General features: G+C 40.2%; 10 protein-coding genes across 15 annotated transcripts; 5 read left to right on the forward strand and 5 right to left on the reverse strand.

The window, feature by feature from the left end:
- Positions 1-985: 985 nt before the first annotated feature.
- Positions 986-16,065, reverse strand: kmt5c (lysine methyltransferase 5C). The gene is made up of 9 exons (XM_026164164.2): positions 15,666-16,065; positions 15,133-15,265; positions 12,610-12,775; positions 12,370-12,479; positions 12,099-12,262; positions 10,369-10,388; positions 10,023-10,159; positions 9,726-9,898; positions 986-7,674 (listed from the first exon to the last, which is right to left on the reverse strand). Exons 2-9 carry the CDS (start codon positions 15,243-15,245, stop codon positions 2,435-2,437), a joined length of 6,123 nt encoding a protein of 2,040 aa, XP_026019949.1. The 5' UTR covers positions 15,246-15,265; positions 15,666-16,065; the 3' UTR covers positions 986-2,434.
- A 6,761-nt stretch (positions 16,066-22,826) lies between these two features.
- ppp1caa (protein phosphatase 1, catalytic subunit, alpha isozyme a) lies at positions 22,827-37,311 on the reverse strand. Its single transcript, XM_026164165.2, has 8 exons — positions 37,139-37,311; positions 36,778-36,895; positions 25,601-25,732; positions 25,130-25,360; positions 24,910-25,014; positions 24,582-24,805; positions 23,975-24,109; positions 22,827-23,784 (listed from the first exon to the last, which is right to left on the reverse strand). Exons 2-8 carry the CDS (start codon positions 36,830-36,832, stop codon positions 23,668-23,670), a joined length of 999 nt encoding a protein of 332 aa, XP_026019950.1. The 5' UTR covers positions 36,833-36,895; positions 37,139-37,311; the 3' UTR covers positions 22,827-23,667.
- Positions 37,312-41,034: 3,723 nt separating this feature from the next.
- Positions 41,035-44,357, forward strand: cldni (claudin i). Its single transcript, XM_026164167.2, has 3 exons — positions 41,035-41,179; positions 42,524-42,656; positions 42,873-44,357. Exons 1-3 carry the CDS (start codon positions 41,052-41,054, stop codon positions 43,374-43,376), a joined length of 765 nt encoding a protein of 254 aa, XP_026019952.2. The 5' UTR covers positions 41,035-41,051; the 3' UTR covers positions 43,377-44,357.
- Positions 44,018-52,736, reverse strand: coro1a (coronin, actin binding protein, 1A). Its single transcript, XM_026164166.2, has 11 exons — positions 52,556-52,736; positions 51,252-51,455; positions 49,748-49,870; positions 49,530-49,659; positions 47,173-47,354; positions 46,642-46,761; positions 45,781-45,885; positions 45,542-45,687; positions 44,968-45,025; positions 44,654-44,869; positions 44,018-44,357 (listed from the first exon to the last, which is right to left on the reverse strand). Exons 2-11 carry the CDS (start codon positions 51,447-51,449, stop codon positions 44,265-44,267), a joined length of 1,371 nt encoding a protein of 456 aa, XP_026019951.1. The 5' UTR covers positions 51,450-51,455; positions 52,556-52,736; the 3' UTR covers positions 44,018-44,264.
- Positions 52,737-58,055: 5,319 nt separating this feature from the next.
- On the reverse strand, positions 58,056-75,589 carry paqr4a (progestin and adipoQ receptor family member IVa). Its single transcript, XM_026164168.2, has 3 exons — positions 74,374-75,589; positions 67,991-68,209; positions 58,056-65,292 (listed from the first exon to the last, which is right to left on the reverse strand). Exons 1-3 carry the CDS (start codon positions 74,645-74,647, stop codon positions 64,859-64,861), a joined length of 927 nt encoding a protein of 308 aa, XP_026019953.1. The 5' UTR covers positions 74,648-75,589; the 3' UTR covers positions 58,056-64,858.
- Positions 75,590-79,611: 4,022 nt separating this feature from the next.
- LOC113020318 (perforin-1-like) lies at positions 79,612-83,987 on the forward strand. The gene is made up of 5 exons (XM_026164170.2): positions 79,612-79,901; positions 80,175-80,757; positions 80,853-80,991; positions 81,090-81,304; positions 81,523-83,987. The coding sequence occupies exons 2-5, from the start codon at positions 80,225-80,227 to the stop codon at positions 82,397-82,399; spliced, it is 1,764 nt and encodes a 587-aa protein (XP_026019955.2). The 5' UTR covers positions 79,612-79,901; positions 80,175-80,224; the 3' UTR covers positions 82,400-83,987.
- A 1,943-nt stretch (positions 83,988-85,930) lies between these two features.
- Positions 85,931-89,480, forward strand: LOC145428511 (perforin-1-like). The gene is made up of 4 exons (XM_080300755.1): positions 85,931-86,676; positions 86,772-86,910; positions 87,009-87,220; positions 87,439-89,480. The coding sequence occupies exons 1-4, from the start codon at positions 86,144-86,146 to the stop codon at positions 88,319-88,321; spliced, it is 1,767 nt and encodes a 588-aa protein (XP_080156881.1). The 5' UTR covers positions 85,931-86,143; the 3' UTR covers positions 88,322-89,480.
- Positions 89,481-93,458: 3,978 nt separating this feature from the next.
- LOC113020316 (perforin-1-like) lies at positions 93,459-96,937 on the forward strand. Its single transcript, XM_080300756.1, has 5 exons — positions 93,459-93,503; positions 93,822-94,404; positions 94,500-94,638; positions 94,737-94,948; positions 95,166-96,937. Exons 1-5 carry the CDS (start codon positions 93,494-93,496, stop codon positions 96,046-96,048), a joined length of 1,827 nt encoding a protein of 608 aa, XP_080156882.1. The 5' UTR covers positions 93,459-93,493; the 3' UTR covers positions 96,049-96,937.
- A 368-nt stretch (positions 96,938-97,305) lies between these two features.
- Positions 97,306-103,934, forward strand: LOC113020321 (perforin-1-like). 3 transcript variants are annotated; one of them, XM_026164174.2, is made up of 7 exons: positions 97,330-97,423; positions 97,998-98,109; positions 101,000-101,551; positions 101,639-101,777; positions 101,876-102,087; positions 102,420-103,317; positions 103,410-103,934. In XM_026164174.2, exons 1-6 carry the CDS (start codon positions 97,330-97,332, stop codon positions 103,297-103,299), a joined length of 1,989 nt encoding a protein of 662 aa, XP_026019959.2. In that variant the 3' UTR covers positions 103,300-103,317; positions 103,410-103,934. The 3 variants fall into 3 exon arrangements, with proteins under 3 accessions (XP_080156885.1, XP_026019959.2, XP_026019958.1); XM_080300759.1 differs by lacking the exon at positions 97,998-98,109 and having other exon boundaries at positions 97,306-97,423; XM_026164173.2 differs by lacking the exon at positions 97,330-97,423 and having other exon boundaries at positions 97,998-98,117.
- A 173-nt stretch (positions 103,935-104,107) lies between these two features.
- LOC113020319 (uncharacterized) lies at positions 104,108-120,554 on the reverse strand. 4 transcript variants are annotated; one of them, XM_080300757.1, is made up of 24 exons: positions 120,322-120,554; positions 118,949-118,996; positions 118,339-118,368; positions 118,046-118,105; positions 117,923-117,955; positions 117,643-117,717; positions 117,437-117,520; positions 116,840-116,869; positions 116,562-116,606; positions 114,155-115,075; positions 112,446-112,508; positions 112,291-112,338; positions 112,116-112,172; positions 110,850-110,903; positions 110,519-110,548; positions 110,357-110,416; positions 109,987-110,031; positions 109,703-109,744; positions 109,442-109,501; positions 107,569-107,640; positions 107,299-107,331; positions 107,118-107,156; positions 106,570-106,626; positions 104,108-104,486 (listed from the first exon to the last, which is right to left on the reverse strand). In XM_080300757.1, the coding sequence occupies exons 1-24, from the start codon at positions 120,386-120,388 to the stop codon at positions 104,482-104,484; spliced, it is 2,058 nt and encodes a 685-aa protein (XP_080156883.1). In that variant the 5' UTR covers positions 120,389-120,554; the 3' UTR covers positions 104,108-104,481. The 4 variants fall into 4 exon arrangements, with proteins under 4 accessions (XP_080156883.1, XP_080156884.1, XP_026019956.2 ...); XM_080300758.1 differs by lacking the exon at positions 114,155-115,075; XM_026164171.2 differs by lacking the exon at positions 110,357-110,416.
- Between the last annotated feature and the right edge of the window lie 920 nt (positions 120,555-121,474).

Raw genomic sequence — 121,474 nt, forward strand, 5'->3', positions numbered from 1 at the left:
CTAAACTACTTTAAAAGGTGGTTGGGGATTTCCTTTCCAGGATAAATATTGGGTTTCCTGGTTCCAGTTTAGGGGACTGGGTGCATTTGTTTGCTCCTAGTGCTAAGAAAAGCAGCTGCTGGCTCCTTGTAGCGGGCAGGAAGTGAAAGATCAACAGACTACGGACAGACTAACGCCAAGATAATGATGATTAAATCAGGGGACGCAGAACAAATGATACAATAAGGTACAACCCTGACAAGATGTTTAATGGACTAAATGATTACATGCGCCCTTGAGAAAACCAACAAGATGGGAAAATGTTAGAATTGTTTTAGCCCTGTCTAAAAGTCTGTCAATCTCCAGACTCGCATGTTAAAACTTTTTCTGTTTGCATTCACACAAGCAGCATTTTTCTCTCTTTATTTCTTTTACTTGTGCTACTGCACATTACTGTGGAAGCTCATTTCTGTCACTGAAAAACTCCTGAGCTTGAGTTGGGTGCCTAATGGCCCTTTATCAAAACGAGAGCTGATGTACTAATTCTGGTACTTAGTATCCACCTGTGAACCGTTTTCCTCTAATGTTATCTGCTACACTATAACAACTAGCTCCAAAATACCAAAAAGGATGTGGGTAAAACGCTAACACTCGGAAACTACAGGGTCACATTGTGATGGCTACGTCCATTTTTATATATAGTTTGTGCTTTCCACATTTTTTTTTCCACTGTAAAGGGATTAAAATAAACTAACAGAGCAAATTATACTCTGGAACAGATTAGCTTTCATATAAACACATTAAAGGACACACACGGGATGTTTAAAACTGCTTGGGAACCCTTTTTGAAGTTTGGAAGGTGCGTGCATCTAAGGGAAAATGAAAAAGACCCATTTAATGTTGAGAATCAGCCAGCTGGAGCAGATTGTAGTTTCTGCTCGTTTTCCCACTGCTGTTCAACAAAAAAAATTCAAGAAGCAGTAAAAGAAGAAAATACCAAAAAAAAAAGAATTAAGTGTCTTTAATGATATAGGCTACATTTGTACATTTTCTACAGCAGACTTTCAATGAGACTAACTGCCAATAAGAAAGAGAGAACATTTCACCTGTAACAACTGAAAAACTGGATAAGATGTGAAAAGCTCTGAATTTAAATACTCAGTGTAAATATTCAGCTCAGTATTTTGTCCCATTAAATAATACAAACATTTAATAGCTTGAACAATCAATGTGAAATATAAATTACATTAAAGCACCTTTTCAAGAATGAGGATATTAAAATAAATAATTGGCCTTTCCATATCAAGACAGTACATTTTGATGGTAGTAATGTAAGGCTGTGCAGTCACACTGAATGCTCCCACTCACTGATGTAAAACATACAGTAATGACACAACGTGACTCCAACAACAGCAAATAACTGTGGTTACAATATGAACACCTACGGATGCGTAGCTCCATCAGCAACGACAGAATATTAGTAACTGCTGCGGCATTGTTTCCTTCAGTTCCTTCTTCGAAAAAGAGACCAAATAAAGGACAAAAGTGAGAAGATTGTCACTTAGTCTGCCACCTGGATGAAGCCTTGTTAGAGATGTCGATTCATTTAGCAAGAATAAACCAAATCGCAGTTCCTCACTCAGTCACTCGTCCACACTGGGACACTGATGAAACCCGTCGTCACCCAGTAAAGCTGTCCTACGATGAAGTCGCTAACTGTACACTGTTCATGCACGAGCCTTTCGTTCACGCGCTAACGATTCTACCTAAACCTGGCAAAGCAACAGTCGCGTGATCGGGTGCGGCGACACACACCTTACACTTTGATCCCTCGACACCTGCAGGTCTGCCTGTCAAATGCATGCACACGCACACATATACCCACACGCACGCACAAACACACACCAAGTGAGAAAAGCTTACTGTGAGTATAAAATTGAGGGTAGAGGGTGTTTCAATGGGTACTTCAAAAAGTCACAAGAACATATCAAAGACTGAGGCACAAAGCTGCCTTTTTAAAATCACCAATACAAGTACCAGCAACCGGTGACGGTGGCTCCTGCCTCTACTGCCTTACGGGGTGTAGAAAAATGCATACATCTATGTTACAGTACACGAAGAGGGCTTTAAATGTTTACAGGGCCTCCCAGACACAAATATATTTAATGCTTTGTTTTATTTATACACTGGGAATTTGGTAATCTAAGGAAATTTTAGTGGACATACTATTTGAGAAAAAAAAAAAAAAATCGGACCGCAATTAAAACACTCGTAATTTTTCTTTACATAAAACCCTGTACATGTTAGCATTATCAGTCAATTAAAATTATTATTTTGAAAAAATGTCAGTCAGATAGTTTTAAAAGCTCTTTTTTCTTACAAAACTGTTTTTGTTATCTGTGTGTGCAACAGACACGATATATTCCCAATTGTATTCTGGGATTGGGAGACTAATTCAGTCCGAGTACTGAAGATCTAAGTCCACTGTGCCGTCTGTCACCACTAACCTCACCCTCTTGGGTTTTGTGGCACCCATGGAGTGAGATGTTGTAACAGGTCCATAGTGTGATGTGCCTTGGTGATCCCCAGCGTGGCACTGCTGCTGCATATCCTTCCTGCAGTGCTCGTCGTGACCTTTGAGCCCTGAAAATCCAGCCAGAGAAGCTGGGTTGGAGAGCTGGGGTCCACAGGGCTCGACGACCAGCCGCCCCTGTGTGCCCGAAGGCTCCATCAGGCAGTGGTAGGTGTAGTTTGTTGAGCCCAGTCCTGGGTAGCCTTCAGCACCATCCCTGAGACCCAGGGTCAAAGAATGGTCTCCACTGAAGTTTAGTACGTAAGGAGGACCTTGATAGCCGTAAGGGAACGAGGCTGAGGGGGCTGAGGACTTGTTTGCTGGTGCTGGTGTAGCAGGTGGTGTATTGTGAACCACTTGGGGGCTGTTGTGCTGAGACATGGGCGAAAGAGAAGTGCCAAAACTGAAATCAAAGGGGTCTTGCTGAGTGTAACACGGCTGGTGTTTGTCTGAGGTCGGCGTAGTGGATTTATCCTGTTTCATGCTTTTCTCGTGCGGTGCTGAATAACTGTCGGACATTTTGCTAGGAAAGTAGAACTGCCTCGGCAAGATAGAAAAGTTTTTGTATGCCATGTTGGCTTCGGCACTTTCATGTTTGTCTGATGACATCTTAGCTTTACTATAAGAATGAGAAATTGAGGAGTTGGGTTTATTGAAATGAATGTTGGACCTGTTGGAGGAAGCGAGGTGAACGTCCTTTTCGAACCCCTGAACAGACAAGTTGCCTTTCTGATGACTGTCTGCACTAAAGCAGAACTTTGGACTCTGCTGGGTTTTCTCCATAGCACCTGATTTTGCACCTAGCATTCTGGACGAGACGGTCGGGCTGCCGGCAGCCGTGGTCTCTTTGCAAGGTGCGCTGTACAAGTTCTGACTCTGGTTGCCCCCCTGAAACTTGAGCACCCTGTGAATAACTGTAGAGGTTTTCTCAGGAAAGTTGAATGGATTGTCGGGAGGGTTGGGATTTTTCACAGTGAAGAGCTGAGGAGAGAGGAATTTGTTAGACATTTGAGACGACTGTACGGGCTTTGTTAAGCAGCTCTGGGACACTGCTCTAACTGCGTTTGGCTGATTGCTAGAAAACGACTGGGATTTATTGGGAATGGTCATACGATGGAAGGGACCCTGGGTTTTGAGGTTAGCCTGGGTTTTTGATTGGCTGGTGCTTGGCTTTATGTTCATGGCAGGGTGGGGTAAAGTAACAGGGCTTTGAGTTGTAACCGAAGACGATGACGCACCCATAAAACGAGGCTTACTGGGTGCCATGAAAGACTGATTTTTTAAGTCTTCTTTGGAAAACCTCATTCCCGGATTTTTACTTATAATTCGATCTTTAGCCGCCAAGTCAGGGTTGCCCAGAGCTGAATAACTGAAACTGGTGTTGGGTGGGTTTCTGTCTTTGGAGGTATCCTTTGCTTCACATTCCAGAGGAACTGAGTCACTTTTGGAAGGCATTAGGCCTGGAAAAAACTGCAAATCCTCACTGGTAAAGTTATTTCCAGGACTGGGAGGGCCAAGGTATGGCGTTTCCGTGGTCCACGTGTCGGTAGGGCTGTGAGAGAGGGGACTGCTGAAAGGATCTGTAGGAGGATCCAGGGAACACAGATCTGATGGGGAAGATGGAAGCATGTTCTGTGGCTGGTAATAGCCCTCAAAGTTGAGACACTGAAAGTCAAGAATGTCATCACAGCAGTTTGTGAAGCTGGGCTCGCTGGTAAGCATGTTATCTGCTGTTGCAAATGGAGGAGACTGGGACGGGGGTTGGATGACAGAATTAGAAGAGGCTGTGGGCTTTTCCAAAGTCTGAGATGAACACAAGCCCTCGGAAAGCCGAGAGAGACTGTTATCAATTTGCTGAAGAGTGTGACTAAGGCAAGTGGTGGGTGTTTCGACAGGCCCACACTTGTGTGTTCTGTCCATTTTGTGCCTCTGTTTCCTTCCTCCGCTGATCATCTCTGGCCTTTCAGTGATTCTGTCTGCAGCTACGGATATAACTTCGGTTTTACTGTCGTTGAGGGGCGAGGACAGCGACAGCGGTGATAGGGACAAAGAAAATGGTGGCGGTTCGGTTTTCAGAGAGCTGTTGTTCAGTCTCTCAGAAGATGGGCACTCTTCTTTGAGCTTGCAACAATCGGAAAGTCCTTTTTGTTTACCTAAAACGTGACCCTTCATCTCTGTCTTAATAATGGTCTCTACTTTTAAATCGGGCTGTATGAGCTCCTCTTTACTATCCACCTCCCAAATATCCTCCATCTTCCTACGCAGTTTAATTACCGGTAATGGACAGCCATTTATGTCCAGTTCCGGCTCTTGCTTTTTTTGTGACCCACTTTCAAACAAGCAGGAACTCTTTAAAAAACCTTCTTCGATTTTTGTTTCCAGCGCTGCCGCTGACAGGGCTGTGCTGTCATTTTTCTGACTCTCTGTTTTTTCTAGCAGCTGCTTGACTCCAACCACGGGGTCCCTATCGATTTTCTCTTTGAATTGTACTTCGTTGCTGGCAGACACATCGGGCCCACAGACGTTTTCCCTGTCATTTTCAAGGTCCTTGTCTGATTTTGCACCAGTGTAGAAATTTATAGCTTGCAACTTCTCTCCTCTTTTTTTCAAACGATGCAATCTGCTCTTTGACTTCTTACTAGCTTGCACGTGAGCCTGAGCTGCCTCCATCTCCATGTTTAAAATTGACACCGAGTCCATAATAGCTTTAAAAGGATCGAATGCCACCAACTCATCTCCCTTTTCTGCTTTTAATGCCATGTTTTCCAACCCTGCACTTTGCATCTCCCATACTTTCCCTCTTCTCCTCTTAAGCCGAATTTTAAAAAAGTCTGGCTTTATGTCTTCCAAACCACTTTGTTCCAGGGTCATCAATTTCCCCTGATTTCTACTTTGAAATTCATCTGAAGTCGGACTTTCGGCTACATCCTCAACACGCTCGCTCTCTAGTGTCTGTGCTTTACCGGCGTCATCCTCATCCAGCCTCTCTAATTTACACTTTCGAGCGTTCCTCATTAAATGACCACGCTGAGCTTCAGCAGGTCTCGAGCGAAGGACCCTGTTAAAAGAGGAGTGTCTTCTGGGGGCTAACCGCTGCATTTCTGTCCTCCTAACTCTGACTTTATTCTCTCTTTTCACTTTGCTACTCTCCCCTGAAGACGGGGCGAGGTCCTGCCTCAGCACTGCAGACGATTTCAACTCTGTAACATTTTTAGAAACCTGATCTAAGGCAGAGTTTAGACTTTGTTCAGAATCTAGTGCCGAACTGCGAAATGTACGTTTCTTCAGAGGTATATTGGACTGCGCGTGCACTTGTGCATTGGTGTCTGGATTAGTCGTGGTTTTAGCCGAAATCAGTGACTTGTGAGGTAGTGGGTTGAGGCAGGTGGCCGGTGGGTCATTGTGCCTCTGTGGCAACTTAGGCTCCACACTCTCCTGACTCAACTCCGTCTTAACTGTAGCTGTAATGTCTTTGCTTAAGTGTCCCTTGGTGCTTGGCTTATCTGCTGCTTTTCTTTTCACTGCTCTGGGCCTTATCTTTCGTCTTCTAATAATCCTCCTCTGCACTGAACGCCGGAACCTGCCTCCATTTATTTCAGTTTGTTCTGATTCCTCCTCGGCACTCTCCTTGGAGGCCCAGGTAGAAAACCGTCGTCCCACATTACCTCCCTTTAATCTCCCATCTATTAATGATTTATCTTTTCTTAAAACATCAGATAGCAGAACCTTTGCCTGTTTTATAACAATATCATCTTCATGCCTACTTACTGGCTGCGTACTCAAACTCATTTGTCCTGATCCTTCCTGCGTGCAAACCCCCTTGGCTGTATTTTTAACATCCTGGACATTATTTTGACATTTGCTGGAAACCATTTTGCAATCAGACCTTTTCACTTCTTCTAGGTTTCTGTTACTTTTACTGTCTCTCTGCCCTTCTGTTTTGCCTTTTAAAAAATCCGTCTGTTCGTTTGTTATAAAATCTTTGTCATCTACCGAAGCCGTTTGTATTTCACTAAATTTCTCGCTTCTCTTTTTCTCGCTGTGGGATAAGTCGCCCGTGCTCTCGCTCGAATGCCGTTTCCTTACACTGGTTTGATCTGGAGACTTGAAAGACATTTCCCTCACCCCTCTGTTACCGTCAGCTGTGCAGACCTCTGAACTTCTCGCCTGCCTCTGCTGAAATCTGGATGCTCGTTTTTCTGTTGCTGGGCCTGGGCGCTGGCTCTGCATCCTCCTTCCTCTAACCTCCACCCTTACTTTCCTGTCTTCACAGCTTTCTCCAAGTTCCAAACTTTGTGACACCGATAACCTCGTTAGATTGACTGTAAGATATTGCTTCAGAGATATTAGCGGATTGTCTCCAGTGTTCTTCAATCCATCCGTGTTACTCGTGGATAAAGCTCTGATAGTCTTGCGCTCAGTTTGCTCGGCAGCAGGATTTTGAGCCGTGGTGATGACGCTGGTTTCGATGGCGCCGCGGTTTTGACTTTCTGTGATTGCAGTTTCGACATTCTCTTGTTTTATTGCACTGCAGATTTTGTCGCCCTCATCCGGGTGACAAACAGTTGTAGTGTTAGTTGTGTTACTGGACTTCGTCTGGTGTGCGAGTGTGGTGCGAACACTGCTTTTTGTTCTTGAAGAGGTCCTCATGTGAACGGGCTTCCTGCCCACCACTTTTGCAAACCTCCCATTAAGGCCTGCGCCTCTTACCGCAGATCTGCTTTTCTGACATGCTGACATGGAGGAATTCAGAGTAAAGGGCTTCAAGTTCACCGCACTGCTGTTGCTTTCTTCCCCAGTCATGTTCAGTCCCCTTGGCCTGTTATCTTGTGGCCTCACTTCCTCGAGTTGCAGCAGCAGTGCCCTTTCTTTGCTTTTTGGATCCTTACAATTGAGTAAAAAATCCAAAGAGTGGCGCCGCACTCTGACTCTAAGGTCCTTTAGTGTAACCTGGGATAAAAGCGGAACCGTTCGCCGCTGTTTGGCTGTAGAGGAGGACTTTAGTGGGTGCTTTCCTGATCGTCTTTGCTTCTCCTGTCTCCACTTCTTTGTCTGACTCAGTTTTCTGTTCTTCAAGGCATTTCTTCTCATCTGCTGAGTGAATGAGTTCCTTGAGGGGATGGCTTTGAAAGAGAGACAGCAACAAAGAAGCAAATTAACTTTTTGGTTTCTACACAAAACCCATTGTTCTGCTTTTCTGCCCTGTGAACAACTTCATGTGCAGAGTCTGGTCTATAGTGTAAATCAAACTTGTGAAGACAACAACTGTAAATTGCATCAAGACGTTGAAGCATTTTCTTTTTTTTTTTTTTAAAAAGAAGAAGGAAACAAAGCATGTTTACTCTGAAACAGTGGAACACATAACAGTTTGTTTCTAACAGGAGATAAAATTACATTTTTTCTGTTATCAACCCACTTAAAAATCTAAATAATGGACGTCAAACGTAAGGTCCGGGCACCAGAATCCCCCCAACAAAGACTCCAATACGCTCACTGGATAGCTTTGGAAAATGTGAAGGGCATGAATTGTTGGACTTAAATGTGTTTTACAGCTTTTTCTGCTGATAAAGACCTCCCTGTGGCTAATCATACTCCACAACTGTAATTAAGTAATAGATAAACAATCGCATAACAAAAACAGTTCCTGTTTCTCACTACTTACAATAGGTCCACGTACAAAAGGATATTTTCTGTGAACAGAAGCTGTGTGTTTTATAATTACAGGACACTCTAGGCAATGAGCTACCAGAATTTCTTTTGTAATTTTACACATTTATTTCTTAAAATTTAAGCCCAAAGCTGAAAGATTTCTTTCGTCTACTACATAAGCATTTCTATAGCATTTATATATGAACAAACCTAAAAAAAACCAAACAACAAACAGTGGTTCCCTAGAAGTTCTTTAAAGGACAAATAGATAATATAAACTGAGAAAAGAGGCGGGTTAGGGTTGTTGTCCTTTGGTAGGGGACCAGTTTAAGGGATTGTTTTCTTGACTATAAAGCCCGTTACACAAGAATAACCGCCACTCTTTGCCTGCCCACAGGCTCCCATGAGAAAGGTCTGCAAAAGAAGATCAAGTGAGAGGCCCTCAGAGCTGCAGGAAAAAACTTTCATTAGATTTACTCCTCCTAGGCAGATTTCATTGAGCAAGGGCTCACTTTCAGACATCTTGGGTAGAGCTCAACTAAACTGGGTGAGGTTGAGCTTTGAAAAGGTTGAACTTGATTCATACGACAAGAAAAAATGAGAGCTTTATAGCAAAAATGAATGATGAAAAGTAATTTAGTAAGTTCATCCTGATTACCATCTTTTCATGATTGCTGGAAGCCAAAAATGTCATTTGAATTAAAATCCTCTTAAAATCCGAGTCTAATCACAACTAAAGCTCCATTGTTATTAATCATCGACACAGATTATTGAATAACTTTTGATAAATATAAATATTTTAATGAGGATCCATTTGTGAGTGGTCCCTCATAATGTTTATGTTGGCTGTCCCCGAGGAAGATCCCATCTAATTATTCTAAACCCCACATAATAAATCCTTTATTTATATGATTGCATAAGCATGCATATGCTACCTAAAGCAAACAGATAAGAACAAAAGGATATTAAAACATCTGGATTTATTTAGTTTATTTATTTAGTAGAATAAGTAAACAAGTTTGGAGATTTTAATATAATATAATAACACAGATATTTAATAGTAGACCCTTTTTAAGGCATAATATTTTACAGGTTATGGATAATTGCACTGCCACTGTTGAACGTATACTTTAAACAGAGCAATAATTTTAATCTGAACAGTGTAGTCACGGCAGAATTTAAGCTGTACCAGGTATTATTGCAGGGCTTGTATTAATGTAGTCTTTACTTTACAATATAAAGGACTTCGAAGCAACTGTCTCTGTGATTTGGAGCTATATAAATAAAACTGGATAGGATTTAATAAAAAAAAATTTGGCAAAAACTCTGTTTATTTGTGTGTTTTCACACTAACATCAGGGTTTTTCCTGAGTGGCCTTGAGCACGAAAGGACTGCATATAGTTTAGGTATTTTGTTATCTTACTCAATAAAAATCTATGGATTTTCCCTTTATGTGCAATCCCTCTGATTGTGCTTTGGGGAAAGCCCAAAAGCTCTTTAGTAAGAAAATCCCAAACTGGTTACCTTTAAAGATTCCCGAGTGTATTCCTGGTGTTATTGGCCTTGTAGAAAAGTGACCTCTCTCTCTGTGATGACGAAGATATCGCTCTCTCAGGCGGTACTTTTGGCCCACGGGGTCCTTTGTTTCCTCGATTTCAGGCTGTTTCCCTCTGTGCTTGAAGTGACCCTCTCCATTCCTAAAGAAGAGTTAAAAAAAAGATTAAAAGTTCAGAGTTTTCATCTCTTAGATGAATAAAATCTGTTGAGAAAAAAAAAAAAAGACTTTGATAAAGACCACGTCTGATCAGATAATGGACGTACCTCTCACAGGTGCAGCATTCACACATTTCATTGCCTTCACCAAAAAAGCTGGCTCCATAGTAACACGTGATCTCTTCCCCAGGTGCTATGGGTCGAATCACCTCAACACAAGCGATATTCTTCTCACCGGGGACGAACTGGGCGGGTGAAAAAGAAGGAAAAAAAAAAACAAAAAAAAAACCAGACAAAGACAAAGGTTGGATGGCCCGTGGGAAACAACAACAACAAAGCAGTCAGGAGGCAGAAGGCAGGTCTAAATCTGCACTTAAAATAAAACATTTGGCATGAAAATAACATGTTATAATTTCAACTTGAAGTGTTTTAGTGAATTATTATTGCAGATTACCTTGCAGTTTGGCTTGCAGTCTTCAGTGCAACGGGACAAAGAAAAAGAAAGATAAATAAGGTCACTAATAAAATCACACCAGTGAATGAAAAACTCAACATTTTGCTAATCTACTGGTTTAGATTGGATTTATTTTCACTAAAGAAATAAAGAGATAGCCCTCTGATGGAAAAAAATGACCCAGTTTTTACTAGGCCTTTGGCATAATTGCAGTTAGGATAAGATATGCTTTGTTTTCTTTAAAATATGGAGCTGAAACATTAAACAGACCTACAACAGAACACCTCAAATACAAAATATATCAACACAAATAAAATGTGACAAAACAAAACAGCTCAACAAGGTTCAAAAAACAAACAACATGCAAAAGAAAAGCTCTAAATCTAAATGAAATACAATCAGATGCTTAAAAAAAAAAAGCTTGATATAATATAATATGACAAAGTGGCTTGAAAAGTAAAAGAGTTCAAATTCAATAGAGCAAAAAGAAACAGCAGTGAAAACAAGCACAGCATATGTCATGTCACATTAAAGTGGTTCACTATAACAGGATGTGAAGTGTTGAGACAACACAGGGCCGAAATAAACTCAGACAATTTACTCTCTGCTAGACAGATGTTTTGTGTAATAAAGAGTTATTGCATGAGGTATGAAAGACCTCCTGAATCTTTATTACTGTGCACCAACATGTCATCTGCTAACATGATTTTCTCGCTCTTGTAACTAGAAAGTCAATAAATCATATGAGGAAACCTATAATTTCTCACTATAATTATGATGACGACACAGACATGGGTGCAAAACATTGACCGCTATCCCTGTGTCACTGCAGTGCAAACCGAGTTCAGGATAAATCTGTTTTGGTGCACTCTATGAATTATATACATTCATCAGCTTGAGTAAGGAACCGAAAGTCGGCCTATTATGCTCATTTCCAGCTCCATATTTAGCACAGGTTTGCATGATTTATTTATTTATTTTTATTCATAATTATTCATATTTATTCATCTATTATTAAGCTTTGGTAAAGCCCCTCAGTTCCTCTTCTGTTTTAGTTTCCATTTTCCTCTTTTTAAGCCAACATCTTCCGATTGCCTGCTCATCGCAAGCACGAGGGTCAAGATAGTTCCTGTTTTTATCATAACAGAAGCAAAGAGCAGAAACGTATCTGAAACAGAGCATTCAGAGCAGCCTGAAGCCTCAGCTTTCGGCCCACAGAGTTAACTGTACGCACACCAGCCTCAGCATTTCCAATGTGAGCAATCAAACTTTAAATAAAGGGTTGCTCAATGACAGCTAAAATCATAATCAGTTAATTTGGTCACCATGGAGAACTTTTTAAACACATTTTTAAACACAGACTACAAAAAAATACACAAAAAAGCATTTAAATTCTCTTTTTTTTTTTTTTTAAAAAGGAAAGAAACTTGCCTTTCTATTGAAGTTAATTTCCCCAAACCTTCATCATAATAAATCAAAGTGAAATGATCTGAACCTGAAATCCTATTTGAGATCTCTGAATTTTAAAAGGACTGCTTGCACACTATCTGAAACTCTGGCATGGTCAATGTAAATCAGTATCAATCACTGTAACAGCACACATATAGGGAGAAACACAGTAGGCCCACTTTAAGAGTAACTACAGTGTAATACTGAAGGCATGGCCTAGATTTCCATTAAGATGCATATATATGTGTACAACCACTAGTCTCGAAGGTAAACACACTCACCGTGGTTAATGAAAGCTGCAGGCCCGAGCCAGAGCTGAGCGCAGCGTTTGCGTGTGGAATACATCACGCTGAAGTCATTGACTCCCGCCCTCAGCACGGCACTGTCAGCAGGACTCAGCTCTGCTATGCAGCCCAGCAGGACCTCCACCCGCTCTCCTACAAACCTGCAGAGGAACAATTCAGGCATCACATTTTCAGTTGTAAAAAACAACACCATACAGGACGCAGTGCTGCTGCAGTGGCAGCTCGTGATGCTGCTGCGTGTGAATACCAGTGCCTAGTTGAGGTTATCTTGGCTCCGTTGGTCTCTGAGGAGTATCTGTCACAGGACTCTATCTTGACACCGCTATCCAACAGGAAGGCACTGAGGTAGCGATAAACCTGCAAACATCACACACGGTCTTTGATTGTGATGTTACACTCGAGTGACAAATCCAAGTATCGGTGATAAACACATACACACATAGACAATAAAGTCAAATGATAACAAACATTTTTGTTTTATGCATACATGTTGTCTCAGCAGCTCCTGTCGATGGCTCCCCAAAGCATTAAAGTAGTCACCAGCCAGCTCGCCCACCGTTAGAGCCTCAAACGTAGCGTTGAAGTCGTGCGTACGCTGAAACCTCAAAAGCGTCTCTTTGAGGTTACCCCAACGTCGGATCTCTGGTGGGGGGCTGCACAAAGAGAGAGGGACAGATATAAGAAGAGTCTAAGAAGCTTCCTTTTAACACTGAATTTTAGATATAGCATCCAAATATATTTTTGAACCAACAACTTTAGGAAAAAAAATAAAAAAGAAAATAAAAAGAAAATCACACAAAAAACACCCAAATCAGCTCACAGTTAAAAATATTTGGACTAAATGTTCCACAGTTCTGTTCTTATAAGCTACAATAACAATTAATAAATATCTGTGCATCTTTCTCAGAAATCTAACCTTCCTTCACTTCTGTATTTAATACGGATGCACCAAAACATGCACAACAGGTGCACACAGGGTTTTTCCACGGCCCTCTGGGAGGTCGCTGCACCCATAAGTATGACTGGTCAGGATGTAGATGGGACAAAGAGTTTACGTTACCTTATTTAATAAAAGCCAATCCATTTTTCGGTTCTTATATTATTTTCAATTATTCATTTTAAAGTGGATTTAAATACATTTCATGCAGGAAAAACACCACCCAGAATTTTACAAACACTTAACAAACTCATTCATTAAAACGGCTTTAAAATAAGCGGTTGTCAAACTACTCATGAAAAATCTTGGAAAATGAACGGCAGTTTACTGATGCTGCTGCGTACACCTTCATTAAAGTAAAATTCAGGTTTTTCTTTTTAATGACTTTCTCTAATGACTGCTGAGGTGTGAGCTTTTATTCGGACACTCATCGTTATTATATATTAACTTTCACTGAACGTCCAGGTTTTGCAGTTGGCCTGAAGTGTCACTGCATTAAAGCATAATCAGAACCACCTGGTATTCTTAAAGTTTTATAGAGCTCAGGGGCCGCTTTAATAGGAATGCATGGATTGCGAAATTCTGGACTGATGATTAACCTTCAAGTGCCCAAAGAAAGTTAATTTAGAACTCAAACTGCACATTTCTGTGTGCTGTAGTGATATTTCTAATGATAAAAACATTTCCAATTTACTTTAACAAAATGTAAAGCTTTCTTTTTTTCACTCCACCTTTCAAATAACAGGAATTAGCCGACTGGTGTTGGGAGGATAATAGAAAGTTATACAGAGTAATTTATGACCCTGGAAATGTATGTATTTTTATAAAATTACAGGCTCTCATTTTATTTTCCACTTCTAATCACGACATTGTAATGGTCTGCAGTCAACCATGACTAACAGAACTAGAGCAGCACCATTTACTGCTGCGGAGGCCTTGAGGCAGACACTTGAACACCTGAAGTAAAACAGCTCAACTGACAGAAATTAGTTGGCAAAAGTGACATAAATAATTTGAATGTTTCTGCGCAAACACACACACATCAAAACAACATACGTATTAAGATTTTGTTTTAAACAGAACCCTGGAAGTAACAAAGGCTGAAGAAAAAGCCTGATTAGGAAAATTTCACTGTAAGTTGCTGTTGATGAAGGCGTCACCGGTTCATCTAATATTACTATTTATTACACAACAATATGGACACACATAAGTAAAGGCATTGGTGGATTTAACAAGATCTGCTACATGTAAAGGAAACAGTATGATAACCACAAGCAGAGCCATTATTGCTCTATTCCTGTATAAAGTATGAGTCATGACTCCGCTTTGTCATTTCAGACGCTAAAATAGCTCGGCTGTTTGAGCGTTTAAATAACAGTTTGAGTCAATATTGTTTTTCTGTTAATAATATTTCTTTATTGTTATTAATTCCCCCTTTGTGTTGGGGCAACAAACACTGACATTCTAAATAATAACTGACATGCTTTAAAGTCTTTTCAGCTCTTTGCTCATTTTTTTTTTAACATTTTCCCAGCACAAAACTGATGTAACGCAACACAATCGGCTGTTGACACAAAGAAATATTAATGAAATGTTGAAATTGAGCGTAATCTGATATCCACATGTGGGTTTTGTTCCTACATCCTCATAACATCATTATAACAGTCTTTTTTTTCTCAAGTTGCAAAGCTATGACATCACAACAATGTGATTGGTCAGGTGCAAAGCTAAAACCGGACCAATATTATTTTGATGATGCACAAAAAACACCAGTACGGGATATCAGATACACCTTACGTGAGAGCTCATGTTATGGTTTCTCTTTCACCCTCACATTTATTTATTTTTATATTTCACTATAAAATGAAATTCACCCCTTAACCCTATTGTGGGATTATTAATTTAGATCAGTTGCTTTCTTCTGCCTTTGTATTTTTTCCACCCAACCAAAAATCTAAGAAATCAAGCCTTAAAAAAAGCCAGCGAAACAGCAGTGATCACACTCTTTCCAGCCATACCATAGCACTGGGTAGTCACTGGACTCCATGATTGCTGTATTGTGTGTCAGATTACCTGATGTTCATTTTGTGGGTGCTGAAGCCCAGCAGAGGGTCCAGCACCAAGCGGGTGGCCAGGTCATCCGTCTCACACAGCTCCTTCACACTCATTCTAGTGCTTCCGTCCATCGCCTCCCACCATCAGCATGCTGAAACCACAGGCATCAAAGTAACGCTGTGACAGCAGCAGCAGCAACAACAACAACAAACCACAATCACCTACGAGTTTTGCATTTCTGCACATCACACAACACCTGCATTAAATTTCTCACCGGTGCCCTGATATCTGCGTATATAACCGGTCTGCTGCTGGGTTGCATCATGTTGAAGAACAGTAGATAAAATCGTTGCGTGAGAAAGGAATGTGGCTGTGTTTCTACGGGCTTCCACAGTCCATTAGCTTAGCAGGGTAAATATGTTATCAGCTGCGGGACGGAGGGAGCTAGCGCTATGGCCTGCAGCTACAGTAACGGGATTGCATCGCAGCGCTGATGAAAGCCAGCGCATCGATGCATGCTTGACACACTTATGCGGGCTTTCCAAACCTACCTGGGAGTCTTTTGTAGTCAACGAAAGTATCGTCAGGTTGACCGTTTAGCAGCAAGCCGCTCACTCGCTCTGCTCCGGCTCTCGCTCTGCTGGCTGGGGCAAAGTTAGCCTAGCAGCAGCAGCGAAGCCCGCTAGCTCTCTGCCGCCTCGCTGGCTCTCCCCGAAGATGGAGTCTCCTCGTCGCTTATGGAATTTTACTGCTCCTTCACGACTCCGGGTCCCAGCCGAAATTTTAAAAGGGGGACAAATGCACAACACCGGGGAACGATTGAGACACGAAATGTGTGTGTTTTGTAGCCGCTAACTAGCTTTTACAGGCTCGTCTAGTAGCAAAAGTTGATGATGAGCGACGTCCAATGCAACCGAACTAGCTGTTAGCCACGCCCCTTGCGCTGCGCCATTCGCTTAGGTCAAGGTCAATTTTACAAATCAAACCAGAGGGCTTTGTTTTAAGCTCTGTGATTGGTCAGGCCTTTTTATGGGCGGAGCCGATCCATACCCTGGGTTTACTACGACGTGCAGAGGGGAGTGTTTTCTTGTACAGCGGCCTCTGCCTCTATTTGGCTGCTGGAAAGCATTTCACACAATCACACTGTTAGTACACAGTCAGAATGCGCTCATCAGCAGCGACACTAAAACCTGCCTGAAACCCTCCTGCACTGTTAATTACACTAAAGCTCACAGTGAGGAACTCCGTGCATTAGGTTAATGCTTCAGGATTGAAATTTTGCTATTTAAACACTTTATATTTGCTTAACCTTTAAATAATTTATTTTAAGTTTTAATTACTGAGATGACAAATTTAAGGGCCAAGCTTTAGATTGTATTACGTCATAATAAAAACAAACAATAAGCCATTCTACTTTTGCAGGACATTTTCTGTCCGACCCACGAAAATTGAGAATAATCCCTGCGCAAAGTACATAATACACACATAATACATTTGTCCTGTAAATTACTCTTGTCCTGGGACAAACTGTAAGCCTCTGGGTTGGAAAGGTGATTCCAAAATATTATTTAAAATACAAAATAGCTCATGAGAACGGCCCAAAATAGTATTTTTCTTTTCTTTGCCATAGCCTTCTGATAAGCATGTCTAATAGACTAGTTAATTTAAGATTGATGATTTTGTTGACACGTGTCTCTTTTTTTCACATCAACATATTTTTAAAGAACAGTCATTATGCACTGCTGCTGTGTCTAACAACACACGTGCAACCCTGTTACCTAAATTAGCCTGAAAAAGAAAGAGATAAAACAGTGACATGATATAACAAGGAAGAAGTGGCATGATCAAGTCATGTGCTAACAGCATGGAAAGACCAAAGGTCAGTCCTCTTTGACCTAGTTTGTATTTTTCCAGTCTTTTCTTATTAGATTGGTGTGTCAGTCTGGATCTGGTCATCTTTATCTCCCAGGTTGACCCAAAGCCACCAAGGTGTCCTGCTTTTGGCAACAGGTGACCTTCAAATGGACCCCTGGATCATGTGAGGTCAATGTTTTAGATAAGAATATAACAGATAAGCTTCCATTCACCGACATAGGTTTTGATTGCTGGGTGGGATGGCCATGTAAAGTGTGGGATCACTTGGTCTTCCCTCAGCAAACTGTGAGCATCACTTACTTTTCTACATTTGTTGAATTTTTGGGTGCCATCCGCATCTAAAGTGGAACAAGTTAACATAAAATGGAATATAAAGCCACGAGACCATCAGGCATTATCCTCAAATGGTCTAATTTTATCACTGCTGAGTCAACACACACATAAAGGCTTGGGATAAAAGTCAGAGTATAAACACGCTTACAGCGTTTTCTGACATCAGGCCATAGGCACAGCACGGTGAGCTGATATTCTCTTTCTTTAATCTTTTTCAGCCATCTGCTGTCCTCCGATGTCCATCCGTTTTCTCTCTGTGGACCCTCCCTTCCTTCACAATACTGCAATATCACAGTGTTGTGATATTGTCACAACTTGTTAACTATAAATTAACTACTAAACTTAAGAAAATAGGATTATATCAGTTATTTGAACACAGCAAGCCTGAAAAGGGGTTCACGTGGGTGTAAAGTAATACTATTCTGAACTCCCCAGACAAATGGCATTCATGATATAAGTTAAAACTAATATAAAAACTAATAAAAAGTGAATTTGCATGAAAAAAAAATCACCTTGGAAAGCAGCTTAGACCATTTAAAACTATATAGAAACAAAACATTGCATGTGGACACCTTAATTGTTCCATGCAAGCTTTTTTAGCTTACTAAAATACGGAAGTCATGACCACATGTGAACATGAAGTTGGTCAAAGAACATGTCTAACAAAGTGTTTTAAGATGGTGCCTCTAAGCAGCCTGACGTCTTCACTCTGTTCTCCCATATTGCCAATGACTGCTCCAGGCAAACTGCTTCGATATCAATGTGTAGTCATCTTGCTTCTGCCTTTCAAAGTTCATTTAAATAGACCGTTTGCAGTCTGAAATACAGACATTGGACCAATTTGAGTTAAAAATGTAGCTTCACACAGATTCTGTTTTTTTTGGACATAAAACATTTTAAAGTGAGCCGTGCCAGCCATCTCAGCCCCGCTGTTTGAAACACAATCCATCTTTCTGTGCTTCTATTTTCAGACACACTGAATGCAGATACCTCACTGCTCTTTGGATTTTTGCCAGCCACTATTCTGGAGAGCTGAAATTTCTCAGAGATAAATAAGCACCCCCTAAAACTCTATGGACAGGTCTCAACTGGAAAACAATCCAAAGTAGTGTTACTGCATATTTTAAAGGGTGTCAAGCATTCAGTAACCCGGTGGCAGCATGCTTTACAAGGAGCAGAAGTGGAAAGCACCAATCGCTCTGTCATCACAAAGGCTCAGCTGGAGTATTCAAAGTGGCCGGATGACTTCATTCAACTATCAAAGAGTGTGTCTCTCAGCTGCTTGGAGGAGGAAAGTGTACCTCCCTTCAGCACTTGAGGAAACCTTAGTAACTGCTCTGTTTGTCTATGAGTTATTTTTTCTCTTTTTGCTAGATTTATTGAGCCCTCGAACGAGCGAGCTGTTACAGTGACTAAAATGACTGAGTCTTGTTTGTAGAGGTTTATGATTTTAAATATTTTATGCAGAAAAATTCATAATCAAAGCTTCTGTAGCAGTAAATCTTTCTCCTCTGGATCTTTTGGGCCTGCAAAACATTCCAAGTGAACAGATGTGGAAAATGAAAATAAAACCTGACAGCTTCCTGTTATCGCTGCTACACAAATGGGCATGTCCCTGGAAAACAATGAGAATTTGTAGTATTAGACTGACAAACTGATGGAAGGAAGTGTTTTTATGGCCACAAGACATAAAATAATACACTGCAGGGGCCATAAATGCTCCCACTGTTTGTTTACGCTGTCCAAGCTTGTGTTTATTTTCTATATTTTATTATTAATAAATCTGCACGCAAGAGCATACAATGCTGCTGTTTGGTATGACAACTTCCTCATTAGAGAGGCAACTGCACAAAATTGTGACTTCTTGTTCTTCTAACCCAAATATTCTGGCAGTTTCTATTGACTGTAGTTTATAAGAGTCAACACACTTGACTCCCACAAATAAATAAGAACATGCAGCGAATGTGCAGAGCTGCAGCTACATCCCTACTGAAACCAAAGGAATATAACCAGATAGATAAATAACTAAAAAAAAAAAAAAGCACTAACAGGGAAACAGGAGTTCCAGAAACCCTAAAAATAAACAGCTTTCATTTATGAACATTTATCAAGTGATGGAGTTAGAAAAAAATGCATTCAGTTCTGATACATTATTTTTGATATTCATGGGCACATACGCTGTATACTGCATATCTAAATGTACCTCTCAGTGTCCTAGATTGTCCCACACAAGCATCCTCTTTGCCCCATATTTCGCGAGACATTAGCCTGCATTGAGAAATAAGCCACCTAATATACAGTTTGCATGTATAAAATGAGTGTGGAAAGAAACATTGAACAGGCATTTGATTAGAAACCCACAGAGCGCGCGCACACACACACACACACACACACACCTCACTGAGGTAAAATTTGGAGTCAAAACTCTAAAATTTACCTGATGTCTGTGTTTTTAATCTTTAAATGGGTGAATTTTTGTCGATTTATGGTTAGAAGGCAGAGCGTTACAACCTTCCAATCACATCACGTGTTTTGTTTCCTGTTTATTTAATTCAAACTAAACTGTGCAACTACCTACCATCAATATCTCGACTTACATTCATTTTTTTGTTAATTAAAATGATTACTTTTGATAACTTTGAACCACTGCTGCATGTTAGAAAAACTCAATCTTAAAATAAGCATGATTTCACTGAACCCATTTCCACTGAAATTGAAATATGAACGTGTGTGTCCGATGTCGTCCTGTTAGTGTGGTGAAGGAAAGCATTAACGTGAAACCCGTCAGCCTACATGCAGTCACAGATTGCACTGTGATCAACAAAATACCAAAAGGCACCATTTGTCAGTTTTAGCTTAGGCTTGGTCCTCATTATAGTGATTTCTAAAAATAAGAGGGGGTGTGAATCCAACTGTAATAAAAGAGGAAAGAAGAGGCTGGCAACATGATTTCATTTCACTTTTTTCAAAATCATCCAGTTCACGCCCAACACGATCACTTGTCACACTCCTTTTGATTTTGTAAAGCATCTCTCGGTGCCGTCTGAGCCAGCTGAAGTCAGATGAATAAGTAAATGCACATCCAGGGGGATAAATGGGCCAACCGTGCCACTGACTCATCCTCCAAATGTTTGACAGACAATACAGGCAGCCCCCGCAAAAGAAATAAAGCAAAACAGCCTTGAGGCAGGAAAGACGTGGAAAAATTACGCTCTCGCTCCCCTCGAACGAAGCTGCTTTTGGTCTTCCTGCAGAAAGCTTTTAGTAACAATTGAAGATGAAAAGAAAACCAGACACAAGTGTATAAATTCCATTTTATTTCTACCTTTAAACAGAGACAAATCGTGGTCGACTTGAAAACAAATGAAATACAAATAAAAATACTATTTATATCCGTTGTCTTGTTATCTTAATCGTAACAATCTAATGATTTTATTTCTACCCAGCGACAGTGCATGGTGCAAAACATCCCTGATTGATTAAAAAAAATCCTAGACTAAGAAGCTTTGCAGTATCTGGGGTTAAATTTGTCAATAAAAACCAAGACTGAGAGAAAAAGCGATGAAAGCGCCGATTCTTAGAGGTAACAACTGTAAATATAGCGAAGCAATTTAAAAAGTCATAAGCGTTTGTACAGCTATGAAATGGGAGTGAAAGTGGCCTTTACTGGACCGTTTTACAGTAGCCACTTACTGTTGTGGAGATAGCCTCAAGCCTTGTATAAACCCTTTGTTATCCTATAATATCACAAATTTCCATACATTTTCAGATATCTTTGTAAATCATATCAGCTTCCCCACCCACCCACCCACCATGCACCATTCACCAGCATGCCAAGCCCGAGCTTCATTTAGCCACTTTGAAATATGAACACAAACTGAAATCACTCACACGTACACATATTCTGCAATAATGGCATCTAAGCTTGGATTTTTCTCAGTACATGAATCATATCATTTTATTTGAATATATTTAAATTTCACTTCCTGAGTTGAAATTACTCAATGTGAATCAGACATGAGCACACGATGAAATCTAATGATGCTCCCCCCACCAGCCTTTTTCTGCACTATCCGCTGCAGTTAAGAGTCCCACTGTCTGTCCCCTGTTAAAAAGCCATCACGCACGGCTTTCTAACAGCCACGTGGGTTTGATAGAAATCGCAGTGGGGCTGGGATGACTGTGACTGTTTGTGTACATGAGAATGCAAGGACAGATGAATGAAATCAGACCGACCAATGATGCAACGGGGCAAAAAAAGAAAAAAGTTTCAGAAAAGGGCAGTAAGACACCCTGAAACACTGCAGGGAGATTTCGCCAGCAGTTTACAACAGCCTGCGCTGAACTATGGCCCGCTTTCACTGGGAACACCCTGTTTGCCACGGAGGGGGTGGGGGTTGGACCAGCTCTAACATTAGGAGGTAACAGAGATGGTTCCCATTAAAAATTCATGAATCTGGAATCTGAATCAAGTCAAGGTGATCACATAAGAGGGGCAGCAGGTGGTACACTTGAATAATACCCAGTAGCATATGCTCAACTCTTGTCTATGACTCTTTTTTTAATTTTCAGTGAGAAGAAATTCTGAACGTGCTCAAAGCAATGATTGCACTCAAGCAATTAAAGTAATTCCACAATCTGGGCAACATATTTTACAAAAAGCGATCTAAGAAGCGTAGATAATCATCTACCTCGCTGCCACACAGCATTAGCTGCTCAGCTAAGAGTTCACTGCACATGATTATCTTTAATATAATCCAGCACCCCTTGGATTTATTTATCTTCTCAAATATCAGTGTTAAAACTGGCAAAACACGAGCTAAACTTGCTTGCACCCCCATTCAGTGTGGGTTTTTACATTTAAATAAACCCACTCTTCGTTTCATCATAGAAAACAAAGAGTGAAGTGGTCTCAGCTGGAGCATTTTGAAAGGTTAGAGTGAATGAATCACCATCTCGTCTCCATTTGTTTTTATGTTTTGCTTTTCTTTTTTGTTGCTTTGGGGGGGGGGGGGGGGGGGGGGGGGATCTCTCATCTCCTCAGCAGGCATCTTAAGTATCGTGTGCAAAGTTCAATACAGATGCAGTGTCAGTGGCGCCTATTTGTGCAACATGTTAACTGCACGTGGTGATGTCATTTACCTTCCTGGTCCTCTCAGCCTTGCAAAAGTAATCATTAGCTGCATCAGAAGCCAACAATCATTAGAAAAAAATAAACATTTAGGATTTTATTTGATAAAAACAGCAACGTCTGGCTCAACCAGATTTGTGTTGTTCATTTGTTCACGATTTTTCCACTTATGTGTAAATGCCACTTTGTTTCCACTAGGTGTTAAACTAACCCAAACTTACACATCCTAGCTTCTACGCTTTGAAAGTCTCGCTTATAAAACACCGCCTGTCAATTCAAGGTACCACAGAGAGAGAAAAAAACGAAAAGAAAAGCAGCCATTATGCGTGACAAACATAAAGCAATGGCAAAGTGATCAACATGATGGCATGCCTCAAATAAATGGTTATTTTTTATTCAACTTCAGTGAACTAAAAACAAGAAAAAGAAAAAGTAAAACCACATTGGTTTCATTTATCTACAGAGAAAAGAGGAAGAGAAAAAAAAACAAAAAAAAAAAACTATTTCACATCCATGACTGAAATCATTGGTTTTCAAAAATGGAAGAGGAAAGAAAAAAAAAATATATATATATATTATTGTGAATCCATTTCATTCGAGGACTCACCTGCACATATATCCACCCGTGCACCCAGTGTGTGGTATGTGCCGTTACCGTATGACCGTGCAACTTGATCCCCAAAAACCCAGCACCCCCCTCCCGACCCATCACATAACACAGAGATACACGGACCTCAGAGACAGGATGTACAAAAGCTTGTGTTTAACATCAAACAGTGCAGGCCTTACTGTAAACAGCTAAGCCACCCCCCCACCCCTTTTTTACTCCTCCTCTGCAAGGTTTGAGCTTATATGAAGGATGGGCAGAGCCCACCTCTACAAAATGACAGGAAAACCAAACGCAGGACACAGGAGGAGGCAGAAAACATACGTACAGAACACAGAAGCTCCCTCTGCATCATTCACTTTTTTTTTTTTTTTTTTAAACACACTCATTCACGCAAAATTCAACCAGTCAACCAAACGAACAGTTAAAAATAGTTTTAGTGAGAAAAAACATGATTGAACCCTGGACAGTTGGTTTCTTTGTTGCCGTTTGGTGACAAGGGAGACAAAAGGTTTGGGAGGTAGAGGAGGAGAAATAAAACAACAACAAAAAAGAAGCATTGGGCCAACAGGGGGTGGCAGGTTGTGGGAAGTGGACCCAGTGGGTGTTATTTCTTGGCCTTGGTGGCCTTGGCTGAATTTCGCGGAGGGGTGACCGGCCTCCCTGATCCCATTCCTCCCCCAGCACCGTAAGGATATAATTTCTTATCTGCTGGCTTCAGAATCTGTGAGATGGACAAAGAAGTAATCAATTAGATCGACAGACACACACAGTGAACTCTAATTTTATAGTTAATTACAATTAAAATTCTACCATCACTACATATGCGAGCCATATATTGTATCATTTTAGTGTAAAACTACTAAACGAAACAAATTTGTTTTCCGAAAAGTTATTAGTTCTGTTCTCCACACCTGGAAGGAGCACATGAGCGTCTCATCCACACTCATCATGGCACCAGCGTTGTCAAACTCTCCACAGTAGTTGGGAGCGGAGAACAGAGTGACGAGCTGCCTCTTTGCAAAAAACTCGTAACCATCTTCAACCACCTGAAGGCCAAAAGGAAACCATCAATGTTACATATTAAAAAAAAAAAATTTAACAAAAAATAGAGGCTAGTGCCATTCAAGAATCAGATCTATAGTTTAATGTTATGTCACTCAGGCATTGTTAAAAAATAGAATATATCATACCTACATTGAAACACCCTCACAGTTTTCTTTATAAGTATTTCCACCAGTGTTTGTTTGGTCTGGGGCTTATTTTTGTTTGTGTTTTAGATGTTTTTGTCACAGCTTTGAAGTTAGCTAATGCATCTTCATAATCTACAGTTCACGTCCCATTTTCTGAAGACATTTAAATTTTTTTTAAATATGGTAAGAAAAACACTACAAATGCCTCTGATTAGTCCTATTAAAACACAGCCACACAATGCATCGTGATTAATAAGAATTAAGGGAACACTTCTTCAGTCAATGAGTCTGAAATGTACTATACAAAGATGAATTTAGTAAACATTACCTGATGCGCCCTGCATATTAGGTCCATGTCATGTTTGTGCAAAAATTTGGCCACCACATCTGCACCGAATGTGAAGGAGACTCCACGGTCGTTTTCACCCCAGCCGAGCACATCTTTGTCTGGGTCAGCCCACAGCAGGTCGCACAACAAACCCTGGTCAGGCACGTCTGTGGGTCGCATAACTCTGCGGATCTGCTCCATTGACTGGAGATCAGGAGAGAGGCCTGAGAGAGGAAACATTTTTGAAAAATACATAAATATGTGCCAACATTTGCTTCTTGGATCAAATGGTTTAGGCTTCGTAAAGTCACGTATTAACAAGGCCCACCTCCATGACAGCAGAAGATTTTCTCATCTACAATGGCAGCCACAGGTAAACAATTGAAGCAGTCTGTGAAGGTCTTCCACAATTTAATGTTATACCGTCGCTTACCTACCCCCCCCACCCCCCCAAAAAAAAACAAAACAAAAAAAAAAAAAAAATTAATGCAAGATTTAAAGTTGCAAATTTGTTTTGGTTTCCTTTTAGAAGCCTCTTTTGTACTTACACTCATCATAAAAGCCATAGATTCGATTAATAGAGGCGCATTCATGGTTGCCACGCAGCAGGAAAAAGTTCTCTGGGTATTTAATCTTATAGGCTAGAAGCAGGCAGATGGTCTCCAGTGACTGCTTTCCTCTGTCGACGTAGTCACCCAGGAACAGGTAGTTGCTTTCTGGGGGGAACCCTCCATATTCAAAGAGCCGGAGCAGATCATAGTACTGACCATGGACATCACCTGCAGGGGGCAGCAGAGATGTGCAATTTAAAAACAACATGCTTTCACTGCTTCTGCCAGAACAGCCCACGCTTATCAGCTGATAAAAGCGTTAATTACAGACAAGCAAACAAGGAGAAAACCCTCTCATAATGACCGTCTTCTCCTGCGCCAGAGTGCGCCTGAAGTGCATCCTCTGAGACCCACATCATCTCTTTGTCCTGTGAAACTCACCAACCCCTTTGGTTAATTAAAACTCACCACAGATTTTCAGGGGAGCCTCCAGTTCAAGCAGGATCGGCTGGCTCAGGAAGATTTCACGAGATTTGAGGCAGAGGCCACGGATCTCATTCTCGGTCAGCTGGACGTTCTTCCCTGGCCGAGATCCTTTGACTAAAGAGGGGGTTAAAAAAAAAAAAAAAAAAAAAACCACACAGGGATGAGAAATTTAAGAGATTCAGCAACACCACAAAGAGAAGAGATCTGTAAATAAGACTGAATGAAGACTGACGTAAAACAATCAAAACGTGATCCTCAGATTTTGAACCAGACCACCAGATTGGAAAATTAACACCTCCCACCAACCAACTGCTGACAAATTCTGTTAGCAGACCAGTCCAACAGACACTTTAGCAGGTAGACACATCATTTGGAGGTAATAATACACTACAGATTTTGGAAATAACACGGTACTAACACAAGACACACTTTTAAATGCTTACCAAAACATAACACCACAACATGAGCTTGTGAAGTATGCAACGAGAGGCAGCGTCTGAGAAAACCTGATCAGTGGAAAATTGCTAGATATGCACAACCTCGAAAAGCATGTGTTTCTGCTTAGGCTGCAGTTCAAACCAAAGCTAGAGGACGTGAAACCCACTTCCCCTTCTCACTAATGTGGCTGCAGCAAAGAGATAGCAAACACTTCATTAGGACTGTAAATATGCACAGTGAAGAAGCAACGATTGGCACGCTACTGGCTGTAAAACCAATGTCTCAAAAAAAATTTTTTTTTAAAAAAAAGCAACGACACAGGCTGTATCATAAACATAATCAAGGGCCCTCTACCAGGTTAACACTAACACACACACACACACACACACACACACACACACACACACACACACACACACACACACACACCAAATTAAATCAGATGCATCTTAACAAAAAGTATTAAACAAAACAACAACAACAAATTATATTCCAGGTTTAAAAGAACGACTAAACTAACCAGCCATGTGTTAATCCCTGAAACTGTGCTACATGGTTTTCTTTATAAACAAATGACTGCAGTGAACTTTGGACTAATTTTAAGACAAAACAAGGAATTTGAAGACGTGACTATGGTTTGTGGCTTTAACAATTACTGCTCAGAGCTTCCACCAGTGCATGCATGACAAGCCTGGCCTGTGATGACCTTCCACATCAGTGTGTTTTACGTTTTTAATATATGAGTAGACACATTGCTACAGGCTGCAACATGAAGCAAAGTTAAACTGAAAAATGTGCCAAAATTAACCATGGTGGAAAATGAAACAAGCTGCTCATCTGCACACACCTTTTAAAACTTGTTCTTTATTCTTTAGCTTTGTCATAACATAAAGCAAACCTCCAGTGGATGGGAGGAGCCCACAAGACAGCTTTTCTTCACCTTTAATCTCACTAAACAGGCATAATGATAAAGTGCTCTTGCTTCTTTCCCCACAAATGTTTCCAAGAAAACATTTTCTTTCACTCCACCAGTGTTCAACGTCTAAGTGGCACCACTGTCTTTGCTGCTTACTGTATCAAAGAGGATTAGCTAGCTTAACCAGAAACTATGACATCTCTGATGCTTTTTTCAACTTCAACCTTGTTGTGTGGAGAAAAAAAAATTGTAATAATTGTGCTTAATTTTGCACTTTTTATTAAACCCTAATCTGTTCTTAGCAGAAAATGTGTGAAATGCTTGCACTGTGGGGTCCTGCAGCAGTCACCTTCCTGCTGCATTTTCCACACCACTATGAAATGTTCTGTTCAGCACATAACAACATGTTACCGAGGGCAAGAAGAGGAAGAAAACAAAACAAAAAAAAAAAACATTGATATTAATTAGTGAGTGTTGCTTAAACCGGTTTACTTCACAGACCAACTCATAAGTACCGTAGTAGTGGTCGGTGAAAACTGTCAGTGGTCCGAACAGGCCAGCAGGTGACTTAACTTGCCCCACCAACTTTGTTTAAACTGTCCTCAGCCTATCAGGTCATGGTCAGTTATGTCAAACACTGCACACTTGGCTTCCTGATCCGTACGGGTAACCGGATTTGTTTTATAAAGGTACCCTTAAAGCTGAATTAAGGCATAGGGAGTAACTTTTATGGCCAACAAAGTGAGCCACAATTAAAGTGGTAGCGACAACATCTACACTCAGCCTGTGGTGTCAAACTGGTAACAAGCCAGTAAAAGACATCTGTAATTATGCCATTAGGTTAGCATGTTGTTCTAGATAGTAAGAGATGATAGATATGCATGATAACAAATGGATCAAATTGTTGAGCATCTGCAAATTTAATACTTACAGCAATCTTGTGAGGAAAAAAAAAAAAAAAAAAAAAAAGGCTTTTGAAAACCTAATTTTTAACTTTTATCTTCCAGGTAAGACTTTAATGACTAGCAGGAATCCTGATTATATGTAAACGGGCTCAAAACAAGTCCATGGGATATGAAAATGTTCAGGAACAATTAGTAAGCATATAATTAAGACAAAGAATCTGTGCTAACAGTTTTCCTGTTATTTTTGCCCATGTGATAAACAAAAAGCTTGAGTAATTATGACCAAAAATTGTGTATTTTTTGACCATCCTGGTTAGCGTCTTTTTTAAAATAAAAATTTTTTAAAACAAAAAACTCAGTTCCTGTCACAGAGAGCCTTTGCTGATGGGATGTTAAGAATTCAGCAGGTTTGTCTAGTGTGTGTTCAGCCATGTGTTTTCACACTTACCACACAGTCATGATAAAGACTTGAACAAGTCCAACTAATTTTCCTGACAAACTGTTGGAGCCACATCACATAAAACAGTCGCCGACACAGCTTTAATGCTAGAAAAGGTAGGAGTGTGATGTAAATGACAGCCACAGGAAGAGGGGAAAAAGTATCTGGGAGTCTCACAGGCAGTGTGAAATGATTCAGACCAAAATATTTGTCCACTGACACACCAGCTGCAGGGTGTGGATGTGATGCCATGTTAATCTGCAATTCAGTCCACTGCACACTTACACAAGACTGCTTGCGATGGAGTTTGGAATCAGGTTTGTTTGTATCGGCGACAGAATCAATCACACCCCCGCTCGTACATGTGCTGCTTGATGCCAAAGCAGCTCCTGACACAAACTGTATAAGCCTTCTAATGAGGAGTCTCATTCCCACCCAGTACATTTCTACACAGGCTAATGAACAGAGTAATATACTTTATGGAAACAACTACCTCCAACAGTCTGAGTGACAATTATATTCAAGCTGCAGGTAAACAGAGCTCTCTCTAATGGTACTGATTTAATGGCTGTCAGGTGTACAACGGCTCAGAGATAAACACTTCCCTTTTACATACCAAAAAGAGCGAACCAATGCAGGGCAGCCCTTTTCACACTGGATTTCTCTGACAATATTAAACATTTGAGATGGCTATGCCTGCTGCTGATGAACCTCAAAACAAGCTCAGCCAAAACTGTGTAATTATATTTAAACTGTTCCTTGTAGCGCTGCAACGATTCATCGAGTATTTCGAATAATTCGATTATAAAAAAAATTCCTGATACAAATTCTTTGCTTCGATTAACACATGGCTCTGTAGTGTGCTGACGTGTCAAATGATGTAAATGTGAGCATTACACCCAGACCTGCAATACAAACGTCTTTAAGGGCAACGATTGAATACAGAGTCAAACAGTCCCTAGTATTTATATAAAAAAATTAAAAAAAAAAACTCACACACACACACAAAACCCCAAACAAAACAAAAAAACATTGGCAACGTCATCACTTTTGTATTATGTTATCAGAGTTTTAACACTGCGCCAGAGTCTGTTTACACACAGTGAAGAGCAAAGAGGCGGAGCCATTACCGAGACAGTGAGCTCAGGCTGAGTGAGAAGAAAAAAAACAACAACCCAAAAACGTGTATCTAGTGTCCAAAACAGGAGCGCTGTTCCTGTGATCACCTTTGCCGGGAAAAAAAGCTAGCAGGAGTCCTTCATCAAACCACCCGATCAACAAACTCCAACGTGAAGAAGAGTAAACTTTATATCTGCTCCATCCACCGCCATTTGTTTTACACCGTGAAGAATCTGCAGCAAGCCTCCAGAAGTTGTATCAAAATATGCGGATAAACTGTTAACTTAGTCTGATACCCGGGCGCCAGTTTAGCTCGGTGCATTGAGCAGGCGATCATGTGCCGTACGGCTGAGAGCAGCCAGCCCAGGTTTGACCCGCGGGCCGCGGCCCCTTGCCGCATGTCTTCCCCCGTCTCTCTCTCCCTCTGCTTTCCTGTCATTTCTTCACTGTATCTGTCAATTACAAAAAAAAAAAAAAAAAAAAAAAAAAGCTGTAGGCTGGTTTATTTTTAAGAAGTTTGAATTTCAATATGGCATGTAGATACAATCAAAGGTTTTAGCTCAAGTATCTCTGATCTTGTTCACTAGTGAGGGGGTGAAGGGAGCGGGAGATTGACAGAACAAATGGTGCTGCAGCTGCAGCGATGCAGATGCTACCAGTCCACATGGTAAAAAAGAGAGGTGAGCATAAAAGTGAAGTTCTCAATTTACCGGTCAATCTGCATCCCTACCCTCACCCTATGTTCACGAGCTTTTTGTAGTGAACACAAAAGGAAAAAGAAAAAAAAGATCATCAAGGCTAATCAAAAACAAGACCTTCCACGAAAGGTAAATCAGCAGAATGACCACAAACAACATGATGACCTTCTGTTGAGTAAGGTAACAAAGATCAGTTGCGCATTTGTGTATGATTACATCACCCCAAATGGCCATTTCGTGCCAGGAAAAACCCCAATTTCATGACCTAACCATTAAGCAATTCGTCAAAAACCCACTTCAAACATGCCCCATGTCATTCAATTTAACTTCACAAAGCCACATTTAAATGAAATGCCATTCTAATGACACCAGAGCAGTGCTAATGATTTGATCTCCGTATTAAAAATGTTGTTTCATTAAACTTGGAACATACCCTTGTGGTTAAAGTGCATTTCTCTGCCATTAGTAAGACCAAACATTTAAGAAGTACTGACTAGTGAATCTGAACCAGCTGAGCTGTAACAGTAAAGTTGTCAAACACTTTTTGCAGGCTCATTCATAACCTTTAAAAATAATCCTGTTATCCACGAAGCAATACACAGAAGATGAAGATCAGAGCAAGCAGCCATGTTATGCCCTTATTATCACGGTCATATTTAAAGCAGAGGAAGGCAAATATTTATTAATACAGCTGATTATTACTACAGCTCTCGCTTACTCATCATGCTAATAACATGGCTTGTATTCTGCCAGTGTAAGTGTTCTTTTTCTTGTTTTGATAACACAGGAAATGTGTAGACGCAGTCCTGTTTGAAAACTTCTCTACTTTTTGCTTTTCAATAAAAGTAGCTGTTGTTAATTGTTTATCAGGTCCAACAGTAAGTTGTGATCCAAAAGCGATGCAGACACCACCACACAATGACCAACATAAATAAACATACTACAGTACCACATTAACTACACTTAAAGAATTCAAAAATCCTTTATGGGCTTTGAATAAGCCTCCAAAGATATGCCACTACTTGTGTGTTGCTAAACACAGCATGAGACATAATTAAAGGCCATCTCACATCAAAATAATCCAGGTTTTAACAGTGGCTGCGGAACACTTTTAAAAGGGATGGAGAGAGTAGAAATCAGCAGACTGACAGAGAATAATGGCAGTGTCCTGAAGTGACAACTAAAAACAGTGAAAGTAGATATAAATACTGCAGTGCTGCTTCCCACTTTAAACCTGGATTACAGAAGGCTAAGCACTGACAGAGCTTACTCCAAAGTTAGCCACACAAGCCAGTGGGCAACAGTAAGCTTATCATGAGGGGGTGCAGACAAAAGGCTTTCCAGTACACTGGTCAGGCAGCGGAAAACAAAGAGATGGAGCACAGCAGAAAGCTGAGGGGATGTCAGGGGTGCTGGAATCAACAGTTGAATCGCCCCAGCGCTGCCTCACTCAATGCCGGCTGTTCTGGCCTAGCTTACGTGATGCCACACTTGCTACGCATGCTACTAGAAGCACAAGCTAAGAGTTCAGTTAGCTCTAGACCTACGCAAGTAATCCAATTGAAACTACTTGCTACCCAAACACATTTAATTGGTTTGGTCTTGAAACATAGCCAGCATGGAGCAGGGATACCTCCTTGTCCACATGGGAGACTGAACTAGCATGAGGATAATTTCTCAACCTTTTGATGTAGTGCCTGCAGTGGGAGTCTGCCGCCTTTAACAGAACGCTGAGAATACAAATATCAGCTTACGAGTGGTTATCCTCACCAATGTGGATAAAAAAGGTCACGGTAGTTACATAAGTGGATATAAATACAGCCATTATCAGGCGTGTTTGCCTTCTCCTCTGTTTGGCAGACAGTCTTATCACAGCCCAAGTACAACAATCTATGTACAAAACACTCCAGCAGCAGCAGCCAGCATGGCCCACAAAAGCACACTCTCTCTGGGAGGTACTTTGACTGCACATGCATATTTGTACATAATCCCAATCACCTCCACCAGCTCAGCTTAGGCTGATCATGCAGGGCCTATATTTAAAGAAGGTAAACAAACTGAGGGCTAAGGTCAAATTTATTAACAGCAGTGATCCTGGGATAAAACTCTATCCCAAATGTTATTTCTCAATTTACTGGTCAAAAGAACTTTTTTTTTTTTTGCATCTTTTGGAAAGCTGCAGTGGTAGAGAGAGACAGAAGGCAGTGGTGGAGAATGAAGGTTCGACCTGCTGGGAATCAAACTGGAGACTGACTACTGACGTCATTTATACCCCTGTGGTAAGGCCTCCAACCACTCGGCTATCAGGTGGCCCCTAAAGGCATAATTTCAATGAATCACACTGTGTGGGAGAGATTTACCTCATCCATAAAGCACCCTGAAGTAATTTTGTGATTTGTCATGCTAGGTTATATCAGAGGTCAATAACTTTTCTATGTGCATGGAGCCACAAAACACATTTGGGCCTTAAAATAAAAGCAGCAAAGCCTATTTTTATATACATATATGAAGTAGTCTTTACTACACAAATGAAAATCTAAACAACACTTCTAATGTTGCTCCAGTGACAAAATAACAAAAAGATTTTTCCATTTTAGCAGTTTCACATGGGAAAATTCATAATTGCTGTGCCCAGTGCACTGACATGCAAGGACAACTACAGGAGGTCACAACCTAGTTTCTTCTAACCGCAGTTTGAACTGTACCGCTGGGTCTGAGTACATTTATTCTTCTGTTTGATGTCCTCTGGGCTCCTATTACACAACCACAGCGCGGATGTGAAGATAAAACAGTCCTGTTTATTTCGCACACACTTAAAGCCACGACAAATTTGTCAGTGAGCAGTTAGATTTAAAGCAAGCATTTCCAGGACAGTTAGCATGTAGAGCAAACACAGAATATTGCTTACTTCATATCTGCTTCAGGAATGTCTCGGGATTTTTGTGATGCAATTGCAATACATTTGTTTACAACAACTACATATTTTACAGTAAGAACATAGCTTCAATAAATTTTAATACTAATGCAATTCTTGTTTTGAGAAACAAAGAAGTGACGTAAGCAGTTTGTACTGTGCTTAAAAGCAGCAGTGGAGCAAATGCAGCAAGGAGTCCCAAACAGTACTGACCTTTTATGGTAATAACACTGAAACAGTTTGTTACAATATTGTTAAACACTTAGGACTCTGGCAGGATGCTACACTCACTTTTAAAACCCAAATGGAAGACAAAACTTTTTTTTTTTAAATTATAAACACATTTTTCTTTATGGAGCTGTTGTTTCACTTTCACTGTACTATCCAAAACTTTGCCCCTGTTTGATTATGGTGATACTGTTTACACTGATGCCCTTGAGTCTATCACAGAGCACTGTTTATCAGCAGTGATGGTATCTCACTGCGGCACTGTCTTGTGTATGGTTGTTTGTTTTTTTTTGTTGTTTTTTTAAGAGACTGTCAGATGCTAATCAACACTAAAAATTACTTTTGGATTACATACTCATTTGCAGGAGCATTGATACCACAGTGCCATCTTTAGCTCCTCCAGTTCAAGTCAAGTGGCTTCAATGTCATTTCAACCATTTGCAGTGGAACACTACACAGTGAAGCAAGACATTTCTCCAAGACCATGCTGCTACATATAACAGACAATCAACAAAGGACTACATAAAGTGCAAGTGTGCAAAAATTGCACAAAAAACCCAACCACAAAACAGACAGTCTAACACGCAGAAGTGCAACAATGACAGTAAGTTGTGCAAAAGACTGAGCATTGTGAAAAAAGTAACTTGATGTACAATAGTGTGCGTGTGATTGTGCAGATTAGTCCATGAGGTAGTGACGTGTGTGTGTGTGTGTGTGTGTGTGTGTGCCAGTCCAGTCACTGAGTGTTCGGGAGTCGTGGGGTAAGAAACTGTTTTGCAGTCTGGCAGTGAGGACCCGAATGCTCCGTTATCTCCTGCCAGAAGGCAGCAGGGTGAAGAGGGGCACACACAGCCCCTCCCCTCACTAGCAGCTGAACAGTACTTGATGTTTAAAAACATTGAAAAATTTCAAGAGGTCAGTTTTGTTTCCATTATCAGACAGTCATTAATGTTAATCTGGCTAGTGCATACATTAATATTAGCCAGTATTCAATGGACACAAAACCAGAATCGAGGGGTCCACAAGCTAGTGTACTCCAAGTGCCATTCCCAAGCCTAAATAAATGGGAGAGTTGCATCAGGAAGGGTATCAAACATAAAATCTGTGCTAAATAGCCACAATAGCATCATGTTAGGTTATCATTAAGGTGGTGGCTAGCTAGTGTAGCTAATAACAAAATTATAATGTTAATGTGAAACCAGTCAGCAAAAGTTATCAGTCCAGCCCATATAACATAAACAATGTTAATTTAACAGGATGATATTACTGTGTGTGTCTGAATATGTTGTGTTCTCTTAAATTTGCAGACTGAAACAGAGAAAAGAAACTGTCAGCCGACCTTACCCGCTATATTTGTTCAGCAACAGAAATATGCTGTCAAGTCCTCGGACGTACAGCGATACCTCAGACAACCTAAATTATAGGTTTTGTTGTTTTGTTTTTTTAAATTCCCAATCTTGAAATATTTGCCATACACGCTCACCCTACAGTTATCTCACTGTCTGTTTGTTTTGGCTGTCTGTATGGTTCGAACTTCATGGTATCAAAAACAGTATTAAGCATTTTATTGAGTATTACAGTTTTCCAGGCATTTATAATCTGTATTTTTATATAAATTATATTTATAATTTTTCTAAGTATCATAACATCCCTAATATATTTTACAAGGCTTCTAAAAAAAACTGCACTTCTAAATTAGGCCTAGTTATTGCCACTGCAGACTAACATTAAATGCATCTTTCATGGTATGTTTATACCAAATGCAAATCTGTTTTACCACTGCATAATTACATACGAAGACCATGTAAATGAATATAAAACAAGGCAAATCCTGATTCCAGGAAATTATAAACACCTATGGAAATTCACTTTACACTGAAATGGAGGACAGACTTATTGATGCCATTTGAGGGCAGCTGAAACTCTGTTTCAACACCACTTTTAGATTATAAAACAAAAAACAAGAGACACAGGTCTTCATGTTACCTTGAAAATATGTTGTCGTTGCTGTAACTTGATTCAAGTTATTGGTTGCCCTTTTCCTCACATGTGATCTAAGGCAAAAGTTTAAATACTTGGCCAACAAAAAAAAAGGCACATTCTTCATATTTGTGTATCTGCAGATTGTCTTGCACATACCTTTCGTGACCTGAGAACATCTAGTCTTTGTAGTATGCACCTGTCTGCTCCTAAAGTGCATGTCTTTTGTACAGAGGCATCCTAACCTGTTTAAATAACCAGTACATGGAGTACATGGAGTACGTCCCAATCAGAGCATTTTTGTTTGTACAGCTCATTAACAAGTCTCTCAGGGAAGCAGACTACAAACGAACTCCAAAAATGCAGTTGCAAAAAAACAAAAATTCAGACAGTCCAGCCAAGCCAGCGAGAAGCAAGGTTATTATAATCAACTAGAACTAAAATCAAAAGTAAAACCAGTTGTAAAGAAACATTTAAGCAAACTGAAATAAAAACAAGGTATATCCTCATTTTTTAGTCGTTGACAATTTGATCAAATTGGTTATCACAACCTTTGGTTCACGTAGTGTGAGCCAGATACCTTTTAATTTTGACATCCATTCTGAACTTCTGAAAATATCCCTGACAAATAACCTCCACAGTAAAATAAATATAAAAAAAATAAAATAAAATAAAAAGCTAAAAGACACTAAAACCAAACATTTTTGAAACAAAGAATGTGAACAATGAGAAAACCCCATCTGGAAACTAACTGAAACCAACTAACCAAAATCTGCATTTCGTTCTGAATAACTCAACAACTCTAGTGGGGAAGGGGCTGACTGCAAAAGAATAGAATAGAATAGAATAGAATAGAATTAAACTTTATTGTCATTGCACATGCACAGGTACAGGGCAACGAAATGCAGTTTGCATCCATCCAGAAGTGCTTTAGTGATATAGATATATATCACTAAAGCATATATATATTAGCAATAAAACTACTCTTACTCAAAGAGAATTAACACGTAAAATGGAAATAGTCCACTACGGCTACCGAGTCTGATCATTTCCCCTACATAAACTCAGAAGAAAAAAACAAAACAAAAAAAACACAGGTAAAAGCACAATATCCCTACGCAAATAGCGCATCAGAATGCGTAATTTGCATAAATAGGCGAGTAATGCTCATCTTTTCCAATTCTACAGCACTCTATAACGTCACGCGTTTCCCTTCTTTTGTAGACAGCACGACAGCAAATCATCTAAATTTAAAAAATATTAAAAAAAAAACAAAAACCAGCACCCCCAATCTTTACGGTTTGCTAAACAATCTATAAAGAGCACTGTTGTTTTGGTTTCAACCGCTGATCCAAAACCAGCCACCGAGCCTGAGAGTAGAGCGATCTTAAGTAGGCTACTACAACACACTGTGTCCGCTTTTAACTGCAGCTGACCTACATGATGTACACAATTCACTGCCACCAAGACATGCCCTAATATAACAAACACTTGGCTGTGACGCGGATTTGATCCTCCTTACCTTCCAAGAGACGCTGAATTATAGAGTCGATGTTTAATTTGTCCGGCTCCGCCATTTTCTTTATTTTCTGACGTTCTCGGGCTCAAGACGATGGTTTTCTGTGTCTCACCTTAGATTTCTGTGAGGGAAAGATGGGGAATGGACGCTGAGAGTTACTCAAATTATAATGTCGTAATTCACTGAATGAGTCACACTTGCTAGTCGACCAATGTCAAAAAACAGTCAATGAGCTTAACCGAGCTTCTGCTAGCTAGGTAGCTATTAGCTAAGTATCATAAACTAGCAGCAGCAAAACTGAACCTTGGCTAGTGAGCAAACGTTAGCTAAATAATCAAACCTGAAAATAGATAACACGTCAAACCTTGTGTCCGGTTTAATATTAATCCTCCCGTGTTGAAATCTGTGTAAATATTTATCCCCTGAGTTCGATCTTGGCCCTTTTCCCCTCGGTTTGTCCGGGTCGCCCCACTCTTCCCCCAGGAACTTTAAAAGAGGGCCGTTTCTAGCGAAGCGTCTACGGTAACACAGGAGGGTGAATCAAACCGAGGTCTTCACACGTTTCTCAAAAAGCGATTGGTCAATCGCAGACCTCAGCTCCCCAATATTCGCATCTGATTGGATACACACTGGGTCCGTCTTATTCTTAGGCACCGCCTACAGCACTTTACAATGGCATCAATGAAGATTTAAATTAAAGCTCAAAGCGCGCCACCCAGTGTGTCGACGTGGAACTGCACTTTAAACCCTAAAACCACACTTTGATCTTAGTTATGCATCTTAGTTAATTGAAGTTGAGGCTTTTAATACAAGCAAAAATCTGACACACACAAGTGTGTGTTTAATAAACGAAATAAAACGATAAAAAGGTCTGTCAATGTGGTGAAATGCGCACGAATAATACAAAGGGCTTTTGTGCATCTTTTCATTAGTACTGTCAGTCATCTGTTACAGTCAGCTGTAAGCCACTATGGAAAATAAACAGTCTGATACAAAAACAAAAGTCCAAAACTAAATAAAAAGTAAGAGTACAGTTTCATGTGAAAAGCATGATTCTACATTTTTTAATTTTTATGCCTAGATGACTAGTGACATTAAATTTAATTTTGATAATACTTCAAAATAGAACTCAAAGTCTCTGAATGTGTTTAAAGGTGACTGCCAACTGGCTTGACTTTAGAAGGACTTTGGTAAAAATCTATTTTTAACAAAGAAAAACCCAGAATTCTTTGACCCCTACAGTATTGATCCCTCAGTCAATCTGAGGGACATTCTGCTGACATAGTTTGGATAGAGACCCTTTAAAGCAAGAACTGGGCCACCAAAGGGTCCCTTTGCCACACAAAAGCGACAATGAGAAACAATTAGAAGTATTTCTAGATCTACACAAGTGGTTCGATCTATATACTTAACATACTTCTCTCTACTTACATTTTTACATGTGGTTTTGTGCATTTTCCGCTGTGAGCAGGGAATTGTGGTTGCACAATCAAATTACAGTAGACCCACTGAATGTGTAAAGCTAAAATATTGTGTTTATGATTCTGAGTTATATAAAATAAAACGTAATTGAATTAATCGCTAAAATAACAAGAAATAAGTAGCAACGAGTGTCTTTCACTTGGCCTATGTGAATGTTTTTGGAATGTATCTCTTAATGTGTAGTGCACATAAAATTAGAAGTATTATTCCTTGTTCACTGTGTCTTTGCATCTGTGACATTAAAAGAGGTTTCATATCTTTCTCCTGATTTTGTTAACTTGTAGATGATCATTTTAAAATTTTATCCTAACCAAACAAGACTTCCTTTTAAGGCTAACGACATCAAGCTAGTTTCCTCTGGTCAGGTGGCAACCAGCTTGATGGTGCATCATCCTGTCATTAATAGTTGTGTGTCAGTAGGTTGTTTTTTCCAAAATGCATCACCTTTAAACGATGTGATTACCTGATGATGTGGCTGTTGGATTGGGCTGCTTGCAGAATTTATCAGCATTTGGCAGGTGGGAGGTGTTATCTTCTCAGTCTGGTGGTCTGATTCAAAATGTGAGGATCTCATTTTATTGCTCTCCATCAGTCCTTGTTCTGTCTGTCTTACAGCTTAGAACATTAAGGCATAAAAGAAGTCCAGAGGCTTTGAGGCTTATTTAATGAGGAAAATCAACGCCAAAGACACAAAGACACACACTTTGAGAGAGCAAGAGGAGAACAACTGTAAATATGACTTTCAAATAAAAATACAGCGGACATTTATGTTGTTAGTCTCCTACTTTGTCTCCTTTACACTGATTCAAATAAATCAATCTAAAAACCTTCTCAGAATAATTAGATGGTATCTCCACTTCATTAGGGAAGGCATGCTAAATTTGACTATTATCACAATCATAAATCATTTTAAGATTTACAGGTTCTTGAAGTACATATGGGCTGAAATTTGCCACATTTTTCCATCATTTTGAGCCTTCATGATTTCATTAGCACAGAGATAACCACATGAAAGTTTCAGTGGAGTAAAACACACTTAAACTCCAATCAAACTAGGTTTACACCGACTCCAAGAGTCACAATATAAAACTAAAATCAAATTTTTATTCAGAAGGATTTTTTCAAACACTGCTTTTAAGCAGAAATATTAATATACATTTGGCATTTTGTTTTACTTGCTTATGCTAAACTTCAAAAGGAATCATGTGATTGCTTATCTTCATCTTCTAGCGCATATTCAGATCATCCATTGATCCAGAGACCCTCTGTGATCCAGTTCCTTCTGTATGTTCAAATTGCAGAGATTTTGACAAAGATTCTCCATTTTATGCACAAATGTCAAATAAATGCAACTTTAACACATAATTTTCACACAGCAGGAATGATGACTAGAAGATGAGCCTGGCATCAAAATGTAGATAGAAGAAGACCTTGTTTTGCCACCTATCCCACATGGTGACATGGCCTCTGAAAGTTAGCCCCAAACACTTTTTTCCTCCATTGAATTATACAAAAACATATCAAGTATTCACTGTCTCTGTTCGTCTGAGTCATGCACATTAATTAATGCAGTTTTGCTATCGAAGCTATGATAAATCCCACGCTCAGAGTTAGTTATAGGAAAGAAATGCTGATTTTGATTTTAGATTAGGACACTCAGAGTGGGCTTAGGTTTCCACAATGTGTTTTTGAGCCCTGAAGATTTCACCTGGATATCTCCTCAAGTAAACAAGTTAGAATGTCTGAAAAATGCAGGAAAAATCACACAAATTTAAAAAGCGCATAATATTGATGCACGTCAGGGGCCTGTGATTTGGAAAATATTTATATTTTTAAGGTAAATCTTGCGTGGGCTCCCTAAATATGTCAAAATTATGGCACAAAAATGAAAAGAACAGAAAAACAACAGAAATCAAGTGAAAACCTTCTTCAGAATAGCTCCATCACACAGACAGCTCTGAACTGGAGATAAGAGGGGAAACACAACAGTGGACAACAGCGAACATGTGAGCAGAAGATCCTTTTCCACAACTGGAGCACTGTGATGAAACTGGGCCAGGACAAGCCCCATGTTGGTATTCAAGGCATTTACTAATTAAAAAAGAACAAATAACAGTTTTTTCTTGTTCTGTTTGGTTTGTTCTCGATTCTCATTGATATAAAGTTCACAGCTGATGTTCAGTTTCTGTGAAAATACAGTAAAATTCAGCTGTGTAGGCAAAAACAAACAACAATAGAGGCCACATTCCTTTTTATTTCTTCATGTCCTCATGATCCATGAAACCCAGCTCATGGTCTTACGTAAATAAACCCATTCCATCTCGGTTTCCAAAACTGATCTCCGTACACTCGTCATCAGAGTTTCAACAGAGGTAGGTGCGTAAGTGAGAGGAGGGGGGATGCAGGTAAAGAAAGGTGGGTGGTAATTGTGTAGACTGGGAATGCAGAGGGAAAAAAAGAGGAGTCATTCAGATGACTCACTTTTCTATTCTAGACAATTTGTAATAGCAACAACCAAAAATATTTTAATTAGCATCAGCATCACTGTTATGACTACAATCCCACAAACCTCTGTATGTGCTTTATGACTTCTGGTGCTGAGACATAATAATCTTTTTCCTAGTGGCTCTTTTTCCCCTGATGCAAATTAGGTAAGCGCTCCTTGTCTCCACAGCAGCGTTCAGTGAGTACAGAGCATGCTACAGGGCATGTCCAGCCAGGTCTTGTGGTCCTTCCATCATCTATGTTCCCATGTTTGTGCTCAGCCCCGCCCACACCTTCGCATTTCTCCATATATGTCCCATGTTGTCTGTACAAGACTTGTACAACAGGAAACAGCATCTTCGAGACAACACGCAGACAGGAAAACAAAAGAAGAATCTCCACTGAAATCTCACCTAATTTTTTTCCATTTTAAAAAAAGGTAGGAATCTATTTATCCACTTTTTATTCAAAAAGACTGCCTGAGCTCTGAAAGGAGACCGAAATCTGAAAAGGCTTGAGGATGAAAGGGTTGGTTGAGGATTAATTTGATAATTACTCAAATAAAATTATAAGAATCATAATAAAATAAATAGTCTTTCATAATGGATATAAGAGGGGAAATTAAAAGGTGCAAATAAATAAACAGCTGTGAGAGTAAAAAAGGTTGAAATAGTTTGAAAGGCCTGCTTTTCTTTTTGTTTTCTGTTTCTAAAGATTTCACGAGTCCCACCTGCGGTCACAATAAAACTCAGAAATCAGTCTTAATGAGGATTAACTCAAATCAGATTTATTTTCAGGGTTTAATCTGCTCTGAAAGTTAGTTACACTTAAACACGGAGTATTTTTGCTCAGTGCAGTCCCCTCCTGTTAATCCTGTACACACCTGATTGGACTTCGAGATCTTTTTTCGTTATTTCACCTAATTTAAGTTGTTGGATGCTAGTTTTAATGATGATCATCAATACGATACATTTTGGGTAACGGAAAAAGGTTTAAAGAATGCGAGAAAAAGTGTCCCTATACTTGCTTTATCTGATGGTAATGATTGTAACACCCCCTTGATTTGAAGTGGATTAAAAAAATTCCTCCAATTTGTGCTCAAATATGTAACTTTAAATGTTACACTTTTCATGAAAACAAGGGTTTTTTGTTCCTCAGTTAATCTGTTCACTACAGGTCTGTCTTACTTCCAGCATTTATGACTCAAACTTTACCTTTTGTATGATGATGACTCATATAATGGCCTTCAAATAATTAGGTAAAGCAGAGATTTTCAGAGTATGAAGAGCTCCGCCCAGATGTGGCAGCTCAGCGTCTCCTGGGTGGAGATTCAGCGCTCCTGGACCTCTCAGGACATGAATTTGTTTTAAAAACATTGCCCCAAAGCCATGTTTTCTGTGAGGGCCTGTCAGAGTATTGTTTACCCACATGATTCCTCACCTACACGACCACAAAGGAAGGACCCACCCAGCAGTAAGGCTAAAGCACCACATGTAATATTCTGAATCAGCGATGGAGACTTAAAGCAACTCCACAGCTAACCAACAGAACGAGTGCTGCAAATCAGAAGTGGTGAATTAAAATTTTTTAAATATATATATTTATCATAGCAGATTAATAAAACAGATACAGCAAAAATATTGGAGAAACATTCAGCAGATGTTAGAAAATGAGCTTTTTAAAGCCAAAGACAGAAGGAGAACATCATTAAATAGACTGTAAAGTAACAATGAAAAGCTTTTAGTGATGCTCCTGTGCCTTTACACCATTTTGCCTTTTATAGAATGGGATCTGCTGTAGTTCAGATGGCATGTGTGGCCCTCGGGGTCGTGGGCCTGATTGGGATTGTTGTATGCTGTGCCGTCCCGCTCTGGAGAGTGTCGGCCTTCACAGGATCCAACATTGTGACAGCAGAGGTAATTAAACATATGTGTGTAGTGTTGTATAAGCAATATTGGATTGTTTCTGTTTATTGAGCTTATTTTACTTGATTTTGAGTAAGTGAATGTTTACAGTTCAATTTTTCACAAATGTTCTACGTGTATGAGATTTAATTATGTAGCACTCAGTTTGCCTCATGTCATGAAATGATGTCTATAAGTGTATATTTCTTCCTCTCTGCGTGTGAGTAGAGAAGTCAGGAGGGCCTGTGGACTACCTGTGTGGTGCAGAGTACTGGCCAGCAGCAGTGCAAGAACTTCGAATCCCTGCTAGATTTGGGTGCAGACCGGCAGGCTGCCAGAGCCCTGACCATCATCAGCGGCATGCTCTGCTGCCTCAGCTTGCTCGTTCTTTTCTGCGGGTCCGACTTTACCACCTGTGTGGAAAACGAAGACGTCAAGCCCAAGATCAGCCTGGTGGCCGGGGTGGGCATGCTGCTGGCTGGCATCCTGGTAATCATCCCTGTCAGCTGGTTTGCACACAATACCGTGAGGGACTTCTACACCCCCCTGTTGAGTTCTTCCCCAAGGATGGAGATGGGAGCATGCATCTTTGTAGGCTGGGCTGCAGGTGTGCTGCTCATCATAGCTGGAGGTCTGCTCTGTTGCTTCAGCAGGCCCAAGCAAGGCAACACAGGAGGAAAAGCCAAGTATTACAGCAACAGCGCCTCAGCCCCAAACAAAAACTACGTGTAGTGGTGTTTTAAAAGGAACTGGTGTTTGAGAGAAAGGAGGGAATGGTGATCTAGTCGGACTGGAAGTGATAAAGTAGACAACACCGGTTGAATGTTTTTGGGGGAAAAACCCCAAAAAATGTAAATATTAAATTCTCACTGCAGTTTGTACTTTCACATTCATAGAGCTGCTGGTGATGTAAAGCTATGAAAGTAACGGCTGTAAAGTCCACATTAAATTTGCAAGATTTTTGTAAAGTTTAAAGTTTTGGTTTCAATTATAGCATAAAATATATTTAATTTGTTGAGCAATTAAATAATCAAAGGCCTTTTAGATGGTTCATATTTTACAGTTTGAATGTTAATCAATGCTCTGCTTGTCTTTTTTTCCTTGATATTTTTATTATCTCTTCTTTAAAAGTCTAACCAAATGCACCTCAGTGAACCTCAGGAAACATCTGGTGCGCGTGTTTCTCTCTTGATATGTTCTCAAAAGTCCGCAGTATATTTTATAATCATGAGATGTTTGTTTGTACTCATTTTATTTTGTTTCACATTTGGTACGGTAATGAGTATAAATGATTAAAATGGGGTCAAAATAAAGTGCGTGTATGCATTTCATGTGTGTTTCCTTCAAAAGAAAGAAAAAAAGGGGTCAAAATGTACTTTGAAAATACAGACAATTTTATTTCAAACTAAAAGCATATATTATGGTTCTTGTTTTCTCAAATTGATCACACAAACCAAATAGACAAATTCAAGCTTTACGCTAAAAAATAGTTTCATGACATCTACCATCTTAATCTCTCCCTTTGTCTCACTGTAATCAAAAGTTAACAAAAGTTTTCTCGCTGTAGTTTTTGCTCCACTCTTCTCGCGTGATTTCTGCTCTTTGTCGCTTTCTTGCCGCTTAATGCTTGCTCTCCAGCTCTTTCACACGCGTGGTCAGCTCCTCTAGCGCTTCTTTCAAGTCCTTCACCTCCTTCCTCAAAGACTGAACCTCCTGAGGGACAGAGACACACTTGTGATTGGGTGGAGTCCAATGATGTCATGGAGTTGCTCATGTTTAGCTGATGGTCTAATTAGCCATCAAGGTTTGGTTGAAGCCAATAATGTAATCATTGACAGATTTCTCCAAAAAAGTCAAAAATAAATTTGCAACTGAGACACCAAAAGCAAAGTTTAAAGACTCATAAATCAGTTATGAAATAAATTAAGGAAAGTCTAACTCCTAAAACTCATTCACTTATTATCTGCAGCTAAAACAGAAGCAAAACATTGTGGATCTAAAAGACTCACCCCGCTGCTGTCATGCTGATTCCCTGCAGAAGCAGTGGTGGTCTTCAGGAGACTCTTGTGAACTTTGAACTCCTTAGCTTTAGTCGTAGCTACAAACCCGTCCTTCAGGGATATCAGATTAGGCGGGGCCTCTTTTCCCTCAAACCACTCATCAGCTTCGGCCGAGGGCTCGGGCCCGACGGTGTCTGGGTACAGATCTTCCTGGAACAGGTCCGACTGCACAGGCAGAGACAAAAAAAGAGAGTCAGAGTTCAAATTCCGCACAGATTTTCTTGAACCATGAACCTAAAACCTAGGATTTGCTAAAACCTTACCTTGCGTGGCACGGTCATGACTATAGGCTCACACTTCCTCTCGTGCAGCTTGTAGAATCTGAAATTAAAATAGTTTGTTCGTATTTTAGGTTGTTGTGTCAGATTAGGCTGAAATAATACGCTTCAATTTGGAGGAAGAAGAAAGATTTTGCCCTCAAAATGTTAAAGAGCTGAACAGTAAGCTGGGAGCTCATCTAACAGTGCTTTTAGTATCAAGTTGATGTTGTGGGTGCCATCCCATTCTGCATTAAGAGAATGAGAAAGCAGAAAAGATGGATGCAGACGCTGTGAAGTCACCATTTGCTTTGGAAAGTGTTATGAGTGCTTAAGCTTTCGCCATCTTGGTGTTTTGAAAGCAGATGTGAGGCATGGATTCACTGTGAAACCACATGGTCACTGAATAATGATCCAGCACAGCCTGGATAATCCTGTGAGGCCTATAATGATCTCATAATCTTCATGTTTTCTTCACTATGACCCCAAACTAGTGGCTGAGCCCATAAAGTCTTCACAAAGGTGTTAAAGAGGTCACCTTGCTGCTTGCATAGCTAAAACCACTGAGATATGCCATTACCTGGCGATTTCACATTTGTTGACCTCCAGGCCCCTCTTGGGCATGTACCCCATCCCCTTCTGGCTCTCCTTGCTGCTGTACATGGACAGGTAGTGGACATAAGGAGCTTCATCTGTCACCTCGAAGTAACGGATGCTGCTGTCTCCCTGTGAAAATGACAGGATCAACAAGAGGGCTGACTGAGTCTGTGTGGGTGGTAGTGATGCAGAAAGGCTGTTGTTTCATAATCTAAATCTAACCTTGCCACAGAGGTAGACGACGCCAGTGTCTGGGTCAAAGAATGGCAGGAGGACGCCACTGCTGGTGTCCAGCTCCTGCAGGGTCAGTGCCTCTCCAAAGTTTTTCTGTTAAAGGATAGAGAAATATTTAGCAATTAATCACATGTACTCTAGCATCACATGTACCCAGCAGACTGCAGGTAAGCTGAGGATTTAATTGAGGCTAATATTTCAGCACAGACACTTAATACTGTAATCTGGCTGTTGTGAAACAGTGGTGTTGTAAATGCGAAGAGATGCTCCCTAAAGGCAAACACCTAAAGTTTGGAATCCACCATTAAGGTTCAGCTGTAAAGATTTTCGCACTATAAAAGGGTTTTTACTTATTGTGTAACAGGTCAAAATGATTCACGAGTACAATTCAGCACAGCAGGCTGCTCTTACAATCATGTGCTGAAGGAGGAAAGCTGACGCTGGAGGCGTTTTGTGCTCTGCAACTCAGCTTTTTAAGTAAAAGAAAAGTCTCAATATTAAAGTTGGGGCACATGTCATCTTACAAAATCTGTTTGAGGATAAGCCCAGAGTCTTATCTGAGAGAAAGGTTACAACTCTTTTATGAGACTGTTTTGTCTTTATTTCAGGTGGGAAAGTGTGACTAAACTGGACCCCACTCTGAATTTAGGAATACAAGTCCCAAAGACTACATTTGCTACATTTTATTTTTTTAAATTTTCAAACATTAACGAATACACATTTTATGTCCCAGAGATCTCAAACCACATGCTCAGAGGAATTTAAGACATGACTAAGGATTATGAATCATAAAGTTCAGTAAGCAAGATGCTTTGTCTGAGACTGACTCTGTCAGTTGTTGACACTCACCGGATCCCACAGCGCCACCTGCCTCTCACTCATGCGACTGAAGCCGGTACTGAGGATCTTCCCGTCGGACACAAACACCGCCCTGACAGGCCTGGAGCCCTCGTGAGGCTTCTCCTTCTCCTGCAGACGAGAGGTGGCGCAGAGTAGCAAAGTGGAAGAAAATTGCAAATTATATGGAGAAAGAAAAACTTTTCAAAATAAAAGTGCAATATTAAATAATTTTTTTATTTCTCTTTTTCCATCATCATTATCAACAAATCAACTGAAAAACTCTATATTTGGTAGTTTCCTGGTTTAGTCATACAGCAAAAGGCCAAAACCAAAAAATAAATGTTTTTTTTATGAGCATTTAAGAGAATTCCCTGTAGATTCATCAGTAATGATAAAAATAACTGGTGTAGCTCTGCTGAGTGTGGCCAGTGTTACTCAAGATCTTTGTGCAGAAACGTGACTTTTAAAGACTTCCTCTGTGACACTGAAGTGATGGTGGTGACAGAGCGAGATAGCGAAGGCCGATCAGAGGAAACCTACATAGAGGACGGTGCCCTTGCGCGGGTCCAGCACCCTCAGGGTCTTGTCCTTGCAGGAGGTGAGAATCCAGGAGCCGTCCCTGTTCCAGCAGGCGCTGTAGATGAGGTCAGTGTGCACGGTGTCGATCCTCACCACCGCGTCGCCACGAGCCACGTTCCACAGGATCACCACGTTATCACAGCCTTCATGGACACAATGGTGACATCAAAAACAAAAAAAAAAAGCTTAGAGTCTCATTAAAGGCTCATGAATTAAATTTAAGTGATTGATACAGAGTTTCTCGTTTCTTTTTTAAAAAACAGGCATCATGTGCAATTCAGCCTGATTTAGATTTTCACTTTTAAACAGTCAAGAGCTTCAAAGTTTCACGTTTGCAGTGAAGAGGAACATGCAGAAAACAGAAGTTCACAAATGAAGTGGACGCGCTGTTTTACACCAAATAAAGCCTCTGGATTACACTATGATACCAGAGCACCATATAAAGATCTGAGACACGTCTAAATCTCGCGTGGCCAAACATTTGCATGTGCATTTGTGAAATTTTTGATTGCAAAAAATGTTTCTGATTATCTACCTCTCATATAATTTTTTATAGTTTTTCTTTAAAGGAACTGACTCATTGTTGCAGCAGTGACACACATTGATTCAACTTTCTTTTCTTTCAAACAGACACGTGGAAGAAACAAAGGATGGAAAATACTGTGAATGTGTAATTCACTGTACTGTTTCATCTATAGTTGGTTGTTAAGGTGTTCTTTAAATGTTAATATCTGTTAGTGAAAGAGGAGAACTTGCTTTTGTAAGAGCTAACAGGCAAAAAATTGTCTAAATAAATGTAAGTTTCTATTGTTAACTCTTTTTGCATAGAAATAGTTATATATTTTCAAATATCTAACACTGATAAGGGGAACAGTACCTAAGGGGAACCTAATTAGCCAGCTATGTAATAGATACACCAGCTTGGTTACCAGAAGGTAAAAAAGCTGGAGTAACAATAAATAAGTGATTTGAACTATATTAGCAACAGTGGAAACACTGGAGCAAAATTAATTGACTTTTCTGTTCTGATTAGATGCCCACTATGACCACAAATCATTTCCTCTGAAGCAATGTTATAGTTTGAATGTTTAATGTTTTTAATGCTTACTTAACTAAAATAATAATTAAAAATGTAAAAAATAAAACTAAATGAAACTATTTTGAGAACTTTGAAAAGTTACTAAAATAAGGCTTAAAAAACTAGCAAATATTCTTTTATTACCTTTTAGTTTGGTAAAAATAAATAAATAATAATAATCATATATATTGAGACTTTGGATGTCTTTAGATGGTGAGTCAACTGCATTAAAAGTTTTGTGTTTTCACTGTAAAACCTAAATCTTTTCCTAAATCTTGCCTTTGACATATGTCGCCCATACAATAATAACTTAAAAGACTCAAACTATCACAAAAACTGATGAAAGGTAAACTAAAACTAGACATTTTTAAACAACAAAACTTGAACTGAAACATTAAAAATCTGCTCTGGAAATTTACTGAAACTAAACTGAATTAAAAACAAAAAGTCAAAATGAAATCAAATAGAAACTAATTAGAAAATGCAAAAACTATAGTTGGACCTATAATACATGCTTACTTAGCAAATTTATTAGACCACCACCCAATTTTAAAGTGAAATATGCTGGAAATGTTATTGCAGCTTAAATTACAGATTGTGAAAATATTTCAAGAATATTCTGAATGATGTGCGCCCACTCGGTGAAGATGTGCACTGTGCACCTCTTGTGCTGCACCCTGCTGGGCAAAAATAAGACCTTAAGTTTGTAATGATGGCATGAGATCACTTCTAAAGACACCTGAATGATTCAGCAGGAGTCGAAACTTTTAAAGAAATTCCCAAGTCTAAACTTATTTTCAGACTTAACACCTGTTAAAATTAAGTCACTGGGTTCTTTTTAAGGATAAGATTCAGAACCACACGCTGCCAATCCCAGCTGTATCTAGGACAAGGATCTATATTCTCCTTCTTCCTGTGCTTTTTCCTTATTTTTTGTGATTAGTTTTTAATCTGGAACGCTGAGTCTGTAATTAAGATGAAAGATTAATAAAGTGTGACTTCAGCGTCTGACAGACTGAAGGTTCAGAGAGTTCGTGTAAAACCGTGAGCGGAAATGTCATGGTGCTGCTGATCAGAGTTCAGAGCGCAGAGCGAAGGAGGGTGGAGGCTTGAGAACTTCCTGTTAAGCAGAGGTGTGAGTCTCATTCAGCAAAACATCTGCGATATGTTACGATCATCCCTGTCTGCTTCCTCATTACACATGATACGCTTCTGTGTTTTTAGAATCAGCGAATAATACCTGCACTCATTAGCACATTATGGGCAGTGGGGTGCCAGCTCAGGATGCCAACACGTTTGGAGTGACCTTCCAGCTTGACAACGGGATCTGTGAGCGGTGAGGTGAGCCCGCCTTCCGGGATCTCCCAAATCTATTCACAGACAAAGACTTTTAAACATCTAGTTTTTGAAATCACAAATAGCATTAGGAATATTTCATGTCAGACTTTATTGCCTTACCATGACACTGCAATCCTCAGAGCCACTGGCAATGATGTTGTCATTATGAGGACAGAACTCGATGTCCAGGACCGGACCCGTGTGGCCACATACAGTGGGGTAGGACATGTCGATACGTCCTGTCTGCAGAGGCAAGCATCAGGATAGGAGGACATTGACTATGACTCATGCATGCAGTGCAGAAAACACTGCAGCTACAAAACGTAAAGAACAAAAAGCTAATGCAAGAAAAAAAAAGACAAAACTAGATGAGAAGTTTATCAGCTGACACCAATTAAACTGCTTTGCCTTCAATTAGTGCTCATTTCTAGTAAGTGGGTTAAAAATGAGATCAGGGCCAAGAAGAGGAAACCCAGTCATGAAGCGGTCTGAGAAAAATAACAATTACACATCATTTTTATTTTTATATCTTGCATTATAAGTCAGTCACATTTAGCTCCATGTAGTTGCATTCATTCTGGTAAAACCTTAAAAAAAAACACTGGGCCCTGAAGCAGGATGACACAACCATGCCAGCATCACGCTCAAAACAGGATGAGTTTTTTTCCACTACAGCGCAGCTCTGCAATTTTATGCCCACTGGTCCCTGCACTTATTTTTGTCCTTTGAGAATCCCATGCTAGATGCGAGATAAGACCATGAATAATGTGATTTCTGCAGGCTTCACCAAGGTAAATATAAGATTGTTTAATACCACAAAGTGGGACAATATAATTGTCAGGTAAAATAAGGCCAGGACATTAGATTCTTGTCACTTTCTCTGTCATTTCTAATGATAGAATTAGTTACATGAGATGGTAATTACTTAGTCTAGAGGCAGTGATCTCTCTACAGTTAACTGCAGCAGCAAGAAGCAGTGACATTATTCGGTGATTTTGTCTGACAAACCAAGCAAAACTCCACGAAAAAAGATTACACATCTTTCTGAAGTACAGTCTTCAGACCACAATCACATAAAAAACACCTAACCTCACTGTAAGCATTTTCAGTGCCTGCACAGAACGAACTTCCCAAGCCCGAGGGAACACTTCACTGAGTTCACAGCCTCTGACAAATTCAGCTGGCCATTAACTCGGCCACAAGGTTTGCAATTTTGCACTTTTTCGGGCACATAAAATGCAATAAATGAGCTGCAAGGCCTAACCTAACGCCCTCTATAAGTGACTGCACAATAACTGGGTTGAGGCCACATCCTGTCCTCCTACACTGAGCTGACAACAAACTCCTAATATGGTGAAAACTTCTCAACAGCAGAGCAAGTGACGTGTAGACAGACTCAAAGACAGCATCAAACTTCCTTATTTAGCTGAATGTGTGATGGTGACTGGCAGCATTCAAATTTTAAAGTGCAAGAATGCTGCTAAAACAACATTTAATCCCTAACCTGCATCTGTAATAGTTAACACACCTAAACATAGTATTAAGAGAAGTATATAAAACAGTATAGAGCCGAACGGTGGGTTTATTTGTGTTCTTTTGTTTCCTGGTGATTCCTGTGACCCACCTTGCTCAGCGGAAGCACCATGAAGGCTCCCCCACCGCTGGCGTCTACAATCATGGCCACAAACTTGGGGTTAACGGAGCAGAAATTGCTGTCCCAGGTCATCTGGGAGATTCGGATGTCATCGTAGCATTGGTCGGCTTTCACAGCCTGGCCAAAGACGTGACGGAACTTGCTGGACCTCACAACCTTTCTGGACATGGTGAACTGAGAAAGAATGAAAAACAAAAAGGGTGGAAAGAGGAGAAAATTAATGTGCAAGAAGTGCAAGAAGTCTGTAGCAGAGTTGAGAGAGATTTATTTTATGGGTCATCATAAATCATATTGTTTGTTGGTGCTCTTTGAGTTCATGCGGAAATAATCTGACAGACACAAAGCTGATGAAACCGTTGAAAGACTCAACAGAGGAAAGCTAAAAAAGGAAGAAGCAAAAGCTTTCACAACTGCTTCCTCTGTGACTGGTACTCTGGCACTCTATCTCCTTCTCTTTTTAACACATACATATTAAAAAGCAAGAAAATGTACAAAAAAACAGCAGAAAGGAAACAAAAAAGTAGGCCTTTTATCATCTAAAGCACATGCAGTGTCCTTAAAAAAGGTACAGAAGCTGCCCGAGCGGCAGTTACACCACATCCTACAAAGAGAGTAACAAAACCACAAACCTTTCTTTTCCTCAGTTCATACAGTCATGCTGTTACTTAATTCCCCGCATGTAGGCATGCTTTAAATGACATATTTGACGAAGTAAGCTGAAACATATCCGGTAAATGTAAGTGTCTGCGTGCGCAATGAGATCAGAACTTCAATCAAAAGCAGCTGCAAAATATACGAACTTTGCATCACGCAGGAACAGATGAAAAGCACTAAATAAGTCTTTCTTTACCTCCATTTGTAGAGTTTACTTCCTGAAATCTGCAGCCGCGCCTAAGCTCAGATTCGGTAGCGTATGACAATTTTGCTGCATGTGCATCACAAGACCTCTCGGGCTTCTCTGCAGCTAATTTAATAATCCTTTACAGAGTGAGCCATAATTTTATCAGGACTCTAAATGCATGTCAGTAATCTGTCTCGACCACTATCTCTCTGTGTTGTGATGGAAAACATTGACCAGTACAAAGTAGGAAACAATTCACTGCCTTGAAATAGGAGAAACTCAGGCCATGTGGAAGATGAGAAACAAAAATGTGTCACTGAAATTAGTGACATACGGTTAGCTTCAGCTATTTCCTTCTTTAACCAATGCACCGATTACAGGTAAGATGATATCTTCAAGAGGTTGAGATTGCAGAGAGATGATGCGGGCCTACCTGGGAGTCGTGTGGGGGTGATTCAGCTCAAGGAGTTTTGGCAGTGCACCAAACGCCCTGCCACCAGAATGAGAACACAAGAGGAGACTGTAGGTTAAAGTACATGACAAATGACAGGGAGGAAGTGAGAGTTTCAAACGAAGGTGGAAGTAGGAGGTGTCGGCTGTGACATGTGCCGTCTGCAACAAGCTGCAGAAACCAAAGTGAAACACAGGGCACCATATAAGATCTTTTCTAGGATTGAATCATGATAAAAGCGTCTAGCGGTGCAATGCAGAGTTCAATCCACACTTACCAACAACGGCAAACAGATGCAGGCCATTGCTGCTTAGAAGTCACCTGGTTATCAAAACCACTTCACGTCCAACAACACAGATAAATGCAGTATGTCTGAAGAGCTCACAGAGTTTAAGTTAGCGTGAAAAAGACTCAATATTTTCTTGAGTGACGGATGTCAGTGCATGTCTGTTCTTTTTGACTCATGATTTCTGCAGATATTAGAGTTAAATACTCTATAAGAGGCTTCTCATCTCCTGCTATTCTTTCATTAGATTTATATAAGGCATCAGACAAATCTTAAGACAGACAAAGTATGTATGAGGGAAAGAGCAAAGATGAAAAAAAAACCCAGTTTTTTAAGGCCTAATTTTCAGTTTTTAAGCAGTTTCCCAATTGGGGACACCTGCAGTTTGTACATGCTGATGATTTCAAATGAAATGAAAGTTATTTAGATGATGTTTCAAATAACCTGTCAGAGTCTGAAGACTTCCATGTGTTTCAGCTTCAGAGACTGGCTTCTTAAAGGACCCTGAATTTCAGGTAACCCCTAATCGAACCCACTTCATTTACATATCACATTTACAGCAACCTGTTCTCACACCAAACCTAATTAGACTTAAACTGGCAATCAGCTGTTTTTGCACATGATGTCACTTTATTAGTCATGATTACTCAGCCTGTGGAAAGGCTTACACTTACATTATGGGAAATCAGGGATGCTGTAATTTAATAGTTCAACCATTGCAAGAGGTTAGAAAAAAAGAAGGCAGGAGTGCTTGGAGGCTAGGTGTACTTGAAACTGAGGGGTGGCAAAGAAAAAGGCTTGGTGAGTTGTATCTGAGGCTGGACACTCAGCAAGGAGAAAATGACTTGTATTGATTGGCTAGGCAGAGAGATCGAGCTGGAAAAGATGTGCAGGGTGATTAAGGAAAGAGATGAAAATGTACTTATGAGTGAAGAGAGAGTCGAGAAGGTGGAAGGAGTATTTTGAGGAGCTGAGTGAGGAAAATGGGAGAGAGGAGGAAAGATGGAGGACAGTTAGTGAATCGGGAAGTGCAGGAGATTAGAAAAGAGGAAGTCAGGGCAGCCATGAAGAAGCTGAAGAGTGGAAAGGTGGTTGGTAAAGATGATATACCTGTGGAGATGTCTGGGTGAGAGGGAAGTAGATTGGCAGATCGTTTACCAAAGCCTTGGAGAGTGAGAGGATGTCTGAGGAAGGGAGGGAAAGTGTACTGGTCCTAAAGGGCACTATAGTGAGTTCTTTTGCTTTGAAGAGAGTTGATGGAGAAGCATGGAGAAGGTCAAAAGGAGTGTCAGTGCATCTTTGTGGCATATGTTAAGGTGTTAAGAGAAGAACTGTGTTGCTGAATGAGGAAGTCACGAATGACAGCGAAGTATGTGTGGTGCAGGACAGAATTCAAAGTTTGAGTAGGACTGCTCTGAACCCCTTCTTCTTTGGAGTGGTGATGGACAGGCTACCAGATGAGGTATCCATGATTTATGATGTTTTTAGAGCACATTCTGATCTGTAGCAAAAGTAGGGAGAGGTCACAAAGGGAGCCTGGAGAGGTGGAGGTATGCTCTGGAGTGAAGAGCAATGAAAGTCAGTAGAGGCGAAGTAGAATATCTGTGTAGATGAAAACGAGACAGGTGCAAAAGGGGAAGATGCATAGGCAAGGCTGAGATGGTTCAGACATGCGCAGAGGAGGTTAGTGGATGGTGAACATGGATCTGCCAAACTGGAGTAAAAGAGGAAGACCACAGAGAAGATTCATAGATCTTGTGAAGGAGGACGCACAGAGGGTTGGCGTGACAGAGGTGATTGTTAGAGACAAGGTGAGATGGAGGCACATGATCCCGTGTGGTGACTGCTAAAAGGGGCAGCCAAAGGAGAATCATCTGAATGCATGGGCCTCTAGGTGTGCTCTTTTAAACCTCTTTTAAATCCTTCAACTATAAGGAAGTGCAAAACTCAAACAGCAGGGAGAACCTTTCAGCTCCTAAAATTCTAAACTTTTAGTCTATAAGTTTTATTATAAAAGCAAACTCAGTCTAATCCTTGAGTAGCAGAGCTAAAGCGCTTCCTGTTTTTTGTCGTTTTGACACAAAAAACCTCATGCACACATGTTTTTACACTTGTCCTCACAAGCGTAAAAACATGTGTGCAAATGTCACTGAAATATAATTTGGTTTAATGCAGCAGAACTAGGACAACTGTTATTTCCTTACCAGGGCATGCCTACGTCACATTGGACTATAGTACTTTTTTTTCTGGGAAAGCCTTGCATACTTCAGCAAGACAATGCAAAACCACACACCACATTTATTGCAGCAGCATGGGTTTATAGTAGGAGTGGTTAGTTTGCAGTCCAGATCTTTGACCAATTGAAAACATTTAGTGTTATGAAACTAAAAATACAACAATGGAGACCCAGGACTGTTAAGCAGCTACAGTCGTCTGTCAGACAAGAATGGGGCAACATTCCTCCCTCAAAAGTTCAACCTCTGGTCTCCTCCTCAGTTCCCAGAGGTTGCAGAGTGTTGTTTAAAGAAGAGAGGATGCTACACAGTGGCAAAAATGGCCCTGTACAAGCCAGTTCTGAAATATATTGCTGCAATCAAATTCAACATAAACAGATTTTTTTCTGAAAATGTATTTCCTCTTGCAAATACCAAAGTCCCCCAAAAAGAATTGATAAAAATAAATAAATAAAATATAAAATAAGCTTTAATTTCAGTGCATAGAATCACCAGTCAAATATAGTAAGACCAGACTTATAGCATTTACTAACTTTGGCCCCAATAAAGATTTTAAAACATTTTCTTTAATCTAGAAGTTACACTATAGTACGACAGAGTATTAGGGCCACATTAAGAAAAGTGTCCATTTTGAGATTTAAACTGAAATTTCAAGATTAAACTCAAAATAGTATTTTGAGAAAAAAGTCAAAACATGGATATTACAGTTGTCATTTCAAGCCAAACAACTGCCATGGCTCCTATACTCTCTAGAAAATCTGTAGATGAGTTAGTGAAACATCTGGACCAGCTGTGATTCAGCATACATTCTCTGTCACTGCCAGCCTTTTGTACAAATCTGCCCAACTCTTCTACTTTTGTGTGTTTTTTCCTTCTAACCAGACGCAGCTTTATGCACCGTCTTTTCAACATCCTTATACTTATAGCCACACTGTGTTTATGTTCTAAAAGAGAAACTGATTCTGACATGGCTGAATTCATGTAGTTTGTTGAGATGCAACTTTGACTGGCAGCTGTTTGAATGTTTTACACCTGTGAATAATCTGGGGTGTACAGTATACAGTACAGTTAGATATCAGCCTGTGTGTCGGTAATTCAATTAAAATCAGCCAAATCTGAAAAAGGATTCCCATCTGACCCCCTTTTTGTAAATGTTACTTTTAATTGCACCATTTTCACTCACGCATTTGTAATTCTTTGAGTAGACAGAATCTCAAACTTAAATCTGACAACTATTTAAAAATGAGCATATAAGACATTTATTTTCATACAAGGGGAATCAGAGTGAAAAAAAATCAACCTGGTACCAAAATGTTGGTTGTTTTGGACGTTTTCACCACTGAAGTATCAGAAAAAAATCCAGGTCTCTGTAACTCTACATCCTAGACAATAAACCGATGTAGTGTGATACACTGTTCAAACAAATTTAAAGAACGCTTTTTAATCAGAGTATAGAATCAAGTCAGTTGACTTTCTGGGACATTCGGTGGCAGTTTAGCTCTGTGGGTAAGCAGGCGACCCCATGTTGCATGACGGGTGAGCAGCAGCCTGGGTTGGAGTCCAACCTGTGGTCCTTTGCTGCATGTCTGTCCCTCTCTCTCACCCTGCTTTCCAGTCTGTCTTCACTCTTACAATTCAATGAAGGCAAAAAATGTCAAAAGGCCCCCGCAGGACCGCTATCTGATGAGCACTGCCAGAGCCTCCAGCAGGCCACTGGTGTGAGGGCTGGCCTGAGGGCTTGACGCCCTCTAGTGGGCTCTGGCAGACGTGACAGGGTCTGGAGACTGTTATGCAGCCTCTAGCGTCATTCAGCATCTCCAATTTGGTGGTCGATGCACAGACCTCTACAGGCTCGGCAATGATAACCGAGATAACGGGATGAAAGTTTTGAACCACTGTCAGACTACGCTGGTGCAGTGTGTCCTGCAGTTCCTGGAGGATGAAGAAATTGACACCATTGACTGGCCCCCACGCTCACCTGACCCAGTTCAATAGAACACCTGTATGACATTATGTTTTGGTATATCCGATGTCACCAGATTGCACCTCAGACTGTCTAGGAGCCCAGCGATGCCCTGGTCCAGAACTTGAAGGAGATCCTCCAGGAGAATCATTCTGAAATGCCGCAATGACATTTTGGCTACCTGGACTAGCCTCCCACATAACTTGTGTCTTTGAATTCAGCCAAACTATGTGGCATCCTTTTGTTCCAGTCACATCACTATAGATATTCAGCAAGATTTTTTTTCCCAGTGAGATCTGATGTGTTTTCGGTGTTCTTTTATTTTTTTTGAGCAGTGTATATATCCTGTGATACTGATGCGCAAAGTTGAAAATCGTTCTGAACAAAACGGGGATCTAAGATTTAGAAAACTGAAGTGCATCTACCACCTGAAAACTGCCTCTCTCCTGTAGTTAGTTGCAGGAAATATAAAAGTATTAAAAACATCTATGTTTTTAACACACTGCTCAGGTTGTTAATATGATGTATTAGAGTCATATTATAAATTCTTCCTTTTTTGGTGTACAATCAAATAAAACATTGGATAAAAAAAAAAAAACACCAAATCTAATTTTAACCCTGACACTAAGTCTGAACTCCCTGTTGTACCAAACACCAACCCTAATTCCTAATTTTTACCTACACTCTAAAACCAACCCTTAACCCTCCCAAAATGAGTGCTGTCAGCAGGAGTGGCCTCAGGCAGGGATTATATTACCAGGCTGACGAGGACAGCTGCTTTGCTTACTGTCCACCTGAAGGATGCATGCGTAGGTAGGGAGCTCACAAAAAACTGCAAGGCATGGGAACATGTACTCAGATACTTGTGGACAAGTAAAAAACCTCAAACTCAAATCATTCCTCACAAAGACACGCATAAAAGTATAGTCTCTCTTCCTCTCTCTCACACACATACATCTTAAAAGAAACAGCAACAAACAGGAAAAAAGAGATGACAGATTTAAAAATATAGACTTCAGTTTATTGCACAATCGTTGCTGGAGACTGAGGAGTGTGAGAGCCTGTCTGTTACACAGGACACTAATGTCGCACAGACATGTGAACTACAGCACAGGAACAAACCGTCTGAGTTCGTGCACATTAATCGGCAAGCACACAGACTGGATAACGAGGCACTCTGGGAATGCAATCAGCATCCCGTCGGTGCAACAGGCGAAAGTAAACGGGACAACATACAGATTTCATGCTTGCATGGGTTCTGCAGGAGAGCTCATACGCACATGTGTACATACATGATCTGGGGGATCTAAATAAATAACGCTGGAGGATAACTGCAGACCAGCAGTGACAGTATTACCACCAGTTAGTTACGTTTCATTTGGCTGCAGTTCAGCTACAGTAATGCCTGCATTAGTGAACATGAACTTCCACTAGATGGAGCCACACTCACTCATTTGACACATTAAGAAAGCCATGCAGATATGGAGACAATAACAGACAGACCCTCCAGAAAGCTCCCTTCATCCTAAAGGAAAGGGCTTGTCTCATTACCTGTACACATAGACCAGTGTCATTATAGGATCCACAGAATAACAGCAATCATTAATAATCAGTATATAACAACACAGGTGATCCGTTATAAACAGGTTGTTAACAGGCTGTCCGGCACCTGTGTAATATTTAAAAAAAAAACAAAAAAGGTTTTAGATTTGTTAGTGATGCTTTTATACATCATGTCTTTTCTTTTTTCATTAAACATACAGACAAAAGGACAAAGACCAATTTTCTGACCGGGTTCCACTCCTGCAACATGGTTTTCAGAGAAATGCTCCACCTTCCTTCGCCCTTGCGCCCACCCTGACAGCTGGGTTCCCAGCGTGAACAGACCGGACTAAAGAGGGCAGGTGAGTCTCGCGTCCATGTTTCAGACAGCAGCGGTCAGGCTTCAGATGTTACAGCTACTGTTATGGCACCCTGAGAAGCGGGAGACTCAGGATGTTGGGAGAGAGCCCTCCGTTACAGCGGATCAGAGAGCCGTTTGACAAACACAAATTGACTTCACTGTTACGTATCCTTCGGCTGATAATGCATAGATAGACCAGTGGTAGTCACGAGGTATTCACATGCCCGCCAAGATTCCCCTGCTATGGTCGCGCATATCTTTCCCGTGTGTCTTTAAAAAAGCGGTTACATTTAAATGATCAGAAGCATTCTTAGTCAGGGCCACAAAATGGTCAAACAACTCTACATTTGAACAGAAACCAATGCCAGTCTTTTTTTTTTCCCTGTGTTTTTCACATATATATCATCATAGCTAATCAAATACATAACTCATATCGATCTGAAGCTCCACATCGAGCCGCGTCTGCGTCCCTCATTACCCGCCAAGCACCAGGAGTCCAACGGACGATGTTTTCGGGGCTAAATCTGGTCAGCCAGTCCTTAGCCTTTAGACAGATGTCCCTTTATGTCAGAATTTATTAAAAGTTGAGTTTTCAGGCTGCTACAAAGGCTGGAATTCACATTTTCCCGCTTTCAGTTTATTGGAGGTATAAAAGACATCTGGCACACAGCCTGCAGGCTAAAGTTAGTTTGATTTCTGACCTCAACATTGACCAAAATAACTGAATTTGGGTGCGAACTGCTGGTTCTCTGAGGAGTTTGTAGTGTGTTTCTTTAATCTTTTTCTCAACGTCTTTCCATCTTTTAACCAAAACTCAACTTTGGTAAAGTCGTCTTAAGCATCTTCACTGGGTGGGTAATCCCATTCCTTCCTATCTTTCTTCCTTAACCAAGTGTGCGTGTTAAAAATGAGTCACTGTATATTCTTCTGCACTGTATATAATCTACATAAATGTATTTACATTATTTATATGGACTTTAAGTGTATTTCAGAATTGACTTGAATTCAAAGCCCTTTGGAGAACGATGAACAGTGCAGTTTGTTTTGATTGTGATGCATGGCCTCCGATCGCTTCAAATCCTCTTCCTGCAGGGTAACGCCACACTCCAAAGCCCACCTCCAACTAACCACACAGTCATTTCCACGGCCGAGTGAATGATCAGTTGCTGGCTACAGTGAACTAACAATCAGCTAACATTATGAGACATCAGTTTCTGTTTCACAGCTACTTTCATGCATTTTTTTTCATTCAATTGCCAAAAATACATTAACTTCAGCTTTTACATTGTACTCATAATCATCACTGTAAGAGTGAGACTAGCAGACAAATATCTGACTTTTTAAATGAGGGCAAGTTCATAAAGTCGGGTCACGTTGGGGTTAATGCATATCATTCAGACTCTGTGAAATCCTTCTTCATCTGTGAGACAGTGTCACGGGAGCAGACGTTGCTAATTTGGCGAGATGAAGGTGGGCTAACATGGTTGGCAACTAGCGTGGGAAACAAACCCAATGCTTAAAAAAAAAAAAAAAAACACTAAAAAAGGTCTAGGTATGAAATGAGGCTTCAGAAGCCAGTCCTGAACATGACTGAAGAGTGCGACGATTACTTCTACAGAACAGTAACAAGCCTGGACGCACATGAAGGTGCTGTGACTCATACATGACAGGCAGGCGGGTTCAGAGGGGTTCATTCCTGCATACGTAGGCCAGCTTAGTGTATAAACCACCACTTTAAAAAGGCTAAACATCAATTCAAGAAAAGTGCAAGCAAGTACAGCTAAATAAATAAATAATGTGGCAAAAATGACTGACCATATAACAATATTTAGGGTCAATATATAAGTAAACATCTAAGCACAGCACATCTACATTCATGCCTGAGGACATAAATAACTTCAGAATAGACCTGCACCTGTTTTAAAGGTCACATTGCAGCTGTTTTCCTCGCCGAGCTGCGACGTGTAAAGACAGATCTGATCCTGTGTGACTGAGACGTCACATATTACAGGAAGGCAGGAAAAACTGTACGCAGAGAAAATGTGGAGCTAATCCTCCGGAATTGCTGGGTTTAAATAAAACAATGGATTTTCTTTGACCTCTTATTTGACCTGTCAGTCAGAGCGATCCTGCACTGCAATGATGTAAACTGTTTAAGCAGCTGACACACACATTCAAATTAATACAAATGAATAAAAACAAACATAAATATAATCTATTTCTTGATTAAATATATATCCTTACGCGTTTGGGGCCAGAAGACAAATAACTATAAATAGCATTATAAAGTCATTACCCCTTTACATTTCAGCACTGCCACATATAGTTTTATGTATTATGTGCACATGGTGGCATTTTAGTGTAAAACAACTACGCACATTCAATGGCTTTTATACACAATTGCGCAGAAGACTCACAAAGCACTCAGGCTCTGCCTTTAAAAAGATAATTACGTCTCGCACAAATGGAAACGGTCGTCTTCCAAACAAAGGGAGGTCATAATAAATGCGTAAGACCAATCAACTTGGGGTTGGCTGGACATAAGCAAAAGTTTGGCAAAGGCAGCTCATAGACATCAGTTTCTTTTCTGATTTAAAAATGCCTGAATTTCTTTGGCACTGGTGCAAACAAAGCTGATAACACTCAACAGATCCCATCTGGTGGTCTGGGACATCTCAGCAGGTAAGCTCATTGCTGGCACGCTTCAGGAATGAGCCCCTCGCACGCCTTCGGTAAGGACCATTCAGACGACAGAGAGGACAAAGAAGAAAAAGAGGCAGTGGCAGAAAACAGGGAACTAAACAGTCCTGTAAAAGTCAGTCTGTTGGACGAAGTTAAAACTCTAAAAGTGCTTTGTACATGTGTAAAAACAAAGGTGCGTGAGAGCGCGTGCTGTGTATGTGATGTGAGATATGAATATGCTGCACAAGTGTAGACAAAGACTGTCATATCATTTGGACGAGCCTTTACCCCAGGAATACACCGGTCACTGTTTCTCATGCAAATCGACGTTGGGTTGAGGGGCGTTTCATTTGGTCTGCATAGAGTGTTTATTTTTAAAATAGTGCTTGTGGTATGAGCGCAAATTTCTACAGGACGGTAGAGTTAGAAGTTGAAGAAGGAAGAATCCTGTACAGAGTTTAGGGAGGAGATGAGATGAGTTTCTGGGTGGTAGTGAAAGTTAATTAATGATTAGGAAAGCAGAGCTGAAAAAGTGAGGACAACTGCAATGAAGGTATTTTGTGTATCTTCAGGATGACAAGGAGACAAGAAGCCTAGGTGGTTGACTGAAGAAAAACAGGACTACTGGGATGCTAGGAGTACAGCAACAAAAGAAATGGCAAAGCAAAGACTTTCAGTGAGTGTTACGTGAAGTTGGAGAGGAAAGAACTTGTATTGATTGGCTAGGTGGAGAGATTCAACTGGAAAAGATGTGCAGGGTGATTAAGGATAGAAATGGAAATGTACTTATAACTGAAGAGAGTGTTGAGAAGGTGGAAGGAGTGCTTTGAAGAGCTGATGAGTGAAGAAAATGAGAGAGAGGAGGTGGAGGACAGTTTGTGAATCAGAAAGTGCAGAGGATTAGAAAGGAGGACGTGAGGGCCGCTATGAAGAGGCAGTTGGTCCAGACATACCTGTGGAGGTATGGAGATGTCTGGGAGAAAGGGCAGTGGATCTTCAATCAGCTTGTTTACCAAAACCCTGGAGAGAGCAGGTGTCTCCGGAATAAAGTGTACTGGTGCTGATTTTCAAGAACAAAGGTCATGTGCAGAGCTGTAGTAAGTACAGCAGGATGAAGGTGATGAGCCATGCCATGAAAAAGAGAGGTGATGACCAGTCAGCAGCAGTATGGTTTCAAAACAAGAAAGTGCACTACAGACGTGATGTTTGCTTTGATAGTGTTGATGGAGAAGTATAGAGCAGGTAAGACTTGTGTCTTTGTGGATCGAACGATATGACAGGGTCCCAAAAGAGGAACTATGTAACTGCATGAGAAAGTCAAGAGTGACAGAGAAGTATGGGAGAGTGGTGCAAGACATGCATAAGGATAGAGAGACAGTGGTAAGGTGTGCGGTAAGAGTGACAGATGGCTCCGAGGTGGGGGTGGGAATTAAAGTCAGTAGAAGGTAAAATACATGTGTGTGAATGAGAAGGAGACGGAGAGGTGAATGAGTTAGAAACGTAGGTTAGTTTAAATACCTGGTGTCAACCCTCCAAAGGAGCAGACAGTGCACAACAGAGGTGAAGAACAGAGTGGAGCGGGTGGAGACAAGTGCCAGGAGTGATTTGTTAGTAGCAAGAATGAAGGGAAAGGTTTACAAGATGGTGAGACCTGCTGTGATATATAGACCCGAATTGGCAAGGCTGAGATAGTTTGGACATGTGCAGAGGAGGAGTAGTGCATATACTGGACAAATGATGTTGAAGATGAATCTGCCAGGCAAGAGGAAAAGAGGAAGACCACACAGGCGATTCAGGAATATAAACTTCGGACTTTTTCCTCATAAATGTGCCATTCTGTGCTTTTTACAGCTTCAATCTTGAAAGTTCTGAGGTTGTGTCATGAATTTTCCTCCCACTCACCCAGCCCCTTAAATTTTTATGAAACCTTCAGTGGCGTTAACACACAGTGGTAACCTTGAGTTTGAAAACTTAATACAAGCCCCTTCTCAAAACACTCCAAAGTACTTCTTACACAAAATGTTTTACCACATATAAACCCCTCCAAAGGTCACAGTAAGTGTTTTGTCTTTTCTAGGTCTCTACCAGTAAAAAGCCTCGTTTATTTTCTTAAATTCATATTCAGATGAATTAAATTAGAATCAGAATACCGCCCAGCACTCTTTCAAAATTGGCAAGACACTCTTTGCTCTTCTGGGTCTGAATTCCGGCCCTACTCTGTGCATCTTAATGCAGCTTCCATAAAAAACACTCAGGACACAAAGCTGCTTCTGGGGCGTGCCGCAACCTGTCTGATGGATTTGCAAGCATTGTCGTGAGTGGGCGAGATCAGCTTCGGGAGCAGCATGAGACTTGGAATGCAACACAGCTGAGCTCGGTGTATTCCTGAGGCGACGGGCAAGAACATTTTTCCAAGGTCTCGCTTATAATCCCAACACTGACAAACCGCATGCTTACTACCATTTCTACTCTTGCATGCCAAAATTATGAAACTTTTAAATCTAAACATTTTAGACGCGTGTCAGTTTCTACTCGTCCAAAGATAACATGGGTGTGATTAAAGGACACAAAATATAGTCTCCATCTGTAGATCGCCACTTTTTAAGATCAGAATGTAATTTCAGCAATTTAAAGGAAATTTATCACTAGATATTTTAGCTATGGGCCGTAGACCCAACTTTCAGAACCACTGATTAAGACCATTTTAATCAACGACATCAAGTAATCCTTAAAAGAAACTTCTATCATTATGTAAAAGGCTTCGAGCTGTAACCTTTACCTAAGACATTATAGGGTTTAAAACTTGGTTAATAAATTTACTTTTTAAAATTTTCCACTTTTTTTATCGGTTTGTGTATGAATGTGTGTGTGTGTGTGTGTGTGTGTGTGTGTGTGTGTGTGTGTGTGTGTGTGTGTGTGTGTGTGTGTGTGTGTGTGTGTGTGTGTGTATATGCCTTTGCACCAAGTTTGTGGCAACTGAGCAAGTCAGAATGATTGTGCGTGTTACTCGACATACTTTTACCTGCATTCGCACAAATCAAGATGGACGAAGATATGAACATTCTGAGTTTCAGCGCATGAAGTGAACACATGCACAGCATTAGTTTCTGTGATCCCTGTCCTTTCCCTTCCCTTTCCATGCTCCCCCCTCCCCCAGAGGTCTTTCAATGGTATGTTCCAGCACTCCTTGTGAGGGGCCGGGGGGCTGCTGTGTGGGTCAATCTGAGGGGCAGTCGTAGCTGGTGATCCAGAGAAGGTCGTCCAGCACGCCCCAGTGCAGGTAAAGGATGGAGATCACCACCAGTACATGCATGATCTGGTGGCTGTTGCACCAGTAGTCGAAGAGACCCGGCCAAAAGCGCTCCGGGATGCGCGTGATGTTGATGACCCCGCCCAGCACGGCCAGTGCATCCATCGTGAGAAAGTGGCGTAGCGAGGTGGGACTGCCGCCGCCCACGCCCACCCAGCGGAGCAGGAAGAAGGAGAAGCGAAACAGCGCTTGCCAGGCGAAGGAGCGCAACCGCCGAACGCTGCTCCGAGCGGTGACGGCGCAGTAGATGGCGTGGCTGGACAGCAGGATGTAGACTAAAAGGGCCACAGTGCGGATAAATGGGTAGCACAGCAGTGTGGTGTAGACGATAGGCAGCGCTCCTAAGACACGAAAAAAGACAGAGGGAAGTCAGGAGAGCGATGAAGCCACGCCTCGTGAAAAGCACAAATCATTGACCTTTTAAAGCTGCGTGTGTAACTCTGCGCTTTTGGTCAAAGCTTGATGGTTTCAGTAATCACAGTGCAACTGTGCAGGGAGGTGGCTGAAACAACCTCAAACTTTGTATTTTTTATGTCACATTACAGGAAGTGGATGATGAGGTTACTGCAATAAGGAGGCAGTTCTCTTTTCTAGAGAACTCAGCAGGAAGGCAACACTGATGGGACAGAGATTTACAGTGTGCGACTAAAAATAGAAGCATGTGGACTGTAAAACGTATTCAGGACCAAGTGTGTGAATCGTCAGTATTGTAAAATCTGGCCCTTTGTTTTTCTCTATGTTGTCATTAGGGGTCTGCAGCCTGTCCTCTCTGACACACAATCAGCAGGTAGTGCCGTTACAGAGAAGGTGAACCCAGGTTGAGTGAAATCATTTTATTAGAGTTAATAACTGTGTCATTCATTGCTGTAACCATAGTCATAACCTTTGTGGGTCAAAAGCTAATAAGGGTCCTTCATCAAAGTACTTGTTCAACAAGCTTAATCATGAATCAAGACTGCTAATATTGCTGACTCTGCCCCTTAGATTTGCAGCGTTCAGTTCTTCTAATGTTCAACTGAGCTTTAAATGCACTGTTCCTAAATACAGCTACTAAATAAGCTAAGCTTTCTAGACGTGGATAACTCAGTAAAATAAAGGAGGTTTTTTTAGCACAAAGGAAAAAATAAAATAAGTAGAGGACGTTGTTTCAACGGAAAAGTTATTATTTCGTAGACTGAAAGCATTTCTGTTTTATTAAACTCACAGTCACCTTGAGCTGAGGGTGATGAATCCATTAACCGAACAAGACACAATTAATTTGTGACTCAGATGTGATCATTAACTGTTTTCTTCTGATTCATTTTAACTGCAAATGGAAAATCATTTGTAGGCAAAGAGAAAAAGAAGAAGTGATCCTTGTTATAGATTACATTGTTGTTAGACTTCTCCTGCCCTCTGTGTTCTCCTACCTGAGTCCTCCTGTCGGCAGGGTGAGTTATTAGTCTTTTAGTTGACTCATATTTTACTGTAAAGGTTCATTTTCTTACATGTTTCATTGTTTCCTGCCTTTGTGGACTTTCCTTCCTTTTTGGATTTCCTGCTTTAATTATTCTCACGTTTATTGTTTCCCGGTCTGTCCTCTGTCTAAAGCTATATTTGCCTTTGCCTTTGTCTTCTTGCCTAATTCTGCACTGCTAACCATCTTCTGTTCCCTTATGTTGGAGTTTTGTTATTTACTTGCTGAAAATCCTGAAAATTACCTGTAGGTCTGTCCATTAATATTCATATTGTTTTACTCTCTGTCTGCCCTGCATTTGAGTCTGTTTAACTTCACTAATCCTGACAGAGTTTTCTTTACGTTCACATGAATTGTATGCATTAGTTAATTCGGGAGGACGTGTATCCACTCGTCTGTCTGCATTCCTGAGAGTTGTTATTCTGTTCTTTTTATCATGTCAACCCAACCCTAGTTGTTCATAGCCTCTAGACTTTGCTGCTAAACCTTTAGATAGAAAGGATCTGAAATCCTTTCTATCTAAAGAAAGGATCTGAAAGGCCTATAACAGTGAATTTAAGGGGATGAAGGAATTTAGTGCAATTAAATGATGCCAACTGCTTTCATGGTATTTTCTTAACGACTAGTTGGGTAAAACTGTGCAACCAAAGCACAGGAAGTCACAAGTTAGTGTTCTACTAGTGCATACTCTAACTCTGAATACACCAGGAGGGTTGTGCCCTATTCCAATACTCAGATGCTTATGTACCATTGCGGCGACCCCTCAAAAAAAGTGCAGCCGACAAACGACTAATTGATAATTGCTGAATGGCACAGACAGAAAGACCTTTGTCTATGCAGCTCTGTGATGAAACACAAAGGATACTTTATCCACAACTAGCATGAAAAGAACATTCATATCATATTTAACCTTGTTAACATACACTGATGAATGATTTAGCCTACCTAAATGAATAATTAGTGGGCATAAGTGGATTGACATCAGATTATCAGGTAAAACAGTAATACATCACAATGTTTTCTTGGGTGTTTAATCCCTTTTTTAGACTTTATTGTAGATTTTCCAAATATGTTTTATGGTTAAAAACAGTTAATGGGAACAGGAGGCCTGTAAGCTAACGTAAGGGTTGTAGCTTTGGTCGTAAAGATGAATAAATATCCCCGGTGCTTAGGCCTGGCAGGTTGCAGGGTTGGTAAAAATTCCTGGCACAATTCCTGTTATTCCCATGCTTTGTCACAATATTAATATTGAATGTACTGTATTATCGATATCGGTGTAGTGGGCAAATCTAAAAGGTTCATTCAAAGTGTAGAAGTCTATAAAGAAATAAAAAATAATGTGCCTGTCATTTTTTCTTACAATAGGGTGATGTAGGCAGCATGGACAGATCAATAATCATTTCAGAGCTCGAATCATTGCTTGCAAAGTAAGATCAAATCAGAGTGTGTTGCGACAAATCAATACTGGTACACCTCCAAGCAAAACACTTGCACGGTAAATCACTGACAATCAATTCCATCCTGGAAGAAAACAGATCAGCAATAAGAGAACAACAGCTGACAATGAATCCATGAGGCCTCACCCAGTGTGTTGATCATGCAGATTCCACACACGTCCAGCTTCAGGAGGGTGTGGTAGACTGGCTCCCCTCCCTCGTGGTTCATGAACAGGTGGTAGACCACAGAGCCCAGCTGGGGTGACAGGCAGGCCAGGAAGTGCACCACACCCAGCCATGTCACGCTGATCTGAGACCAGGGGATGTTAAGAGGCAGCAGCACCAGGAAGCAAACCAGAGGGATGCCTGAAGAGTGAGCAGGCAGAGAAACCGAGAGAGCAGTGGTTATAAAAGAAGGCTTTACCTATACCACACAATAAAAGACTTGTAAAAGACTGACTTTATCACATCTGCAGAATGTGGCATAACTCAAGAGTTTTTAGTTGCTCTGGAATCAGCCTCCAAATACAAATACTCGCTGAATGGGAATGTAGTAGTATTTAAAAATGTTTTTTTTTACTACACAGGGGTTTAATTTAAAGTCCTTCTAGGGCTCAACAAGTCAATTCATACAGAAGTGAAACACTTTTATTTTTTATCTTTGTAGAACCACTCTGATCTGTAAATTTAAAAGCATGTGTAATGACTGGAAGTGGAAAAATAAACACACTGTGAAATATGCACACAATGAAACAGGAAAAGACTGGAGGTGGTTTTTAAACTGTGTAATTAGGCAGAAATTGTAATGTTAAAACGACACAAGAGAAAAATCAAATAAACTTTAAATAAATAGAAAAAATAAGAAATTGAATAATCAAATGAAATTAATGAGCTACATAAAAATCTAAATAGTCTAAACAACAGAACGTCATGTAAAAGGCTGAGCTTAATACAGGGCAATGATTGAATTAATAATTTAAAAAATGTCTTTTGTAAAAACACAATAAAGTAAAATATTAAATAACAATACTTCATTTTATTTAACCTTGTAATCTGCATTTTATATTTTAAAATCATTATTATTAATACATGCATATATCTCATAACTTTGATTTAATTAACATTCATATCACCATTTAATTTCTATATTTTATTTATTTTATTTTATTATATTTATAAATAATATTACCTGCTTTATGTACCTCCATTTAATAATATAATTGCTGTTGGTATTATTATTATTATTTATTATATTATTTTCATTGTTATTCCATACAAGAAAAAATATACTTTCTCAAAACTTCTAGAATGAATAAAGTAAAGCTTATCTTATCTCATATGTAAAGACACACACGTCCTGACAGCAGTGCTTCTTGTGTCACAACACTTTTAACAAATCTGATGACATGCAATTAAAACCACTAAAGCACCATCTTTTACTTCTGCTTGTAAATAGAGTCCAACGGATAATGTTGCCTGAGGTAATATGCCCACATGCTGGTATGAAAACCATCCGCTCAACTCTGACAAAAGCAAATTAAGGTGTCGTGTTTACGGTGATGGATTATCTCGCTCATGAGTTTCTGGAATCGAGGACGCTGTTTTTCACACTATATGAGAATCAGTAGCTGTGAATGGCTGCTGAGAGTGCACAGATACCAGCAAGAAGAGCCAAAGGGGAAACCTACGTGATTGGCACCAACGTATCAGTGATTCCCCATTGAGAGAAAGCCAAAGCTCCCACTAAGCTCTAATTCTGATGCAGCAAAAGGCCACGCTGCTAATGGCTACACGGCTCCCATTTAAGTTTCCCTGTTTGGCAGGGAATTTGACTGCTACGTGAGCAAAATGCAGACCTTGAAATTTGATCCGCTTACATACGGCTCTTATCACTCTGAGACACACCTACAGCACTCCTCCCTTTCTCTCATATTTGCTCTCACTGAAGACAAGGCAGGTGATACAAGGAATGGCATGCAACTGTAACACATCTATTTTAAGCACATTATCTCCCTCTCAGCATTCGCCCTGAGCTGGCGAGTTGAAGTCAGGCGTGGACACAGCAGCGGGAGCGAGGACCTCTGAGTATCTGAGACCTGAGCTGCGGGCAGGATGTTTTCAGTTTATATGCAAAACAAGCCGGCTCATGAAACTCAGCCGAAATGTTACAGCACAATAATAAAGAAGAATTACAAGCACAGCGCAGCTTTTTCTTCTTCTTCTCAGATCTGGAAAACTGGAAAATAATGCTCATTAGATTAAACATTAGCCTGTTATGTTGAGGTCACACGCTAAGCCAACATCACTGGAGTGCAATAAAGACATCCAGAGCCACTTAGCTGATAATCACTGATGCTGTTTAACTGCGCCGTGACTGCTGGATGCTGGAGCGCCACAACAAAGTTAAATGACACCATCCAGATTGCACTTTGATATGAAAAGAGGAGGGCAAAAGACACAAGTCATGCTGCTGAGTGCCACATTACAGGCTGTCTAATCATCTCAGTTTGAAAATAGAAAAAACCCACCACGCAAACTGCTAACAGGCCAACACCTCACTCTCACCTTTGGCTGAACAGATTAACACAATTCTGCAATTAATTAAAAGCAAACTATTAAAAGAATTGCACATTGTGTAAACACAGAGTTCAAGAGAGATGAAAAACAGCGTTTTTCATCTGCTCTTACGTACAAGTCTGCTATTACGTGCAAGTCAAACTGCTTTTTAAGAATTCAGTCCACGTTTAAACACTTGCCTCCAAGCAGGAAAGTCTTGGAAAAACATTTCTTGGAAAAACATTTCTTTGCCAACAAAAATTCCCTCTTTGCAAAACTGCCATACAGTTAACATCTAAACCAAAAGAAATCACCTTGGGAGGGTGACAGCTTTTGAAATAGAGTCCTTTGAATAAGTTGGGCACTACTGGCTTAAATCAGGGGTGTCAAATCCATTTAATTTCTGTTTTTAACAGGGCCAGATTAAGGATGCTCTGCTCTGATATTTGGATTGGATATAATTTTAATCCTGAGTTGAAAAAGCAAAATCAAGCAACGACAGTGTGCTGATCTACGGGATGATGTATTCGGTTCAGTCCGATGCATTTACTTGACCACCACAGTATAAAAGATAGACGTCACGATTTGTCAGTCACAAGTCGTTAGCCAGTGAGCGAGCCACAGATTATCCTCATTGCTAAAACTATAAAACTAACTTTTTATTTTGATCCAGAATAGGTCTTAGATTACATAGGTACAGTCACACTCCTGATCACGTTGTGATTGCTGCATTTGTTCTAAGCAGGCGTGGAACTGCACATGAAAATGAATATGCAAAGTTAAGCCAAGATTATTTCTTTGCAGGCAAGACATCCGGGACCTAACGTTTACTAAACTAGTAATGAGACGTACACAACACGATGGAAAGTTTCATCATTGTGAATCCTGACTGAAAGAAGACTTTTAAACGCTCAGTAATTAGGCAAGACCATTTATTCTTACAAAGCTGAAAAACAAAGTTTAAGTGGAGACTAATGCTGCCTTCATATTCCCCATTTTTTATCCATGTTAAGGATTACAGCTTATTTATCTAACACTACTCGGCATTGGCAGATACTCAAAGCCAAGGTTTCGAAACTTGGAAAAGTTGGGCCTGTGAAAAACACCTAAACTTTTAGTTAATGCAAAGAAGTTTAAGCACATTCTTTAAAACATCAGCATTTCAGTGTTTCTCATGAATTAAAAATGTGCCTTTCAAGGGTGAAAATGCACACAAGCACGACTGGTGCAATACAGTTAAGACAAAGAGCCTTTGTTACATTAGTTAATACAAGTTTTTGCTTTTTCCTGTTATTTTTGGATGCTTGTTAATCAAAAATGTATTTTAAGTTTGAGTAAATTAGATCCTCTTCTGCAAAAGGCCAAAACCTAAGTGGTGGGTGCCAGATTTCACATAAGCTCAGCCTTTAATAGAAGTAACATGTATAAAACTGATGGACAGCCTGAGAAATCTGAAGAAAAATCTCTGCTATTTCAAGAATATGCCTCAATTTTTCCACATGTTACATTTTTCTAACGTCATGACAGAGAAATGTAACAGTATAGTGGATAGGGCTGAAACCCATCACTTTTCAGTGGCATGGTATGGCAAACAATGGCTGTAAAACTGACATGACTCAGATGAAAATAACAGGTCGGCCAAACATTTTCATGATGTGATCCTTTGTTTTAGGTATAGCAGCAAAGAGCAGCCTGCAAAATGCAGTCAAACGTCAAACTGATGTCCTTCTTCTCCGCAAAGCATTCCAGTGAGCTGGATTTCAGCTCTTTGGTGGGCTGAGTGTTTCACATGAATGATATTGGCCCTGGCAGTATTTATCAACATGAAAACATTTTCTTTTAATAAACATCATGCAGAAAAAGATGCTTCATCCAGCAAATCTATTGTTTTAATACTCTCAGCACTGCCTGCAGCACATGTACCAGAGCTGGTGCAGAGGCCTCACAATAACTTACCAACTAGTTTATAACATGCAGTGCTAGAGAGTTAAGAGACCTTTAATTTTCATTTTAATATAATTCTAAAATACTTCATTACAAACATCATATGCTCATTATATATATATATATATATATATATATATATATATATATATATATATATATATATATATATATATATATATATATATATTAGGGCTGCCACGATTAGTCGACTAGTCACGATTATGTCGACTATTAAAATCGTCGACGACTAATTTAATAGTTGACGCATCGTTTGAAGCTTTGTAAGATCACAAAGGATGCAGGAATGAGTAGTAGGATTTAAGAGTGTAATAACGGACTGAAACAGAAGATGGCAGCACTGCATGTACAAGGATGCCAGCTGCCGTTAAACCCCGAAGAAGAAGAAGCTGTGTCCCAGAATTCATAGCGCAGCTGTCAACAATGGCGGCAGCTAGTAGTTTTAACTTTACTCTTATTATTCTTTCTGGGTCACAAAATAAACGTTTAACATATTTTCAGGCGAGAATGTAGCTGTGTAAACCTCAAATATCTGCCCAGTTTATCAAGACACCACATATTTTCAAAAGCGCTCCGACGTTTTCGGAGACGTCTGTTACCCACTAGCTCGTTAGCTAGGCGGGGGCAAGGCTAACTAGAGCCGTGAGAACACCGGACTCCCGGCAAATCGTTTTCAAACCCACCGCCGTCTTTCGCTAGTCAGGTTAAACATATATATAAGTCACTTAGATAACTTAAAAATGTTATTGTTTGGCTTTCTTTAGTATTTTATTTGTTCCTGAGTAAATCGGTTTGGCTGAGATTAAAGTTATAGTTTTTGCACAGCTAAAACTGTCAAGCAGACAGCTGATTATCAGAAGTGTGAGACGCTGGAGAATATACTCTGGTGTCCTGTTATATTTTAGAAAGCAAGGAGTTTATTAAACTTCACCGAAACAATCTGCAAATTTCATTAAAAATTAATAAACTACCATCTTGTCTTTATTTTTAGTTAGCACAAACACTTCAAGCTGTAAGCTAATGATAGTTATATAAGACCAGATGCTGCTGGTGCAATAAGCTGTACGCTGTACGTCCAATGGATGATGATCTGATTAGTCGACTAATCACAAAAATAATCGGTGACTAGTCGACTATCAAAATAATCGTTTGTGGCAGCCCTAATATATATATATATATATATATATATATATATATATATATATATATATATATATATATATATATATATATATATATATATATATATATATATACACATTGCAACAATGCAAACATTGCCTTGCAAACATTACAGCTTTTCAAAGTATATGATTTCCTGCTTTTTTTATTCATTGAAAACTGAATAAACTTGGCAGTAGTATTTCCAGTGTAATAACTGGTGATAGTCGCCAAATCTTATTTTATGCTTAAAAATAAATCAGTTTATTTTGTATTGTCCTTCTGTGATAGTTAATGAGCTCTTTGTCAAACCATAAATGTGTTGATACGCTGATGATGACTGAAGATGGTTTTTAATCATTTTTGATGTCTATGAGTCTGCTGCCTTTGCTCCTAATGCGTGAGACTTCAAAGCTGGATTATTTCTTTAGTACTCTTGTAATTTGTATGGTCCTACTCTAGCTCTGGTTTCTTCCTAGTTGTGCCTTGTAAGCCTGTTTGGATTGGACTGATTCCCTTATGCATGACACATTAAAAATGAAAAAATAAAAAATAAATAAATCAGTCAGTCAAACCATGTTCTGCTTTTGTGTTCTGTTATTGTACGTTTTAGATGAATCACACTGAAGAGTTGTACAAGAAATAAACTGTAAATTGCTGTCATCTGGATAAATAATGTATATTTAAAATAAAAAAGAGTGTGAGTCATGTATGCCTTCATGAAAGCTTCCCAGCCTGTGTTGCAGAGTCTGGCAGTGCATCCTTCAGCAGGTACAGGGTCTGTCTCCCTCTCTACACAAATCTCACATGCTGACTAAGCATTCCAATCTGATTTTTGTTGTACTCACCGTGAGTGTATATGTTTCCAAGTTCATTGTGCAGGTAAAACAGGCTTCTGATGCAGTCCTGCACGGAGGAAATTGGCCGGTATCCCGTAAGGACGTATTTGTTGAACTGAAGATGTGGAGGTGAACTCGCCCAGTCCAGCAGCCTGGGTCCATTTAAAAATGCCATAGCAAAGAGGACGGTTAAAAGGACACCGCCGAATAAGTAAAAAACTGACTGTACACCTATATACACGTTCAGTAAGATTATTGCGACTAAAACCTTATGGGAAACCATTGGTATTGGTTGTGAGGTTTTTGTTTTGTTTTGGGGTTGTTGTTGTTTGTTTGTTTGTTTTTTGCTTTGTTTTTTTAATTATTATTTTGTGCTGTTAGCCGCCTAGCTCGGCGCTAGCTAGCTCAGGAGAAGTCTCTAAGCGCTACCCGGCAACTGTGTGCGCGCGCCGTCGCTGCTCGCTTTGAACCGCCGGTACCTGTGCGAGTGTCATCCGCGAGGCTGGAGACAGACGCGGAAAGCCACACGCATGATGCAAGCTCCCGGCGGACATTACATTTGACATCTAAAGTGTCCGTGTGCCACCTACAAGCGCTAGGCGTTTGAGAGGCGAAGGGTTCGCGGTCATGTTAAAGCCATTTCCTCGTTAGTTAGCATTCCGGTGCAGCGGCGCAGGCAAGGATGCTGTAGGGGAGCCGCGCCAGCGTCCAACTCCAGATGATGCTAGCTCGATCCCAGCGGTCAGATGTGAAATACAGGACTAGCAGGTTACACCTTCACTGCATTGAAAGTAGACGTGCGCTTTTTGTTAATCCAGCCCCTTGTATACTTGCTAGGTTTCGTAATGCCACTGAAAAAATAAAAAAATAAATGGAGAAGGTCCGTGATTGTGGAGCAGAGATTTTGAAGGACTGCGGGCTAGCAAGCCGGGCAGTCGCCTACCAACGTCCGGTGGCTGAGGATGTAAAAGCGGATACTTGAGCCGGCTGGCTTTAAACACGCCCAGCCTGCTTCATACGGCGAGTATTCAGTGTCTTCATCAGGTGTTTGAGCCAACTATGATCCATCATTATTTCTAGGTGGCTGTTTTCCTTGAAATGCGGAGTCCTCTCCGGCGGCCTCGAGTCTCCCCTGCATCGTCTTCCAAGCGTCAAGTTACTCAGACAGAAACCTGGACATTTCCGATCGTTGTTTTCAAAATAAAAGCCAGGAAGTTTCGCACAACTATTCTCAAATAAGGTTATTATAGTTACCTAACACTAAAGGATAAAGTAAAGCTGCGAGTGAAAAATACGACAGGATATTAGGGTTTGGAAGGTTGCTTCCGCTAGTGAAAAAAAAGCCAGGCAGAGAGAGGTAGGATGAGGTCAGGCAGCAGTCTCCATGGACAGTGATGTTGGTACAGTGTGATCTTTAGTGATAATAAGCACTCTTCGTGGAGAGATGGCTCTCATCTCTCCAAAGTCGGTAGAAGCAAGACAATGCATGTGTTGTGCATGAGAGGGAGACGGATGTAACGGCGAAGCTGTAGGGAGCAGAGAAGACAGATGAGTCTAAATACCTAAGGTCAAAAATCCAAAACAACAGACAGCGCACAAGAGAAGTGAAGAACAGAGTGCAGCCAGGGTGGAGTGAGTGGAACCAAGTGTTGGAGGTGATTTGTGACAGAAGGATAGAGTGAAAGGTTTACAAGATGGTAATCAGACCTGATATGATGTATAGTTTGCAGACGGTGGCAATGACAAAAATACAATAGTGATGGGGAACATGCAGGTGACTGCTGTGACAGAGAAGGATGGTGGGAAGGAAAAGGAAGCCACAGGTAAATCGAAATTATGACTTATTGGCCTAAAGTTTTGAGTTAGTTATCTTAAAATTTTAAGTTACTTCTAAATAAGTAACTTAGTAGTACTTCTTAACAAGTAACTTATAAATATTTTGAGTTACTTCTGAGTACCTCAATATTTTGAGTTTTGAAATCAGTTTTACTTACGGATAGCAAAAGAAGCAAAAGCAGAAACAAGCTTGCATATCAGAGGTAAAAAAAATTTAAAAAGTAAAAAAAAAAAAAGAATACAGAAATAACTAATGAGAAAGAAACTTTCAAATTTAGGAGAAAAATATTTAGAGGAAATTCAGAGAGTCAAAAAGGCAAATATATGGAACAGAAACGGCAAATTTACACAAATAAAACTGGTAGATTTACAACAAATAATAGCTACATTTACAAAAAGAAGTCAAGGAACTTTATTGTTTCACTTGTCAAAGTTGAGTTGGAAAGAAATTCTCCTATTTCAAGATTCCAGAGCTTTATTGTCAATACAACCGCATACACAGTATGCATTTGGCATACCCAAATGCTGTTTGACCCCAAGCACCCCGGGGTGCATTTACGCGTATATAAATAATTTACAAAACCCGAGTATATAATTTCTAAGTATATTTTATATCTCCCAGAGATATAAAACTAGGAATTACAAATAAATAACATGCAAAATTTTGGTAAAATTAGGGGACAATTACTAACTATATAATACTATACAGTACTATAATGATAACTGTACAATAAACAAAGACAGGACATAGACAATACAAAGTGGATTGTGCAGTAGGTATTGAATACTGGGTTCAAGTTGTTGTCAGGAAATTGTAGACAAGACAGGACGAAGACATGTGCAAGTTCCAAAATGTGCAAATCTAGTATAATTTAAATGTGTTTTCAGTAACTATGTGACTGAGTGAGCAAATAAGCATATTGCTTCCAGGTCCAGTTTGCAGCGGATTTGTGGAGGCTTTTGTTGTTTTTGAGTCTTTTGGTGAGTATTGTGAGGTGTATTTGTATTTGTAAAGGTGTATGTGTATATCAGTCCTTTGGTGGTAGTGAGCTGAGGGCTCTGACTGCTTGCGGAAAGAAGCTCTTGCAGTGTCTGGTCGTTACAGTTTTGATGCTGCAAAACCGTCTGCCAGATGGAAGGAGGGAGAACATTGCACGTGAGGGGTGGAAAGTGTCCTTCACTATGCTATTTGCACGTCAGATGATGTGTTTGTCATAGAGTTGGGAGTTGGGAGCCTTCTCCCAGGCTATTCGGGCCCTGAACCAGGTGTAGGACTGGACTCCCACACACATCACATCACCACACGCAGTCTGGTTTTTCTTCATGCACACTTCCTATAATTTATAATCTTTTTCTGCTATTTGCACATTTTTACTGTAAATTTCTCAGTTTAATCTGCAAATTTTGTAATAACCTGTAAATTGTAAATACTGTAAAACCACTGTCATCTAATGGTCGGGCATTGCATTGCACTACAAGCATTTCACCTCATGTCATACTGTGTATGGTTGTGTGTGTGACAAATAAAATTTGAATTTGAATTTTGAATTTGAGCTTGTGATATAGCAGCAGAGGACGCTCTCAATGGTTCCCTGGTAAAATGATGGGAGGATGGGAGGAGGGAGACTGGCCTTCTTCAGTTTCCTGAGAAAGTGAAGATGTTGTTGGGCTTTTTTCATGATGGTGATATTGTTCAGGTTCCAGGAGAGGTCATCTGATATGTGCACACCCAGGAACTTCACACTGTTGACCATCTCAACAGCAGATCCGTTGATGTGCAGTGCGGTGTGGGTCATTGAGCTCTTGTTGTTATTCTGACACCAGTCCACCAGGTGTTGTACCTCCTCTCTGAATTCAGACTCATAGTTGTTGGTGATGAGACCCACCACTGTTGTGTCATCCGCAAACTTGATGATGTGATTTGAGCTGTACTGTGCAGTACAGCCATGTGTTAGCAGGGTGAACAGCAGTGGACCAAGCACACAGCCCTGCGGCGATCCTGTACTCAGTCTGAGGACTTTGGAGGTTTTATTTCCTATGGAGACAGACTGCGGCCTGTCAGTTAGGAAGTTCAAGATCCAGTTGTGGAGAGCGGTGTTTATTCCTAGTATGTCCAACTTCTTTACCAGCTTTTTGTTGGTTTACTCTACGAAGTGTCATCCTGACATCTGCTGTGGACAGACAGAGTACTTGGTCATTAGGAGAGGGGGGCATATTTGAGCTCCTGGGATAAATAACTAATAACAAACATTATAACAAGGCCAACAAAGGCCTTTGCCAGTCTAATCATTAAGGCAGACAATAAACTACAAGCCCATTGTCATCAATATGAGTCATCCTACAGCCTGGACTAACAACTCAGGTAAACAACTTAATAATTCATGAGTGACATGAAACTGAGTCAACTGTCTTCAGAAAGTGCTAAAATTGTAATACTTATTGTGAATTTCTTATATTGTTTGTTCTACAAAGATATACTTCTTATACTTCATAACTCATGGTGTAATTGTTCTTTGTGCATATTTTTTGTACAGCTAGAGTTACATACTCTTCAACCTGAAAACACTACGTCCAGATGAACAGAATCAGTTTTTTAGTCCTTACCTTGATGATTGAGCATGCATCAAGAGATATATAACTGGTCATTAGACTAAAAGGCTCCTAGCCTTAATCTGTTTGACTCCAAGGTTTCTTTAACACTCTGAGGTCTAAATCATGGAACTCATCAGAGATTATAACCCTAACCCTGTATTTTTGGGAAGTCCAGAGCACACTTTCTGAGAAAAATCTAAATAGTTATTGATGGGTGACAGTAATAATGTTTTGGTTTGGATTTTTTTTTTTTTTTTTTGTTACCTGATTGCCAAAACTAATAAAAACATTAATTACATGTTCAAATTGCTGAGGGTTACACCTCAAAGGGTCACTGACATAAAAGTACAGATTGACACAAAAGTACAGGTTGAAGTTGGATCCTCAGTCAAAAGTTTCTGGTCTATAGTGTGAAATTTTTATTACTTTAGCAGTGAAGTATATGTGAGGCATGGTGATGTTGTGGTTCACACCATCACATAACGATTCTGGGTTCAAATCCACTGACTTAGATTGGGGACTTTCTCTGAAGAGTTGTAATGTTTTCCCCATCTATACGGGTACTCTGGGGTCTTCCTACAGTTCACAGACACGCATGCTTTCGAAGTTCCTGAGAAGCACTGAAAGGCGGCAGGTGACATCCTGTAAACGCTTCTGGACGATTCACACCGTTCTTTTCCTCTCACTCAGTCATTCTTTGGTCTGGACAGCCTATATGTCGCAAATGATGTGGTGCAGGTTTCACAATGACTAATTTCTGAAAAAAAGAAAATGAGAAAGGAGCTTGAGTTTTTTTTAAAATAATTTATCTTTTGACTGACCATGTTATTGTCGGTTTTTTTGTAACCTCATGTCCAGTTTGTTCTCAGTTGCTGTCAAGCTGATTTTAGTTTGATAAACAAAGAAGAAAAAGACATGCTAAAATACTTTCCATGATCACATGAGAAAAATAACAGGTTGGCTTAGTGTCATTCAGACCGCCTGCATACTTGCTTTTCACACCTCTGCTACCCCACTGTGTTCATCCTTTGTTCTCTGCATATAAAAGATTATATCGTGACACTGCTGCTCACAGTCTGATGCGTATGTGCAGCGGGAACACACAGAAAGTGAGTAGTCTTACCTGTAGAGTTGCTTGATACATTTTGGGGAGCTTTTTTGAAGATTTTTCAAAGTGCTAAGGAAAAAAATCTAATTCTGGGGCTTATTTTACTTAATAAGATGGCAAAAATCTTAAAATTAATAGACATCTTTCAGGTTTAGACAAATCAAAACCGTGATTGAGTTTAACCACAAATGATATGTGGTCTTTCAGGACGCACTATATACTACAGAACTGCTTCACGTGTCTGTTTATTTACCTGAAATTGTTTCTTTTTCAGCTTTCAATGACACAGGCTCATTAAATAAATATTTCCAGCTCAGTAGCAACATGTTTCACGTGAAAATCTGGATCTGTGCTGGCCTCCTGCTGTCCCTCCCTCACTGCACGTATCAGTCGTGCACAGAAGGGACACCAAAACAGTGCGCCGATGCAGAATTTGCTCCGGGAGCCAATTTGGCCGGGGAGGGCTTTGATATCACCAAAATGGAACGTAAAGGAGCCTTTGTGCTCGACATGAATCAGTGGAAACGTAAAGATAAAACATGCATGCTGTGTGCCAACCCTTTCTTGGAGAACAAAAAGCAAAAGCTACCCCTGACAGTGGTGGACTGGAGGGCAAAGCAGTCCTGCAGCGCCAAAGTTTCCACCAAACTTCACAAATCCAGCGAGTCACTTCTCAGTTCCAGCGTTTCTTCTGTTGAAAACAACTGGAAGGTGAATCTAGATCTTCAAGCGGGGAGTAAAAGTGCGTCACTGATGCTGGGTGGTACCAATTCTCATCTCTCGAGTTACTCCATGGAGAAAACCAAGAATGACAAGTACAGCTTCGCAAGCCACAGCATGTCCTGCGAGTACTACAGGTAAGAATACGAGTACTCTGATGCGCTGTCTCTTTTTTATCAAGATAAAAATACTGAAATGCAATTCTGATGTTTAATTGTTGTTCTGAAATCAGCTACAGAGTGTCCAGTGCTCCAAAGCTGCACAGAGAATTTCGCAAAGCTCTGAAAAAACTTCCCAAAACCTACAGCGCAGAAACCAAACAACGGTTTTACAAACTCATTGATGACTTTGGGACCCACTACATCACCAAGGTGAACCACAATAACAACAGTGCACCTGAAACACAGCAAAATTGTGTCAGTCATTTCTGAGTAACACATGCAAATTGTGTTGGATTATTTGATTCCAGGTGAAACTGGGGGGAAGTATCGAGTCTGTCACCAGCATCAGACAGTGCCAGGCCAGCCTTCAAGGGCTCAGTGCCGAGGAAGTGCAGATGTGCCTCGAAGTTGAAGCGTCTGCCAGTATTAAAGATAAAAAAATAAGTACTGAAGCAAAACACTGCAAAAAGGATATACAGCAGACAGACAGTAAGTCTGCCTTCTCCAGCCTCTTCAATGACAGGTATGTAAAAGTTTTCTCAGATATTTCTGATTTGTTATCTCTTCTAACCCCAGCGAGGTGTCAGACTTGTTCTTCCATTAACTAAACCATAATAATTAACAGCTATATTATGCCTTGTTTCTGGTGGCTTCAGAGTTAAACTCTTTAAAGACTGACTCCTCCAGAGTTGTTATGATTTCTTTCTGTCGCAGCTGTTCAAGCAACTCTGTCCTCCACAGGTTCACAGAAATAAAAGGTGGTCATACCACAGAGCCAGACCTTCTCTTCTCTGCGGACAAAAATCCAGAAGCCTACAAGGGATGGCTGAGCACATTACCACAAAACCCAGATATCGTGTCATATTCCCTGGACTCTCTGCATGAGTTACTACCTAGCACGAACAAAGTCAGAAAAAACCTGCGCTCTGCCATTAGCCATTACATCCTGGAGAAAGGCCTGTGGAGAAACTGCACTGATCGCTGTAAGGCTGGAATTAGAACCGACTCGAGGGATGCCTGCGTCTGCCAGTGCCACAATGACCCTGCCGTGAACCAAGATTGCTGCCCTGTTCGTAAGGGAATGGCACGGGTCATCATAACAATACAGCGGGCTTCTGGTCTGTGGGGCGACCACACCACCGGTACAGATGGATACGTGAAGGTGAATTTCAACAAATTAGAAGTCCGGCGTTCTCCTGTCATTTATAACAACAACAACCCACACTGGGGCATGGTCGTCGACCTGGGCTCAGAGGATATTTCATCAGCTAAACTGAGATTTGAAGTTTGGGATGAGGACAACAAGTGGGATGATGACCTATTAGGAGCATGTGAGCCACTTCTGACTGCTGGAGTTAAAGCGGATCTCTGTAATCTGAACCACGGCCAACTGTTCTACAAAGTGGATGTGCAGTGCGCTCCAAGTCTGAGCGGAAAGTCGTGCACGGACTATAAACCTTCACCTATGAATTCAAGTCTGAAGAAGTTCTATGTGTCCCGTCATGCTCGTCCTATTCCAGAGGCCATCCTGTCAGAGATGGGTGTGTTTGTGGACCAATCAAGTTCAGGGAAAAATGTTGTTGCCGAGAGTCCCAAATATGATGTAATATTAGTGTGATGCGGTGAAGAAAATTGGCTTCGCTAAGACGATGAGTTATCAACAGTTTTATTTTAGTCTTGATGTTTTTGAAACTTCTTGTAATGACTCTGAAAGGTAGCAGCTGAAAGTAGAAGAAGTTAAACTTACGTGTCAAAAAAGCCCATTGGCATAATGCAGACATGTAGGCACTCTGCGCAAGGTCCTACTATCTCTTTAGCTTTATGATGAGGTGCTTCCTTCTTAAAGATTTGCGCAACAGTGTGGCATACAGCAGTTTATTCAGTGAAGTGTGAACAAACATGACTCCCACACTACGAGCCACATGCAGTTCTGATGGCTCAGACTGATGTCATTACTTCAGTCTAGGTGGCTTTTAACCCACTTGCATCTGGCTTTAACGCCTGGCTAGGGAGGCTATGTCTGGGTAGCATCTTGCACCAAGGCTAAGGGTGTGTACATATAACTGCGGTTACAAACTTACATATGGTTCACATGTCCTACTATGTATAAATACGTACCGGTATGTATATATATTTTTCATAAATAAATGTGGAAAATGTAGTGAAAATTTTGCACTTTGCTTGCTTGGGGTTGGACCCCTTTTTCCCTTCAGAACTGTGTTGATAACAAAGATTCAACAAGGTATTGGACACATTCCTTAGAGTTTTGGTCTATACTGATGAAATACTATGACACAATTTTGGTGCCGTCCCACTCAAAGTCAACTGCCGTTACATACTTATATATGGTTCACATGTCCCATAATGTATAGACATGTAAAAAATAAATAAATCATATGCACATATGGAAAGTTTGTAGCCTGAGTATAGATTTAAAAATGACAATTTGTTCTTGTATGCCACTAGTAACAAGTGTATTAAATACATAGAAGAAACCTGTTATCCTTCAGTAATAATATTACAATAATAGGTTATATATCCCGGTATTTTAGAGAAATCCAGAACAAACTTTGTGCAAACAATGTAAATAGTTATTGATGTGTGAAACATTATTCTCTTTGATGAATGATTTCTGATTGATAGTGGTGCGTGTCTGCAGTTTGCATGTTTTCTTTCCCTCTCCCTTTGCTCGCCATTTCCCTAGGTACACAGACTGCAGGCTGGTGTCAATTTGGGGGTCTCCAGCTAATTAGGGGAAAGAGGCTTTGAATGGACAAACCTGGAGTCCACACCCTGATAAGGAAACTCACCTGTGGCTGGAGGCGTGTCTCTATTCCTTGTTTGGAATTGTTTGGCACATGTGTAGAGCTTCTCTGGTGCATTTCTTTTGTTAGAAGGTTGTGGTGGGAGTAAAGAGGAGTAGGTAAGTCTGTAGACCCCATACACTTACTGACGTAGAATCTTTACTGTTAGAAACATTAGGTAAGTTGGTTGGTGCCACCCATGTCATTTTTGAGCTTGTTTTGAGTTGAGGATTAGGACTTTTTTTCCCTCCTAGATTTTCGAGGGTAAGAGCTCAGCTAAGTTTTGGTTTTGTCTTTTTTGGTGTTTTTTCTGGCGCAACCTAACTGTCCCTTTCTCCCCCACATTTTTTGGGTCATTGTTTTTTGTGTGAAAGCTGCCATTAAACTTGTCTCAACATATAACACTTGTAATGAGTTTCTGGAGTTGCTGTGTTACCCCCTCCTGCCCTTGAGGAGGCGTAACAATAGGTAAACCCACTAATTCTATATGCTTAAGTGCTTTCTGTCTAACATTCACACAAGTTCATGCTTTAATGCATGCATCCAGGATTAACTTGAGGTTAGTATCTTGCCCAAGGATATTTGGCATGAAGACTGGAGCTGCCAAATGACCTGCTCCATCCCCTCAGCTGTAGCTGAGGGGATGGAGCAGGTGTGAATAAGAGCGTAAATGGTTTCCCCTCTGTTTTGTAGCACTGCAACAAACTGGTAACCTCTCCGGGCTGTACACTGGCTTTTGCCACATGACAGTTGGGATAAGCATGAACCTATAATATGGAATAAAAATTTAAAAAACAAAACAAAAAAAAACCCACAGCTAAATAGTATAAATCACCCAAGAAATGTAAAAGTGGTTTCACAGATCAGCGGGTGTACTTGCATACAGTGTCTTATAAAATGTTTCAAGTGTTGCACTCCTTAGTTGTCAGACAACTTTATATGAGGGCTGAACTGTCATCATCAGGCCAACTATGCTATTATTACTGCACAAAGATAAAGGACGAACTTGGAGTTCTGAGGAGTACTCGAAGGGAGTAGGTGATGTCCTGTAAACCTCTCATTAATGAGAACTGTGGAAGATCTGAACAATTTACACCACCCCTTACCTCTGCAGCCATCCTGTGACATGTAGCAACTACAATCCCACCTCTGTGCAGGCCACATGCGATGCAAATCATGTGGTCCAGGTTTCACTATGACTCATTTCTGAAGAAATGCAATGGAAAGAACAACGTGACATTTTTTTTAAAAATTTCCTTATGTTTCCTTCAGTTCCACTTCTGTCTGAAAAGCTGTTTAACACTTGACCTTTACACTGATTTTATTCTATTACCTTGTGTCAAATGTATTCACAGTTAATGTCAAGCAGATATTAGTTTGATAAAGCTTTTGTACGTGGGAAAACAGTTGCAAGAAATGAAGCATCATTTCCTCTCACCTGTGGCCAGTGTCCACAAACACACAAGACAAATAGCAGGTTTATTTCGTGGTAATAAACTGTTAAACCAGCCCCCTACTTTTTTTTCCAACAGTATGACCTCATCATTTATCTTCAGTCTTTCTTGTTTGTCTTTAAAACGGTATACTAATACTGATGTTCACAGTCTGATGCACTTGTGAAGCAAAAGCACACAAGAGAAGGTGAGTAGTCTCGACTTTAGAGTATGCATTTAGGCTAATGACCAAATTAGTGAGCCTGAAAATCTGGGGTTACTGAAGCTCTGCAGGGACACTTTTCATGCTCTTTAAATTTATCCAACTTTGTTTTAAAAAAGAAGTAACAATGTTTTTTTTTAAGGTACAAATCTGATGTTAAAAATCTGATTATAATTTGAAACCAAAATATTTTAACTTCTGGTTCTTTTCTACTTCGTTAAAACACCTTCAGTAGATTCTGAAATAATATCTTCATAACCTTCTGTACAGACTTTTTTTAAAAGATTATATTTGTATAAATCTTTTGGGTTTTTTTTTTATCTATATTCAGGTTAAAAAATTTATTATTTATACAAAACAAACCAAATCTACTGATTATATTGCACTCATTCTCATTCAGCTTAACAGGCTCCCATTCTTTAATGTAGACTCAAGACTGCTGCTCAATACAAGATTTCGCTACTCACCTTCAAAGCTGTCAGTGAATGGGCATCCCCATATCATCTGGATCTCCTTCACCCATACATCACTTTGTGCTTTTCGCTGAGCTTCAGCTGCTCTAATGAGTCCTCGTTTGAAACATGGATCTCGGACCGTTAGCTGTGCTGTGCTTCGTCTTTGGACTCATGATCACCTTCTAGGGGCTATGAATACAGACGCCCAGAAGTTGAAATTTTCAGTTGTATTCAAAATAAAAAGAATGAATATTTAGGCATTTAATTTGACAGATGAAAACCATCATTGACTTTAAGCACAAGAAGGTTGTTTTAAGAAGTTAGAAATAACAGAACGTACTATATACTGCAGAACTGCTTCAGTTCTCTGTTTTTCACCTTAAATTGTTTCCTTTTCAGCTTTCAATAACACAGGCTTTCAATAAATATTTCCAGCTCAGTAACAACATGTTTTTTGTAAACATCTGGATCTGTGCTGGCCTCCTGCTGTCCCTCCCTCACTGCACGTATCAGTCGTGCATAGAAGGGACACCAAAACAGTGCGCCGATGCAGAATTTGCTCCGGGAGCCAATTTGGCCGGGGAGGGCTTTGATATCACCAAAATGGAACGTAAAGGAGCCTTTGTGCTCGACATGAATCAGTGGAAACGTAAAGATGAAACATGCATCCTGTGTACCAACCCTTTCTTGGAGAACAAAAAGCAAAAGCTACCCCTGACAGTGGTGGACTGGAGAGCAAAGCAGTCCTGCAGCGCCAAAGTTTCCACCAAACTTCACAAATCCAGCGAGTCTCTTGTCGGTTCCAGTGTCTCCTCTGTTGAAAACAACTGGAAGGTGAATCTAGATCTTCAAGCAGGGAATAAAGGTGCATCACTGATGCTGGCTGGTACCAATTCTCATCTCTCGAGTTACTCCATGGAGAAAACCAAGAATGACAAGTACAGCTTCGCAAGCCACAGCATGTCCTGCGAGTACTACAGGTAAGAATACGAGTACTCTGATGCGCTGTCTCTTTTTTATCAAGATAAAAATGCTGAAATGCAATTCTGATGTTTAATTGTTGTTCTGAAATCAGCTACAGAGTGTCCAGTGCTCCAAAGCTGCACAGAGAATTTCGCAAAGCTCTGAAAAAACTTCCCAAAACCTACAGCGCAGAAACCAAACAACGGTTTTACAAACTCATTGATGACTTTGGGACCCACTACATCACCAAGGTGAACCACAATAACAACAGTGCACCTGAAGCACAGCAAAATTGTGTCAGTCATTTCTGAGTAACACATGCAAATTGTGTTGGATTATTTGATTCCAGGTGAAACTGGGGGGAAGTATCGAGTCTGTCACCAGCATCAGACAGTGCCAGGCCAGCCTTAAGGGGCTCAGTGCCGAGGAAGTGCAGATGTGCCTCGAAGTTGAAGCGTCTGCAAGTATTAAAGCTACAATAAGTACTCAAACAAAACACTGCAAAAAGGATATACAGCAGACAGACAGTAAGTCTGCCTTCTCCAGCCTCTTTAATGACAGGTATGTAAAAGTTTTCTCAGATATTTCTGATTTGTTATCTCTTCTAACCCCAGCGAGGTGTCAGACTTGTTCTTCCATTAACTAAACCATAATAATTAACAGCTATATTATGCCTTGTTTCTGGTGGCTTCAGAGTTAAACTCTTTAAAGACTGACTCCTCCAGAGTTGTTATGATTTCTTTCTGTCGCAGCTGTTCAAGCAACTCTGTCCTCCACAGGTTCACAGAAATAAAAGGTGGTCATACCACAGACACAGACCTTCTCTTCTCTGCGGACAAAAATCCGGAAGCCTACAAGGGATGGCTGAGCACATTACCACAAAACCCAGATATCGTGTCATATTCCCTGGACTCTCTGCATGAGTTACTACCTAGCACGAACAAAGTCAGAAAAAACCTGCGCTCTGCCATTAGCCATTACATCCTGGAGAAAGGCCTGTGGAGAAACTGCACTGATCGCTGTAAGGCTGGAATTAGAACCGACTCGAGGGATGCCTGCGTCTGCCAGTGCCACAATGACCCTGCCGTGAACCAAGATTGCTGCCCTGTTCGTAAGGGAATGGCACGGGTCATCATAACAATACAGCGGGCCTCTGGTCTGTGGGGCGACCACACCACAGCTACAGATGGATACGTGAAGGTGATTTTCAACAAATTAGAAGTCCGGCGTTCTCCTGTCATTTATAACAACAACAACCCACACTGGGGCATGGTCGTCGACCTGGGCTCAGAGGATATTTCATCAGCTAAACTGAGATTTGAAGTTTGGGATGAGGACAACAAGTGGGATGATGACCTATTAGGAGCATGTGAGCCACTTCTGACTGCTGGAGTTAAAGCGGATCTCTGTAATATGAACCATGGCCAACTGTTCTACAAAGTGGATGTGCAGTGTGCTCCAAGTCTGAGCGGAAAGTCGTGCACGGACTATAAACCTTCACCTATGAATTCAAGTCTGAAGAAGTTCTATGTGTCCCGTCATGCTCGTCCTATTCCAGAGGCCATCCTGTCAGAGATGGGTGTGTTTGTGCACAAATCAAGTTCATGGAAAAATCAGAGCATTACTACCGAGAGTCCCGAGTATGATAGTGTGATGCGGTGAAGAAAAATTGGCTTCGCTAAGTAGTTAAGTGTTAGGATACCTGGGTGGTTGACCCAGTGTTTTCAATTAATACAGTTTTGAGTCTTGTTTATTCATTATAGTTGCCTTGTATCTTGTGTTTTTTAGTTTAGTTTGCTTACTCTCTTGAATTTATTCAGTATTCTTAGTTTAGGTTGTCTTGGTACGTATATGGTCCCGTTGATGTCTTTGTCTTGTCTCTGTGTCCTTCCCTCAGCTTTGCCCCCATTAAATCAGGCTTGTCTTCATGTTTGCCTGGTTCTCTACTTTCCCACTCGTGTTTCTATGTGTGTGTCTCTCTGTCCCTCGCCCTCTCCGGTTCTGTCAGTCTGTGTCTCAGTGTGCGTGATTCTTGTTTTACTTGGTGGTGTGCATCATGTTCAGTTTAGCGGCCCCCTGTGTCGTCTGCTAGATTGTTGCCAGCCGTGTTCCCCAGGTGTTTCCTCTTTGCCCTTATTCCCTCTTGTATTTAGGGTCTGTCCCGCCCCCCAATATCCCTTACTCTCAGCTGTGTGTTCTGCCTGGTTGTCTAGTTTCCAATACCTTCCAGTTTAGTTTTGTATTTCTATAGTACAGCAATAAAACTGCTTTTTGTCATTTTGGGTCCTCCAATCCTGCCCACTTCACACAACACTTGACAAAAAGGTATCTTTAAATTTTTATTTTAGTCTTGATGTTAGTTGAAACAGTTTGTAATGAGTAAATCGAGCAGCCGAAAGAAGAAAAAGTTAAATGGGCCTAATGCAGCATGTAGGCTGGGAAGGATGCCATTGCTTCACTCTAGGTGGCTTTCAACCCACTTGCATCTGGTTTTAACGCCTGACGAGGCGACCTAACCCTGTGTAGCATCTTTCACCAAGGTTAAGGGTGTGTACATATTCATAAATAGCTGTTGTGTTAAGCACCATGACTCAGAGTGGTGCCTTCTCATTCAAAATGAACTGCGGTTACATACTTACATATGTTTCACATGTCCTGTTATGTATAAATACATATGTACATATATATATATATTTCATACATACATATGGAAAATGTATTGGAACATTTGCACTTTGCTTGCTTGGGGTTGGACCCCTTTTTTCCTTCAGAGCTGTGTTGATAACAAAGATTCAATAAAGTATGTGATGCATTCCTTAGAGATTTGGTCTATACTGATGAAATACTATGGCACAATTTTTCAAATTTGTCAAAGGCAGATTAATGATGCAAATTTCCCATTCCACCACATTCCAAAGGTCTTCTTTTGGATTGAAATATGCTGACTATCGATGCCATTTCAGTTCAATGAACTCATTGTCTTGTTTGAGGAACCTGTTTGAGATGAGTGCCTGGAGTGTGCCAAGAAAATATCCTGATATTACACCATCAGCAGGAGGTTAGCCTGTATGAATTGTAGCCTCAGATTCCTGTTCTTAGTTAGCAGATGATCTTCAAAGATCATAGATTATCTTCTGCATACCTTCATTGCAACAAGTCAGTGTTTAAGTTACTTTTACCTTTCTATCTGTTGAAAGATCTCTTTTGACTTGTGGCATCACCAAGGATTTCAAGGATATTTAAGCACCAACAAACATGCCATCTCCAATGTCACTTCAGTCACCCTTCTGCCCCATTATGCCACATTATGATGCTCAGTTTGCTGATGCATAATTCTAGAATAATATAAAATAATGTAGATAATTATCATCAGTAGGTTATACAACCTTGTATTTTAGAATGTAGAACAAACTTTGTGAAAAAAAAATGAAAATAGGTATTACTGTGTGAGTAGGAAAGATAACTTTACTTTCTCGAGAATTGTGGAACATGGCTTTATACAATATGCCTCATTCACCCATTCATGCAAGCACTTTTTTCCTATACGCTTAAGTGCTTTTGATCTAACAATAACACGCATTCATACTCTGATGGAATTATCAGACGGTAATCTGGGGTTAATGTCTTGCCCAAGGATATTTGACATGCAGACTGGAGCAGCCAGGGACCAGCCTTCTGATAGTTAGGCCTGCTGTTGACTTACTCTACCCCCTGAGTACAGCCACTGAAGGTGTGAATAGTTTTCTGTCTGCAGCAAACTGACAACCTCTCCAGGCCGTATCCTGCCTTTTGACAGCTGGGATAGCCTCCAGCCTACTGTCATCATTGGGCCAACTTTGCTATTATTACTGCACAAAATTAAAGGATATACTTTGAGTTCTCAGGAGCAGGTGACGTCCTGTAAAGCCCTCATGATCGAGAACCGTGGAAGATCTGAACAATTTACACCACCCCTTACCTCTCAACCCACTCTACTGTGACCACCTTGTGGCATGTAGCAACTACAACCCCACCTCTGTGAAGGCCACATGCGATGTTAATCATGTGGTCCAGGTTTCACAATGACTCTTTTCTGACGAAATGCAGAATTGAGAGAAACAATATGACTTATTAATTACAATTCTTTATGTTTCACCCAGTTCCGCTTCTGTCTGAACATCTGTTTAACACTTGACCTTCACACTGATTTTATTCTGTTTTCTATTACCTTGCATCCAACTTATTCTCAGTTAATATCAATCAGATACTGGTTTGAGAAACATTTTGTACATGGGAAAACAGTTGCAAGAAATAAAGCATAATATTTTCACAACTGTGCCCGTTGTTCACAAGCACACGAGACAAATAGCAGGTTTAGTTTGTGGTCACAAACTGTTAAACCAGCCCCCTACTTTTTTTTCCACAACACGAACCCATTAGTTATGTTCAATCATTCTTGTTTGTCTTTAAAACACAGTACACTGATACTGATGCTCACAGTCTGATGCAGGTGTGAAGCAAGAGTACACAAGAGAAGGTGAGTAGTCTCGACTTTAGAGTATGCATTGAGGCTACTGACCAAATTAGTGAGCCTGAAAATCTGGGGCTACTGAAATTCTGCAGAAGCACTTTTCATGATTCAACTGACTTTATTTGAAAAGCAAAGATAGAAGGAAAGATGGTTTTTATGGTACAAATCTGATCTTAAAATATTTTTGGTTTCAAATTAGAATCAGATTTTTAACTTTTGGTTCTTTTCTGCTTCATTGAACTACCTTCAGTAGATTAAAAAAATAATATATTCTTAACCTGAATACAGATTTACAAATTATTTTTATATTTTTTTGAGATCCCACTAGTAAGAAATATTTAAAAATATATATCTTTCTGATTTTTCTCTTTCTGATTGTGGGATATGCAAATAAGTTGTCGTAAATAAAGACTGTAATAATGAAAAAGTAAGTTCCTCTTATTCCTACTGACGTGGTATTAATAGTATTATGATTTATTTTAATCATAATAAATCTAGGTATGAGGAAACAAATTCCGTTATACGGAAAAAACATTCGACATATCATCGGAAGACTGAAGCTGGTTTCTTAGTGTAAAATTCCTGGTCTAGAGTTGAGAATAGTAATAATTTATTCGTTCTTACAAATACATGTGAGGCATGGTGTTATATTGGTTAGCACCACTGCAACAAGACTCTGGGTTCGAATCCATTGACTGGATGGGGGCTTTCTGTGTTTTCCCCACCTGTGCGGGTGCTCTGGCATCCTCCCACAGTCCGAACCCATGCATGTATTAGGTTAACTGGTCATTCAAATTTGGCCGTGGGTACGAATGTGAGTATGAATGGTTTTCTGTCCGTGCGTTAGCCCTTCAACAAACTGGCAACCTGTCCAGAGTGCTGACTGGATGCCCTTCCAACTGCCTTGATCAAAGACTATCTTCCTACACTGTAACCGATCATAACTACAAAAATTGAACCTAACCAACTATCGACCCATTTCCAACCTCCCATTTTTCTTTAACGTTCTGGAACATACAGTAGCATCAGTAGTAAACCTTTATGAGTCATTTCAGTCTGGTTTCTATTCTCGACACAGTACTGAACCAGCTCCTGTTAAAATCACCAGTGACCTCCAGCTCACATTCAATGCTGGCTTTCTCACCATCTTCATCGTTCTTGACTTCAGTGCTGGTTTTGACAAGCAGCACTGAAGCTCTTTAGTTAGAACATCTGAAAATAAGTACACAGCACTTAAAGTGGTTTACATCCTACCTGTCTGACAGAAAACTGACAGAAAAACGTATACCAAAAGGATGTCGTCCATCATTTTGGTATACATTTTTAGGCAGACGACACACAAATGTACTATTCTACTAAACCCAGAACTTCCCCCTCCTGTCCTCACCTCCTTCCTACAGGCCATCATCAGTGGGGTCACAGTCAATCAGCTAAAATTCCACTGGCAATAAAAGTGAAGTTCTATAGTGTTCTATAGATGGATATCAGGTACAAAATTCACATAGTGTCAGAAGTCTTTGAGTCATTTTGGAGAATACTCTCTATCAGTGAGATCTCTCCATCTTTGTAACTTTTCAGGACTTCATCCTTTTCCTTTCTAGTTCATGCTTTGATCACCTGTTCTTTGGAATACTGGAATGCCATTCTCTCTGGCCTCCCAAAATAACGCCATAGTTTGCTCCGCATGGTACAGAACTCTGCAGCAAGCGTCATCACTCAAACCAAGACTACAGACAATATTACTCCCATTCTCATCCAGCTTCCACTCAACGTGGCACCAAGACTGTTGCCCAGTGTGACTTGAAACCTCTCACTGACTTGGCACCCCCATGTCTTTTAAACCTCCTTCAACCCTGCACCCCTTCCTCTGCCTTTCACTCAGGTTCATCTGCTTTCCTGACGCCTTACTTCAAACTTGACACTGTCAGTGCCCGAGCCTTAAGCTGTGCTGCACCTCATCTTTGGAACTCATTATAATTACACCTTCATCAGCTAGACTCTTTAACTCAGTTCATATCACAGCCCCAAACCCACCTTTCTCCATTCTGAGGAGCTGGTGTTAGTTTTAAAGCCGTTAACTGTTAAAAGAGTTGCAACAGATACAATGTTTTCTTCTCACCTTTGATCGGTGTCCACAACCACATGAGAAAAATAACAGGTTCATTTTGTGGCAACTGTTAGACCAGTCTAAACCCCCCTACTTGTATTTGTTTTTTCTCACAAAGTAACACCATCAGTTATGTTCAGCCTTTTTTCTTTGTCTTTATAAGGCGACATTCTGGCACTGATGCTCTCAGTCTGATGCTGGCGTGCAGCGAAAACACATGAGACAAGGTGAGTAGCCTCAACTGAAGAGCTGACTGGTTTGAGTCATAAAGTTAACTGTTTTGAGAAGACATCATCTTATGTGGGCTATAAATGAAGTTAATTAAAATGCAATATTGTGCTAAATAAGGTAGAAGAACGTATTCAAAATAAAAAGAAGTAAATATTCAAGTGTTTAATTTCAAAGCTGAAAACCATGATGGACTTGTGAAAATAAGTATGATGATTTAAGATGTTAGAAATGGCCTTCAGATCTTCTTTTCTACCATTGCTTAAAACCGTTTCACTTGTCTGTTTTTTTACCTTGATTTTTTTTTTCCTTTTCAGCTTTCAATGACACAGGCTCATTAAATGAATATTTCCAACTCAGTAACAACATGTTTCTTGTAAACATCTGGATCTGTGCTGGCCTCCTGCTGTCCCTCCCTCACTGCACGTATCAGTCGTGCACAGAAGGGACACCAAAACAGTGCGCCGATGCAGAATTTGCTCCGGGAGCCAATTTGGCCGGGGAGGGCTTTGATATCACCAAAATGGAACGTAAAGGAGCCTTTGTGCTCGACATGAATCAGTGGAAACGTAAAGATAAAACATGCATGCTGTGTGCCAACCCTTTCCTGGAGAACAAAAAGCAAAAGCTACCCCTGACAGTGGTGGACTGGAGGGCAAAGCAGTCCTGCAGCGCGAAAGTTTCCACCAAACTTCACAAATCCAGCGAGTCTCTTGTCGGTTCCAGTGTCTCCTCTGTTGAAAACGACTGGAAGGTGAATCTAGATCTTCAAGCAGGGAATAAAGGTGCATCACTGATGCTGGGTGGTACCAATTCTCATCTCTCGAGTTACTCCATGGAGAAAACCAAGAATGACAAGTACAGCTTCGCAAGCCACAGCATGTCCTGCGAGTACTACAGGTAAGAATACGAGTACTCTGATGCGCTGTCTCTTTGTTATCAAGATAAAAATGCTGAAATGCAATTCTGATGTTTAATTGTTGTTCTGAAATCAGCTACAGAGTGTCCAGTGCTCCAAAGCTGCACAGAGAATTTCGCAAAGCTCTGAAAAAGCTTCCCAAAACCTACAGCGCAGAAACCAAACAACAGTTTTACAAACTCATTGATGACTTTGGGACCCACTACATCACCAAGGTGAACCACAATAACAACAGTGCACCTGAAGCACAGCAAAATTGTGTCAGTCATTTCTGAGTAACACATGCAAATTGTGTTGGATTATTTGATTCCAGGTGAAACTGGGGGGAAGTATCGAGTCTGTCACCAGCATCAGACAGTGCCAGGCCAGCCTTCAAGGGCTCAGTGCCGAGGAAGTGCAGATGTGCCTCGAAGTTGAAGCGTCTGCAAGTATTAAAGCCACAATAAGTACTCAAACAAAACACTGCAAAAAGGATATACAGCAGACAGACAGTAAGTCTGCCTTCTCCAGCCTCTTTAATGACAGGTATGTAAAAGTTTTCTCAGATATTTCTGATTTGTTATCTCTTCTAACCCCAGCGAGGTGTCAGACTTGTTCTTCCATATCTAAACCATAATAATTAACAGCTATATTATGCCTTGTTTCTGGTGGCTTCAGAGTTAAACTCTTTAAAGACTGACTCCTCCAGAGTTGTTATGATTTCTTTCTGTCGCAGCTGTTCAAGCAACTCTGTGCTCCACAGGTTCACAGAAATAAAAGGTGGTCATACCACAGAGCCAGACCTTCTCTTCTCTGCGGACAAAAATCCGGAAGCCTACAAGGGATGGCTGAGCACATTACCACAAAACCCAGACATCGTGTCATATTCCCTGGACTCTCTGCATGAGTTACTACCTAGCACGAACAAAGTCAGAAAAAACCTGCGCTCTGCCATTAGCCATTACATCCTGGAGAAAGGCCTGTGGAGAAACTGCACTGATCGCTGTAAGGCTGGAATTAGAACCGACTCGAGGGATGCCTGCGTCTGCCAGTGCCACAATGACCCTGCCGTGAACCAAGATTGCTGCCCAGCTCGTAAGGGAATGGCACGGGTCATCATAACAATACAGCGGGCCTCTGGTCTGTGGGGGGACTACTTCACAGCTACAGATGGATACGTGAAGGTGATTTTCAACAAAAAGGAAGTCCGGCGTTCTCCTGTCATTTATAACAACAACAACCCACACTGGGGCATGGTCGTCGACCTGGGCTCAGAGGATATTTCATCAGCTAAACTGAGATTTGAAGTTTGGGATGAGGACAACAAGTGGGATGATGACCTATTAGGAGCATGTGAGCCACTTCTGACTGCTGGAGTTAAAGAGGATCTCTGTAATCTGAACCACGGCCAACTGTTCTACAAAGTGGATGTGCAGTGCGCTCCAAGTCTGAGCGGAAAGTCGTGCACGGACTATAAACCTTCACCTATGAATTCAAGTCTGAAGAAGTTCTATGTGTCCCGTCATGCTCGTCCTATTCCAGAGGCCATCCTGTCAGAGATGGGTGTGTTTGTGCACAAATCAAGTTCATGGAAAAATCAGAGCATTACTACCGAGAGTCCCAAGTATGATATAATAATAGTGTGATGTGATGAAGAGTATAAGGTATCAGCAAATTTCTATTTATGTTAGTTTAAACCACATATCACAATATTGATGATAACAATAATTAAAAAACTATAGATTCTTGGCCCTGGATGAGACTCTATTGAAGCTTTGGAAAGAAAGAAAAATTTATCGTGAACAATGTATTCCATATTAAATATCTATTGATAATCCATCCATTCATCCATGGCTGCTGGAGCCTATCCCAGCTGGTTTAGAGTAAGATGCATGTTACACCCTGGACAGGTCGCCAGTCTTTCACAGAGCCATTTGCATTCACATTCATGCCTATGTGCAATTTAGAATCACCAATTAGCACAACCCCACCAACTGATATATGAAACTATCAACTGATGATAAAAGAAAACAAATACATCTGTGAAGAAAGAACTGGCTGAACAAAAGATCAGAAAACATATTTTATATCTTTAGTTTTCAGTGAATATGTCTGTGACAACATCTTTAGCAGTTCAAAGTAAAGGTTATACTTCTGCCCACTGGTAATAAAGCATGAGCTATCTCATTATGATCACTGCAGCTGATCATATTAAAGCTGAAATCCAAGCTTAATTAAAAATCATATATATGCATTATTTTAGCAAGTGTTCATTTTTATTTCTTATGTAGAGGCACTTATAACACGCGCTAGCCTGTTTTATTCATTTTAGTTGCTTTGTCGGCCATTTTTATAGCGTGACTCCCATTCCTTAAGGTAGTGAGAGAATGAAAAGGATTCACAGTTAGATATTTTTCATGCAGTGCTGTTGAATTTCATAGGTTTCCTTTGTTTAATAGTTGTTCTTTTTTATATTTGTGCAACTTAGATTTACTTTTTTTAATTACTGCAAAATAAAATGTCTTTTCAAAATACTCTTATGCTGTATGAGGCCTCATTTTCTCTTTCTACAGATTATGTGTGTTTCTTTGTCAGTATTTGCTGCTTAAACTGTTTCCTGTAATAAGCTTTTGTGAGACCACGCCACTTGTACAAAGTAAAGAAACCTTGGTTCTCAGGAACCCACCACTCCCTCCCACCACTTCAGAGAAATGATAGGTTTGTGGTCTCTGGTTCCTCACTGACTGGAAAGCCAGTCGAGCTTTTATGTTGTCACTACTTGTGCAAGTGTGTCTGTAGACCATCGTCTCCTCCCCCTTGTGCTCGGTAAGCTGAAGACCGATAGAGCTATTAAAGCACTGTTTGTTTCCTCTCTGTTCTTTTAAAGACCACTGTCACTTCATACCACACCCCCTCACCCCACCCCCATGCCCTGCTTTTGTGACTCTTATACATTAAGCACTGGTATTCCTGCTAACTGCTGTCAGTTTCACAGTTGCACTGTGAACCATCAAGCTGAAGGTGAGTCTTTGCTTATGTGCTTACATCGATATGATCTCTTTCTTCACTAAATGTACGCAGCAATATGTGTATTTGTGTGTGTGCTGGTGGGGGGGGGGGGGGGGTCATATCATTCTGCGTTTTGCAGCAGAAGTAATCGTGTGGTAGAGTTTAGTCATATTGCATCTTTGAAAGCAATGCATTTAAATGTTCAGCGAGTTGCTATGTGTAACTCAAGTCCATTGCAACACGGAGCTCGTTTAAGCGCAAAAAGTGCTAAACCACAGTCGTCATAGAAGGTTTGGAGACTCAAAAGCTCTTTAATGAGGAAAAAATACAATAATTCTGGTTATTAAAAAATCCAATGCAGTAAAAAAAAAGATCAAAGGGTAAGGAGGATGCCACAAGGTGGAAGAGCCACAACAGATAACGTCTGATCACGTCTGCAGTCTGACTGTGCAAAAGTCTTGGCCGACCCCTCTTTATAGTTTGCTGTGAAAATAATAAGTAGATGAAACTGAAGTACGTGCAGACATACATGGAAATGCAGTACTTAAGACAAAAACAGATGTTGCAATAAAAAAATATTCCTTAGGAACTGGTGGGGTACAAGGACTGATTGAAAACCACTGTGAAAGCAACAAGTGTCCAAAGAAAACCTTTGAAAGACCTTCAGAAAGCCTGAAGAACTGTATATTTAGCTCCTTGTAAGTAAGTAAGTAACATTTTATTTGTATAGCACCTTCAAGATAAAAATCACAAAGTGCTTCACAGAAAAGCTGAAACATAAAAGTAAAAATCAACCAAAAGCAAGTTTAAAAAGATGAGTTTTAAGCTGTTTTTTAAATGAAACAACTGAGTCCACAGATCTCAGGCTCAAAGGAAGGGAGTTCCAGAGTCTGGGGGCCTCAGTTACAAACGCTCTATCGCCGTTCGTTTTCAGCCTCGTATGTTGGACAACCAGCAAGCCCTGATCACTTGACCTCAGGGACCTGCTGGGGATGTACGGATGTAAAAGATCTCTGATATAGGTTGGTGCAGGTCCATGCAGAGCCCTGAATGTCAAAGTCAATTTTACGGGGAGCCAGTGCAACTGGATCAGCAGAGGTGTAGCGTGAGAGTATTTAGAAGACTTGGTCAGAAGCTTTGCGGCAGCGTTCTGAACAACCTGCAGATGATCCACAGAGGCTTTACATGAACACGTGGACAAAGAATTACAATAATCCAAATGAGATGAGACAAATGCATGGATGACCATTTCTAGTTCTGAGCGTGATACAATGGGACTCAGCTTAGCAATATTTTTAAATGTTAAAAACTGGAGCGAACCAACAAATTAGCATGAGTGTCCAAAGTCAGAGCTGAGTCACCAAGGTTCAAGCTTAGGTTTTTTTGAACCAATAACCAGGGACCTCACCAGAAACCAATGAGGTATTGATAATTGTAAGCACAGAGGGACCAACAGACTGAAAGACATTTTTAAACAAAGATCCAGCTAAAATATCAAGAGAGCAGGAGGACGCTTTCATCGAATTAACTCATTTGAGCAGCTGAGATAAGGACGCAGGTAAGAATCTTTCTAAAAGAACAGGCCTAGGTGGAGTTGGGGCAGACAAGACAGACATTATGAACTTTTTCAACAAAGAAAGAAAGAAAATTTTCACAATCTTCATTCGAGGTAATTCGAAGTAATTGAAACAGCAGGTGGAGCAGGAGCAACAATATCACTAATGGTGTCAAAAAGTACCTTGGGGTTACCTCTGCTCGTTGATACTAGGTCTGAGAAATAGGCAGCCCGCGCATCACGAACTGAAGTGTTAAATGCAACTAAAAGGTCCTTTAAGTGAAAGAGAGGAGTGTTTTCCTCCATAGTCGCTCAACTTTGCGGCAGGAACGCTTTAAACAGCAAATGTTGTCATTTATCCAGGGGGACAACTTAGAAACAGGAGCTAATCTGGTTTCACAGGACAAACGTTGTCTAAAGTAGAGAGACAAGAGTTCTTAAAAAGATTTGTTAGTAAATCCACATCGTTATAAGGAGGTAAAACTAACTTGAAAGCATCAGAAATTTAACAGCAGTAGAGGAATTTGTAATGCGAGAGCTAACCACATGACGAACAGGAGAGAGGGACAGAAAATATATAGAACGCTTAAGACTTTTACACAGTTCTCTATATTTTTGCAGGAGAATTTGCCCAGAACATCAAAAAAGTTTTGGGATAGAACATACTTGTGCCGATCAATGTTGTTCCATGTGTATAAAAAAAAAACCACGATAATAATAAAATCAGGATCGGCTCTTAGCAAACCTCAAGCAACACAACAATTAGTTTTTAAAAGTGTTATTTCAAAATAATCTTAGGCTGACTCCTTCAATTGTGAAGAAACATTTTAAAATGCTGGAAATGTTGGTTGGACTACTCACAAAACCCGAGAGGCTGACTAATATGAAAAGGGTTCTTTCATTCTCAGTTAGCTAAAGGAAACTTTCAGTGCTCTGAAATTTAACATCTTTGGAGCCAAAGTCAGATCTATATCCTTAGTTTTCTCTTAAAAGATCAAAAGTTTTATATTACCCCCCAAAATAACAACCCCCAAAAAACATCATAGCTGACCTTGTTACAAACGTACCAGCCTTATTTATATATTTAGTACTTTCTAAAACTAAATGCAAGTCGAAGTGTACTGAAATAAAACAATTGGTCCTTACTTAAATAGAGCTTTGAGGTAGACCACAAAAAAGAAGTCTCAAAGCAAGATGTAATATAATCAGTCAGAAGTGAAACTGATCCACTTTGATGATAAGATTTTAAACCACAGGGCTCTGCAGACTACTAAAGCACCAGTAACATCCAGCAACATTAAAATAACGCTATCTTGTCTGAAGCCACCAAATATGCTTTATGTAGGAGAAAAACCTGACTGGAACTTTTCAACAACAAATGCTGTTGTAGTCCTAAGCTATAAAAAAAAATCAGCTTTGAAATACTTTAAAAAGGCCTTAGAGAAGTGACCGAATGCACAATTACACATCTGAAGAGGGCTCACGCATTATTATAGATGATAGATGTTTATCTTGACTGAAATATTGGGGATTAAACAGTGTACAAACAGGAGTCTCTGATTCAGGATTTTTAGAGAGACTGAAAGCTCTGGATTGATTTGGAGAGTTTCAGTCAAGGCTTCCCCAACTGCTGCTGTGACTCAGTGAGCGTAAAGAATAAATACTGCCTAGAGAGTGAGGAGGTTTGCAGTCTCAGAGTTCTTCTGGTTTAAAAATGGAAAACTCGATATCTTGTCAGTGTAGCTGTTCTTTTCTCTGCACTTGCATTTTAAGTTTAGTTAATTTTTCAAAAACGGAAGATGTAAGACAAATTTTTCATGCTCTGTCTTGAAAAATATTTCTTGAATTTATCATTAATTTGCATGTGCTGTTTTATTGCAGTTACATTGTTAGTGTTCATTTTCTTTAAGCGAAGATTTGATATCGTGTCAGGTCTCGTTTAGAATTTAAAAACTGGAAGGAACTCTTTGTGTACTAATAAACATACTTGTTTCTATTTAACTGAAAACCTTCATTTGTTTGTTTGTTTTTAGCGTCCACATCAGCAGCAACATGTTTCAGGTGAACATCTGGATCTGTGCTGGCCTCCTGCTGTCCCTCCCTCACTGCACGTTTCAGTCGTGCACAGACGGGACACCGAAACAGTGCGCCGATGCAGAATTTGCTCCGGGCATCAATTTGGCCGGAGAAGGCTTCGACATCACCAAAATGGAACGTAAAGGGGCCTTCGTGCTCAACATGAATGTGTGGAAACGCAAAGATAAAACATGCATGCTGTGTACCAACCCTTATCTTGAGAACATAAAGCAAAAGCTACCCCTGACAGTGGTGGACTGGAGGGCAAAGCAGTCCTGCAGCGCCAAAGTTTCCACTAAACTTCACAAATCCAGCGAGTCTCTTGTCAGTTCCAGCGTCTCCTCTGTTGAAAACAACTGGAAGACCGATCTAGAAGTTGAAATAAATGACAAAAGTGGCTCTGTTATGCTGGCTGGTACCAATTCTAAACTGGCAGAGTACTCCATGGAGAAAACAAAGAGTGACAAATTCAGCTTCACTAGCCAGAGTGTGTCGTGTGAGTACTACAGGTAAGGAACTCCACCCTTTATGAAATAAATGCGATAGTGTCACACGCTTGTTTTATACTCTTTCTGTCTTTTCTCTCTGTGAACAAGCTACCGAGTGTCAAATACTCCAAAGCTGCACACAGAATTTCGGAAAGCAGTGAAAGATCTTCCCAAATATTACGCCCCAGAATTCAAACAACGATTTTACAAACTGATTGACAACTTCGGTACCCATTACATCACAAAGGTAAAGGAAAATATGTAAACACAGTATCTAATCAATAAAAGTTGGCATTGTAAAAGGAAGTAAACTTTTCTTTATATGTCTTTCATGTATCATCCCAGGTAAAGCTCGGAGGAAGTATTGACTCTGTGACCAGCATCAAGCAGTGTCAGGCCAGCCTGCAGGGACTCAGCTTGGAGGAGGTGGAGCTGTGTCTGGAAGCTGAGGCGTCTGCGAGCATTAAAGCTACAATAAAAGCCGAAACAAAACACTGCCAGAAAGCTTCAGAGAAGTTGGAAAATAAGAACTCTTTCTCCGACCTCTTCAATGACAGGTAGAGAACATTACACACTGATCAACAACAACATCAAAACGTCCTGTCCAATATTCCCCCCCATCAATGACTGATTGGATTGAGACAAGTAATGGGAAAGGCGGGAGCTCGAGTGAACACCTCCAGTGCTTTGTTTAGTCGTTCCTGAGGTTATGTGATGTTGCATTGTCCAGCTTGGCCAGGCTACTTTCAGTCACATGCATGTCTATTTTAAACTACATGATTTCACTTTACCTGAAATGTTTTATCTGTTTTCACCCTTTAACAACTCACGCTAATATTTTCAGCTAAGATTTCGGCACATCTGTTTGAAATAGTCCCCTCTTTTGCAGGTTTACAGATATAAAAGGTGGGCATACCACAGACACAGACCTTCTCTTCTCTGCGGAAAAAAATCCAGCTGCCTACAAGGAATGGCTGGAAACCCTACCAAAAAATCCAGATATCATTTCATACTCCTTAAATTCCCTTCATGAGTTGCTTCCTGCCACAGCCAAAGCCCGGAAAAACCTGCGCTCTGCCATTAGCCATTACATCCTGGAGAAAGGCCTGTGGAGAAACTGCAGCGCTCGCTGTCAGGCTGGGATTAAGAGTGACTCGAGGGATTCCTGCGTCTGCCAGTGCCACAATGACCCCGCCGTGAACCAAGACTGCTGCCCAGCTCGTAAAGGTATGGCACGGGTCATCATAACAGTACAGCGGGCCACTGATCTGTGGGGGGACCATACCACAGCTACAGATGGCTATGTGAAGGTGCACTTTGCTGGAACAGTGGCTCAGCGTACTCCTGTCATTTATAACAACAACAACCCACACTGGGCCACTGTCATCGACCTGGGCACGCAGGATGTCTCATCAATTACCAAATTCAGATTTGAAGTCTGGGACGAGGACAGCAAGTGGGACGATGACCTGTTGGGAGAATGTGAGCCACTTTTGACTTCTGGAGTTACAACCGATCTCTGTCCTCTGCAGCACGGCCAGCTGTTCTACAAAGTGGAAGTGCAATGTGCTCCGAGTCTGACTGGAAAGTCATGCACGGAATATAAACCCACTCCTATTAATCCAAGTCTGAAAAAGCTGTATGTGTCACGCAACACTCATCCTATTCCACCGGCCATCCTGTCAAAAATGGGCGTGTTTGTGGACAAATCAAGCTCATGGAAAAACCAGAGTTTTGCTCGCAAGAGCTTCACGTATGGCATAAAATAACACGCACTTACGAATTTGGTAAGACTTAAAAGGGAAGATTATTTCTACCTGGGCCAAAGGGGGTGATGTATTGATTTGTTTGGTTATTTATCTGTTTGTCTGTTTTTCAGGACTGAAAACAGATCTCAGGATTCACTTGAAAACCTAACCAGAAGAGACTCGGCTTCGACGTGAAGGATTCGTTCTTTGCTTTCATCTTGCAATTTCTAGACTATACCTTATCCGTCACTAATATTTCTCCATATAGGATCATTTGTGCAATGTTTTAATGTTCAAGATGTCAGAAAACTGGATTAATATATTCAAATACATTTAATAAATATTTTGTGTTTGTTTATGGATGTATGCATTGTATTCCCTAAAGCCAGTTAGATATGAAGACATTATGTGGCCATGTCTGTTGTAGATCATATAAAAGTTTCTGCTAATCCGGCTCAACCTTAATTTATAATGTTATTATCCCTCATTAATTATGATTTTACCTACATCGTTAGCAAAATGAATTTTACTGCATTCATTTTGAAGCAGTTTATGTGTCAGTTCAAGTATTTGCACAATGTTCCAATATACCATATGTGTTTTATTCTCACTATAAATGGAGCTTTATTATGCACAATAAACATATAATATCTGAACACTTTGTTCTTGTCGATATTTCACCCTGCTTTTGGTGGTAGTGTTTACTTTTTCTTTGGCAATGTCACCTAACTCGAAAAGGGAAGTGGTAAAACTTCCTGTGTGCGGATGAGGTTTCATTGTGTCTATTAAAGAGCACACTATCGCACACAAAATGTTTTGACTCAGAAGCTTCTATTTAGCGTCACTGGGTGATATAATTTATTGGATTAAAACAGAACAAATCATTATTCCAAAACAAAGGGACATATTTCTTGCATTTCACATCCATTTATGTTTATCAATCACCACCAAGCCTTTTTAGCACTGCCAGGAACAAACCCGTGGGTGCTGCAGGTTTGAGAGGAGGGAGACAAGCAGACAGACATCTGGTTTACAGATGTCCGTTCACAGAGAAGGACAAGGTGGATGAGAAGAATGAAACAAAAGACATACAGACATGACAACATAACAAAGTAGAGTAAATCACACAGAAAAGCTCTGCAACCTCATTGGACTGAACACTTTATGGTAATGATCCACTTGAAGAGGTCAACGTCGTGGGAATTAGCCTGGTTAGACACAGACACAGAGGAAAAGGGGAGAGCACAAAGATCATTAATACGGAAGAGAATCATTAATCACACAAAAAATGTGTGAAAAATGTACAAAACAAGCCCATCCTATGTCTAATTTTCACATTCAAACCCACATAAACCTACATATTCAATAACGATAATTAATAATGACTCAATCACAAACATAAACATATGTGTACAGATTTATTTATTCATGCTTTTATACCATTTTATACTTTCTTTATTAAAACTTCTTTTACGAATAGTTATACAGTTTTCTTTGCACTGAATGGAGCAGCATTTGCTTTTGTCTTAATGACAATTAAATATTCTGATTCTGATACTAATAAAGGGAATTATTGTGCCCATTTCCCGTAAGGTTATTATTGGACTCTATTAGAGTAGCTTTGCATAATTCACAGTTCGAAATAATCCTTATGTATCTTGTGCTTTACCTTGGTGCTCATCCACTGTCTAAGAGCTAAAGTTTTCACCCATCACCTTTGTACAGTTACAAACTAAGCAGGTTCAGCTTTTGTTGCACAGCTGTTCTTTTTCACATGCAACACCCAGAAATAAACATTATACACTCTCGAATACGGCTTATGGTTTAGCTTTCTGGGTAAACATGCAAGAGGTGACACACGTGATGGTGGCAGCAGCGAGGCTTGGGTAATAGGACAATAGGACAGCATACTGTAGCTCAGGAGGACCAAAGTATTCTTGGGTAAGATACTGAACCCCAAGTTCAGATGTGTTTATTGGAGAGTGAATGTGTGTGAGTGCTAGATAGAAGGCATTCACAAGACGTAGAAGAAAAGTGGTGATTCGCCTCTGTCTCAGTATAGTTCAGAGCAGCAGTGTATGTTTGAAAACAGCAGAAGAAGCAGTTTTAGTCACCTCCACCTTAAAGGCCACCGTCCACTTAAGCCAATTTATATATTATTGGCTGCCAGTGGCAGAAAGAAAATCTAGATAGCAAGCAGATGGGCTCGTTTTCCTGTCTGGTTTGTCAGTTAGCCACAGGTATGGCATTAGAAAGACTGGTCTGTCAATCTATTATTGTTCAGTGAGCAGACCTTTTGTGAAGAGGTACCTAAACCAGCCTTTCTATCTGAGTGTAACCATTTTTTTTCACACCCTAAGACTAAGTGAGTAGTATTTGGTAGCTTAATTTAAATATATATCTCTAAGAGAAAAAGTCAGACAGAGGGACACTAACTATAGTCAAACGTGTGACAACTCAAGCGACCTAATGCAGACTGAAGATCTCAACAAAGTTGTTGTTATCTCTCAGTTGCCAAAGGACATGATAGCATATGCCAGGACGAGAAGGCGCTCCTCTCGCTTTAAGCCAACTGTAGCTGACAACCCCTCATAAACAGCAGATTTGCGTCTGAGATGACAATACTGGGAATATCCACTCTCTGACATCACACAGATCAAAGAGTAGAAAACAATTCTCACAAACCAGTGGGAAACCTGAGGTTTTGACTCACGGGTCATACACTGACTTCACTATTTGACCATGTTTAATACAACCATCTGTCACTGTAACAGTAAATATATACGGAGACCCGCAGGGGACATGGGAGAAAAAAAAATTAAGACGGACTTTTGCGAGATCTCGCAAAACTTTTGCAAGATCTCGCAAAACAAACTCGGGATCTCGCAAAACTTTTGCGAGATCTCGCAAAACAAACTCGGGATCTCGCAAAACTTTTGCGAGATCTCGCAAAAGTTTTAGCCGCATTCTTCGGCCTTCAACCTCCCGTTAGCTTCGAGCTAACGGGAGGTCGAGACCTACTACAGCCGGGAGGAACACCGCTTTCCCGGCTTCGAGCCGGCGTCCGAAGAATGCGGCTAAAACTTTTGCGAGATCCCGAGTTTGTTTCGTGAGATCTCGCAAAAGTTTTGTGAGATCCCAAGTTTGTTTTGCGAGATCTCGCAAAAGTCCATCTTAATTTTTTTCCTCCCATGTCCCCTGCGGGGCTCCCTAAATATATGACAGAAAACAAGAAAAAGTGTATTAACTCCACTTTATTAGTTAACCAGACCTTCGTGCACTATTTCTCACCTTTGTATCCGTTACCCAGGGCAGCATTCACTCGATCATATTTGCCAGTCTGCTCTCCTGTTAAGCAATCGGCACAGGTCAGTGTTACAAATTCACTAAAAACGAAACTGTTACATTGAGACAAAGAAATCTAACAGCTATGTGTTAAACCTGGCAAAAAAAGTAGCATTAGAGGACTTAGCTATCACACTATGCAGGTCACATACCTTTCCTAAAGAGGGATATAATGCATAATACATGCAGCTGCACTTTCAGTGTGCAAGCTACTTAAGTAAAAAGAATAACAGTGAATAAGGTTTTTTTTAAACTGCATCACATTTGTGTTGCTATTCTTATTTAAAAAGAATCCAAGTAAAGGACACTAATATTTTGACTCCTGCAAAATCACGTGATTATTATATATGAAGGCATTTTTCAGCACAGTAACATCTGTTGTATGCTGTCTGTTGTGCTGCGATATTGTGCAAAACGACATGACTAATAAGGTAACCAGAAGCAGCAGTAGTGGTAGCTCATCACAAATGAGGAAGTGTCGGTGGTTTTCTTACCCAAAGCATCTTGAGCTGGCCCTAGCTGTGCACCGAACCCTAATAAAACACACACAACAGAAATTACACCTTTAAGGCCAGGACTTGGGACGTACGTATCTGCAAACATGCCAGGAGTACACTCTGAGAATTTAGGAGTACACTGGAAGTACTTTGAGAGAAAGAGTGCATTAAATTGAACCTGCTTGTTGAGCTCCATATCCTGCACCAGGGCCTGAAACAGCACAGAAAAAGGGCAACAATAAAGAGTCAATATCAGGCAGGATCACATAGAAACAGCCCTGCAGCTTATCTGCACTCACAATGCTTCTGATGAGTTTTATTTTTCACTATCTCTGAGGCTTTTGACCTCATTGGTACTGAACTAGAAAAAAAGAAAACCAAAACGACACAGTTTATCTGGCCGCATGGTAACTTTCCACTTTAGAGTTTCTCACACTTTTTTTCTCACCATATTTTGCAGATTTAGCACCTTCAGCTCCAAGACCAAGCTGCTGTGCAGCATACGGATAGCCGCCATCACCTGTGGGCAATGAAAGAAATTGGTTAAATGTGACTATTTAGCAGTTCACTGAGCTTTAATACTGTGATAAACTGACAGGATGTGAGAAAAAGAGAAAATTGTAAGCCTTGTTGATTTATTTGTTTATATACTTTATACTAACAAGTATACCAAGGCTGGGGCTAGGCCAGTTTCATTTTGGTTGCGTGATCATTGTTTATGCAGCATTTCAAGGCCCCTCAAACAAAGATGATGTCCCAATAACCTGCATGACTGGATTTTTCACTTTATAAATTTATAGTGAAGTGAAAAGCGTCCTCATATAACAAGATGCAAAATGACTCGAAGGCAAAAGGGGAAGCCTACGATCTTCATATATGAACAGACTTTCTATGATTATTGAGTTATTTCCTATTACTATACTCATACTTCCAGTTTACAGCAGTTACCCAGTCATTCATCTTAATTAAAACACTGCTGCAGCTGCTGCCCTAACAGTTGAGACCATTCAGATAAAGGCTTATTCGCTCTAGACTTTGATAAACTCTACATCTAAATCATCCCCTCATGCCCAGATCAAGAAATGTAAAGTACACTGTAAAAAAAAAAGATAATTTAAATGAATTTATCAAATAAATTTTACAGAATTTTACTCTTATTCTTAAATACATAAAATATCAATAAAAAATTGTTTGTGAAACAATTAATGTTATGTCAAATGTAAAATAACATGAAAAAATGGTGAGTAATCGTGATTTTTACTGCAGGCTGACTGCTGTAGTATTGTCTGCTTGGCTGTAGAACAACTTTACCAAAATTTAAAATTTTACGTGCTTGTCTTACAACTCAGACATGCAAAATTTATTAAGACTTAGAGAGTTTTCCCTTCCCATTGATGCCGTGTGCTTGCTCAAAGGTGGATCATGTGCTTATTGGGGTATATTTCTAACACTGTAGGGTCTTTAACGTGTAATATATAGGTATTTGAGATAGCTGTGGCACATTTGGGTGATATAAAATGCAATAAAATTGAATGAATGAATTCAAGTTCAGTGTATGGTCACTTTGATTGACAGGTGGATATCATGATAGCTGGCTGTAGCAGTTAGCTGCATGCTGAGCCTCATATCTGCTAACAGGATTGTTTTCTTGAAGTAATTTTATTAGATTTCGCTTTTAAAATGTATAACTTGCAGAATTAATTATATTGGTCCAATAAGTCTGTGGTCATGGTCATTTCTAGCATTTTATTAGCCTGTTATTTAGCACTAATAAACAGATACCTGCCTGTGTGCTTATTGTAAGCTATGCTTGCTAGCATAAGCATATAACCTAGCTTCTGGCCCCAAAACGCCAAAATGGGGACGATGCTAATGTTGAGACTTCAAAATGGGTTCAGAAAACAATGGGTGGCTACATCTATTTCCCTCTTTTATCTACAGTCTATGATTTTTTTTTTCTTTAGTCTGCAGGACTCAGAATAAGCCACATTCATGTACTTGTAATAAAGTCACTAAGTCTGTGTTACATTACATTTTCCTGTTATTTTGTACCATTTGACAAGAAAAAACCTCTTTAGTGCAGGACAAAAATGTCTCTATATAGACAATATCCTGAAAGTGTTTAGTGTAGCGTGAAAGGACATACAATATCTTCCCATGATGTGATGTACTGATCTGAAAAAGTGTAACACTACCTGTTAATAGCATGGTGAAGCTTTTATGATGTGCAAAAGTTTGATATAATATACAATGTTGTGTGGCGCAGGTATTTTGCAATGATTATTGTTGCAGCTATGATATCAAGCTCATGTATCTACTACCTTCCAGTCCAGCAGGAAGCACTGGGGCATTACCATAAGGAGCCTGACCAGCTCCTCCTCCTGCAGGGGGAAGAAGAAAATCAAATGGTCAATCTGACTCATACATCGTCATTTCTCTCTCTTCACCCTTCGACCTCCATGATTAATCAGCAAGCTGTGCACTCTCTACCACTATAGTCTGAGTCACGTGTGGAAACCCACGCTGACAGTTGCCTGACTAATAGCATGACTGAAGGGCGAGGTGCTGTCACCGTTGCTCACCATATTTGCCACCAGTTGATTCCAGGCCTGCCCCAAGTGCTCCTGAAAGAGGACGAGAGGGCTTTTTGAGTCAAGACTTCACACGTCGCAGAAAGCACATGTAGGCATCACTCCTTGCTGGTAAATGCAAGGCTTATGTTCCATGCAGGGTGTTTACTGGTTTGAAATTAAATTCAAACAGATTTGGAGGAGAACAGATGCTTTATATTCTATAACCAAATGCTTTTGAGCCCTTCTGTTTACTTCTGTTGGTTTATGTGAGAGAGTTTCCTTAAATCTCCTACCATAGCCCCCCTGGACCTGTCCAGCATAGCCTCCAGGACTGAGGGCTGAAAAAAGACAAACATAAACACACAGGTCAAACATTCTTGTGTCATTAATCGATTCAACCGATTAACTAGTTGTTAGTTTTAAAAGCATCTACGGGAGCAGGAGGGCAGAAACCACCAGATTTAACTGGTCAGCTTCAATAAATCAGAGACAATAGCTACACCCAGTGGATGAAAAAAATCACACTGAGCATATTAGAGGAAGCCGTTTCTATTGACATCTACTTTGTCAAGCTATCCAGTATCATGGGTTAAGCCTCTAAAGGTTAGTGCCATCACTCCTCACGGGTTTTTTAAGCAGGTTATCGCTCCTCAGAACTGTTACCTTCACTCTTCCCTGCTTTTTTCTCAGCACCATCGGCTAACTCTGCAGGGTAAGCAAGGTCTGAAACATAGTACTAATTAGCACTAATTATGTTGTATATGTCGAGAGCTAGACTGACTTTCACAACACATTTTGCTCCAGTAATATTCAGGCTTCACTCACCAGCTCCATAGCCATCACCATTCCCGTAACCTGTTGAGAGGAGAAATGTAGAAGCACTTAAAAGATTGCAGTTATACATGAAAGAGAGGGGAAAAAATTCAAGTCTGTGATCGTGCTAGACAAAGCTTTTGCAAAACTGCCTCAGCCTACAGTGAAACACAAAAGTAACGCCAACAAAGAAAAAGTCCATCTTGACTGAATATCAACAGCTTTGATGCAGGCTGTCTTTGACACCAAGCAGAGTGACGAATGATTCTCTGCCAGTGCAGGTTAAAGTTTTCCTCAGTGTAAATACTCTTTGATGTATACTTCTCTAACTTGCTGAACTTACCCAGGCCGTTCCCTGCCACAGCACCAAGATATCCTGTTGCTCCATCACCATAACCTGTAATAAAACACATTCACTGTTTACTTAATGGGATGATGAGTATGATGTATAGATTTAAGTCTCTATATAGATTTACATGACTGAGGTTTACCTAAATATAAGTCTTTTTTCTTGCATGTAAAAAAGAACAACTGTATATTAACAGGAGAGTTTAAAGATGGCTGACACGTTGATTGTTTTACTTGTTTTTGTCTCTTACTTATTAATCATTCATCTGAAAGGAAACCTCTGGTGTGACCTTGAACGTAAGGTAGAGATTTTTTTCTTTACCTCCTCACATACAACTGACAAGCAAATGATTGGTTTACAAGGCAAAGTAGGAGTTATGTTGTCTGGCTTTGAGGCCTTACCTCCATTCACTTCTTTAAAAACAAAATTCGAGTAGGCAAATTACTTCGTATTTTCTTATCAAGCATATCCTCAAGTCTTTTCTGACAAGCTTCTACATCTGCACAGGACCCCGGGGTCTGTGGGAGAGACCCATGAATAGGCCTCCATTTCTTTGCCATGAGTTTAACTGACAGCCTCTGTTTAAATTAAAGGCAGTAGCCAAACAGCTTAGCACACAGACTGAGAAACACCTGATTATTAAGATAGTCTGGAAATTTACTGGCTAGTCTGGTGAGACAACAGCCTGTTTGGGGGCATGTCCGTGAGATCATTGTCAGTGGCTAGTTGTTTGCATGTCAGCAAATGCACGTTTTCTTTTGTTTTATACATGAACTATTTACCTGCATATAACCAAAGACTGTGCAACTGTGACTGGCCAACAGAATTTGGTGTGAAAACAGACTATAAACCAGACCAGAAAGCTTCCACCAGAAATGTTTTTCCTTGCCTACATGTGTTCCATGCATACAAGGATAGGGCCACACCTCTTGATCTTTGAATAAATGTCACCACATCTCTATTGACTCAGTAACTACAGTGGTCCAAACCTCCTCTGGAATGAAGAGCGACACAAAAACTGTGTGCCGGGATCTTCGTGTCCTGGGTGTCTATGGCTGAGCAGCTCCTGTAGGTGTAACGGGTAAGCTGGCCTAGTAATTTGGTTCAGATAGTGTAACTGTGACCCAAAGGTGCTTTCAAATTGCATCCAAATTATTATCTAGCAGGCCAAGAAAGCATCCTGCTAAAAGTTTTAAACTGTTCAGTGAAGCCTGGGGAAATGATGCCGACAGAGACCAAATAAATATGTTACAGCCTTACCAGTCGACTTTCCTGCAACACCTTGGGGATAACCACCCTGCCCAAGTGCAGCAGCAGCTAAAATGTAAAAAAAAATTTTAGATGAACAGGATGAAACACAGAATATGAGATGCAAAACATAATTTCTTATCTCCAAGCAAAGAAAAGACAAAATAAGGAAAATTTACATGCATACCTCCAAGTTTTCCAGCTGCTCCACCCAAATACGCTCCCTGTCCCAACCCTGCTGGCAACACATCGGAAGTCTTTACCAAAGTTGTAAACCTACCTCTCCATCTGCTAAAAACAGCAGCTAGTCTTCATGAATTATGTGTCATTGCCCAGCATTACCTGCTCCATAACCCAAAGCGCCCAGGCTTGCTCCCATGTAGTTTCCCGCTCCACCAGCATAACCTGAGGAGAAGGTAAACAAGCTCAGCAAAATCACCCGAGATTTACTTTAGGCTAAACGCACTTCACTTTTCCTTTCCTTACATAATAAAGACAGTTATGGAACGCTTTTTCAACCTCATCAGGCCATAAATGTCTTCATCTTTGTCAGACTTGTATTGGGAGATCCTCTCCACTGGACTGAGTCCTAAAAACCACAACAACCACCTAAAATCACTCCCTAAGTCACAGATACCCAGATGAAAGACTGAGGTATTTGGGATTTTTTATGTTTTACTATTGCTCCCAGCAAAACAAGTTATACATTCCTGGGTTCCAATCTGGATAAATATGAGTTTAGATATGGTCTAATTTGATTAATAAAGACTCCAGCAATATTATTACACACAGACAGTAAACCACACACAAAACCCGGCTGTAAGAAGGAAGAATGTACATGTGACATATATTGTTTTAGAGTTAAATTTCATACAAAACGAGAAAACATAAAAACAAATGAACAACTCAAAGCTCCTCCCAGCACTCGATGTAGTATGATCAGAAGCCTGTTACCAAGAACAATGCAAATCTCTTACTGGAATGCACATTAGCATAAAAAACAGGCTGAAGCCACACTGGTTTCAGTTTTGTGTCGTGTAGCAGCTTCTGGATTTGAACATGGAAACTAAAATCTAATCAATGATCACTGCTCTCACCAGTGATTAAATCTTGAATTTCCCTCAGTGCAATGCCCAGATTGACTATTTTCAGTATCACTGGCAACTGCAGCCCAAGAGATCTAAGCTACTAAGATAACAAACAGCTGTTTACTATGGCTCAAGCGGTGTGCACTGCATGTGTTTTGACTTTCCTACAAAATGCAAAGATATCCAAACAGACTTGAAGGTGCATCAGAGCTGAAAGCCAAAATCACAAACCTTCACCAAACCGAGGTTAGAAGTCATGATTCAAGGTTTTCCAAGGTGATTGCTCCACTGCCTTGCAGCTTATATTTATCATGTTAATATGTAATTATTGTGTGTTATATATAACGCAGTCTAATTTGTTTATTTATTTTTTGGTTAATTTGCAAACTAAATATGAACATCTGAAAAAAACAACACTTTTAGTTGAGAAAAGGTTTTCTGGCCAAAGCTTGACTGCTTTCATGCAGGGTTTGACCATCATTAAATAGCATCGATAGTTTTTGGTTGCATACACTTGGCTACTTAATCATAACGCATTAAAATATTTAGGTGTAACTAGGGTGAAAACAGCTCAGTCGCTAGTTTTTCAGCATGAATTTTACATTTGGTCACATTAGAAGAGGGAAAACCTTTCAAAAGTGCCTCTTTTGTTTGACTAGTTCAACTTTTTTAAGCCAAAAAATTTGAACTTGGATTTTGGCAGAACTATACTGGCAATTAGAGTCACTAGTTTAAAAGACTGACTTGGTAAAGTGTTTTGTTTGACTAGTACAGCAAAAGTCTCAATGCCAACTAGCAGAGGAAACTAAAGTCTGTTTAAAAGCATAGACATCACACAAACAACAATCTGAAAGCCAGTCTCAGAAATATGAAATTGTCTCTCAAAAATCTCAAGAACGGACCACAGACAGACAGATATGAATCAAAAAAGACATTTAGATGGTGAAAAAGCTTTGCTCTTACTTGGAGTCTGGGCATTCCTCCCAGTCTGCCCTGGGATAGGGAGGGCTTTTGGCTTTTTGACATCATGTTCAGTTTGGGAATTCTGTTTAGCACTCTGATCATCTCCATTAAAGCCTGGAGCTTCCTGTCCATCTCCTCTATTAGAGGCACTGCCTACACTTAGGGTTCCACTAGTACCTGGGATCACTGCTCCATAGCGCCTTCCTCCTTTTGCTGGAAGGTTTGCAGTACTATATCTGCCATCTTGTACCGTAACAGTCCCACGGATTCTGATTCCATTTGCGTTTTCAGCTAAAAGTCCTTTGACGCGCTGCCTGTCTGCCACAGCAGAGAAATAATCTCTTATTCTCTGATCCAGTGGAGTCGCGTAAATACGTCTTCTTACATCCTCAGCTTCTGAAAAAGGTAGTCGAGAGGTTTTGTCTTTTTCTTTTTGTGACGTCGTGCTACCAAGATGTCTGAGTTCTTCACCAAGATGCGGCTGAGCCACTGAACTTTGACCCTTTTGAATTCCTGAACCTAAGCGATTGTTTTCTAGTAAATTAATAGGAGATCCACAGTTTTCCACTCGCTGATTTTCACGTTTGGATGAATCATAGTCTCGGGCACTCTGAGATGAATAAGAACCCAGACTTTGGATGTTGTCTTTATCAACAGGCAGTTGTCTTCTCGGACCTCCAGCTCCCAAAATGACTTCATGATTTGGGGCCAGCTTTCTTTTGGGTATTGCAGGGTGGTTACTTTGTCCTTGATCAGTAGGTGTTGTGTGTCCAAGACTCGATGACTGGACTGTTGAATCAAAGCTTTTGACCTCCTGCTTTCCAAACGAGTCTAGACCTCTGATTTTTTCTCGTTTAAGATCTTGAACAGCTTGACCCTGACTGGCCATCTCAGGTCCAACCAAATGTTCTGCAGACACACCTGGCAGAGAGATATCAGCATGCATTCACAACTTCATCTCACCTCAGAGACAACAGTGTTTCTTTGAGGTCCAGCAGCACACTGTAGCAGCAAACTTCAAGCCTTTCTTTGAAGTTTGTAATATAAATCGGAGCATCCACAGAAAAATCAGAACCAAACCAAGGATAGAATCAGTGGGAACTCAGACAGACTTACACATTCATTTAGAGTAATGACACCAGCACATAAAACATGACATGACAACACATTGCTTCCATCACAAATTGTTGAAATGTCAAAAAACACACCAGCGTTCAAGCACAAGACAAAAGGATATCCTGACTCGAGCAACATCTGTGTATGACACACAACAACAGAGCTGAGTGGGCATGAAAGCAGAAGCCTGCAGTCCACAGCAAAAGCAACTGAAATTTTTCTGATTCTTAAAGTGAGGTTTTACTCATAATATGTGTTTAAACTACAAGCATATTTACATTTACTATGAGCCAGAACCAGAGTCACCAAACAGTTTTAAAACATATCTCAAAGGCAAAAAACAAATAAAGTGTGAGTGTGAGTAATTTCTTATTTTGCCTTTAAACCATGTGTGTGCAGCATAAGGAATAATAAGTAGCCCACAGGTGGGGGCTGGAGTGGTGGAGAGGAAGGAAGCCAATGTGGAAGTGTCTTAAAATTGCATTCTTTCTAATACCTCTAATACCTGGCAGTGATGCTTCTGGTTGCATAAAAGCTTAGGGTTACAAAAACGTCTATGGGAAAATGGCTCTCACTCATTTGCTCCCTTGCTGACAAAAACATATATTTTAATTAGTAAATTCTTGCTGTTCTAACAACCACAAATGAGGACAAGTCATTGGCTAACAACATGTCAGCCACAAGTCATCAGCCAATGAGCATTTGGTGATCTCAGTCAGAGCTTTCTCAGGACATCTGGTTTCGAAACACTAGGCTGAAAGAGCCAGGAAGTCATGCAACATGCAGTCGAGATGAAACACCGATAGACACGATGAACTGTGCGCACAAAATAAAACAGACCAGCTTCAGATGATAGTAAAATAGATACAGATGATCTGTTTTCATGCACATAAAGACATGAAATCAACATCAATAGCAGTGAATCACAAGTCAGCAAAGATGAAGACAGACTGATTACACAGAAACACCACAGATTTTACACCTGCACGGGTGAAACCCATAAAGCAGATGTCACTGATAACAGCAGCATCGCAGGCCAGCGTATTACAGTTTAGGAGGGTTTTTTTTTTTTGCAAAGACACAATTTCTGCAAAGTGCTTGTGTCACAGATGTGGGCGTATTATTATTGTACTGGATAATGTATTAAGACAGCTTCTGAGAAACAATCTCTGCTGATCAGCTTGATAAGGCTGATGTTTATGCATGCCTCTGCATCAAGTCTGGCAACAGGCCTAAAACAGTTCAAAGCTAAAAGAACAGGACATCACATGAAACATAGTTCATCACTTACCTGGTCGTGCTCCAAGATAGCCAATGCCCCCTAAAGATCCATATCCTGGCAAGGAAACAAAAACAGCTCATCTTTAAATAAATCAGCACTGGGGTTACGTCACTGACATCCTGGGTTTCTCTCAATACTACAAGGACACATAATCCATTAGCTGAGATGCAGTCTGCCCCATATACCATGTCCACTGACAGGTTGACAGGGTCCAACTTATTGTGTTTATTAAACCAATTTCTTTACTCTCATTTGTGCATACAGCACAAGGAAACAAAAGTGTTTACCTGGAAGTGTTCCCAAGCCAGCACCATAAGCTGAAAAGTCCCAAAAACACAGAGTTAATATTTCTTTACAAAGATCCCTGCAGCTGCTATCCAACCGTTTGTTAGATTCATCCTCATCCTTGCTGTGTAATATCTGTAAAAGGTGTGACATGAGTTGTAGCAGTTCAACCTTTCACAAAACTGGTTGCATCTTAGCCTTCTTGGTTTTCTGCCAGGATTTGCATGCAATACAGGCTGCCAAGATTTCTGCTGCTAGGTGTGAGCACAACTAAAAATAACCCCAATCTTGCACCAGACCACACTGGGAGGCTTAATATCTTAAGTACTGAGAAAATAATTGGTCGCATTGTTAATATGATAATTATGATGAATCATAAGAGTAAAAAAAATGTATAAGGTAATTTGCAAATCAGAACAGTGAGGGTAAAGTTTCAACAACCTTGACATATGTAACACATGTAAGCAGCACACATAGTTATTTATTTCGAGTAATAAATAATGACCAATAACAAAAACACAAAGTAAAGTAAATGGCTCCCTAAAGAAGAAGATATATAAATAGGGCCTATTAAGTCTTTCTTTATATATCAGTCTTACCACGTTTTCCTCCCTGGCCCAATCCCAGTCCCAGTCCGTTTGTGAGCCCAGCCCCCAGCCCCATTCCTGGGCCCAGACTGGCACCTAAAGCCACAGGGAAAATTTATCATACATTTTTAATAAACTATTATTTATTTCATGAACTAGACTGACCACATCCAAGAGAAAAGAATGAAAAAGTATGCTGTGAGGGTTTGAGTGTGTACCATAGGCTCCCTGGTTTCCATATCCACCTTGCATCAGACCAGCTCTTCCTCCTAATCCAAGAGATCTGTAGCCTCCTGAGGGCACAATGAAAATAATACATATACAGAATATAGTTAAAGTTATAGTTAAAGAATATAGTTTTTAAACCAGGTGCATCAACAGAATCTTTCTGTGCATAGTAAATCCCAAGTAATATCATGGTCAAAAACATCTTTAAAAACTGTGTGATGGATCCCTTTTAAACAGGAGAAATTGTTTTTGCATGTTTGATTTTCTCACCAACACCAAGCTGGGCTGCAGGATAACGTCCAACTGAAATATTTAACAAAGTAAAAGTTTAAATATCCCCCCTGTATGGTTAAAGAGACATAAGAGGCAGAAAATCAAGCAGATTAAACCTACTTCCAGTCTTCATTGCTTTGTTGCCATATCGGCTACCCAGTGCTCCAAGGGCACCAGTAACTGAGAGGAAACAGAAAAATTATTTTACACTTTGCTTTTTTTTAAAATATTACTTTAGCTATTACAGTTTTGACCAAAATAATTGCCATTAAGATTTTTACCATAATTTATCAGCCCTAGTCACTCATAGAGTTAATGCCCATCGAAGGAATAGACTACAATATGTGCATTTGTGCATCCAAAGACACAAATCAGCCAGAACATTGCTAATGTATGCTGTATGAAAGACTTACCTCCAGGTTTCACGCCGCCGATTCCCACACCTCAATAAAACAAAACAAAAAAAGACACAAAACCGGAAAACAGTTAAAGGCACATAAGAAAATTTCAGAGTTTAAGGAAACAGTGTATTTAACCTGTTATTTTTGGTCGAAATGGATAGTTTCCCCCTTTGTAACAGAGTTGTATCAATTTTTTATAACTTACCCAACACATAGGGGCGTGGCTTCCAGTAATGGGCCTCAGTGCCTCTAATTTGAGTCACTGAACTCCATCATGTTTACACTGTTGGTGCCTTTTGCAGCATTTTTAATGGATTTATCTGACAAATATTACAACCTGTGCTGTGGTACAGACTCTCCAAGAAATTTTGACAATTTTTTGCCAGTTTTAACAATTGTTTTGTGCTAAATTATTATTGGTCTGTTGTTTAGCACTAATTATGATATAAAATGTGTCCGTGCATTGCAGCGATACTGATGATTTAAGACATTTGGAGTTCAAAATCACAGAATGATGTCACAGTGGCTGTCCATCCTTTATATACAGTCTGTGTTGTTGTTTTTTTTAAACATGAATTTAACATTGAAATAACTTAAAAACAATTTAAAAACGTATAAATACCTCTGGCTGGAAGCACCCTCCCCCAGGAAACACTTTGAGGTTTAACCCCTGAAACATTAAAAAAATGTGAACAGTTTTTCACAGTCACCATGGTTACAGCCTATCAAACACCAAACAGTGTAATGATAACAATACTGTTGTGTTAGTCAATAAATCTGTGATTTATAGTTAATTATACTTATATTTCTAATGAATCTAACTTATAATAAAAGTGAGTGAAGATGGTGAGAGTCTGTAGCCACATATGTACCAAAAACAAAAAGAACAACTACAAAATGTTTTATTGAGAGGATATGAATATTTCACCTACAAATATCAGGATATCTATTGGGAGACCTAGAGATTTATTTTCGTCCCGCTATTTTCACTTTATGCAACTGATTAAAAAATGCAGATAAGGAAAATATGATATGCATAACTGTAAAATACAGTGTAAAGAAGTGATGCGCATTTAGGAAACGTTAACATATTTGTTTCACAGATTTACTGCATGAACTTTTTTTAAAGGACATTAGAGGTCCTTCAACAAAAGCATTATTTGTTTTGTTTTTTATTTAAATTTTGAATTTTAGGCCAACACTATCACTGTGTAGGAGACTCAAAAGATGACCTTAAAACTGTGGGAATTACAGTTTAGATGTCAGTTGAGGATTACATCAGTAGTGGAACCTGATTGGACTAAAGGTGCGAGACAGACAGATATCCACTGATGCGACCAGAGCACGAGATCAGATACAGCGCCAGTGTGGAGCCTGTTAGTTCTTCTCACAGTTGGATGTGACATTTTGCCTGCTTATGCCACCTTTTCATTGCATCCTTTGAATCAGTGAAATTAGATCATATAAACCAAAGCAACTTGGCGATTACTCTGCTGTTGGAGCCCAGAGTCCATGCAGTCCTCCCCTCAGTCTCAAAGAGATGAGATCTAACAAGTGAGTGAGAGGGACTCACTAAAGATGCTGATTCATCGGGACTTTAACTTGGACCAAAATATGATATGATCTAATTCATTTGTCAGCTAAAGATACAATTCATCTTGACGCTAGACAAAATGAATTCAATTTTGACTAAATAAAAAAGCTTTTTTGTGCAGCATTTCTTTAGATCATGTTAAATATCAACATAAATTATTTTTCTTCCAACTAAATTTAGTAACTTCTTTACATTAAGTTGGATTATGCCAGTTAGACTTATATTAATCTTTGTGCAATTCCAATTCCAATGTTTTTAAAGCAGCAAACACAATAATTAAAACATGAATGAATACTTTTGTGTTAAAGCTCATGGATCTAAACCATTACAAATGTAAAAAAAAAAAAAGGCCAAGAAAAATAGTTCATAAAACTTTAGACTTTGTCCCGTGAGTTTCTTACCGCCTTGCAGAGTTTGCTGAGCCAACCAGAGAACCAGCGAAGTCTGGAGCAGAGCTCGAGCCAGCATGATAGAGGAGGCACTGTGCAAAAACCAGCAGCACTTAAAGAGAAGAAAGAGATGTACAGAAAGACAAATACAAGTCTGGTACTTAAAGCACCGCAGCCTCTTTTATATGCTTTTATACACTCCCACTGGCAAGTCCTGCCCTCTGAAAACACACATCAGTCTGAATGGGCAAAGCCAAAGACCCATTTCGCTCCATTTCCTTTAGGTGAGAATGCAGACACACACACACACACACACACACGCACACACACACACACACACACACACACACACACACACACACACACACACACACACACACACAACCATTTTAATGAGTGATAATCAAATCTACTGTTTTCACTGTTAACACATATAAGGAGCCAAAGATTCAGTAATCTCTTATACATTCACACTTATAATGCAAAGTGTAATGAAATGCACTGTGGTGCAATGCTAAAAGCTTGTTGTCATAGTCTTTGTAAATATTCATGGCTCTACTCTTATTATCCTAGTTTTTTTTTCTATTTTGTGGGGCTGAATATTGATTCTTGGATGTTTGATATCCTTAGTTATTGTTTTGCCGTTGCTATTTTTTCTGTGTTCCCTTGTGTCTGTATCTAAGTTTGTCTCTCTTTCAGTTGACTTAATATTTCACTTTGAAGCTTAGATGCTCATATGATTTTTGAGGGTTTTACTTCCCTCATTTGTTCTTTTGACACTTTATTTAGTGTCTGATTAAGTCCACTGGTTCTTTATTACCCCTTCCCTTCTTCTGTGTCTTGTGTTGTCCTTGTTTTCTCCTGCTGGCTCTCTGCGTTTCTGGATTTTTCCTATTTGCCCTCTAGATATGTTTTTCCTGCCAACATGGCAGTTACCTTTTTTTGTCTGTGTTTGTTTGTTTTTCTGCCGAACACCCTGAATAATATGAAAAATATGCAAATGCGTAATGTATAAGACAAGGCAAGCTAAAGATGCTGTACAAAGCAGAGTGGACAGAATTTGGCTCATTGAGCTGACAGGGGGTAAAGAAGAGCTTTGTTCTGTGTCTGTTGGCAATTCCCTGAACACATAGACTGTCATGGTTCTGCTTTCTTTATTGACATT

The sequence above is a fragment of the Astatotilapia calliptera genome, chromosome 4 (genome assembly GCF_964374335.1).
Source record: "Astatotilapia calliptera chromosome 4, fAstCal68.1, whole genome shotgun sequence".
NCBI classification, from domain to species: Eukaryota; Metazoa; Chordata; class Actinopteri; order Cichliformes; family Cichlidae; genus Astatotilapia; species Astatotilapia calliptera.

Excerpts from the sequence above, each read along its gene's own strand:
- kmt5c (XM_026164164.2), bottom strand. The coding sequence starts at position 15,245 with ATGGACGGAAGCACTAGAATGAGTGTGAAGGAGCTGTGTGAGACGGAT. Across the intron at positions 12,776-15,132 it reads ACCCACAAAATGAACATCAG|CCCCCCACCAGAGATCCGAC; the intron begins GTAATCTGACAC and ends CTCTTTGTGCAG. Across the intron at positions 12,263-12,369 it reads ATAACCTCAACTAGGCACTG|GTTTGTAGGAGAGCGGGTGG; the intron begins GTATTCACACGC and ends GTTCCTCTGCAG.
- ppp1caa (XM_026164165.2), bottom strand. The coding sequence starts at position 36,832 with ATGGCGGAGCCGGACAAATTAAACATCGACTCTATAATTCAGCGTCTC. Across the intron at positions 25,361-25,600 it reads GGCTCCCCTGAAAATCTGTG|GTGATGTCCATGGTCAGTAC; the intron begins GTGAGTTTTAAT and ends TGCCCCCTGCAG. Across the intron at positions 23,785-23,974 it reads CGCTCATGTGCTCCTTCCAG|ATTCTGAAGCCAGCAGATAA; the intron begins GTGTGGAGAACA and ends TCCATCTCACAG.
- cldni (XM_026164167.2), top strand. The coding sequence starts at position 41,052 with ATGTCCCATGTTGTCTGTACAAGACTTGTACAACAGGAAACAGCATCT. Across the intron at positions 41,180-42,523 it reads TTTTTCCATTTTAAAAAAAG|AATGGGATCTGCTGTAGTTC; the intron begins GTAGGAATCTAT and ends TGCCTTTTATAG. Across the intron at positions 42,657-42,872 it reads CCAACATTGTGACAGCAGAG|AGAAGTCAGGAGGGCCTGTG; the intron begins GTAATTAAACAT and ends GCGTGTGAGTAG.
- coro1a (XM_026164166.2), bottom strand. The coding sequence starts at position 51,449 with ATGTCCAGAAAGGTTGTGAGGTCCAGCAAGTTCCGTCACGTCTTTGGC. Across the intron at positions 47,355-49,529 it reads TAATGTGCTAATGAGTGCAG|GCTGTGATAACGTGGTGATC; the intron begins GTATTATTCGCT and ends GTGTCCATGAAG. Across the intron at positions 45,688-45,780 it reads TCGTCTACCTCTGTGGCAAG|GGAGACAGCAGCATCCGTTA; the intron begins GTTAGATTTAGA and ends TCATTTTCACAG.
- paqr4a (XM_026164168.2), bottom strand. The coding sequence starts at position 74,647 with ATGGTTTCCCATAAGGTTTTAGTCGCAATAATCTTACTGAACGTGTAT. Across the intron at positions 68,210-74,373 it reads TGGAAACATATACACTCACG|GCATCCCTCTGGTTTGCTTC; the intron begins GTGAGTACAACA and ends CTCACTCTTCAG. Across the intron at positions 65,293-67,990 it reads CTGCATGATCAACACACTGG|GAGCGCTGCCTATCGTCTAC; the intron begins GTGAGGCCTCAT and ends TTCGTGTCTTAG.
- LOC113020318 (XM_026164170.2), top strand. The coding sequence starts at position 80,225 with ATGTTTCACGTGAAAATCTGGATCTGTGCTGGCCTCCTGCTGTCCCTC. Across the intron at positions 80,758-80,852 it reads ATGTCCTGCGAGTACTACAG|CTACAGAGTGTCCAGTGCTC; the intron begins GTAAGAATACGA and ends TTCTGAAATCAG. Across the intron at positions 80,992-81,089 it reads GGACCCACTACATCACCAAG|GTGAAACTGGGGGGAAGTAT; the intron begins GTGAACCACAAT and ends ATTTGATTCCAG.
- LOC145428511 (XM_080300755.1), top strand. The coding sequence starts at position 86,144 with ATGTTTTTTGTAAACATCTGGATCTGTGCTGGCCTCCTGCTGTCCCTC. Across the intron at positions 86,911-87,008 it reads GGACCCACTACATCACCAAG|GTGAAACTGGGGGGAAGTAT; the intron begins GTGAACCACAAT and ends ATTTGATTCCAG. Across the intron at positions 87,221-87,438 it reads TCCAGCCTCTTTAATGACAG|GTTCACAGAAATAAAAGGTG; the intron begins GTATGTAAAAGT and ends TGTCCTCCACAG.
- LOC113020316 (XM_080300756.1), top strand. Across the intron at positions 94,405-94,499 it reads ATGTCCTGCGAGTACTACAG|CTACAGAGTGTCCAGTGCTC; the intron begins GTAAGAATACGA and ends TTCTGAAATCAG. Across the intron at positions 94,639-94,736 it reads GGACCCACTACATCACCAAG|GTGAAACTGGGGGGAAGTAT; the intron begins GTGAACCACAAT and ends ATTTGATTCCAG.
- LOC113020321 (XM_026164174.2), top strand. The coding sequence starts at position 97,330 with ATGCCCTGCTTTTGTGACTCTTATACATTAAGCACTGGTATTCCTGCT. Across the intron at positions 97,424-97,997 it reads TGTGAACCATCAAGCTGAAG|GAACTGGTGGGGTACAAGGA; the intron begins GTGAGTCTTTGC and ends AATATTCCTTAG. Across the intron at positions 102,088-102,419 it reads TCCGACCTCTTCAATGACAG|GTTTACAGATATAAAAGGTG; the intron begins GTAGAGAACATT and ends CCTCTTTTGCAG.
- LOC113020319 (XM_080300757.1), bottom strand. The coding sequence starts at position 120,388 with ATGCTGGCTCGAGCTCTGCTCCAGACTTCGCTGGTTCTCTGGTTGGCT. Across the intron at positions 116,870-117,436 it reads GGGCCAGGGAGGAAAACGTG|CTTATGGTGCTGGCTTGGGA; the intron begins GTAAGACTGATA and ends GGGACTTTTCAG. Across the intron at positions 115,076-116,561 it reads CTATCTTGGAGCACGACCAG|GTGTGTCTGCAGAACATTTG; the intron begins GTAAGTGATGAA and ends TCTCTCTGCCAG.